General features: G+C 37.9%; 1 protein-coding gene and 1 pseudogene across 3 annotated transcripts; both read left to right on the forward strand.

Annotated features, from left to right (window-relative positions):
• The first annotated feature begins 7,116 nt into the window (after nucleotides 1-7,116).
• TET2 (tet methylcytosine dioxygenase 2) lies at nucleotides 7,117-113,450 on the forward strand. 2 transcript variants are annotated; one of them, XM_081149014.1, is made up of 11 exons: nucleotides 7,117-7,418; nucleotides 40,768-40,913; nucleotides 74,131-77,585; nucleotides 79,280-79,370; nucleotides 80,750-80,843; nucleotides 81,471-81,679; nucleotides 93,979-94,129; nucleotides 96,231-96,320; nucleotides 105,052-105,189; nucleotides 106,558-106,912; nucleotides 108,671-113,450. In XM_081149014.1, the coding sequence occupies exons 3-11, from the start codon at nucleotides 74,177-74,179 to the stop codon at nucleotides 110,185-110,187; spliced, it is 6,054 nt and encodes a 2,017-aa protein (XP_081005140.1). In that variant the 5' UTR covers nucleotides 7,117-7,418; nucleotides 40,768-40,913; nucleotides 74,131-74,176; the 3' UTR covers nucleotides 110,188-113,450. The 2 variants fall into 2 exon arrangements, with proteins under 2 accessions (XP_081005140.1, XP_081005141.1); XM_081149015.1 differs by lacking the exon at nucleotides 7,117-7,418 and adding an exon at nucleotides 7,930-8,243.
• LOC308565732 (large ribosomal subunit protein uL22 pseudogene) lies at nucleotides 38,138-43,482 on the forward strand (annotated as a pseudogene). Its single transcript has 3 exons — nucleotides 38,138-38,679; nucleotides 40,768-40,894; nucleotides 43,332-43,482. The product of its transcript is annotated as a large ribosomal subunit protein uL22 pseudogene (transcript).
• Nucleotides 113,451-144,179: the final 30,729 nt, after the last annotated feature.

Here is a 144,179-nt window from a genome sequence, read left to right on the forward strand (position 1 = left end):
TTTCTGTCTCTGTAGCATTCTCTTCTGTCTGTGCGAGCACAGGCAAGAAATGAAAATGATCAGCCTAAGATACAATGTCACAAGTTGATCAGAGCTTCTTTTCTGCCTCCAGAAAGGAATTAAAGTTGTTTTATTTGTTTCCCTTTAGTCTGTGGAAAGAACATTGAAGAGGGCTTAAGTCTGAGAATCTATCACCTGCTGTGTGACCCTGGGCAAGTTACTTAATCTCTCTGACACATCCCCTCATGTGTTAAACACATGTTCTCTAGTGTTTAAAAATAAAATAAGTTGGGTCATAACTGTCTTGCCTATTTTCAAGATTATCGTATATAGTGAATGAGATAATGTATATTAAACTTATTGTTTTGGGCAGAGTTTCGGTAGCCAAGTCTTGACTACAGTTCGGGACTGTGTTATTTATTTATATCAGACTGAGTTTCTCTTTCCAAATTTTTAAATTTTAACAGCAGCCCTCATCCATCAAAATGATGATTTACCCTTTCCTGGGTTTTAAGTTTAGAGAGAGACTCTTTTAGCTCTTGATCACTAGAAGGCAATGGCTATTGATGGTTTATGATTTAAGGAGATTCAGGAAAGTTTCCTTTACTAAAATGTATCAGTATACCACTAGGACCACACCCACCTGACCCCCCGCCCCCCCCACACACACCATGCTAAACTAAGCACACCTTTCTCCAGTATTTCTTACTTCCTTACCTCTCCCTACCCAGTCTAACTAGGATCAGAGATCACAAAGTTTCAGAGAAATAAAACTTAGTGGATCCCAATAAAATGCTCCTTTAGGATTTGTTTTGATGTTCTGACTTAATATGTGTATGTGTTCGTATGTTTCTTCTCACCTTCTATCCCAACCTTTCCTTCAGGAACCCCTATTTTATGGTCACTGATTAGATATAATGTCTTCTCTTGAGGATAAAAGTCATTGTGAAATGCAGAACAATTGTTTGACAATCAACTCATGTTCAACTTAGAGGCATGCATAATTACTGACAGATCAAGGAGGCTTCCTGCCAAATAGTAATACTATTGTGCTCTAAGATATAAAATAAGAAAACAAATTAAACAGAGGTTGATAGTGCAGAGCTTTGCAGGAAACTACTCCGCCTCTCGTGCTCCCACAGATTCTGAGTTGCCATTAAGTCAGATCTCATGAGATTTTCTCACACATCTCTAGACAGTATGAAAACATACCTTAAGTTATATGAAGAAAACTGGAGGTCAAATAATAGCTACCCTATTTCCTTTTTTATTTTTTCTTTCTTTTCCATACAGAGTATCTATAAGAAAGGGGTTGATTTAACTCACAGGGGTCTAAAATTAGTTTATTCTCTACAGCTCTTGTACCAATATCTATCATGAGTATATGAAATATACTCAGAAACTATTGCATGGCCATCATTTTGGAAAAAGAGAGATATCAGAATCAATTTGTTTAATTGTCTAGGTTAGAGAATGATTTTAAAAAATTTAGGAAAGTATGACAAAACTCAAGCAATAGAATTTTCTTCCGAGAACAAAAATCCCAAAATATTGTTCACAAACTGAACTTGGGCAACTTCCAATACGTTTTTCTCCCCAATGCATTAGGGTATCAGTCCTATCGCTTATATTTTCCCCTAATCTTTCCTTTTCACTACTGATAATCCAGGTTATTCTTTGGCTGCTATTTATCTCCCCCAATTTTTTTTTAACCTGTCCTAAAAGAATTTAAAAGGAATTAATCCACTTGAAATGCAGAAAGGGAGTCACAGGCAGCTTTGCTAGATCTCTGTAAAGGTGTGAGGGGCTCCACCAGACCATGAAGAGATACATTTGCCCCATGAATAACGACATCGTGTGCTTATCAACATTAAGTATAAAAATAATTTTCATTGTATTTTTACACAGGAAGCTATACCAGTGATTTTTAAGCAGATTTATACATTTAATTGTTCCTGAACATTTTGAAAAATATTGTAACTCCAGCCCCATCTCAGAATCTCCAAGAGGCTGTGGGAGCAGAGGAGTGCAACCTAGTTATGCATATTTTCAAAAGCTCTACATGTGAATCTGACTCGCTTTCCCAATGGAAAGATTTCCTGCTATCCCATTCTGAGGACTATATCCCCAAAGAGCCATGTGCTATTAACGCTTTCAGTAGATGGCGCTAATTCCACCTGCCAGTTTCCTTGTTTGGCAGGAATGAACCCTAAAGTCATTCAAGGAAGTCAGAAGCAGATCAAGGGTGCTACAATTCCCTTTCGCCACACCCATATTGAAAACAGATGGCAGAACTTATCTTTATAAACAATATGTTAGTAGGGTAAAGGGATGGGGGCGGGGTGAATGTAGGAGAGGTATCACATTTGCTTATTACACAAATGTAATCAGTTCCAAAGACTTCATGCATGCCAACTTTTTACCATAAAATTGGAAACAAAAAATAAAGGGTAGAAAGCAAGTGATAAGAAAAAACAAGTAGAGACTTAGACAGAAAAGGGTTTTTTGTTTGTTTGTTTTATATGAAGAAGAGATGGAAAACATGTTATTGCTTAAAAGAAATTAAATTACATTTTAAAAAAAAGAATACTTGTGTGAAAAACTTATCATGGCCTACACATAGATAACTATATCTGCTTAAGTAAGGAGATAGCATAGTGTAGCCTGCAAGGACATGGGCTTTAGAATTAGACAAACCTTGATTCAGACCTTGGTTCAAGCTCTTTAATCTCAACCGAGTTACCCAAACTCTTAATTCTGAACAAGATATTACTTACCTTATTTGGTTATAATAAACATTAAATTCAAAGAAAAAAAGTGTAAAACTATTATCCCCAATACTTGATGCATGGCTAGTATTTTATAAACAGTATTAGACTTGCTTAGGAGTATACTAAGCACTGAATGAAAAAGGCCTGATCTTGAATTTACAAAACTTTGATTTGAGAGGTCCTCCTCTATCTACAGGTTGTATGACCTTGAGAAAGTCACTTAACCTCACTTTTCATATTTATAACATGGGAATTAAATTAAATGGCATCTGGAATATGCATAGGATTTTGAATATTAAACATAATACTGTACACTTTACCATAAAAACATAATAGTGTACAAGAATGTTTTAAAAACAATAAAATCCTAAATAAATGTAAAATGGTGCTGAAGTGACCGCTAATAGTTAAAATTTATTCTTTATTGAAGCTCATTATTAAAGTTGAAATTTTACTCTCTCAAAAGAAAGTGGAATATTAAGTGAGCTACCAAATTTGGATGAGAAGAAGAGTAGTTACCGTATTGAGTCAGAATTTGTGTGAAGAAAAGAGACTGATATTAGCAACATGTTTCCAAATGACCCTGATATTATTTTTATAATGACTTTGTCACTATTTTAACAGGATTAGACATTTAAGTTTTATCTGACATTTCATTTTGCCCTATTAAATCAGTACACATATTAAATAGCTCCTGATTTAAATAAGTTAGAATTATATCATTTTTATCTGTCTTTAAAATTTCCAAATTATAGAATGTGAAATTAACAATATGAAAAAGGTCTGAGAAACATAAATAATAATTATTAATAATAATTTGCATCAATAAGTTAAAATGTTTGTCAAAATGTTTCTATAAAAGATTTTTAAAATCAGCACTCTTCCTATGTTAAATATGTACCTTTGTATGGTATGCAGTAATGTCACCAGACAAAAGGAAACAAGAAGGCCCCTTCACAGCAAGGACTGCTATGCTGTTTGAAGGTCAATTGTCTTTTAAGCATGCGGAGAATCTTTATCATGTCATACTTCAGAAATATGTTTCCAGAGATGGGAAACAACAGGCCATGATTTAACGCTTTTGTTAAACCACTATAATTCTTTCAAAGCAGTATGTATCCCAACTATTTCTTTTTGTTAAAGAGAAAATCAACTGCTAAAGAAAACTTCCTAGTCTGCAGGTGGGGGAGGAAATTAAGAATCACCTATTATTTTGTTGTTGTTAGTACAAGAAATTTGCATTGTAAAGCAAGCTGCGGTAGCCAGCTCTTTAACGGACAAGCAGGAAGCTGCCTCCACCCTAAGAGGCTTAGAGACTGGGCAACTGAGTTAGACAGCAGGTGCCCAGGCCAATCAACTCAATTTTCTAACACAGAAGAGTGTGCCCTAGAACTTGTTCTATTAGTCTTTTTTCTCAGTTAAAGAAGTAATGATTTCTCTGTGTGGAAGCACTGGTGCTATTTCTAGTCTGAGAGAAGAATGAAAGAATTTCATAACAATTGACTGTTGTTAAAACAGCACATTAACTTTTTAAAATAGGTTATCTACACTTATAGGAGGAATCTCAAGAAAGCACACAGTTAAGAAATCTGGCTCTGAATTACCCATACACATGTGCACTGATGTCCAGTAAATAACTGATTATGTACACTATATCTTTTCTTTCCCAGAAATAGCAACTAAGAAACAGGTTTTGTTTTTGTTTAACCAACAACACAAAAATGTCACTAAAATATTTTACACTTAGAGACCTTCAGGATTTTACTTCCTTTTTGCTGCTAAAAGGTCACAATAGCCAAAAGGAGTAAGGCATTTTCTTTTAAATTAAAAAATGCCATGTGGTTAAGGGTGGGGTAAGGGTGCAGAGAAAGAAGTTGGCAAGAAAAGGTTTAGGGCCTGGTGCAAAACCAACTGCAAGCCAAGTATGATTCCAGATAGACAAGAACCACCTGTTACAATACAGAGAGAGAGATTTAAAAGATGAAATGGGAAGGGGGGTGACTTTAAGGATCATTTTTCCAATTATCATATAAGTAACTAAGGGGATATGCAAATGCTTATATGAGAAACATGTGAATACAATATTTACCACATTATGCAATGTAAGAAGACATTATATATTTCTAGTCAATCAGGAAAAGCTCCTAGAAGTAGATGGCTTATGATTGGTAATAGGAATAACTACCTGGGCACTTGCCGAATATTTATTTAATCCTTACAACAGCCTTGTTGTTTTAGAGGGTGTGTAGCAGATGAGAAAACTGATACACACAAAGTTAAGTACCATGCTCAAGGTCACACATTAAGGATAGAGTCAAGATTGGGCTCCCAAACACTGCATCCATATATATGTGTGTATGTATGCATGTATATATGTATGTATATTTAGAGAGAGAGGAGGGGAGATAGAAACATCGATGTGAGAGAGAAACACGGATCAGCTGCCTCCTGCAGCACCGCAACCAGTGACCTCCTGGTGTATAAATGGATGCTCAACCCCTGGGCGGCCACATGACTGGGCCCCAAACCCATGCTTTTAATAATTCCGCTGTACTGTGCACTACATAAATGTATCTCATAGTCTTTGGAGAACTTTACTTTTTGGACTTGAAAAACAATTCCAAGAAACCTTCCAAACAGCTTACAGTCCATTAGCAATTGCCAAGACTTCAATGACACATCACAGTTAGAAAAGACGGAAATTCACTTGCACAGAATGAAATGCTTAGGAGAAATGAACGATCTCCCTGAGCTTATGCAAAATCAGAAATCTGAGTTAACTTTGTCTGAAAAGGGAATAAACAATGTTTCACTAGAACACACTTTAAACATTCTTCTTAGTAACAACTTGACACATAGTAAGAGTTCCCTTTTTAATTTTTTTTTTCAAACAGGAAATATTCCGATTTCATAAAATTAGCGAAAGACATTACCTTGTAAAGAAATTACAGACACAAAAAAGTGGGCTACACGAAATAACTTGTGTTGACTTAAGAGGGTCACGATGCAGTGATCCTATAAAAGATGTGCCCCAAATATGCACTGAAAACGCGAACGTCGGTAGCGCAAGAACTTCAATATAGAGGGCAAATCGCAAAAACTACTATTCGATATAATAATTCATATGGGATTTGTTCTTTATCTCATTTTTAAATTTAAAAAATTATGATTAGAAAAAGGAACATTAAAAAGAGAAGTAAAACTACTTGGTAACGGAAAAGAAAAACTTTCAATGGACGGGCGCAGTTATCCAGCCCTGAGCGTCAGGGCGAATGGAGCGTCGGTCATTTGGAAATTTGTGCTTTACGGGTCGATCGCCCCGCTATTTAACTGTAGCGATGGAAACTTTTTTTTTTTTTTTTACAATAGAGGCGCTTACGGGAGAAAACTTAAGCATTTGACCGTACAGGCTTATTTCTTACGACCGAATCTAGGGTCCCTGAGAAATCCCTCCTGGATCTGTGCGAATCCCGCTCCTTCCCAGCCCACGTGGCAAAGTAAACAGAAGGTGGGCCGGGGCGGGGAGCCGCGGGACTCGGGCGGTTTCCTAATTTGTCGAGTCTCTAAAACTACAGGCCCCTAGAGCACTAAGGGCAGGCCCTCGGCCGCATGGGGGGAGGGCTGCTGCTCGGCGAGATTAAAGTGACAGGGCCGAGGGGATGCCAAAGCCCGGGAGTGGCGGCGGGGGGCCGAGCACCGACCAGGGGATGGGGGTGCGGGCCTTCGCGGGACGGGGCGGGCGCGCGCGGAGCATGTGCTGGGATGCCCGCGAGGCGGCGGACGCCGGGGGTAGTGCGAGGGTGCGGGGCCGAGGTGGGCGAGTGCGGGAGGGGGCGAGGGTTGCGCAGATACCTCCGAGGGGGCGGAGGGGGGGTGGAGTGAGGTAGCGACAAAAAGTTTAAAAGGTTAACCTAGGGTCCCGCATCCTGGTGCCAGGCACCCACGCCACCACCTCCCCCTTGCGCGCCTGTCCCGCGCCTTCAGCCGGGGTGGAGCAGCGTCCGAGGATCCCTGGGTGCCCCCGGGTCTGGCCGCTGCGCCCGGGGCGGGGGGGTGGGGGGGGAGGAGGGTGGCGGGGCGGGACTGGACCTTCCCCCGCGCCCGCCCTCACCCCGCGCTCGGCCCGGCGCGCCGCTCCCCCCGCCGCTCGCCGCACAGCGCGAGGGCAGCCCGGCCGGAGCGCGCGCCCCAGTGTCCGGCCCCGGGTGCGGCGGCCTTGGTGCGGGACGCGCCGGCTAGGGGCCGAGTCCCTGGGAGCCGGGACAGAGAGCCCCAGGGCGCGGCGGAGGCCGGGCGGAGGAGGCGGAATCCGGACGCAGGAGGAGGCGGAGGCGGCGGCGGCGGCGCGGCGGCGTTGGAGAGGCGGCGGAGGAGGAGAGCTCGGGCCGCCGCCTCCCCGCCCGCGCCGCGCGCCCAGGCCCGGCTGGCATGCGAGTCACGTCCGCCCCCTCGGCGCGGCCGCCCCGAGACGCCAGCCCCGCCGAGTGATGAGAACAGACGTCAAACTGCCTTATGAATATTGATGCGGAGGCTAGGCTGCTTTCGTAGAGGAGCAGAAGGAAGCAAGATGGCTGCCCTTTAGGATTTGTTAGAAAGGAGACCCGACTGCACCGCCGCGTCGCTGCCAGGCTGCGGGACGAGAACGAGGTCAGAGCGCTTGCCTTTTGCCGCGAAACTCTCCCCTTCCTCTCCCCGCCGCTCCCCCTCGGGCTCCCGGGGCCGGGGGCGCACGCCCCGCCGTGTCACCCGCACGCGCCGAGAGGGAAGAGGGAAGCCGCACAAATTACTGGAGCCTCTTCAACATGGCTGACAAATATAGTTTTAATTCCCCCCACCCCCCTTTAAACCTGCGCCCTGCGCTCTCCTCTCCGCGCCGCCGCTCGCCCGCCCCGAACCCGGAAAAGTTACCTTTGTGGCTCCCAGCAGCCGGCCTCCCGGCCTTTTATCCCCGGGAAAGTGATTTTTCTCGGCTTTCCTTCCTAAACGAGTTCAGCTTTGGGGGGCCGCTGCGTTCCCCTCTCGTCCCCCCGCCCCCCCTCCTTCGTGTGAGTCTGTCGAGCCTCTGGTCTGCCCGAACCCACCCCGGAAAGAGCCCTGACGGGGGCTCTCGACCCTTTGATCGCCTGTCGCTCCGGCTCCGGCTCCGCATTCGCCTCTCCTCCGCCCGCGTCCCCGTTTTGGGGGGCACCGGGGCGAATGTCACAGGGCGTGAGAGCGGAGTACGCTAAGTGGGGTTGTGTGTGTTTCCCCCCGTTAAGTCCGCGCGTTTTGCTCCGTGGCGCCGAGGGAGAGCGGAGGGAGCGCGGAGTTTCTCCGGGCCCCCGAACAAGCCCGGAGCCCACTTTCTCGAGACGCAGCCGCTCCGCGATGGGCTGCGCCCCGCAGCCCCGGGCGTGCGTGCGCGAGACTCGGTGGGCAAATCTGTGCCCCGGCTTTGTGCTCCTGCAGAAGCCGCTGCGCCGGGCGCCCCCGGTAAGTGACAGGCAGACACAAAGGCGGGCGCAGGCCGGGGAGGGGGCGGCGGGGGGGGGCGTGCGGAGTTGGAAGACGGCAAGGTCAGGGGCGCCCGGAGACGTGAAACCCAATCCCAGCCCAGCCGCGGAGACGCGGAGGGCAGATTGTTAACAGTCCCGGCCAAATTTCTCTCTCTCTCTCCTGGCTGCTCTCTTTCCTTGGGTTTTTAATCTCTCTGCCTTTCTCTATGTGTCTTTTCTCTCCCTGCCCCCCCCCCCCCCCCCCCGGAATCTGGATGAATCTTTTCACTGGGACTGTTTGTCTAGTGTTATTAAGCTAACAGAGTTTCTATGGAGAGTTTTCTACCTATGGCAAAAATAAAGTGTGGGGCCTGGGTAGCTGGGTAGACTCCCGCCGGGAAGGCTATGTTATTTGCTGGCTGTTGCCTTCATGCCATACTTTTAATTGCACTGAGTGATTTCCACCCTCTTCATGTCGTGTTTAGGAACTGAAAGAAGGGTTGTTTTCCAGCTGTTTGCTTAAAATTTAGAGAGATGCGTTTTTTTTTTATATTTGTTTGTCCAGGGAGTTGGATACATCCATGAATGTAAAATCTCAAACCACACGTTGTAATTTCCCCTCTCCGATCAGGGTTAATAATGCCAGGTCCAAATTCAAAAACATCATCATCATCCACAAGTGATCTATATATAATAAGAGTAAGATTGTATCTTTGGGGAAGTCGAGATGTATTAAGGAAAAGATATGGATTTTGTTGGGTGTAAGGTTATGAGTTCTTGTTGCCTAATGAAATCATTATATTTGCATTTTAATGGAAAGTTGAAATACTGGAGGGGAGTTATATTCTTTTACATGTTTGCACGTGTGTTTGATAATAGGTTTGAAAAAGAATATAAAGTTCAACCCAGTAAGTATTGATCTTTTTAATGTTATTAAGCAGAGAGGTGTTAGGTGAAGGATTGGAAAGTCAAGCTTAACTTTATAAGGCATGTACATGGTTGAAAGATGGACAGAAGAAAAAGCACAGTATTAGACATCACTCCATAAGTAAGATTTCTGAAACCACTTGTCCTCAGTAGTTCACTTGGTAACTCTTTCTATTTTGATCTCTGGAAAAGCAGTTAAGTGTACTTTCATCATTGATACTAGAGGTTATTTCACATGAATTGGAGAAGTATTACTCATCTCTGCGGAATAGAAATAGCTCATTTGGTTAGTTATTTCTCATAAAACATTAAAGAAAAAAACAGGAATTTAGCATAAATGCTTACTCTTTGTTGAGAAAACTATAGTTAATTATTTCAGCGGTTCACAATTTAAAATAAACAATTTCTTTTGCTAACAGTCTAGTATCTAACTACTTTGGGGAGACTTTTCAAATGTTGTGGTATATACTGTCTTCAAGCTATTCAAATAATAATACATATAGTATTTTCCATTCACATTGATAAGTCAGACTACCTGTATTGGTTAGTAATTTTGATTGTGACCATGAAATCTTGTTCTTTCCTATTGTCAAATTTAGACTCTTTTGTTATTTTATGCATCCTATTTGCATGCTGAAAATTGATGCTAATTAATGTTTTATGAGAGCTTCAGTGGTTATAAGGAGATGTGCCCATTATTCACCAAGCTGAACAAAAGTACCATCTTTTCATTTATTAGAAAAGACAAATGACAAGAATCAGTATGAAATAAGTTCTTCATTTACCATATTTGTGAGAGTTAGTACCACTTGGATGATCCAAAAATTTCATTCATAGAACTGTCTTGGGTAATTGAATTTTAGGGGAGTGATAGCAGACAACCACAAGATAGGTAGTTTTTCTTAAACTACAGTATTGTTTCACTTAATTTTTTTTTAATCGAACTAATGGTTAATGAGAAATTAACTCAGAATCAGTGCTGTCCCTTGCTTTGTTTGAATTCACACATTTACCAAACACCTCTTTTCTTAAGGCTTTAGTTAGATCTGGCATTGTGCTGGTCCATGCCAGGAGCCAGAGGGATTGCTCTGATTTTGATGCAGTGGCCCATAGGCCTAGACATAGGCAGGTCAACATCACTTCCAGAACAAGTGAAATGCACCTGCTGAGAACTTGTGGCAGACTTCCAAAGTCCTGTTTGGGCCCTGGACTTGTATTAGGTAATAAAAACTGGAGTTAATGTTTTGGTTTCACTTGCTGAAGTTAGAATTTCTCTATCAATCTCTCCAAGGCTCCACCCATACACAATGTTGTAAGCCAAATGTCACCATTGAAATGTATTTCCTTACTTGCTGACCTCATTAAAAAGCCCTTCTTATGATTCATTCACAGACACACCTAGGCAGAAACTCTAGTTTGCTTCCTGCCCCAAATCCAAATTGGTAAATTCTTATGAGTTCTTATGAAATTACCTTGAAATAAAATGTCTTCAAAAGCTATGGATGTTTGACATTCTAGAATGTCTAATACTTAGAAATATTAATTCTGCCTTTTTTATGCTCTAATTGCTTCTACCACAAGTTCAGCTGTTGCTGGGAGTTTTCTTTGTTTTATAAACAACCATATAGACTGTTGTACTATAATCATTTCCTATCATGAGGACAGGGTAAAACTCTGGACCAGCGGACAGGGTTGGTTCATCAAAAAACTTTTTCCTCAACTATTACGCCACCATTGCACAGTAGTTCTTAAGAGTAGTAATGGCACCAAAGCCAGTAGCAGGAAAATACTTCACAAGCCAACTTTACAATGGGAGTCTTAACTGTGGGAGACTCGGGTTGCCAAGTAGAGCTGGTGGTTATCTTGGAAGCTGTGTTGAAGAACACTACTGCAAATGATTTTGCCAACTATACATTTATTTCCTTGGTCTAGGTCTCCAATTTCTGTTTTGACTCACTGCAAAAGCTCAGTGAATACTGTGACATTATTTTAGGAGGTTATCAAGAACATCTGTTGGTTTGGTATATAGTAAGTAGGAGAGAAGAGTTTCATAAGGGGAGAGGGTAAAGTGAGCCCTTGAATCATTGTGACTGCAAGCCAAAAGTAATTATATCTATCTACTTATTTCCAGCATTATTCTGATCCCACATTTTATGTTGCTGAAAATCACTGACTTAAGATAGATCTATAATCTTTTCTCAATAAAATGAATTTTGGTTGCCCATTCCAAAATAGAAAATTTTTTCAGCTTTGGTGGATGCTTTCTCAACTTTTCATGAAATGCAGTTAAATGTGCCAGGCTTCAAGAAGTAGAAATAGATAGTAGGTGGATTTTCAATATTTTATTTAAAAATAAATTCAGTGATAATGTCAATCTATCTGCAGTCTTAAGAATTTAGAACTCAGTATTTTATACTTATTAAGGGTTGTTACTCAAACTGACTTGAAATCAAACTCCATATTTGATCTGACAAGTTAAGAGATGAATAAATTGGGATGAAGTGTTTTTGAAAGACAGGTTAGGACATAAAACAAAGTGGTTGCTTCACTGAAAATACTATAAGCATTTCTTTTAAATCAGATTTGTATCTATTGAGATAGAGTATTAAATCTGATTTCTGTCTTTTCATTCCCTAATAGAACCTAATGGTATCCTACTCAGTCAAGATTTAATGAATGGGAGGGGGTTGGGGAGTGGTATAAAGGTGGTCAAAGGGTACAGACTTCCATTTGTAAGATGAATAAATTACGGGATATAATGTATAACATGGTCGCTAGAGTTAAAAAGACAGTATTGTATATTTAAAACTTGCTAAGAGCCCGGCCGGGCATGGTTCAGCGGTTGAGCATCGACCTAGGATCCAGGTGATTGGAGTTCAGTTCCTGGTCAGGGCACATGCCTGGGTTGCGGGCTCGATTCCCAGTCAAGGGCCTGCAGGAGGCAGCAAATCAGTGACTCATCATTGATGTTTCTATCTCTCTCTCCCTCTCCTTTCCTCTCTCTGAAATCAAAGATATATTTAAAAAATAAAATAAAAGTTGCTAAGAGAGATTTTTAAAAAAATATGCCTTGATTTCAGAGAGAGGAAGGGAGAAGGAGAGAGAGGGAGATAGAAACATCAGTGGAGTCATTGATCGGCTGCCTCCTGCACGCCCCCTACTGGGGATCAGCCTGAAACCTGGGCATGTGCCCTGACAGAGAATAGATCTTAAAAGTTCTCACCTCATGCATATACACAAAAATTATAACTATGTGAGGTGATGGATATATTTACTAACTTTATTGTGGTAATCATTTCCCATAGTACACCTTAAACTTACACAGTGTTATATGTCAATTGCATCTCAATAAAAACTGGAAAAATATTTAATGAATTGACCTAGAACTAGCAAAAAAAATAATATTTCATTAGAAAATGAGTAATGTATCCTCAGTCCTCATGTGAAAGGTCTTGGTGATGATGATGATGGTGGTAATGGTGATGCTTTTTCCCTAACTGTAACTTCTAAAGTCTATGGTGATCGTCTCATAAAAGTTGTCCATTGACAAGATACAGTTTAATGACTTTTAGTAAATTAATACTGGGATTACATATTCTTTAAAATTTTATTGAGATATTTGCAGAGATATATGTAATTGTATGAAATAATACTAATTGGGCATGCACATTCTGCCTAATTTATCCCAGTGGTAACATTTTGCAAAACTGTAGTATAATATCACAAAAAGGATCCTGGCATTGATATTATCTCCCAATCTTATTTAGATTTCCCTCATTTTAACTTTTACGTGTGTATGCGTATATTAATTCTATACCATTCTATCACATGACATGGTCAGGTGTTTTTAACTATTTCCCTGAAAAGAGAAAAGTTTAACACAGATCTATTCCATCAATTACGTGATTGTACTACCACACCTCATCAAAATGTGCCTCAGAATACGTTTGTTTACTTAAATGTTTTTTGCATAAAATGCCTTTGTGTTCTAAATATTTTAAATTGTGTTAATGACTTATGATATTGTAAGTTACATCCTTTAAGTCTCATCAGGACTCTAGTGGTAGGTGTTATTATTATTATCCACATCTCAGGTGAGAAAACTGAAGCACAGTGAGGTTAAATAACTTGCCCAGGTTCATACAGGCAGTACGTGGCTTAGCTAAGATTTGAATTTAGGCAGCCTGTCTCTAGAGCTCAGTCTTGTAGCCACTGTGCTCTACTATCTCATTCCTATTAATAATAAAAGTGTAGCTGTAATGTAGACTACATCGGGGAGTTCATAAAAGGAGACTTAAAATGCATACAGTTGTCTGTACAAAAGCTTCTATTCAAATATTCATAACAGCATTATTTATAATTATCAAAAATTGGAACGACCCAAATGTCCATCAACTCAAATAAACTGTGGTATATTCACACAGTGGAATGTTATTCAGCAATAAGAAGGAATAAATGTTATAACATAGGTGAACCTTGAAAGAAAGAAGTAAGAAAAGGCCACATGTAGTATGAGTCTACTGATATGAACTGTCCAAAATAGGCAAATTTAAAGAGACCAAAGGTAGATGAGTCATTGCTCGGGGCTTGGGATAGGGGAAAGAGGGACTGACTGCTGATCAGTATGGGGCTTCTTTTAGGGGTGATGAAAATGTTCTATAACTAGGGAGTAATGATTGCACAACTCTAAAATGCACTGTAATGCACACTTTAAAGATTTATTTTATGTTAATGATATTGATGAAGTTGTTATAAAAATGCATAGCTTGGACACGATAAGTGGCTTTCAGAAAGTATCTCATGTCTCGTGCCAAAGAAATGTAGGTAGTTTGAATGGACTGTATGAGGCCAAGCATATTATTCTAGAAATATGATGCCAGCCAGTTCTGTGTAGTTGCATCTCTCTCATGGATGAGGATACTTAATTACACAAAAGTTTACCATTGTGTTTTAGTGGTGAACGGGAGCCTTTAGGATTTCTCTGAGATGATTCATTTGACAGGTGATAGGTTAGGTGACTTGGTGAACAGGGCTTAATGTATAATTGCAAGAGCCTTTCTCAGATATATTCAGTTACTTAGCCATTTTCCAATTAATTCAGGAGATGTAACCCAGATGTTAAAAGGAATGTCTATAAAAGTTGCCATTCTTTATACTGCTGCCAAGTGTGTGGTTTCATCTAGAAACAAGGACAAATCCTAGATGATTCTTTTTTTTGCATTAACGTGTCTCGTCTTTGTGAAAACAGAATGGCACTAGAGGATACATAGAGTCGACTTCCAAATTTTGATCTTAACTGTTTATATCTCCACTTATTATCATCTACCCATTTTAAAAATTAAAATGACAAAACACTTCATTGGGTTTAGGCAAAGAATTCCCTTTCTGTGTACTGATACTGTAGTACATTGTGGATGTAAAATAAGGTTGAGAAAGAAATTGCTCTGCAGCAGTCTTTGTGATACCAAGACAAAGTGAGAAAAAGTTAGGGTCAGAATGTGGATGTTCCCCATGTTTTGCTACACATGGCCACAGTCTTTACAAATACCAACAGCATTTGTACAGGCTTTTTTTAACAAATTAATTATTTTTAAAGACTTATTAATGGTAAAATGAGTACAGATTTTTAGGACTACTGCCTATGAAATTAGGACTTTTAATTTTGGACACACAGGGTGAATTACTTGGGGTTGGTTTATTTGAATTTCTAACTTGATGTAATTCTAGATACCAGACATTCTTCTGGTTGAGCAGTGCTTATCTCCCTTATTCTGATGAGAATGTTGGATTGCTGCCAATTGGATCCCATAGCTTGGGGCCACGAGTGATGACTGGGGTGCGGGAGATTCAATGATTTGGGAGCATTCTGCCTTAATAGTGTATATATGTTATTCTGCTCAATAAGGAAATGTCTTGGCTTCATAGTTACTGTGATCATTACTTTTTCAAGGAAGAGCTGTGGGAATGGTCCAGAATTTGACTTTTTAAGAGTATGATTATGGCACTTACTTATAGGTTTGTTGTATATTTGGGACAGGCATAAGTTAGACACCCATGTTAGAACCTTTAAACCATCAAGAAATTGACATACTAATTATAATAGAATGCAATAGATAGACTATAGGTCTGGTCCTCCTTATGGGAGAAATGAGTAGCTTACTTGTATGTACCCATTCTTGTTTCTCTTAACACTTTGTGAATAACCTCAGCTGACAATAGATTTTTATACAAGTATTTCACATATTCAAAAAGGATTCCACTGGGTTTGAGTGTAGTATTCCATCTCTGCTTTTTAAATGCACTTCTAAAGTTATAATTTTTTTCAAACAAATTAGATATATAGAAAATGGAATATTTTGATTTGTTGTTTATATTTCTAGCTTTGCTTTTTATAAATAATTACTGCAGAAGATACAATATATTTAAAAGAAAAACATAGGGCTGTAAATTTTTGCCAAATGGCCTGCTCTCATCAGAGAGCAGAATTATCTATGATCAGGCATAGACACAAGAGATCTCCCATTCAGGGATGCCATAGATAGTATTGATATTTTTTATTTGCTACTTTTATTATTTAGAGAATTTCACAGTTATGTGGATGCTGCAAAATAATGATAATTTTAATTACTGTTATGTCTCTTTAGCTGTTGCTATAACCTGTCTTACTAAGTCACTTAATTCCTTGATAAAGTATTAAATCTAGTTTCTATGTCCAGATTATACTTTAATGGGAACTATTCACGCAACTCTCAAGGTGTTTTTTTAAATTATAGTTTCCTCAAATTGGTATATAGGTTTTGTCTTGCAATATAGAAGAAAACAGACTTAAATAATGATAGTGAACTCCAGAGCAGATAACATGATCTATCTCTGAATTATTTCCCTTGTGTTTTTCTTCCATGTCTGCATTAAGAAATGAGGGCACCCATTAAAATTGCCTTAATTATTAGTTGTGCTGCTTCCAAAGCAAACCACCAAAACCTGAAAATAATGCTATGACATCACACCCAGATTCCACCCCTAATATGCTGTCTTGTTCCTAGTAATTTACTTTTTAATCTCTTTGTTCTTTCAGCACTTTTTCCATTTTTGTTTGAAGTCACTTACTTTGAAGTTATAGGATTTTTATATTTGCCATTGGCTATAAAATTCTCTCAGCTCTTTTATAACCTTCCATGATTTTTTGCATTAAAAGGATTGCTTTTAGACACTCTCTAATTAGTTTGGGTAGTTATTAGCTTTTTGTTTGTTTTACTGTGTACTTCATAACAGAACAAGAAATCATTTTCTGCAAGTAAAGTGTCCGATAGTTCTTAAAATTAGAGCGAGAAGTGGGAGGTTTCTCTTTGGAGCTTGTTGATTCTTTCTCGCCTTCTGATTACACGCGGTCACATCAACATTTGACACGTGGTGCCCTGAGCGTGGCGGCGCTATTTACAAACACCATCCTGGGATTCCAGAGACTCTTACGTAACAGCTGAGAGAGTGCGGGGCTTTGTGTCTCTGTGGGCGGAGGAATCAAACAGTTTAATTCATAGCCCCGGAGCCCTTGTCTGGCTCTGACAGGGTCATGAACCAAAGATCAAGGTGTCTAGGTCAGGCTTCACCCACCCAATAAGCAGTTTTTCTACCAAAGCCTCAAAGGCTGTACCTTAATATAGGATCGGTCTTTTTTTGAACTCCTGCAGCCAGCGATGCCAAACTTTTTTGTGATTTTGGAGAATGTGGGCAGATTGTGCCTTGGTTCTGGTTGTAATTACGGTGCCACTGTGACTGAGTGCACATGCCTGCTGCCCAGTCTCACAAAAGCCTTTTTTAAAAAGTGTGTTTTCATATTTGTAAGCATCTTCAGATGCAAGAAAATTCATAATCTGACTTGCTGAGCTAGACACTCTGACCACAGAACACTCAAGAAAGGGATTATTTGGTCACCCTCCGATTCCCACCCTACACCCACCTTTCCCCTCCCTCCCTCCCCCCCACCTTTCAGCTCCTCATCACCACACCTCCCTCAGCCCTCTTCCATTTTTAATTCCACATCAAGACTTGGGGTTGAAAAAAAAATTTTTTTTAGGTAGCCATACTCAGGGAATTGTTTCCTATCCCAGATGGATTTTAAGAGTTTTTCATTTGTATTTATCAATAGAAAAAAAGTCTTGAGTTAAAAAAAAAAATACCAAGAATTTAAATGTCTAATCCTGTGTATCTGGTTATGTTTCCTTGTGCTTTTCATTGTAAATTGTAAGGTGACTGGTTGGAATATTTAAAATATGAGTAAATTCTGAGTTATTTTTATATTGCATTTTAGATAGATGTCATAATTGATTATCCAAAAATGGAACCCTTCTTGCCTACAAAGAATTGAAATTAAATCATTGAAAAATAAACTTGTGGTTAATTAAAAAGTTGGCTTATTTAAACTCTTCTTTCATAGAATATATACATTTTTTTAATATACCACCTTTCTAAAAAGAGGAAAGACAAGAATCTTTGAAAAGCTATACTATTATAAAGGAAAGGAATTTAACTTACGAAAAAGAAAAGTTCTTTTTCCAAGAGAAAACCAAGCAACAAATTTATTTTGTTTTAAGTAGCATTTGGTATAAGAGAAATTTAGATCTGTAATAACTGAGAGATTATCTGTCCAAATCTATTATTTACACATGAAGCTGAGAAATCAATTTATTATTGATTTAATCAGTATTAAATTTATTTAAATAAATTTAACTGTTTAACATCCGAGTTTGTTCTCGTTTGGAAGAAATTCCCAAAAGAGTGACTCATCTAACCACAGTGAAACCTAAGGATGGACTTTTTTTCATCTCTGATGCTGAGTAAAGGTTCCTTCCGGATTTGGAAAGATATAGCTTATGTAGTGTTTATCGGTTATAAGATGCTGTGCATTTCTAACGCATTGAATTAAGGTATGGTGGAAATAGATTCTAGACTTTAAAACATTCTTTTCATTTGCTTGTTTTATTTGCTTGCTTTTCAGTGTTTTGCTCGGAAGGTGACATATTTATCTTAATCAGCTGAGGCCCAAATAGTCCAAGTCTGTGTGAAATTACTTATGAGTACACCTTCCTACTAAGAGCAGGGCCGTGTCTGAACCCTCTTTGGCTTTCGCGAGAATCATCTTATCCTGTATTGGAACATTAATATTTTCTCCTCTTATACCTTTGTTGGATAGTAAGTCACATGTGGTTATAAGCTGAAAGTAGTCAGAGTTTGATAAAGGCTATTAAGTTACTGCATTTCTACTAAGAAATGGATTTAAATATAACTTTCATTTGAGTATAGTTTCACTTGAAGTGGCCAGCATGCGATAAAAATGGATTTATTCGATAAAAATGGATTTATTCAATGGATGGACTGTCTTTGTAAATATGACTTAGTGGGAATTGTTTCTGTGTTATAAAATACCAAAAGTGTAGACTGAATGTGAAATATACGTACAAGAAGCAGTGTGGAAATTTGAGGCTGTTTGTCCCCTTTCCATGACTGCTGAGTGTATGTGTGTGTGTTTTGGATTTTGATACATGAGTTAATAAGTCCTATTGGTCGAAACGGTTAATTAAACAAACAGCAAAGTCTCTGTTTATGAATATAAAATAAAATAAAAATGTTGATGTCATGCATTTTTTCAAGTATCTTGAAGTTGCACAAAATTCTCAGGGTCTTTTGTATAAAGTGCTTTCGTACAGTTCTTTTAGAAGATAGCCAAGGGATCAAATAGGAGCTCACACGTGAAAAACAGCTGGCTTGGTGATGTTAAGGTTGGCGCCAGGGAGTTCCCTCTTCCCTAGGAGATCCAGGTCATCCTGACGCCTCCCGTGTAGTCAGGCGCACATGGCTTCAGTGTTTATATACACTGTTCCCGAATCCTGAACACCAGTGATGTAGCGATGGAGGGAGGTGGGGAAGGGGTGGTCTGCAGCTCATAAACTGTTTAATGACCTGGGTACTGATACAGAGTAAGGAAGCACTGATTGTAGTAAAACTCGACTGGAGATGTAAGGGGGAGACATGGCACATGCTTAAAAGAGGCTTCCCCCCAACACCCACGTTGTTCATTTTAAACTGTCATTACCACCCGAAAGAAGCTTTCTAATTTGAACTTAAAATGGCATTTAACTGGGACAAATGAGTAAGTGCTTTAGTATCCAAGGGCTGGAGGTGATGAAGCTCTTAGGAGTGTCACTCTCTTTCATAACCAAGATGACTCAGGCTCTTTTAGAAGTTATGGCAACTTCGCCATCTAATAATGTTACCACATATCTGCATGGAAACAGACAATTGAGGTTAGAGCTGCCATTTTCTCTTGTTTTAAAATTGTTTCTCAACCATTATTTGTTTTATTCTTGAAAGTGTATCGTTCCTACTTCATCATATAGAAATGATTTCCAAAATTACTGAATGTTTATATAGAACTGCTTTGCTTAGCATTATAACCTGTTAAAGGGCCTATATCTGCAACATTATGGGGGAACCCTTTTCTATCTGGTAGAATCATGATAAAGGGAGAGAAAAGGTAAGTGGTAATTTTGGAAAATATATAATAATAAAGTGGTGGTATTCATTCAACTACATAACAGCAACATGGAAAAGTGCCTAAAAAAGTAATGGGAAAACATGTAAAAAATAAGGAGACTACAAAGAGTCTTCAGTGAATACATATTCAAGTGCTCTTTCCTATTTGTAACAAATTGTCAAAAACTTTTTTATTCACCTTCCTTTGAACTTTCAACAGGTTGTGTTTTTTTTTACTGTGTTTAATTCTGTGTGCCTGTATGTTTGTGTATGAATATGTTTTTGTACTTTAGATTTGCTATATAAAGTAGAGATGTTTCCAACTACTCATAAGCTATTGCTACTTGGACCTTTACTTCAACATTTCAATAAATCATTCATCACATTTGCAAAAATGTAGTACATTTTCAAACATAAAATCATAGATTGTTATTGGCTGGAAAGGAATTTAGAAACTCTGTAACCTATCTGTTGCATTTACAAATGAGAAAATGGAGGGTTGGGAAGGGAAAGACTGTTGCCTCAAATTGCATATCTGGATGTTTATCACTGTAATAATAGCCAATATTGAATAAGTTGTTGCTTTGTATTAAGCACCATGGTAGGCACTTTCCAGAGATTATCATATTTCATTCTCACATCACCTCTGTATTTGTTGGCATTACTGAGGAATAAACTAGGACATCGGGTTAAATAACTTCCCTATTGATTTTGAATTATAAAATACTTTACTGTGTTTATCTGCCTTGCCCCTTTCCATTTCTGCTTCCCTCACCCATTCTCTTTTTGCTTCATTCTGTTGTGACTGTAATTTCTTCCTCCTTGATTTTCTCACCTGTATGACCTTTCTTTTCCATTCTCTTTTCGGTTATTTTTACCATATTTTTCCCCAAAGGAATCTTCGTTGCCTCCTTATTTCTAGAGGATCAAAATCAGCCTCTAAATATCTGGATGCCATCAAACAGTCTGTCTTTGGAGTTAGGAAGATCTAGTTTTAAATCCTAACTTTCCTTCTTATAAGCTGTGTATGTTTTTACTCAACAAAGTAGCTTTAACCTCTCTGACTCTGCTCCCCCATCTGTAAAACTGGAACAGCTAGTAAATCTTACCTCATGTGTTGCTGAGGCAGTTGTGGCAGTTAACATAAATGAAACATCCATCGTATTAGTTGGCAAAGGTGCAGTGATTGAATATTTGTTCATTCCTCAAGCATATGTTGAGCATCAGTGTATTAGGAAAGAAGAGAGCCACCATCCCTATCTTTGTGGAGTTTATAGACTTTTAGGAAAGAATCACTGCTTTGATTTTTAAAAAATCAAGTGAGATGGAAGTTGTAGGCCTCACACACTGGTCCTGTGAGGAATTTCCTAGGATGCTTCCAGCCCTTTGCTCAAAGATGTGATTCCTCACATGCCCGAGTGACCCTAGGTACTAGAGCTGACATAACTCCTCAACATCGGGGCCTGATAGAGATTACACAGGTCTAACAGCATGGTCTCAGAAGAATGCCCCTGAGGAAGAGATGAAAGATTATATCCACCCCTTGTATTGTTTCAGTCAGGATAGAAACTATGAGACCATAGTTTCATCTGTTCACAATCATCTTTTACTGTCTTCATTACATAAACTAAATGAAAAGATACAAGCTTGTTCATAGACATAAAATGATAGCACACACGATTTAAAAACTACTAAGGATTAGAGTTGTTACATGTTCTTAGTATGTTTCACACCCCATTTTAGGGTCAGGAACAGGTACTTCCATATACCTTGCTTGAAGATGGACGATAGTCTTGGAGCTTCCCCTGGGAATGAAAATTCCTTACAGGGTGGTGTCATGGGATTTGGGACCCATGTGAAAGATGTTTTGGAGTGTCTTCACATTAGTTAACAGGTTAAAATATATCAGCTATTTATGTGTCAGCAACTGTCTTCTTTCATCGACTGAAATTCTGTTAAGAGCCAAGGTCACATCTTGTGTGTTTGTTGAATCCCCCACAATAATTAGTGTGTAACCAAGTGCATGACAGACCCTCAAACACACATACATACTTCCTGATACACTGATTGTTGTGTGTAGGTTGGAAATACTCTTGAATACCATTCTAAGTCTGACCTATCATTTCTGGGAAACAAGGAGCACAGAAGGGTGTATGTGTGATTGATTGGTTATTTTCTACAGTGACTTTTCAGAAATTACAAGTGCATTGTCATTACCATGACAAAGCCAGACAATTTTAAATAACACAATCAGAAGTATGCTTTTATTGTCTCCTATAGTAATACATTTAATTTTCAAAATTACCAGTGTCAGACCATAGCTTTCCCACCATGTAAGTTGTGAAAATTAGTATTCCTCATTTCTACTTTCCTTTCCCTGCCTTCTGATGACTTCTGGATTCTATACCATTATTCTATATTGCTAAGTTTGTAATATTTATATTCTGTTCTGCATCTGTAGCTATTTCTCCTGTGCTTTGGGAAAAAAAAAAAAGAAAAAGCATTTACAATGTTGTCATTGTAATAAATAGAGTGCACTAATAATACCAGGTGGTATGGTTGAACACGTAGAGAAGAAAAAATGACCCCATAGCACTAAAACTGGATTTGTTCCAAGGATGATGATATAAGCTTCAAGGTACAATGGATTCCACTTTCTTAAATTTCTTTAATTCCTCAAAAGATTGCCATATTTTAGTTTCCTTCACTTTTGGTCTTAGATTTTCTTGCAAGCTTTTAATTTTTCTTGAAAATTTTAATCTCCTTTGTTCTTCTTGATAGATGAAACCTATGTTTTCATCATATTGCAATGATTTTTTCCAATTTCTTAATTATGCTATTGGTGACTTTCTTCTTAAAGTCATTATTCTCTATGCTCTCTGATTTTTCTATTCTGAATTAGAGTTTCTTTTCTTTATTCTTCTGCTTGGGTCCACTGTTACTTTAGTCCCATGTCTTTCTGTGTATTTGATTCTTTTGTGTGTTTTTTTAAACTGGCATACATTATCAAATTTTTTTCTTCTTCCAGAAATGTTGGGTATGAGGCAAACTGAGTCCTAGCATGTCCAAAATACCTTAAATTATTTCTCGGAGTTAATTGATAAATTATTGTGTATATGATCCTGGATACAAATTTTCCCTCAGAATTTGGGAGCCATTGGTATATTATATTGCTCTTTTCCATCCACTTTTGCTTAGGAGAGATCTGATACAAATTTGATTTCTTTTTTTTAGATGCCCTTTTTCTTACTGAAATACTTACTAGGATCTTTGTCTTTTAAGCTCTGAAATTCCACTAGAAAGTTAACAGCTTGGGGGGAAATCTAAGTCCAGATGTGGCTAGGCATCCTTTTCAGTGTTAAATGATCCTGTACAATCTGGAAAGAGGTGCTGTTCCCTCCCAGTTTTCTCACTTGCTGTTCCCTCTTCCTGGAACACTTTTCCTTCAGGTATCCACATGTGTTTCTTCCCTTCCTTTGGATCTCTCCTCGATTGTTACATTTTTCAGGAACACATTCCCTAACCATTCTATCTGACAGAACTGTGACTTTTTACAAGGTTTATTTTTTTCTTTCATAAGGTTTATTATCTTTTATAAGGTTTATTATCACTTGGCAGAGTATTCATTTTTTTAAAGTTGTTTTAAAATTTTCATTTATTGTCTGCTCCCCCCAGTAGATGTGAGTTCTCTGAGAACAGGGGCATGAGTTAGGTCACTGACGTAGAGCCTCATTACAGAAAACAGTGGCTGGCACATGGTAGGCACTTGATAAATATTTGTCGAATGTATGAGTGAATGAGAATGGTAAAAAATAAATGGCAGTGATATATTTTTACAGCTTTTCTCTTTAAGTCTACCAGTGTTGTGTTTTCTCTCCTTATTTCTGTCAGAAATTAAAGATAGATAAAATATCCATTGAGCTCCCATTATAAGTGAAATTAAGCTTTCATATCCATGTGGTATAGCTGAGCCAATCTTCCAGGAGCTTCTGGGGCCAAGGAAACATTTATAGCTAAAATATTATTAAAATATTGGCAACTGTACTCTTTTCTGATGTTATTATAATTGGATAATATTTCAGTTACATTGTGTGTGCAATAGACTTTTGTGGCTACTTTAAAATATAAGTGTGATTTGCAAAACTACTTGAAGTTTTAGACAGTGATTTATAAATAGATTTCTTTTGGAGCTATGGCCTCCTGAAAGATGAGCATGGCCTGTGTTCTTCCTTCTTCCTTTCTTTCAGTTGTGTGACTACCAGCTTCCTTTCCTGGTAGGAGGAATAGCACCATTTCCAATATCTCTTAGTATTTTCTATCATGATGAGGTCGCTTCATTCACTGGTTCCTTAGTTCTGAGTCTGAGTATCTTTGGCATTTATTCATAGTGAAACATAGTTCTAGGTAGATAATTCTTCATATATAAGTTTCTACTGGTTTTGAAATACCTTTTTTAATTCATTTTAAAAGTGGCAAAAATAAATCCATAGTGTTCTGAATGTATTTTTTCTACTGTTGTTATTGTTTTTATGATTGGACCTCATCTACTGATTTCCCCTTCTCTCAACAAAAAGGAATTGTTTCCTTTAAATGAAATATTTGGCTTTTGATGTGATGCTGGGCAGGATGCTTACTGCGTATTTCCTCATCTGTTAAATGAAGGACTTAGACAAAATAACATTTCTGAAATTCCTCTGAACTTCAAATCCAGCATAGTTAGGTATATATTATACATGACTACTTGCAGCATATTACAAATGTTAAATAAATATTTGTTTCATTGCATTTTGTAAGTGACCTTTTAATTTCCTTCCAAGGGAAAAAAATAGTATTACATTCAAAAGCCTGTATAAACACTTCAGAACTATGAAGGTTTAATTCAGGGTTTCCTACAGATTATACTTTCTGCAATATTTCTCATAATGTGAGAATATTAGGGGCCTTAAAAGGTGAAACTTATTAACTCTTCTCCCAACTTAAAAAGAGAATCTTTCAGTGAGGAAAAAAAGTATTCATTAGAAGTGTTCTGTTAAATCATACTTTTTTGGGGGGGTGGAGGAGAGAGAGAGAGTAAGAGAGGGAGAGAGAGAAAAACATCGATGTGAGAGAGACATTTATTGGTTGCCCCCGCACATGCCCCTACCAGAGCCAGGGATCAAACCTGCAACCCAGGTACTTGCCCTTGACCAGCAATCTAACCTATGACCCTTCAGTGCACAGGCCGATGCTGTAACCACTGAGTCACACTGGCCAGGGCGACACATTTTTGGTAATGAAATTGATAGGGACAATTAATTTTTTCTACGTTGGCTGTGCTGCTACTATGTTATGCGTTTGTATTGCTTTTCTGACAGCACAGAGAGCAAAGGTACTTTGGTTTTATTTCCATAAACTAAACTTCATTTGCTTTTTCATAAATTAAAAAAAAATCTGCCCTGCTGGTGTGGCTCGGTGGTTGAGTGTCAACCCATGAATCAGGACCCATGACCCAATCCCCGGTCAGGGCACATGCCCCAGTTTTGGTCTCGATTCCCACTACGGGGCGTGCAGGAGGCAGCCGATTGATGATGTTTCTTTCTCATCAATGTTTCTATCTCTGTATCCCTCTCCCTTCCTCTCTCTCTAAAAATCAATAAAAACATAAAAAAATAAAATAAAAATTAAAATTTAATAACAGTTGACATATAATATTACAATAGTTTCAGCTGTATAACATAGTAATGAAAAATTTATATAACATATAGTGATCCCCCAATAAGTTTAATACCCCCGACACCATACATAGTTGTTACAATAATACTGACTATATTCCCTATGCTGTACTTTATATCCTCAGGACTATTTTGTAACTACCAATTTGTATGTCTTAACCCCTTCCCCTTTTTCACCGAGCCCACCAACACCCCCTCCCACGTGGCAACCATCAGTTTGCTCTATGAGTCTGTTTCTGTGTTGTTTGTTCATTTAATAAGTAAAATCATATGGTATTCGTCTTTCTCTATCTGACTTATTTCACTTAGCATAATACCCTCTAGGTCCATCCATGTGGCAAATGGCGATTTCTTTTTCTTATGGATGAGTAACATTTCATTGTATATATGTACCACATCTTCTTTGTCCACTCATGTGTTGATGGAACTTAGGTTGCTTCCATTTCTTGGTTATTGCTGCAGTGAACATAGGGATGCATATGTCTTTTCAAATTAGCGTTTTGGATTTCTTTGGATAAATACCTAGAAGTGAAATACCTGGGTCATATAATAGTTCTCTTTTTTAATGTTTTGAGGAACCTCCAAAGTGTCTTCCACAGTAGCTGCACCAGTTTACAATTCCACCAACAGTGCACAAGGGTTCCCTTTTCTTCACATCCTCTCCAACACATTTCTTAAACCAAATGTTAAGTATCCATCCCTTCAGAGAATAGATGATGTGAAAAAGTGCCCTGTTTCTTAGATCCTCTGAAGAATGTAGATTTTGTTTTTAAGAGGAAGTTCACTCCTGCATGCCAAGACAAAGGGGAAAAATTTTACCTGTTTTTAATCCCTAAAGAAAAATGTGCATAAAATTGCTATTTACTGTGTTCAATTTGTTAAAGTGACAAATTCCTGGATTAATCTTTGAGGGGAAAAAAAATCAGTCTATTGAAAAACTTGAAATAACAATGTCATTTTAGTAAGTAAAGGAAATAAAGTCCAGTTTTGAAAGTGATGTATTTGCTACATGAATGCAGTTGATGGAACTAGGGGAAATTCAGAGAAATTTGCTGATGTATTTTCTTTAATACTCAGTTAATGCAAAAATCCATTTAGTCAGATATGAATTACATAGTAAATTAAAATATCCTTGAACTCAGACTAATGTTCTTCAGAGAACTCCTCTCAACACACTGATGTATATAAACAGGATTATAATTGAACAGAAATTAATACCAGTTAGGAAAAATCTTGAGACTTCTTCAGGACTTCATTTAACAAAATATTGACTGAGGGTAGATGCATACATGGAAATATAAACATATTGCTCACGCCTATAAAAATAGTGTATATAATTTCTTAATGGTAGGTAGCAATGACTTCAAAAGATCATAGATCTTTGTCACAGCTCTTGACATACTAGACTGGCTGGCCACTTGATAATTATTCTTGATATATATCTGCCTACGTCATATAAATTGTTCAATTATTGGTAAACTTGTTATTAAAATTGTGCTGCAGAACTATTAGGGAATAGTATAAAGGTTTATGTTTGTTTGTTTTTACCCGCATGAGAAAGCTAAACAATTTCAAATATGATGACTATGATGTTATTAAAGATTGAGACCAAAATTTGTTATCATTTAATGCTTCAGTTGCTAAAGAGTAAATAAATCTGACCAAGTGGATGGATGGATATCTTTTAAGTTTGTTACAGAGGAAAGTGAACATGATCTCTTAAAATAAAACTGAAAAAGTCTAAAAATTGAAAAAAATGACCATAGATCTTTGTCAACATACACATCGAGAAAATGATTATAAACATGCAGTTAATATGCTAATTTGTAACAGTCTCTTTCAGAGAAAGAAGCAGAGGGAATACTTCCCTACTTAGTCTATGAGACCGTTGCCCTAATACCAAAACTAGACAAAGACTTTGTAAGAAAACGGAACTATAGATTAATATCTCTCATGAACATAGATGCAGAAATCCTCAGCAAAATATTAGCAAATTAAATACCACAATGTATAAAAAGAATTATATACTATGACCAAGTGTGATTTATGCCAGGTATTCAGGGGTAATTCAACATTCAAAAATCATTTAATGTGACTTAATCATATTAACAGGCTAAAGAAGAGAAATACACATCATTTTATCAGTAGACACAGAACAAGCATTTGACAAAATCTAACACTATGATAAAAACTCATGGCAAACTAGGAATAGAGGGCAACTTCCTCAACTTGATAAAGAACCATCTATAAAACAAAACTTACAGCCTCCATCACACTTAATGATAAGAAACTCAAAGTTTTTCCACTAAGATTAGGATCAAGACAAGATGTCCCCTCCCACTACTACTTTTCAACATAGTACTGGAAGTCCTAGCTAATGCAATGAGAACAAATAAGAGAGTGGGAAGGAAGAAATAAAACTGCCTTTGTTCTTTGATGACATGACCTTCTATGTAGAAAATCTGAAATAATCAACAAAAATACTCCAGCAACTAATCATTTATAGCAAGTTACAGGGTATAAGGTTAATATATAAAAGTCCATTTTCTATGTACCAGTAGTGAACAAATGGAATTTGAAATTGAAAACACAATGCCACCTACATTAATATCCCCCCAAATGAGATACTTAAGTATATATCCTTTTAAAAATTGTACAATATCTATATGAGGAAAATATAAAACTGATGAAAGATATCAAAAAAATAGCTAAATAAATGGAATGATAGTCCACATTCGTGGATAGGAGGACTTGATATTATCTCAAGATATCAGTTCTTCACAACTTAATTTATATAAACAACATGATTTCAGTCAAAATCCCAGCTAGTTATTTTGTGATTATCAACAAATGGATTTTAAATTTTAAGTGGAAAAGCAGAAAACCCAATATTCAAGCACAATATTGATGGATTAGAAGGTGGAGGACTGACACAACCTGACTTCACGTGTTACTACAAAGCTACAACCATTAATACAGCATGGCATTAGTGAAAGGATAGGCAAAGAATCAGTGGAACAGAATGGAGAACCCAGCAGTAGACACACATAAATATAGTTGACTGATCTTTGTTTGACAAAGGCAGACTAGAAACAAAGACAATCTTTTCAACAAATGGTGCTTAACCAACTGGTCATCCACATGCAATGAAATGGATCTAGACACAGATCTTACACTCTTCACAAAAATTAACACCAAATGGATCATGGCCTTAGTGTAAAATGCAGAACTATAAAATTCCTAGAAGATAACAAAGGAGAAAACCTAGATGACTTTGAGTATGGCAATAACTCTTTAGATGCAACACCAAAGACCATGATCTTTGAAAGTAATAATTTTTAAGCTGGAGTTCATTAAAATAAAAAGCTGCTGCTCTGCTAAATTCAGTGTCAACAGGGTAAGAATACAAGCTACAAACTGGGAGAAAATATTTGCAAAAAGACATATAGGATAAAAGACTTTATTCAAAATATACAGAACTCTTCAAACTCTTAAAACAAAAAAACGAACAACCTGATTTTTAAAATGTGCAAGAGACCTGAACAGACATCTCACCAAAGAAAATGTACAGATGACAACTAAGAATATGAAAAGATGCTCAACATCAGATGTCATTAGGGAATTGCAAATTAAAACAACAGTGAGATCCCACTACACAACTATTAGAACGGTCAAAACCCAAAAACTGGCAACACCAAGTGCTGGCGAGGATGTGGAGCAACAGAAACTCTTCATTCACTGCTGGTGGGAGTGGAAAATGACACAGCCACTTTGGAAGAAAGTTTGGCAGTTTCTTACAAAATTAAACTTACTCTAACCGTACAATCCAGCAATTATGCTCCTTGGTAGTTACACACAAGAGTTGAAAAGTAATGCCTAGACAAAAACTTGCTCATGGATGTGTCTCGCAGCTTTCTTTACAATTGCCAAAACTTAGTCACAACCAAGACGCCCTTCAGTCAGTGAATGAGTACGCAAACTGGTATTCAGACAATGGAATATTATTCAGCACTAAAACGAAATAAGCTACCAGGCCATGAAAATACATGGAGGAACCTTAAATGCATATTACTAAGTGAAATAAGTCATTTTCTAAAAGCCACATACAGCTTGATTTCAATTGTATGACGTTCTGGAAAAGGTGAAACTATGGAAACAGTAAAACGGTTAGTGGTTTCCAGGGACTCAAGGGTAGGAAGGGGTGAATAGGCAGAGTACAGGATTTTTAGGGCAGTGAAACTATTCTATAATGTTCAACAGTGGCGGATACATGTCATTTCACATCTGTCAAAACTCACAGAATGTATACCACCAAGAGTGACCTTAATGGAAACTATGGACTTTGGGTGATAATGATGTGCCAGTGTAGGTTCTTCAGCTGTAAAAAATGACCACTGTGGTCAGGGATGTTGGGGGGGGGGATACATGTGTGTGGACAAAGTGTATGACTACTCTGTACTTTGCTAACGTGTACGGTCACCCTAAATCAGTCCTCAAAAATAAAGTTTATTAATTAAAAAATGTAAAACAGCCAGAAAAAAATCTTAAACTTACAGAAAGAAAATAAGCGAGGCAATAAAAGCATATCGTTTCCTCCTTGTGGGTAGCTGTAGTGTTTCAGTTCAAGTCCTCTTTTGACTCTCAGTTTTTCAACCTGAGGTTGAGGAAAAGAACCTGATCTCCTTAATTGGACCACAACTTTATTTGCAATGAACTTTTAGCACCAGTCAGTCATAGAAAGGCAAGTGGAGGAGGGGATAGGAGGGAGTCAGTTAATGGGCACAATTCAGTTAGCTTCAGTGCCCATGGTACTTCAGGCTATGAGCCAGATTCATGTGCCTACAGACACCATGCCTTTTCTCAGCGTGGAAGATGAAGTCTTATTTGGTTTTATGTGAGGATTTCCCCCTTCATCACTGCTCAGAAAGATAAAGGGTATATATTCTCTTCATTTAGGAAATGACTGCTTTTAATAGAAACTTGTTTTTGGTTAGTCATTACACTTTGATGGTTTACGTCACCTCTGATACGCTTTCTGATAAAGCATGACATCATTCGTGGCTCTAGAGATCACCTGACACATAAACCTGGAGGGCACGTGGAGGGAACACTGACATCTCACTATAAGACTATCAGCTGGGGGGAAAAGGGACATCTGTAGTACTTTCAGCAGTAAATATAAAAACATTTCAAAAATTAAAATAAAAACAACTTCATCTACAGTGAAGGTCTCTAAAGCAGTTGCATTCCCAGTAGGACCTGATTAAGTTGATCTCACTATTAGGTTCTTTAGTTTTAGTCATTTTTTTCTCAAAAGGAAAGCATTTTTTCTAGCATGCAAAGTATCTGGCTTTTAATGGCTGCTGAGCTGAAATAGCATGCATCTACTAATAGTTGTTCAGGTATTTGTTTCTATTCTGTTTTTTCTGGTTTGGTGTTAGAGGTTAGAGCAGGTATGCCTCTCTGGTCCACTGACAATCTTTCTTAGAAATGACACTTTCACATTCTCAAGTATGAGGAGTTAGGTGCTCCCATTTTCATTTAGCTTCCTATCCACTCAGAGTCAACAGAGTCAGGATGTTTAACATTGGTTTCCATGGCCTGGGAACCCCAGTTAATTTGGTGTAAAGGGCTTTTCCTAGACAACGTTCTCTAAAGACAGAGTCAGTGGATCCTTTATTTCCAAACTCCTCTTTTCTCAGTGATGACTCAAAAATGGCGATTTTATTCTTTCACTGCCTAAAAATACTGCCCCCTTCCAAAACCTGTGCCATTAATACAAAGAGGAGAAAACAAACTCTCACATCTGCTCTTTTTTATTTGCATACGTTTAAAATACATGAACACGTGTTCTATAATTATTGAGCTCTTTTGTTTTAAAGTATATATAGTGTGTTCGATACTAGGGAGCAAAGTTACATTTATTTCAGAGCTTATTTTTTGTATACTGAAATACCATGACACAAAGAAAACTTTCTGAAATGTAAATATTCTTCATTATTTACCACTATCACAAACTATATTTCACATTCTAATTGGTATTGTCCTTTTAGCATTCTTTATAACTCAGACTTTTGTTCCTTGTTTGCCTCTCTAAAAGTAAGTTTTAAAATGAAGTCTCTGGCTCTCTAAATTATTATCACCATTATTATGCTCATTTATATTTCTGCGTAGAAGATTTTAAAGACCTTTAAAAAGTTTCTGTTGTCAACTCCCCTCTATATAATCTTTGGCCAAGTCTTTTGTTATTTCCTTTTTTGGAGTGTGCATGTGTCTCTCTCTGAGTGATTTGTGACTCTCAATAGAGTTACAATTAATATGCTTTTAGAGGCTTTCTTTTTCCTGGGAGTTTCTTGATGATTTTTACTTTATCATGTCTTGACACACCATAGCACAAATAGTGCTTTTCTACTTGCTTGTACTCTTGTGTATTAGAGAAAGTGGTTGTAGACAACCAACTCTTCTTTTGGTTTCTACAACACAGTGGTTGCTAGGTAACTTTAATCCCTTTCAACAAGAGGACAACAACAAATCCTGTCCCCTTTAAATTTGTATATTTCACTTAGAAGATCTAGTCAATAAAAAATAAAAACATTTTCAAAAATTGCAGTTCTATATAGAGCACCTCCTGCATCTCTAACATAGCATCAAATATTGTTTAATTTGGCTGCCATTTCTTCATCTTTATGATATGCTTGTTCATAAGAAATCTTTTAAGTAGGAATAGTTGTACAGCATCTCCAGGAAATTTAATATATGAAAGTCCAGTTTAACATGAAAATGATAGTTTTATGAAAAGTATTATGCCAAAATTTTGTTGTTAAAATATCTATTAGGATTTCTCATTCATTTACATGACTCTCTAGTCTTAAGTGTGATTGAATTTACATCTTTTTATACTAAATGTCTTCTTTATTTAGGGAGGAATATACTTCAATTCTGTCATCCTGGTCATTACTTAAAGGTTTAATCTTATATTTTTATTTTTCAATAATTTTAAAATTGTCATAAAATATTTTATATAATTTTCATAGTTAATTTTAGGGAAAAAACACCTTTCATCTTTAATTTTTCATTCCTTCCATCAGATTTCCCCATGATGTTGCTTCCTAGCTATTGCCAAAGTTAATAGTTACATTTTCTCCAATAACAAGTGGTAGATTTGCAAAGACTTTTAACATTTGCTTAATGCCTTTTTTATCCCGTCTAAGAATCATATAAACAGCCAGAACCGCCATGCGGCAGGTGTACATGAGCGTGGCTATGCTGATGGTTACGGAAACATGTCCAAGGGAGCTGGAGAATTCTGCTGTCCTAAGCCATGGGGCTCTCTCCTCATGATTCCCTAAACCTCCCCACAGCCCATCAGCTATAATAATCTAGGCCTGTAGATGGCCCCTAGGAGCCTCCTGCAGCACTGGGACTTGTGTTTTTGACATGCCAGCTCTTCATATTTTGGAAGGAGAATCATCATTTGTCTTAAGTGATGTTTAGTAAACTGCTGGGTTTTTTTAATCTTCACCCAAGGATGTGGAGAAGGGGGTGGGGCATAGATATCTGTTGCCTCCCATACGTGCCCGGAACCAGGGAGTGAACCCACAACCCAGGTACGTGCCCTTGTGCCCTTGACCGGGAATCCAACGTGCACCAGCCGGGGCCAAAATGCATAATTTATTTTAACAATCCAGGTAATCATAACACTGGAGTTTTTCTATGTGTTCTGAAGTCATTTGAGTATAATATTCCATTTTAAGGAACAAGATAAGATTAGAATCTTTGGGAAATTTGTTTTTCTCTCTCCTTTGCCTTATTGGAAGTAAGGTTTGATGAATTTTCCTTGTTTAAAGTTTTAGAATGTAGACAGTATTATAACTGAAGTAACATTGCTTTTTAAAAATGGTCATACATTAAATGTTGGAAATTTTATATATAGTATAAAATTTTACTTTATATACCGTTTGTCGTCTTATCAAGCATTAGAATTTTTCTCATTGATCCTTTGATGTTTATATTGATATTATTAATGTAATGGTTTTAAACCTTCACTCATATAGCTCATGATTTACAGCATCCTTTCATAATTGAATCATTTATATCATATTTAATAGATTTAAAAATGTATTCTTTTACTTCCCATGTCTTAAGGAAATGGGAAGGTGGGGTTAATATACACCTAATAATTTTCTTAAAGAGTAGAGGAAATGAACTCATTTTTTAAATATCTAGGTTAATGTTATAGGTTTGAAGCAGTTTTTTAAAAAGCAGTTAGGGTCTACCAGGTTATCGATCCTCAGTCTATGACTGTTATAAATGGATGTAATTAGCAATTCAATCTAAATGAGCCATGGTAGCAACCTCATTACTCTGAAAATTCCATTACATCACTTATAAAATTACTGTATCTAAAGGAATAGAATATACATTGTAAAAATTGCTTTGGAATCAGTAATTAGCGTTGTGACTCTCAGTTACAGTTACATATTACAATTTAAAGTTTATTCATTATAAAGTTTTAATATTTAAGTGTATTTAAATTGGGGTAACTCTACCAATATAATTTTGTTCATGTTTTTAATAACTCGAACTCATTTGTGCAGTACCTCTTTTTTTACATTTTTTTTTTTCCATCTGCATCAAATTAGATATCTAAGTCATGGAATCATAAAGCCCCAAATCTGGTTAGGAACAGAGACAATACAATTCAACATTTTACAGACATCTGTAGTCGTCTGTTTCCTTAAGTGATTGGCTCAAAGTCACGAAGTTATGGAGTATCAGTGTCAGAACTAGAACCTGAGATGGACACATACTTTAATGATCTTGTCTTCCTTAGTTTGCTTATGGAAGTTATGGGGAAGAAGCTTCTTCTGAAATTCAGCTCAAAACTTAGCTCCCAGTAACATTATTGTCCTGCAGTCAATCAGCCGTATAAACACCCTCACCAATACCTAATCTTCCTTGTGTGGAGAAATGAGGAATCGCAGACGAACCATTAAAATCGGCACATGCCCTTTTCTTCTCATATACCCCTTTCTTCTCTTTCATTACATGTAATTTCTAGAGAGGATCCCCCAAATCCTTGGGCATTGGGAAAGGCAATTCTGTTGTAGAGAATTATGTTTCCTGTTTTAGTGGATGAAAAATAATCCATATCCCGTACTGGCTTTTCAGAGTTAAGATACTGGGCACATCTCCATTGGTTTATAATAGCCCGGTCTCTGACCAAAGAGGTCAAGTACCAGCAGGTGTAAGAGTGTCGTAGAAATGTTTGTGTTCCAGATGCAAGAATTTGTATAGGCTTTTTCTGCTTGGTTTTACTTAGTGTTTTCTCCTAATGTGCATTTTCCACTTTGGATTTTGTGGGGGGGTTTTTGGTGCGTGTTTTTTTTAATATCTATTTCCTCATGCCCCCTCCCTGCCTTTCGTTTGTTTCTGGAAGATATAGAAGTTGAAAAGATAATCTACAAACAATGCCGAGTGAATTCATACCTGTACAGAATTCATTTCTGTGTTTGGTTCTTAAATTATTTCTTTGTGCAGTGGAAATACTATACCAAACAGTTTGTGACTGCTGGCTCGTATTTCAGCTTTGATTGGAAATTTTAGTTCTATAAAAGCTGTTGATTAGAAACAATCTTATTTGGTGTTTTTATCTTACTGGAACTTGTTCTGTAAGTGCTTACTGATTTTTTTCCTTGGAGTCACCAAGGAAAAATATGCTAGAAGTGCAGGGAGGAAATATGCAAGAGGACTTCCTTTAGTTTTCTTTTTAGAGCTTTGACTACTGGGGTGATTTTTTTTTTAAAGCACTAATAGAACAGCCATTGCTGCCAAGTAGTTGACATTCTGAAATAGCACTTCCCTTTGGGCACCGTACAGTTGCGGCCATTTACTTGCAGAAAGAGGGTGTGGGTGTGTGTAAGAGAGAGCGAGGAGAGAGGGAGAAAGGGGAAAAACTCTGTTTTTGTGGGGATATTCTGAGGTCAGTAACCTGCTGTTCAGTGAACTCCAGTCTGACACCGTTTGCACCTGGAGGGCGATCACACTGAACTGGGAGGCCGCCAAGGCAGCATGACAGCAGAGGGGAACACCTATTGCTCAGGAGCTTTGAAGAGGCAGAGGAGCCCTGGCCGGTGTGCTCAGTGGTTAGAGCGTCGGCCCTCGCACCGAAGGTCGCGGGTTTCATTCCCAGTCAAGGGCAAGTACCTGGGTTGCAGGTTCCATCCTCGGCCCTGGTCGGGACACTTGCAGGAGGTAACCAGTCAATCTTTCTCTCTTTCCTTCCCGCTTCCTCTCCCTCTCCCCAACCCCCAACCCCCAACCCCTCCCTTCCTCCCACTCTCTCTAAAAATCAATGGCAAAAATATCCACGGGGGGGGGGGGGGGGGAAGGGAGGGGAGGGCTAGATCATCCTGTAACAAAAGTATTTAATGACTTTTGATCATTGATGGATCCAGCTGTTGAAAGGATAATGTATTTAAGGCCTCAAAGAAAGATTTCTATACCCAGTGCATAGCTCATATTGATACATACATGTTTACAGGTGGAGTGACTAGTTTGCAGAGAAAAGTTGCGTTTACTTTTTGAGAGCAAGTATCTGCTTCTAGGGTTTGAAATATACGGTAACTTCTCTTTAACCAAATTGAGACATTTTCTTCATTGAATCTTAGCAGGTGCAGGCTGTGAGGCCTGGTAGATATGAGAGCACAGGCTCCGGAGGCCTGCCACCTGCAAAATGTGTGCGAAGGGGCATGACAAATAGAATTTTGAGGATTAAATGACTGTCAATAAATCTTAGCTACTTTTGTTATTTTTCTTCTACATTCTGAAAAAATATTGTAGAAAGTACATATTACCCTTTAAAACAGCAAATAGTTGATGCAGGTAAAATATACCAGAATAGGTTTCAGTTTAGGGGAACAAAGAAAAATCTGCCTTGGAACCGCATACCCTTAGTAAGACTGCAACTTTGACGGTGAGGTTTATTTCATTTAATTAAAAATGTAGACATGTGTGGGAGTAAGAACATTTAAATGAACTCATAGGCTTTCATTCTTAGATCTCTCTTAATCTCTCTCTCTTGTCTGAACCTGTCTTCAGCAACAGTTATCCTCCTGTTTATTCTTCTTTGCATTCTAAGAGACTTTTCTTATAGTCTCAGAGGATCAGGTCAGAGGGGAAACTCAGTGTATAAGCTGACTGCCAGTATTCTGCATCTTCTTTAAGAATATTTACCACAGCCTCCTAAATAGTGTCACTAAACTTCTCTTTCAAAACAGGTGCCCAAGCACACGAGTTATCACTGTATTGATTCCTGAATGTTATCATATTGGAGACATTCCAAAACGGAACAAAGCCAGGACTGTTGACCACTGAGGAACTGTGTTCTAACAAGAGACCTGTGGTCTCTTACAGGTGTACATTCTATTTGTTGAGATGGCCTCTTTTTATAAGGGGGATCTTTGAGGCATAGAAAACTGGAACTTCACTTTCCTCCTTGATAGTTTGCCAGCTGGGTTCCCAGCCAACCAGATAACTGCTTGTAGTGACACTCATTCCTCTAGGACTCCCAATCCTGTGCCAGCCTCAGAGGTCAGTCCCACTAAACCCGCTCACACCAAGGGCACCGCTGTCCTGAATGCCCCAATGTTTTAGGTAAAAACTTAATACCAAGTCAAGGGACTTGCAGGTAAAGTTCCAATAAAACTCTGAGTGTAAAGAATATGTTATTTTTACTGTTTAAGTTTTGTTTTACTATTTTAAACAGAAAACTGGAAAGCAAGTGTATAGGTCTGTTGCTCTGCCTTCCTCAGTGTTTAGTCCATACATTGCTAAACCCAGCCTTAGGAATTGATGCATGTACAGACAGTGACCCTTTTCTAGTGTTACCAATGTTTCTGTGATCCTTTCTAAGAGCAAGACATAGTTCATTGTCTCCAACCCTGACCTCCTGAACTTCACCTGCCTGATAATTATTTATTTGCATTGTATAGCTTCCTCAAATATGTCAAGAATGTCTTATTTCAGATTCCTTTCTAGAATTATCTATTTCTCTGATTAATACCATCATTCTTTCAAGCTACCAAACTCAAAGCTTTATTACAAGTGAGTCTTTTTTTCTTCCTACATCGAGATTGTTACTAAAATCCACTTCTCAATCAGTAATATTTTCCTGCTTGATCATTTCATTTCATTCCTCTGGAGCCCTCTTGTTCTCTTAACATTTTACACCTGAACTACTGCGATAATCCAGTATCTTGCTTATAATAAGTTATAGCACTGTAACCTTCTGCTATTTCACTCCCACTAGGATGGCTATAATAAAAACGACAGACAATAACAAGTGTTGGTAAGAATGTGGAAAAATTGGAACACTCCTACATTGCTGATAGAAATGTAAAATAGTACAGCCACTTTGCAAAAACAGTGTGACGGTTCCTCAAAAGGTTAAATATAGAATTACCATATGACCCAGCAATTGTACTCCTAGAAATCCCAATCCCAAGAAAATTGAAAACATACATCCACACAAAAACTTATAAATATTATAATATCTCATGTTCAAAGCAGCACTATTCACAATAACCTAAATGTGGAAGTAACCCAAGTGTCCATTGACAAATGAATGGATAAACAAAATGTAATATATACATATAATGGAATACTATTCAGCCTTTAAAAGGAAGAAGCTCTCCGCATAAGCAGCCAGAGGTGACCTCTGAAAATGATTTGGTGTTCACTTGACCCAGGAAGTCCCACAGAGTCATACAAATCAAGAGGTTCAAATCTTTGTGTTCACTTTAAGAACACTCTGAAACTGCCCTGGCCATCATGGGTATGCATATCTGAAAAGCCACCAAGTATCTGAAGGATGTTCCTTTACAGAAGCAATGTGTGCCTTTACCTCAGTACAGTGGTGGAGCCGGTAGGTGTGCCCAGGTGAAACAGTGGGGCTGGACACATGGTCGGTGGCCCAAAAAGAGTACTGAATTTTTGCTGCTCATGCTTAAAAATGCAGAGTCATGCTGAACTTAAGGGTTTAGATGTAGACTCTCTGGTCATTGAGCGCATCCAGGTGAACAGAGTTCCAGAGATGCAGTGTAGAACTTACAGAGCTTGTGGGCGGATTACCCCACACACGAGCTCTCCCTGCCACACTGAGAGGATCCTTACTGAAAAAGAGCAGATGGTTCCTAAACCAGAAGAGGAGGTTGCACAGAAGAAAAAGACACCCCAGAAGAAACAAGAAACAAAAACGTGTGGCCCGTAAGGAAATTCAGCATGAAATAAATGCTAATAAAAGGAAAAAAAGGAAGAAAATTATGACACCTGCTACCACATGAATTTGAAGACATTATGCTAAATAAAATAACCAGTCACAGAAGGACAAATGATTGTATGATTCTGCTTATATGAGGTACATAAAATAGTCAAATTCATAGAGGCAAAAAGTACAATCATCTTTGCCAGGGGCTTGGGGGAGGGAAAAATGGAAAGTCAGTGTTTAATGGCCATGGAGTTTCAGTTTGAGAAGATGAAAAAGTTCTAGAGATGGATGGTAAATATACTTAATGCCATATAACTGTACACTTAAAATATGGTTAAGATGGTAAATTTTATATTACACACATTTTACCACAATAAAAATACTTGTAAATAAATGTTCATAGCAGCATTATTTATAACAGCCAAAAAGTATATATAACTCAAGTATCCATCATGAATAAAGTGTAATATGTCTCTACAGTGGAATGTTACCCATAAAAAGAAATGATAATGGTAATACACGCCAAAATGTAGATTAACCTTGAAAACATTATGCTAAGTAAAAGAAACCAGGAACAAAGAGCCAAAGTTTACATGATTGTATTTATTTGAAGTATCCAAAATAGACAAATCCGTAGAGACAGAAATTCCATTAGCTAGAGGAGGGGTGAACGGGAACTGACTCCTAATGGACACTGGATTTACCTGGGGAGTGATGAAGTTGTTCTGGAATTAGTGGCAGTAATGGCACAATTTTTGAATGTAGTAAAAATATTGAGTTGTATATTTTAAAGGGATGGAGTTTATGGTATGTGAATTATGTCTCTGTTTTTAAAAACCTACATGACGCCATGTTTCTGAAGAAACAGCAGGCCCCAGTCTCAGCTCACTGAGAAAATTAAGTGAGCTCTCTTTGTACAGTAGGGATGCAAACCACCTCACCAGCTGTTTGTGTTAAATGCGGTAACGTATGTAATACATCCAGCACTGTGTCTGGCATGTACTGAGAACCCAGTAAATTTACTAAGACTCCTTGGGACACCAGCCTTCAACAGTGTCCAATACTATTCCAGATACTGTTTTCAGATATTGGGGGAAATGGCCCAACTCCTTTAGCGATTTTACCATTACTCTTTATGTTCCGGCTCAAACCTGCCTCTCCGAATTCTCATCAGGTCCCTTTATAGAAATCCTTTAGTCAGCATGGGCTTTTATCTCCCTCGCTCTGCTGTGCATATTCTGAAAGCAGTGTTCTTTTCCTGTCCCTCCCTGCCTGTCTCTGAATTTCACCCTGCTCTTAGAACTCAAAAGAAGACTTTCTGAAACCGTGCTTTAAACTTTCTCCTTAACTTCATGAATGGAAATCTCTACTTTTTGTAGCACCCTAGATTCTCACTACATCTTTGACCAAGGCACTTAGGTTATATTTTTAAAGAATGTGTCCAGTCTCTCCAACTAAATTAAAGCCCCTGAAATCAGGAGCCACATGTTATTATGCTTTACCTTCTCCTAGCACTTAGCACAGTGCCTGGATATAGTAGTCTGAAAAAACATTTGCTATTTATGGGTTTAGTGTTACATCTCAACAAGTACAAGGGCTTAAACTAATGATTCTCAATCCTGGCCGTACCTTAGAATCCCCTGGGGAGTAAGGCTTTATTTTAGCCCAACAAATGAGAATCTCTGAGCAGAGGCCTCAGCTTCACATGCAGATGATACCATTGTGACCGAGGCTGAGAGCTCCTGGATTAAACAGATAAAGGACCAGAGAAGCCAGTGGGTCCCAATCCTACTTGATTATCACTGTCAAGATGTGAGGAGCACCGATGTAGGTAGAGATGCTTTGGGCAGGACAAGTGCTCTACAAATATGAGACAGTGTTATTATGGTGCATTTGGGAGTTTCATTGCTTTGAGAAAGATCCTCCAACCCTAATTTTTTTTTTTTTTAACAGCCATCGGTGTAGTGGAAATATCCAATTATGGGCATCTTAAACCTTTTAAACTCTATGTAATAGCTTTCATACCAGATGTGCATGCCTTGTTCCTTTTTGCTAACTTAAAAATATTCATTCTGTGTCTTTCCCAGGCTGGCCAACATTCAGCAGCAGACCCTCTCAAGATTGTTTACTTGCCCTTGTTCCTGTTGAGCTACCACACTTGGAAGCAGGAGATGGGCTCAGCAGCAGCCAACAGGCCATGATCCAGGAGGAGCAGTGAGGGATAGAGCTGCTGGTAAGATAGTGGGGACAGTTGGTGCTTGGTTTGTAAGAAGTTTATTCCCACCTTAATGGTCAATGTCTCTTCCAACTTCAACTCTAAGTTACGTTGTACTCTCTCAACTAACTTTATTATCTTGCTTTGGACACATGACTTAGCTTTAAGATCTATGAATTCCCTAAAGTCATGTGCTGACTTTTGTGTATGTACATTTTTGTTTGTTTCTAGAGAAAGGGTTTTCATTAGATTCTTAATATCTGTGAATTTAAAAAAAAGAGACGCGTGCCATTCAAATATCACTATAAGAAGCATAGGGAAATGTGATACCCATAACCACTTGTTTCAGTATTTCTCCTGTCCATTTTTACCTCCCCATGGCCACTTTGTCTCATTCTTGCTGAGAACCAAAAGAGTGATATTGGTGGTGATTTGCTGGGCTGAAAAGTGAGCACCTACTGAGCTGAGGCGGCTGGGTTTCGTGACAGCTTGGCTCCACAGAACTAGTGGAGAGCTAAAGTATAGAATGACAGAGCTCAGGAAAACCTGTGTGATATTTCACATGTTTTTTCCCCCCACATGATTTTTCTAAAAACACAAGTAGAGGTACTGACAGAGAGGGAGACACCAAATACGTTTTACATCATGTTCTTAAAGCTCATCTTAATAAAGATCTATTTATCCTGAATGCCACTCTGCTGCTAATGAGTGTCCCAGCCTAAAGGTTATTTATCTGATTATCACTTACGTGGATGAATAGAAGTTGGGAACTGGTGTATTATTCTTCCAAAATATTTAAGGTGAAGACTGGAATGAATTCCACCATATGTAGCTTTGTCTTTACTATAAACTATGGGGGCCTCATAAGAAAGAACATAGAGGTTAGGTAGAGAAAAGGAAGAACGTGGCTTTTACTTTCCTTCTGTAACTCCTTTAGCAGGTAACTCAGCTTTGGCTTCCCTGAATTTTGTTTATGCATTCAGCATAACAGATCTTCTAAAAAGCCTGTGTGGCTGTACTCTCTGCCCTCACTGCAGACGCGAAGTATGCACTCTGCCACTCGATACTTCTTAGAGGCTGACCTGGTGCTGGGAAACCCTTTCCAGCGTGTCCTCAGTTAAACTCCCATGATTCCTGGATGTTGCCATTTTCGAGACACGGGGCCAGTGCCTCTGCCTAGATTACCTCTCTGCCTGGGAACTTGAAGTCACCCTGTAAGGGAAAGAGAGCTCAGCACTGTAGTAACTCTCAGAATGAAAATTTTCCCCTTGCATGTTAATATTTTTAGAGTAATCATTGTCACTGAAAATAGACTTCCTCTTTCCCCTCTCTGGCTGGAAAATCTTAGGTAATTATGAATAAAGCATTCTTTGCTTTCGCCTCCTCAGTGGATGCTTTGCCGCTCTCACTGTGAGGACTGTGACTGCTCACTCTGTACTTGACCTTAACATGACGACCGAAAGAAATTTTTAAACTGGGATTTTTATCTTTAGTGAAGACATAAGATTTTTCTCTTTGTTGGAGGTGAAGGGTGGGTAAGTAAGAAAGTGCAGAAGTTTAGGAAAAGTGTAAGATAAATTACTAACAAGAAATGAGGTCAGGAAATGAAAGTATTAGATATAGGTAAAAAAATAAAAATAAAAGATTTTACAAGTGAACTACCAGAGGAATTGTTCCCTATGTCCAAAAAATATCTTATTCTGCATTTATTTTCTTATAGTTGGATAAGCTCAGTCTAGGACTTATTTTCAGTAACAAATAAGCCTAGGATTTATATTTTAGTAACATTTATTAGCTGTATGTTCTTTAGAAAATTATTTAACCCCTTTAAACCTTGTTTTACTTAGCAAATATGTCCTAGTTAATACTAATGAGATCATATACAGATAATACGTGCAGAGCCTGGCAGATAGTACATTCTCAATTTTATATTTTATGTTATTAATTACTATTATTAATGCTGCTTTCAGTTTTTTAATAGTGAATTTAGTTAAAGACACTTCTTGAATGTCTATCAAATACCAGGCACTCTTTAGGAACTAGAATGCATTAATGAGCAAAACAGATAAAAGTTTTTCTCCTTGTTTTGCTTAGAATCTAGAGTGGGAGACAGACATAAACAAGGTAAATAAATAAATAAAATGTATAGTATGTTAAACATCAAGAAATTCTAAGCATAAAAATTTAAAGTAGAGCAAGGAAGTTGGGGGCATGTTGAGGAAGTAATTGAAGATGGAGTAGTCAAAAACACCTCACAAGAAGATGATTTTTTGAGTAAAAGTGAAAAAGGAATACAAACATAACCGTCAAGTTACGCGGGGAAAGAGCGTTCCAGGTAGAGGAGGAAGAAAAGCCGCAAAGCCCTAAGACAGTGGGAGGGTTTCCAGTGAGTCAGGGAATCAGGGCATCTTATGCAGCTTAATCATGTTCCACCAGTAAACGTTCCCCCGCGCACCCCCGCGATTCAGAGAAGAACTTCGGGAGTTTAAGGAATGGCACCGTTTGTCTAGACGAAAACAGTGGACACTTTGCCAAAACAGTGGCAGGTCGTGGCCTAGATCTTACAGGATACAAAGAACGCGGATAATTGGTAAAAAGGTAGAAACTTTTAGTTACAAGATGACTACAGTCTGAGGATCTACTGTATAACATGGTGACAGTAATAACACTGTGTCATATAATTAAACTTTGCTAAGCGAGTAGAACTTAAATGTTCTCACACACAAAAAAGTTTAAATATGTGAGGTGATGAATGTGTTTATTAACTTCATAGGGGAATTCTTTCACAGCGTCCATGTATATCAAATTATCATATTGTACATTATGTGTATTCATCTTACAGTTTTGTCATTTATACCTTAGTGATGCTGAAAAAGAACCTCCAAGGAAAAAGTCCTAATTAAAGTTATTTTTATACATAGCGTCACACTCTCTACCGTAAAACAAACAACACACACACACACACACACACATACATACACACACTCTCGAATGATAGGCCAGAAGAGGCTGGTGGAGGGGAAACTGCACGGGGCGAAGTGAAATAAGGATGTTGGCTTTGAGGTCGGGGGTCTGCCAGGCATAGGGCAAGGGGGAGGGGCAGAGGCAGGCAGTGTTGGGTCGAGTTGGCGAGGAGTGAGAGAGAAGATGGAAGAGCAGGTGAGGCCAAATTTTGTAAAACCCTTAAGCCCAGGCTTACTGATGATTAAATGCTATCCTACAAATACCGAGCAACAGTTGGAGCACTAAGTAACAAAATGATTCAGATCTTTAACAATATTGTTACTTTGACAAGTTTAGAAGAGTAGGGAGGTGGAGGAAGTGGGAAGCGTGATTTAGGAGTGAGGTTGAGAACGTGGATTATGATAATAGAAGTAAGACTGAAAAAGGAAGATAGATTTGATATCATTGAAGGAAAAAAATCATGAGGATTTCATTGCCGCTTCCACGTAGCGGATACAGGAGATGAGTCAAAAAGTTTCTCTTCAAGTTTTAAAATGACCAATTAAGTTGTTGGAGCTAAAAGAAATAGGGAAGTTGGGTACCCAGAGATGGAACATGGCTTTCCTAAGGTCATGCCATCAGCTATTGGCAAAACGTGGACTTGGCTCAGGCCTCGGTATTGAGAGCTCCCCTCCCACCACTCTCCTTGCTGGCTGTAAAAAGTGTTAGCAATTTGTGTTTTTCCCGCTTGCTTATGGAAACTAGAGTTAGAAGGCTTGGTTGTGCCCATTAAGACTGTGTTTAGCTGTTCTCCTAATTAATGTGGACATTTTTACCTTCTTTCATGAAACATATCTAACTTGTTTAGAAAGGGTCGAAGAAACATAGTAGGACTAGAAGAAGGTCATTGCCTGTATATGCTTAGATTCTCGAACCTAGTCATTGTTGATGTTTCCCGATTTAAAATAAGTCATCTTTCTATCTCTTCAGTAGTTTGAGACGGAATAGCATTTCTATCACTGTACTTTTTTTTCTGTTTATCTTTCAGAAGAAAAATGGTTTCTGTTATCGCAAATTTAAATCACGACCTAGTCCTTAAAATTAAGACATCAAATGTTGCTTTCTTTTTTTAATTGTATTTTTTTAATTGTATTTTTTTAATGAGGTGACATTGGTTAATAAAATAATCTGTATATTGTATTGTGCGTTCCCCACCCCAAGTCAAGTCACCTGCCATCACCATCTGTCCCCCTTGTGCCCTCCTGCACCTCCTCCCCCCACCCCCTTCCCCTCTGGTAATCACCAGACTGTTGTCTGTGTCCACGAGGGGTTTTTGTGTGGTGTTTTTTGGGTATTTTTTTTTGCTTAATCTCTTCATCTTTTCACCCAGCCCCACAACCCCGCTCCCTCCGACAGCTGCCAGTCTGGTCTTTATGAGTCTGTTTCTATTTTGATTATTAGTTTATTTTGTTCATTAGATTCCACATACGAGTGAAATCATAGGGTACTTGTCCTTCTCTGACTGGCTAATTTCATTTAGCATAATGCTCTCCAGGTCCCTCCATGCTGTCACAGAGGGCAAGATGTCCTTTTTTATAGCTGAGTACTATTTCATTATGTAAATGTACCACAGCTCAACGTCACTAATTATCAGAGAAAGGCAAGTTAAAACTACAGTGAGATATCACCTCACACCTGTCAGAATGGCGATCATCAGTAAATCAACAAACAACATGTGTTCTCAAGGATCTGGAGAAAAGGGAACCCTCGTGCATTGTCGGTGGGAATGCAGTTGGTGTGGCCACTGTGGGAAACAATATGGAGTTTCCTCAAAAAATTAAAAATGGAACTGCCTCATGACCCAGTGATTCCACTTCTGGGAATTTATCTGAAGAAACCTGAAACACTAATTCGAAAGAATATATGCACCCCTATGTTTATAGCAGCATTATTTTAAATAGCTAAGATCTGGAAGCAGCCCAAATGTCCATCAGTAGGTGAGTGGACAAAGTTTGCTTCCTTTGTATTTATTTTTTAAATTTTATTTATTTTTTTTAATCCTCACCTGAGGATATTTTTTCCATTGCTTTGTCAGAGAGAGTGGAAGAGGGAGAGAGAGAGAGAAACACTGATGTGAGAGAGACATCGATTGGTTGCTTCCTTTGTGTGCCCCAACCTGGGCATGGAGCCCACAATCAAGGTACGTGCCCTTGACCTGAATCGAACCCGGGACCCTTCAGTCTGAGGGCTGACGCTCTAACCACTGAGCCAGACTGGCTAGGGCAAATGTTGCTTTCTTAAAGATCAATCTTATGAACTAAAATCAATGGTCAGGTTCTAACAAGCCTTATCAATTTATCTTTTGAGTCATAGGACTTTAAACAAAAGTCATCTAATATACAGTGCTCTTAAATCTGCACTCTTCAAACTATTCTGTTACCCATCTGTTTGTTAATAAATGTCTTCCTGTTTTTAATAAAATATCTAGCAAGTGAGGAGAAATTTATTTAAAAGAGAGAGACATTTATTTTTCTATTAACAATTCTTTATACATTTCTGTACTCTCTCCATTACATATGCCACATTATGATACAAATACAAGCCATGACTCGACTGTGTAAAAACATAACCTTTGTTATATGTGGTGCTGTCTTGTGTATATTTTAAGTCTCAGACAGGTCTCATAGTCTCTTTGTCCTCAGAGACTGAATTATGGAAGACTCTTGACATTGTCATGGGGTTCTCCTGAGAACTTTGGCAATTCCTAAATTCATTATATAAATAGCACTGTAGCATTTTGGGTATTAATGCCTATCTACATATGACATGTACTTTGAGGTTAGAACAAGTAAGTGAGGCTAAAATAGAATGTACCCTTTGAAAGTTATTTTCACCATTCTTGTGTTTCAGTTTCCCCATCAAAAGGTGAAGTATCAGTTGCCTCCACTGATCTCATAGGATATTTAAAACAGAAATGAGAGTCTTGGTGAATACACTTTGTATTCTGAAAGGAAGTTTCTTTTTTTTAATTATAATTGTGTAAGTTTATTTTTAGTGTACTATAGTATCTTTGTCATTTTATTTTATTTTTTATTGAATTTACTGGGGTGACACTGGTTAACAAAATTATACAGGTTTCAGGTACAGAATTCTACAACACATCATCTGTACACTGTATTGTGCGTTCACCACCCCAAGTCAAGTCTCCATCCATCACCATTTATCCCTCCTATACCCTCCTCTGCCTCCCCACTTCCCACCTCCCCCCAACAATCATCACTGTTGTTCATGTCCATGAGCTCTTTTTTTGCTCAATCCCTTCACACACACACACACACACACCTAACCTCCCCCAACAGCTGTCAGCCTGCTCTCTCTCAGTCTGTCTCTGTTTTGCTTGTTAGTTCATTAGATTCCACATATGAGTGAAATCATATGGTATCTGACTGGCTTATTTCACTTAGCATAGTGTTCTCCAAGTTTCAGTGGAAACAAAGGAAGTAGAAATGTTTACCCATCTTTACAGATGTTACTCTTACCTAACCTTTTCCTAAAAGTGTAAAATTAGTGTGTTATCTTGGCTTTTTTTATATTGAGAAGACTAGGAGAACAAGTAGTGGGTTTCTGGGAGAATGTGTGATCATATAGTTAATGTTGTGTATGTGTGTGACATTTTTGTAATTCTCACAGGTACAGTCCTTGAATCTTGGTTGGGGTCTTGGAGAGATTTAAAAAAACACAAAACAAAACAACACAAAAACCATGGCCATCTTCTCAAGATCTTGAATCTCCCTCCACACTCACACATGTGTACACACACACACACACACACACACACACACACACACACACACACACACACACACCATCCTTCCTTAAGTCCTCCCAGCCAGCTTGTTTCCTACTTTGTTGAGAATGTTGCGATTGTTGGGCAAGAACACCTACCTTTCTTTCCCACCCATACCCTCGCCAGATCCTGTTTATCCACACCGTGCCCCTTTATACCTCTTTTTGGAATTTCCTTTTTCCATGAATTAATCATGTTCTTATTGTTCTACTTCTGTTCTTCCTTTTTCCCCCGTGATGGTCAGTTTAATGTGCCCCAGTGTGCTCATTCTTAATGCAGATATAACCACGCACATGCCTCCTGAAATACCCTTTGATGGATACCCATTGTCACACTTTGTTAAAGCAGTAGAGGCGGCTTCTCCCCACCCCACAAAGCTTTTACAATTAAAATGGAGTTTATCTGGTCAATGCAGAGGCGGTGGATGCAATTTGGGGGTGCTTAAAGCCACCTACCTAACCCTCTTCAGCCAGTGTGGCCCTGAATAGCTCTGTGAACCTTTGCTATCTAAAGAACTCACGTGAAAAACCACTGGCCCACAGGAAGTAGACCAAACTCTGTGCTTGATATTGCTCTCTGCCTCCTAAGTACTCTTCAACCTCCTTGTCATCACATTGTACCTCAGGTTCTGGACGTAATTATTCCCAACCAGAGGTCTTGAGCAAAACTTATTTCACTCATCTAAGCCTCTGTATTTGCTATTCCTCTCCTGGTTAGCTGCCATTTTTCCTTAAAGACTCAGCTTGGGTTTCTTATCAGCAAAGCCTCATATTTGTTCCTCAGCATCACACTTATTGCTGTCATCTGTGCCCATCTTCTCTACAAGCTCTGAAGCCCGTAGGACAAGGCTGTGCCATACCTTCTTATACCTGACACTGTGCACAGTGTATGGATACATAGTATGCACTTAATCATACTCTTCAAAAGAATGAATTCACATTGTGATCTTTTTGATATCTTTTATTTTTCTTTGTCACCTCTGGCTCCTTCTTAAAATTCATACAGCACCTGCCCATTGCGGGGGACACTTGGAACTTCAAGTGTCTAGGCATGGTAATCTCCTATACAAGTTACATTATTTCAGAGCTTGAACCTCAGAGATGCTCAGTTGTAACAAACACTTGTATACTTAACATTTGATACTAAGTTTTTTTTCCTAAAGTATCCTACCCAAATTAAATTTTTTACAGATGAGATTTATGCTTTTGTTGGCTATTAGGGATGCATTCAGTGTTCTAATTCCAGTAGTATTGATGTACATAAATGTTTCAATACAGGAAGAGAAATTTGAAATCTGTTGTGGATATTTGATGTCTATTGGGTGACAGTTTTGATGAAAAACACACTCAAGACCTTGTTTATTTGAGTTGTGAATGCAGGAAATACTTTGAAATTTCCAGAAAGTTTTAATTGATGATAGATTTTAAAAAATAAACCATTTATTGAAAAAAAAAAAAAACCTTTTAAAAAAATTTTCATTAATCAACCTTTTGCATAACAAAACTGCAACTTGCAGAATTTTTCTGTTTTCTTTTCACTCTCAAGTAAAAGGAGGAAAGTGGTCAGTTCACTTTCGAATGTAGGTCTTGTGGTAGGCAGTACGCTTGGCTTTGCTGTCCAGGAGCTTTGCAGTATTATGAGGACATAGCTGAAAATGTATGCAAGCTTGCAGAGGTTAATCAATATGCTGGATCTCTAGAGAACCTTTTGGGAAAACGTAAAGTGAGTATTAAAACCCATAACTTTTATAGAGGAGGTAAATAAACTTTCCATAGAAAATACAGAATTGACTACTTGGGCATTTTTAATGTATTGCAATTAGGACAATTTGTTATATATTTATTAAAAGTACATAACTGGATAGTCTCAAAAAGATTTTTCCCTTTATTGTTTCATACTTTTTTAAAGGTAAGAAATCATAGTTTCCTTTGAATAATTTTGTTCTCGTTGTTCCTTTTTTTTAAGTTCTACATTCTCAAAGTGAGTCAATTCTTAGAAATTTTAGCAATTGAAATTACTATAATGGCAAGATTTGAGTAAGTTTTAATTTTAATAAGTAACATACAACCTCTGAAGGCGTCCCCAACTCCTTGAAAATTTAGCTCCTTCTCTGTATTTCCAAAGCATGTTATAATAATTATTAGAAAGCTAATCCCATTGTTTCCTTATGATGTTTTAAGTATCTCTCTTCCTTAGGGGCAAAAATGTCGAAACCTTAGTGCGTACGAAGCGTTTAATAGGTATTCAAATGAATAATGGGCTACTATTGCCTAAAAATGCAGACGTCATATATCAGGCATATGCAGTCGATAGGAAAAAAGTGCTCTCAGTTATTCAGAATAATTTACTAATGGGGGGATCTTTAGTTATTCCTTTTTCTATACTTTGTAAAATTTAAATAACATAAGAGTTACCCGTTTATTGGAAAAATGTAAGAATATATCTGTGGGAACATCTGAACTCTAGGTCTGATTGCAGGATAATTTGAAAAGTTTAAAGATTGTATTCCGAAAGTATAAATTTACTTATGCTTTATACTTTTTTTGAGTTGATTTTAGCAGTATATATATCTGTAACCCCATTCAGTTTATCTCAGTTTTCTAATTTATTGGTTCAAAGTATATAACATTTCATTATTTTTAATATTCTCTATATCTGTAGATATAGCACCTCTGTCTACAGTAATTTATGTGTGTGTGTTTTTATTGCTCTAGTGATTTTTTGGTCCATCTGTTCCTTTTCAAATAATCTATTCCTGGATTTACTAGCCTACTGCATATATTTTTATTAATTAATTATGTTATTATTCATTACATTTCCCTTCTTTGCTTAAACTTGTTTTGTTTCTTTTTCCTAAATTATTCGGCTAGAGTGCTTCTGTCATTTATTTTTATGCTATTTTGTGTTGTCAATGAAAGGATTTTAAGCCTCTCAGTATAAATTTCACTACAGCCCATGCATTCGAGATGTGCTGTATTCATTACCATTTGTCAGAAATTCTTTTTTTTTAAGTTTTAATTTCTTCTTTGTGCAAAAAGTTATTTAGAAAAAGAAAGAAGCAAACCTCTCCTCAACTAATTCTTTACCTGTAATTTCATTATTTGCAGTGTTACTTCTGTGGGGGGGAGGGTCCAGTTGCTTCTTTTAATTCTGTTTTATATTTCACTGTGAACTTACGTTACGTGGCTTTATTTTCCTTTACTTTTTAATTCTTCTTTTTAAAATCCTCACCCAAGGATATGTTTTTTATTGATTTTTAGAGAGAAAGGAACAGAGAGAGAGCGCGAAACATCGATCGATTGCCTCCCACATGCACCCTGACTGGGGCCCGAACCCGCAACCGTTTAGTGTACGGGATGACACTCCTCCAAGCAGCTCAGCTACCCCGCCAGGGCCTGAATTTCCTCCTTAATTGCAGCCTGTTTTCTAATCTAATCAATCACCTGTTGTTTCAAAGAACACCTATGAAAACTTTCTTTGCCAGGATAAAGCACACAAGGCCCAAGATTAATTTCTCGAACAGTAAGCAAATCGTTTCTGGAAGCATGCTTCTCTCCTCCTGTTGGGTAATATGTTTATTTCCCTCTTTTAGTTGAATTTCCCCCTCCCCCGCCATCGGTCCCGTTCTGTATGTGTCCCCCTCTTTATTTATACGTCCTTGAAGGGAGCCTGACGTACCTGGTACCATAAACTGTAATAAAATCTTCTTAGATTGTTCAAAACATTCTTTTACTGGTACATTTGGAACATTATCAGTGTAAACTTTTTCTGTTTGTTGAAAATATTGCTTAAGACATCAGATCCCAGCATCATCTTTCCACCCCTCCCACTTCCCTCTCTCTTTTTGTGCTTCGGCCCACCTCCTTGGCCCCCTCCTGCAGGGAGCCCTACCAGTTGAGGAAATGGAGCCCATTCTGAAAGAGCAGCCAGGTTAGAGAAGAGTCCCTCCCCGCCCCCCCAGGTGTTCTGTTTGGAGACTTCATGCATGTTTTATTTCCTCAACAGTCCTTCCTTTGGCTGCTTATGGTTAAATAATACCTGTTTCTCCAAAGGCTCCCTCACCTTTAGCTTTTGCTGTTCTGCATTAGGAGGGCACCTTTGGTTGGGAGGACAGTTTTCCTTTGTCGGGGCAAGCCGGCCAAAAGAGCATGTAGCTCAGAGAGGTACCACAGCACTGTGGCGTTTCTGTTGGGTTTCTAGCTTCCTCTCAGCTATGGGCCAGGGGTGGAGGGCTTCAATTATAGAGCCCCACTCTCTCCTGCTTGCACTGTCTACCCCAAACCATGCCGAAAATAAGGGATATTGGGGAGTCACATTGGGGTTCCTTATTCTATGCAGCATTCCCCAGCTGACTTAGGAATAGGAGCTGGGATTAGACTTTCAGTGATGTCCCTCAATATGGATCATCTACATGTTATATCCAGAAATTCCTCAGACTTTCTGACTCTTGCTGGCACTATTCCCTGGCATTTTGGTGCTGATGCAGGATATTTTCCAATTTTTGTTTTTTGTTCATTATTTCAATCATTTACTGCTCTTATGTTACCACTTCTCTACAAGTCCTCCAGTCTACTTTTGTTCATGAACATAGTGAAAATTTGCTCCTTAAATGGATTTAATGTAGGATGCCATTTTCAAGGAAATTCAAAATAGAAAGTTAGCTTTCAAGAAGAGAGAATAAATTGTCAGCCAGTCTTGCAAAAACAAAAGCCAAATCTTATAAAACATGTTTTGGAGTAAACTTTTTTTTACATTTCCAATTCAAGTTAACTCTTCAAATGAAATTGAAGAGCTAAAGTCTTTAGCTGATGAGGATTCTAAGCATTAATTTATGCAACTCTCTAAGCCCACTGGAAATTTTACGTAAATTTTGGTAGGAAGAGGGGACTGAATGATTTCATAAGATTCTCAACAGGATCTCAAAGCTAAGGAACTAATGCTATAAATATATAAGAAAATTAAAGCAAAAGTCCGCCATCTTATGAGTTTCTAGTTAGGGTAGTAAACTTAATTCCACAGGAGTTTGCTTTAACACAAACAAGAAAACGTTAAGCTTGGAAATTCTCCTTAAAAGGCGAGCAAAGCCTGAAGCTGGAGTGCAGAAAACTGGATTTAAGATGATTTGAAGTGTATCCAGAATCACCAACAGATTTTAACAAGATCTTGCATTGCATAGTTCCTCTGGTATGCTGCAGGAGGAGCAGGAGCGAGTTTTAAAAGACAAGTGGTGAGCACGTTCGGTTGGCCTTGACCATGGCTTCAGTTTTAGCATCTGTCTTAAGGGAGCAGGAGAAAGAACTTAAATGACTGGTCCTGATCACAACTCTGTGGTTCCTTGTTTTCAGAGGGGGAGAGCCCAGCTGTTTCCTTCCTAACACCAACTTTCCAGCTGTGGAAATCACTTTTAAACACCTTTGTCATACAGTTAGGCACAAGCAGAATAAAGGAAACTCACTTTTCAGAGGTATCAGAATGTTTTTCATACGTTCTTTTATTTTGTTGGAAATGGGTAGGACAGTTTTCTACAAAAATTGAAGAAATCGACTGTTCAATTTGTGAACAGTCCAACAGCCCAGCGCTGAGCAGGACTCCCCAAAATGTTTTTCCTAATTACATTTTGACTTCTCTGTGGAATCAGTTTTCCAAATTAGTCAACCCTGGTTTTCTCATTTATTTTTATCATCTAATTATTTTTCTTGCCATTAACTGAAGTTATAAGGGACACAGAGAGACAATTTATTTTTATGTGCAACAAGTTTAAAAACCTAACCAGGGCATATTTATTGTACCACTTAGTCCTTTCACATTTCCTAAACCTTTTCCAATCATAGAGAAGTTGCTGAGTGTGCCTGACTTTGTTTACTAGCCCGTAGGATAAAGAAGAGCGAAATAGGAGTGCATAAAGACACGGCGGTGAGAGAAGATAGTGTTTCCAATTAATCTCAAAGTTTGGGATTAATTTAGTATTAATTCTTTTCTTTGATGTCTTCCTGTTTTTTTGACACGGTGACCTGCCATCACAAAGAGGAAACAGCAGGAAACTTGGTACCAATTAAAACCAGTCTCCTTCCTCCAAAGAATTATACTGTCAGCAAATGTAATCTCAAATTCAAGTAGTGATAAGTGTTTTAGAAATAAACAGGAATAAAGAGACAGAGCTATTAAATTTCAACATCTGCTGGAAAATGATTAAAATGAGTGCCAGTTTAATTAAGTTTGGAATTTAATAAATACCACTAGCACAGCAGAAATACAAGTAGATGCCTCGTGCATGGTATAAATGTTTGATTGGGGGTGGCAGGTAGCAAAACGGAATCCACTGGAATGAATGTCTACATAAATGTCTTACACATTCTCCTCTGGTGTTCATATTCCAGTCATGAGTTATTCCACCAGGGTGATTAAGTTTATAACAATGTAATTCCAGGTTTGCATCTGATTGACAATATTTGAAGTTTGAATTTGTTCTAGGATAAGTCTAATAACAGATTTCTGGATCAAAATGAGTCTTCAACTGAATGATTGTGGACACAGAACCCACTGACTTTGGATCTTTATATTAAATAGTCAACTGAATTGACTTCCAGGGTTGGAGGTCTCAGTACCCTGTACCCATTGATTGAGGTCCGTGGCTGACATGATGCACTTCCAACAACTTTCTTTTAACATATGTCGGGTTTGTTTGTCACAGTGGGAACAACAGAAATCTAACAGGTTTCTTTCATATTTTCTTGTGTTTTTTAATGCAATTCAGTATGTGATTTTATTCTTCCAGAGTGAAGGTAGTTTATAGTAGATGCCTTTAAGAATTTCAGAAATCTTAAACGTGTAGGCAGCATTAAAATAATTTTATACAAAAACAGAAAACTCAGAGTTTATTTCTGATCATCGGGGAACACCAATGCTAAAAATTTCCCCGTGGTTGGCATAAAATACTTAGTTACAGGTAGTTTACTGACATTTCAGGCTGGTTGGTTTGTTTACAGTGGAGCCTATCAATAATAATATACCTATTCTATTTTCAATCAACAACAAATTTTTGAGTACTTGCTGCATATCTGTGCTAGGCATTAATTTGGAGAGGAAAGGTAGATAAAACATAGAATTTGCCTGTAGGTAGTTCAGAAATAACTGAGTCAGAGGGCAAACCTTGTGAGTGATAACAAGGGAAATCCCTGAGGGAATTTAGGGCTCCAAATTCCTATGTAAGGTTTTGGTACTTTTATTCAGTGTGCTTTAAAAAGAAACGGAGTCATTTATATTATAGGTAAAGTAGTTTTTTGCGGATTTATTTTTGTGTATTGGGACCTGGGTTGAAAATAAACATGTATGGGAAGAGACTTTAAAATTGGTTTTCCTCAATTGCTAATTCAATGACCAAAAATGCCATTTTTTTTTTTTTGTGGTTATTTTTTCTACATATTACCAATACCTGATAGTACGTACTTTTGTTCTTTATAAAATTTTTGTGTGTTTCAGTTTCTAGTTCACTTAATCACTAAAAGAAATGTCTGTGTTAAAAGGCATCCTTGTTAAATGTGGATCTTAAGATTCCTGTAAACCAGTCGTGGAGAGAATATGTATACAAAGTCACTCATTCATTCAGCAAATACTTCCTCCCACGTACTGAGTTAGATATTATGGTTGTGACTGTGAAACCAATAGACACAGCTCTTACTTTGCAAGAAGTTTAAGCCTGGTGGAGGATTCGGATTAGGAAATAAGCAGATACAGCACAATGCAAGTGCTATGGTGAGGAAAAATAGAAGGTATCCTTGGGACATCCAGGAGAGCATCTGACACCCTCTTGAAGGACTTCCTTGAAGATTTTCCAGAGGAAGTCTATTGAGGTCTTAGTATACACAATACTGAGTAAGAGTTAATTGGTTCAGAGTGGGAAGGGTAAAGAGGAGAGAAATGGGTAAGATTTGCAAAGGCACAGGGGCAAGAGAGAATGTGGTGTGTTAAAGGAACTATGAATTATAAATATATCAGTAAGAGACTGGAGCAAATGGGCATGAGATAAAAGGTGAGAGAGAAGGCTTTAGGGTCATATTATGGGATGTGGAAGGCTAAGGGGATCTATTGAAGGGCAGGAAGCAAGTAGAGAAGTAATGGTGTTCAATGCTGGCCTTTAGTATAGAGAAGATTTAGAAGGTGACCAAGGCTGGGGCAAGTCCATTTAACGGACTGTTGTAGTAATCCAGGAACACGATGGCCACGCAAGAGCTATGGCACCAAGAGCAAGCGTGTAGATAATTTATAGATTCCAGAGACCGTGAGAAGGGAAAACCATTAATGAATGGTATTTGATGGGATGTTTATAAGAGAAGAAAGAGTTAAACGTCCAAGGTTTCTTATTAAGTGGCTGGGTAGATGATATTGCCACTCACTGTGATCGGGAATAAATGAGAGGACAAGTTTGGAATGAAAGATAATGAATTCAGTTTTAGATATACAGATGACTGGGAGACAATTACAAATTCAAATTGGGAACTCAGCTGAGGACTGGAAATAGAAATCTGTTCTGAGTTAATTTTTTTGAATGGTATAAGGTAGGTGTCTACTTTGATTGTTTTGCATGTGAATAGCCAATTTTCCCAGTACTGTTTATTGAGGAAAATGTCTTTTTTCCATTGAGTATTCTTGGCTCCCTTGTCAAATATTAGTCGACCGTATATCCATCACTTTATTTCTGGGCTCTTGGTTCTGTTTCATTGGTCTATGTGTCTGCTTTTCTGCCAGTACTATACCATTTTGATTACTATAGTTTTATAATATTGCTCGTAATCAGGAAGTGTGATACCTCCCACTTTGTTTTTTTCCTCAGGATTTCTTTTGCTATTCAGAGTCTTTTGTGTTTCCATATAAATTTTAGGATTTTTTTTTTCTTCTGTAAAAAATACCATTGGAATGTTGATAGAAATTACATTGAATCTACTGATAGCTTTGGGTAGTGTGGGTATTTTAACATTAATTCTTCCAACCCATGAACATGGGATACCTTTCCATCTATTCATTTCTTCTTTGATTTCTTTCATCAGTGTTTTGCAGTGTTCAGTGTAGAGATCGATTCACCTTCTTTGTTAAATTTATCCCTAAGTATTTTATTGTTCTTGATGCTATGGTAAATGGAATAATTTTAATTCTTTTTCAGCTAATTTATTAAACTACTGATTTTTGTATGTTAATTTTGCATCCTGAAACTTTTTTGTTGTTGTTGATTAGATCTAACACTTTTTTTATGGAGTCTTTAGGATTTTCAAATTATGTCATCTGCAAATAAGGACAATTTTACTTCTTCCTTTTTGATTCTGGTGCCTTTTCTTTTTCTTGACTGATTTCTCTGGATAGGACTTCCAGTACTGTGTTGAGTAGGAGTAGTGAGAGTATGAACCCTTCTTTTCCTCATCTTAGAGGAAAAGCGTCAACCTTTCACCACTGATACACTAGCTATGAACTTGCCATTTGTGGTCTATATTATGTACATTCCCTCCTACTTGAGAGTTGTTGGTTTTTTATCATGAATGGATGTTGAATTTTGTCAAATGCTTTTTCTGCATCTATTGAGATGATCACGTGATTTTTATCTTTCATTCTATTATTTTGTCTATTTCATTTATTGATTTGGGTATGTTGAACCATTCTTGCATCACAGGGATGAATCCCACTTGATTATGCTCTATGATCCTTTTAATGTGCTGCTGAATTCAGTTTGCTAGTATTTTGTTGAGAGTGTTGGCATCTATATTCATTAGTGATATTGACCTATAGTTTTATTTTCTTGTAGTATCCCCTTATCTGGCTTTGATATCAGGGTAATACTGGCTTCATAAAATGAGTTTGGGAATGTTCCCTCTTCAATTTTCTGGAAGTTTCTTCTGTGGTGTTCAGTTTGTTCATGTAGAGTTGTTCATAGTAGTCTCTTATGATCCTTTATATTTCTGTTGTATCTATAATGCAATATTTCTGTTGTATCTATAATATCCTATTATATTTCTATTGTCTCTTCTTTCATTTGTAATTTTATTTGAGTCCTTTCCCTTCTTTTCTTTGTCAGTCTAGCTAAAAGTTTGTTAATTTTGTTTATCTTTTCAAAAAACCAACTCTTAGTTCTGTTTATCTTTTCTATTGTTTTCCAGTTCTCAGTTTTGTTTATTTCTGCTCTGATCTTTATTATTTCCTTCCTTCTGCTTTGAGTTTAGTTTGCACATCTGTATTTTAAACTAGAGTAAAAGTGCTCATTTGTGCACACTAGATCAAAGGATTCCCAAAATTTTAGAAACTGAAATTGTGAAGGCTGTATTTCCTAGTGCTATTATTTCCAGCTTAAGTACATTAAAAATGAATTAATGTTGTTAATCTTAATTTTCTATTATTAAACAAAGAAAATGTATTTATTCTCTACCCCTTCCTCCCCTCCCAACCAAAAGACTCTATGGACATTTTATTTTACGTATGTATCTGTTCAGTACACCTAGCACAGTACTCAACTCACAGGCTCAATAAACAATGGGCTGAACTACAGATTTGAAAATATGTGCCAAAAAGTGTACCATAAATGTTCACCATGTATTAGTAGTAAAGATATAATGCTTATCTTACAAAAAATGCCATGAGACCTTTTTATAAAATCTAATTGTCTTCAACTAAATAGCATTAAAACAGAAAAGAATGGGATATTTCCATGTTTATCTATAGTGAGATCTTATGATCAACTGCCAGAGCATAATATATATGTTGAAGAAAATTAATGAAAGGGCTTTTAAAACTTTGTGACATTTGACTTATATTTATTACCAAAAAGCCTGATTTCTTATCCAGCACATTATCATTTTAATTATTTAAAAGTTAAATTAGCTGCGGGTGGGGGGGTACTTTAAATCTTTAGAAGATTGGTAGCTTTGTGGCAGTCTTCCAAAGTTGGAAATGCCGGAGTGGGTCCTGGGGAAAGATTTAGAGTTTTTGAAGTATTTCAAATAGAGAAGCAGAACGACATACATTTTCCCAGCATTGCTTCAGTAATGCAATTTTAAACATCATCTCAAAGCATTAGCTGCAGTTAAGATGAGATCAGCCAGGTGGGGGGGGGGGGGATCCAGTGATTTCACCATTTCTTTAGGCTGCATGTTGCCACAAAGAGAACATTTAAACATGGGAAAGAGTTTGTCTTGAATTGTAGGCAACTGAAAGGGAGTCAGAATGCCAACTCAGTTCTGAGATTCTAACCCATAAACCTTCTTCCAGCAGCAGTGTTGAATTTTTATGAATTTATAAATGGGTGGCCTGAGTAATATTTTAACTATAAGTCAATACCTTTGAGTAGAAAAGGCTGACAATTCAGAGCTCTGTTTTCTTCAGATGTGATTAAAGCAATTTTCCCATTGGGACACTAGCCACCGTTTTCTTCTACCCTCTGTTTTCTTCTCACACAGAATTAATTTATCTTCAGAATATTTTATGATCTTTACTGCTGACCGTGGGCTTAGAAGGTATAGTGTAAAACGTTTCCACACTGAATACTAGAGTGAGTTAGTGGACTGGGGATGTGGTTAGAGCCTCGGAGGGAGATAGGACAGGTGAGTAAACGTTAATATTTTTAAAGCCAAAGACTAAAACAAATGAATGTTCAAGTGTGTTTATTTCACTGTAGTTCTTTGAAACGAGAGGGGGAGGAGAGTTCAAAGGAAGTACTGTTTTGAATTTTAACAAAGCCCTTTCAAGGAAATGTTGGTATTTCTGGTTACTAGAGTTCTGTAACCTTTAATTAAGAGTTAACCTGAGAGGTTCTTTTCCTTTGTCCTAATTCAGTGCATGTTTTAACTGATGGACTTACCTTACAGTACCATATTTATAAGATGGAAATTAAAATCAGAGTACTGTATACCCACTGACACATGGAAAAGGGAAGGAAACAAGGGAAAGCTACTTTTTAGGAGGTTGGTGACATTTTGAGTGTATATACCATATTCAAATACAATTGAAGCGTGAAAGTAATGATTTGACACAGAAAATTTATATGATAAATTTAAGCAGAAAATTTATGACATTTTCTATTAGATTTTTTTTTCTAGAAAATTATATTATTGTTCTATGAAAAAATGCTATAAACTTGGATTATTCACTAATCTATTAATTGGAAGCTATTTCAAACAAAAAGCTAATTTATCTTTTAACAGATATAGTTCAAGTCATGGTAACAGATGTATAGCTCTGTGTGTTGGGCAGACCACTGGCCAGAGTAATTTTAAATGCACCATTTGGTGTGACGTGTAAATCTGAGACATCTAAGTAATTTAGTGGTTATGTGGAAATTATTTTGCAGGTAATTAGGTTTTATTTTGAATTCAAATGGTATTTTTTAATGCAGACATATATGGAAATATATATTTAGTTTTTCCCAGTAGATTTAGTGAATTTACAATCCTTTTTAAAAATATATCCTTTCCCTCTTCTTGTCTTTCCTGGCATGCCCTGTGAAGATAACGTCAGTGCAGTGCTACATTAAGGAAACAGTCCCCCAGATTGCACCGAGAGCATACTTCTCTTAACTTCAAGACATAACTTAAATAGTCTATTAAAAAATTAATGATTTTCTGTATATTTTGGGAAAGTAAAGAGTTACACAGGATAGTTTAATATAAATAAAATTTCTGCTGGGAATCTGAATTTTCCTATTTGTCTTATTTTTAAAATTATGCTTCAGGGTTGTTTTATATTACATTCTACATTAGTGCTAAAGACTGTTCTGTCTAATACATGGCATATTTGGAAGAATTTAGAAGAAAACAGGGATTTTGTGATCATGTTATCCAAAGCCTAATTGTTCACTCTAAAACTGATGAAATCTGTGATGTATGAGCACAATAGCATTCCAGAGATTTAGAAAATAATTATAAAAAGCTGTGTTTTACTCCTGTTTTACTTAATAGTATCCTTAATTGAAATCTTATGTTACTATAGTCTCTCAACTCTAATCTGATTTTATTTCTATTATTTAGTATATAGAAACTTGCCTTATGCCAAACCTCATGCTTCTATTACATTTTTATGTGATCTGACATTGGACAATTAGGAGTCGATTTCTTGATGTGGCCAGTGGGAATGTAGATAGAGATCACAAAGGCTAGTTTATAAGACTTAATTTTAAAGTTAAGTACTCAGAGGGAAGGGGATGGGGGGACGCTGTGGGGCAGGTAGAAGAGGGTTTAAGGGGGAATAAAAGGTGATGGAAGGAGACCTGACTTTGGGTGGTGAACACAATACAATATACAGATGATATATTACAGAATTATACACCTGAAACATGTAATTTGTTAACCGTCACCCCAATAAATTCAATAAAAATAAATAAATAAATAAATAAATAAATAAATAAATAAATATAGTTACTTTTAAAATACAGTAAGCCCTTACTTAATGTTGTCGATACGTTTTGCAACTTTAAATGAGAAGACATATAAGGAAACTAATTTAACCAGAGGCTAATTGATGTAAACAAGAGTTAAGTTCCTACAGCATCTCATCAAGGTTATAATGAAACGACATTGAGCGAAACCGCATTATTCGAGGCCTTGCTGTATGTATATCTGATGAAAAGCACTTTGGGCATTAAATGACTGTTTTTAAAGTTATCAAGAAAAAAGTTACTATTAATTGCAGAGTTATGAGTTACCATTTCAGAACTTTTATTTGTTTGAAATTTTGTAACTGTTTTTGAATATTTTCACCAGAACAAAAGAGATTTTGAGCTAAAGGCAAGAGCCTTAGCTAAGAAAGAGTTTGAATAATTAGAACAGTTATGTAATAAGAAATAAGACAAAGGAAACAGTCCACTGTTTACAAATTTAACTTGAAGGTAAAGCACTATACATGTCCTTGGCTCTTGAAGAAGGGCACAGAGCTCTTTACAGCCAAGTTATGAGTGGTGAAATGAATTTATATTCTCTGAGACCGCAAGTTCTCGTTAATGCCTCAAGATCAGTGTGCATATTAAAACTGCATAAAATTATCATAGACCTCTGACTGAAGGTATTCTAGTGTGTGCTATTCCATGGGATGTTGGTTTTGCAGGACATTCTGTAAACTGCATCTGTACCCAACCTGTGTGTGCAAAATGCCACGTATCACAGTGAATTTTTAGAGGTCTCATCAGATTAAATGCTTTGAGGCCTTTCATTAAAAGAAAGTTCTAAATTTGTTTTTAACCCAGTTTTTCTTATTGACTCTCCCTCAGTCTGCCCTTTTTAAAAATACATATTAATATCTGAGAGAATGAGTATTTAATAGATCACTTATGATGTGACTGTGTTTCAATAGTGTGGGCGTGTACTTGTGTTCATGCACCTATGCGTACACATTCATCTCTAGTTTATTAGCAATGCACTTACGAAGAGACTTAATAGAGATGTCAAAAAGATACCACTTTGGGGCAGACACCACTGCCCAGGATCTGCTCCTTAATTTGAAAAATCAGAAATCCAATTTTATCTTTCCCTCAGAAAGTCATTTATTCTAATCAAACTCATAAGAGGTTGATGTTTATACATATTTATACATTTACCAATTCATAATCAGAAACTCACATTTTCAGTGATCAAAATATGATTTATGTCCATTGTCCAAAGGACTTGCATTAAGGGTACCCAATGCTGCTTTTTTTTTTTTTTTTTTTTTTTTTTAAATCACAAGGATATTTTTTCCAATGCTTTTCAGAGAGAGTAGAAGGGAAAGAGAGAGAGACATCAATGTGAGAGAGACACATTGATTGGTTGCCTCCCACACTGGCCCTGACCCGGGCCAGGGATCAAGCCTGCAACCAAGGTACATGCCCTTGGCTGGAATCAAACCCAGGACCCTTCAGTCCACAGTCCAAAGCTCTAATCATTGAACAAATCAGTTAGGGCCCCAATGCTTCTTGGAGCAGAGAGTCTTAAATAATATTTTATTATCTGGACCTCAATGAAGGAAGATTCTTAGTCATCCATTTCACACAGAAGAATTTGCTTGCCTAATGACTGTACTCATATCGGCCAATCCAGAGCATCCCTTCCCCAGACAGTATTGATAAGGAGTGTCAAATCTGCATCTCTGCCCTGAGCTGACCAACACCCATCTGTGCACACACTGGCTCAGAAGTTGGACAGGCCTGCGTGTCACATCTACCTCTGCCTGGGATCAGCTATGCCAGTTAGCTTCTGTGTACTTACATGTAAAAGAGGTGAAAATTATACCTCCCAGATCAAAAGTAGTCTTTGTGATGGCATTTCAGTGATACCCAGGAGATATTTATCACTTCCAATGTTAGAGAATTGTACCATTGTAGAACTCATAAGGACCTGAGCTGTATTCTTAATTTCCCTCTATGACATTAGAGATCTTTTTTTTTAAATAGTGATTTGTGGAGGTTGTGACTTGGTCAGAAATTTATATCCAGAACTAGAAACCAGCTTTCTTGTTCGAATAGCTGTTCTCATATGTACATATCTTGCCAATTAAATAATTAAAATCTGTGAAGATAGAGATCGTATTTGATATTACTTCTGGGAACCAAAATTTGTGTTCCCAGAAGAACCTTTTCTGTGCAAAAAAAAAAGTATAGTTTTTCTGTTTCTCTTTTGATACCATTTTAAATGTGCACTATAATTTTGGGTGATCTAAAGTGTTTATCAGGTGTTTTAACAGAACACAGAAGATAAAAATGAGCGTGATCTTCATAATATATGGGAGAACGTGTTTCTGATGAATATGTGGTCATATGAAGTCTCTTTAAAACATCTATGTAGCTGTTTCTTATTTTCCTAATGTTTTACCCACTACAGAAATTCTTTTAATTTTTTTTCTTCTGGATGGGCTAAAATTATTTCATTTATATCATGAAATAATGTTGGCAGTTTTCTTCAGGCCTGGCGCATACTGAAGTATCTTAAATTGATAGCTCATTGATGGGTAGTGGGTTTAACAGCATCTCCATCATTAAGTAGAATACTTATTTTACCCTTGAGAATAATTTTGTAACACCCTACAAAGATAACTGAAACACAATAATCACTAATTGTTCCAAAATAGGAAGAAGATGACTAGGTTGTCATGGTAACTGTAGCAGGTTAGGACTAGATCAGTACGAAGATGGAGCTGTTCAAGGTTGTACAAAACATTTCATAAGCACAGATGACATGCCTTTTGAGACCATGGTAGGGAACAAAACATTTTTGATAAGGGAAAGATTCCACGAATACAGTACAGTGGATAATTGCTAAAATGCCTGTGTTGCAAGGATTCCTAGAATAGAGTTTTCCAGTAAAATGTTACGTGTATGTTTTTCGTTTGTCTCATGTTAATACTTTGATGCCCTTGGAGATAAAACAATTGCATAATGGAATACTACTTGGCTATAAAAACAACAACAAGGAAATCTTACCTTTTGGATGGCATAGATGTACCTGGAGAATATTATGCTAAGTGAAATAAGTCAGTTGGAGAAAGACAAGTACCATATGATTTCACTTATATGTGGAATCTAATGAACAAAACAAACTAACAGAATAGAAACAGACTCACAGATACGGAGAACAGACTGACAGCTGTCAGAGGGGAGGAGGTAAGGGGTCTGGGTGGAAAAGGTGAAGGACTTAGGCAGAAAAACCAAACAGAACAAAACTCAATAGACTTAGACAACAGTATGGTGATTGCCAGAGGGAAAGTGGGTCTTGGGGGAGGTAGAAGAGGGTAAAGGGGGGATAAATGGTGATGGAAGGAGACTTGACTTGGGGTAGTAAACACAGTACAGTATGAAGATGATGTATTATAGAATTTTACCCCTGAAACCTATATAATTTTATTAATCAGTGTCACCCCAATACATTCAATTAAAAATTTAAAAAAATTTAGTTGACACTAATATAGTTGTCTTCTGCATCTTGATAGTTGTGTTTCTTCTTCCAGGTTTGATTTTTAGGGCTGAAGACATGGCACAGTTTATTCAATAATATAAAATTAATATGTTACTTATTAAGATCATCTTGGTGAAATGGATGTTTGTTATATAATTTGGCTCCAAGACTTCATTCAGATTGCTCTATCTCAACGAGACTTTCTCTGATTATAGTATTTAATACTGCAACCAGCAACCCCTCCCTGGTACTCTTGATCCCCCATTACTTGCCTGTTATTTCTTCATTTTTCCCTTAGCACTCAATGTCTTCTTACTATACCATACAATTTATTCCTTATTACGTCTATCATTTCTCTTCCCCACTAAAATATCAGGTCCAAGAGGGCAGGGATGTTTGTCTCTTTTGTTCAGTGGTATAATGCTGTTGGCTAGAATAGTAACTAGCAATAGGATATGTTCAATATTTGTTGAATAAAAGATTAAAAACATTGACAGGTTATTTTTATGACTACCAGTCATTATATAAAAAAAAAAATTGAGTGATTATGAACCCTTTCATAAATTCCATGGAGTTCTTATATATTATTAGAAATCATTTTATTGGATTTATTGGGAAAAAAAATACCTCAACATATAAAAATGAAAACATTTTTCTCCTAAAATTGCCTGTCAAATATACTATGGTAGTCTCCCTCCACCCCACTCTCCCTTTGGTGTCTTGACTGGATCCATAATTTTTACAGCATCATCTGGTTATTAGAACAATTTCATTCCAGTCTTTGAAACTTAGTCCTATGTATCTTAAAACTTCCAAGTCAATCCTGATTCAGTATTCCTCTAGCACAGGCTTAACCTCTGGCTCCAACACTTGGCTTTGAGAGTAAGAGTCTCTCGCTCTGAATATCTCCCCCTGCCTCACCCCTTTCTTTTGAGCACCAGACACTAGGAGGTTGGGCAGGTCTAAGGAAGAAGGAAAACAGCTTAGGGCTCCATATTCACCTAAACAAGGCTGCAGGACATTGGGTGTTTCTGTTTGGTAGCTGACATTGACTAGCTGTGGGATGTCCTCTGTGGGGCAGGCAAACGTGGGTTCTTCAGAGGGGGCTGCAGGGGTTCCTACTGCATAGCTCCCGGACATGGGAAATCTGTTTCCTCTTCATCTCTTCTGTCACCACACACACTTCAGCTTTGCCTACAGGGAGTCCACCTTTCTGCTGGGGTCTGCTTGCCCACTGGACAGATTCTCAGGTAGGGTTTCTGCAAGATCCAATCCAAACTACTACAGTTTCTGTAGTACTTTTTGTTTTTTTATGGAAAATGTCAAACTTTTGAGAGATTATATCCTGTACTCTAGAGGTTGTCCTGGTTAAGACCAACCAGCTCACAATTGCACAATTAGTCATTGTAATGATGGAGTGGACTGAAACTGAAAAATTACTTAGACAATTTTTATAATTTATGAGAAACAAATAACGCTTGTGTCAAATGACATTTCTAATTACGCTTGATGGTCTTTTTCCTTGGCACATATTAGTTTGATGAGAGTTAGAGAGAGACCAAGAATAAGCCCAAATTTGAAAAATAATCCCAGGATTAACAGATATGTGGATAACAGAACTGACAAAAGATCGTGCCCATCTTATCAGTTGGGAAACTGGTTGGTTGACTAGAGTTGCAAACTATAAGTAGGTTTATTTCTAAACCATCGGTTGTCTCCCCATCTTAAACTCAGACTTCTGTCTATCATCTCTTCTCTAACCTTCAGTGCATTCCTCCCAACTCTCCTCCCTCAAATAATCTATATATTATTAAATTTTGTCTATACTGTTATTTTAAGATAAGAAACAAATTTTAAAACTTCACACATTGGAATTAAGTAATATCTACTGAGGATTATGAGAAACCTGACAAGGCAACTATGCAACACACTGTAGTGCTTGCAATGCACCTGTTTGTCATGTGTGTGCAGCTCCTTGTTTAATGAATGCACTTCCAGAAATGCAAAAACTCTGAGGCGTTGATGTGCTTGTGTATCCATTGGTTCTTTTTCAAGAGATGTGAAATACATCCTCACAGATTTCTTAAAAATTAAGATTGAAATTTCTTATCAGATGAGAAATATGTCAGTTTTGCCATAAAAAGATTAATTCACCTCATATTCCCCATACTCAATGCATATATGAAACATATTCCAGACTTAACATGTAGCTGTGATGCATTAATTTTGCTGTTGAAGATATATGTTTTGAATTGATGATTATTTTTTTTAAATGTTTGCCTTAATATTAAATTTAAAAAGTTTTTATCATAAGCAATGCCCTATAAAAAACACTTTGCTTACTACCAGAGCGGGATGTAACAACCATACTAATATTAAGTATTAATTAAGAAAGAAAGTCAAACTACGTAAAGGGAATTTGATAGATGCAGAAGATAGGGATTGAAACCAACATTTTAGAGCAGCACTATCTATAGGGACATTTAATAGACAATGCTGAGGCCCATCATCCTGCATGTAGCTTGAAATAAATGTATAATGGACAGATGATGTCCCATTTTGGTAGGAAGAACCTAAAATAGTTTTGGAGAATAGTGCCATCTATTCAGGAGTCGTCAAATATATCATCTTTATTTAACATTTTCCATGTCAAGAACAAATTAATTCCTAACACCCTAATTACTAATGGGGCAACACCTGTCAGTGGAGGTGATAGAGACATACACAGTAATTTCCTAAGGTTGATGATGGAACACATGGTCTTTAGGAGATGTAATCCCTACAAGTAATTAGTCTTAAGAATTTCCCTCTCCCAGTAATTTGCATATATCACGAAACAAAACTCATTTGATGATGGCAGAGTATTTTATGTGCATTTAATATTAGAACATGAAGTCAAAGGTTTTTATAGAAAAAAATGTACTGCCTTATAATATGGCAACTAAACAGATCTATCAATTGACTCTTTTATCTCCTTGAAAAAAGCTGATGTGAGATTTAAATGATGGTTTTTTCTCTTAGAGCAGTAAAAGACACACTAACAAAATCAATAAACCGAAAAATAAAAGCAAAAACAAAAGCCCTCTTGACAAATTTTGAGCATCCGCTATAGCTTTATGTGGGGAGAGGTACAGCCTTCATTCTCGAGTGATTCAAAGAGAGTCAAATGGATCCGAGCTAAATTACAACCCTAAATGCATATTGGTGAAATGAGATGCTGATCCATTTGCACACTAATGTGCTATTTTTAAGTCATGCATCATAGCATCTTCAAAGAGGCCTGTCATAATTATGATGGATTAGACTGCAGAGTCAGTCCTAGATGCAGTAATTGTTTCACAGATGCTGCCGATGTGACTTGAATTCATAATAAATTACTGTCAGAGAGGTGGCAGAAGGAGCAAAATCAAATACCAAAGGAAAACTGCTATGGCTAAAACCAGCTTTGGTCTTAGGAAACCTAAAGGTTAGCTACTAGTCCAAAGGCCAGTATTTTCCACTTAGATAAACATGCTTCATAAAGGTGTTCCTCTGACATGGAAGATGAAGGTTGATGTACCTGGCATTTTTAGCCTCGGTCTCTTCCTCGGTCTCTGTCTCATAGCTTATGACAAAACTATTCTGGAGCACTAGCTGAAATCATTGAGTGACTGCAATATATTATTGCATAAATCCTATTTATATTACATGACCTAGTTATAATTTGACCTTTGGAATTTCCAAAATTATTGGTGGTTATTTATAGCTAATAGAATTACTCTTTCTGGTTCTTTAGAAGGCCATACTTTATGGGGAATATTAGACTTAGAATAAAAGGATAAACATAAATGATATGACTAGTGACTAGTAGGATATAAATTTTGACATTTTAAATTGTGATTTAATTAACATCTATCATGGTGATAATTTCTAAAACTGCTTCCTTAGGCTTAAGTCACTTTGCTGCCTTTTTGGTAAACCTATGAAGAAAAAGAAACCTCATGCTGTACTATGTAATCAAAACCCGTGTGTGTGTGTGCGCGCGCACGCGCGCACGCACGCAATTTAAATTATAAGCAACTTATTACATTTTGATTAGCAAAGATGACTGTTAGTTCAATAATTAGCCCTGGTCTGTGTGGCTCAGTTGGTTGGGTGTCATTCCGTGCACAGAAGGATTGCCGGTTCTATTCCTGGCAGGGGGTGTGCAGGAGGCAGCCAATTGATGTTTCACTCTCACATTGATGCTTCTATCTCTTTCTTTCTCTCCCTTCCTCTCTCTCTAAAAGTCAGTAAAAGTACTTTTTAAAAGTTCAATAGTTATGTCATTTGTTGAGTATTATTATGTTTTGAATGTACCCCATTGAGTTTTTTACATAGCTTCCTCTGTACTTGATGACAGCTGATCTGTAATCGACTTAGGACACTAGTTGTTCTGCCTCAGTGATGTTGGTGGATATGTTCGATGTGCATTCACTACCATTCTTTTAAAACTAACTTTGACTTAGTGGGACATGTAGGGAATGAAGTTAAATTTTGTAAGAGAGATTTGGGTTGATGGTATGCAGAGGCCGACGTCTGGAAGTGCTTTCCCTTCTCCTGTGGCACTTGAACAGTCACACTGCCTTCCTATCACCACAGCCCAGGGTGGTGCAGGACCTCTCCATCTTTGTGTTAGCTCTACTCCATAGCACTTGCACTGAGTGGGGATTCAACTAATGCTTGACTAATGAACTGTGTATGACTGTGAACTTCACAAATAAACCAATGGGCATTGAGCTCCAATTCTTAGTTCTTGGTCTCTGAGAAGCAAAAGCAATGTTACACAAAATATCTCCCTAGCAAAAATTTACATTCATTCAAAAAACAGTTTAACTTCGGAAAAAGTTTTCTGCCAGCCCCTCCTTCAAAATTTGTAAAAACCTATCAACTCTGTTTTCACTGATTAGCAGATATCGATCTACAATAATTATCTTGGAAGATTTTTTTTGTCTTATACATAAATTATTGACATTATATAAGCTTGAAAAAACTTTCTATAAATAACACTATAAAAAATACAGCATGAAAGCTTTTTCAGTATTTCTACAATGAGCAAAATGAACAGGTCTCATTTCTCTTTTTTATTAAAAATAATGCCTGCTGACGTCAGCACGAAAGCACCAGGTGGTTGAGAGAGTACTGTGCAAATGGGTTAGGGCGTCACATGATATTCCAGGGTATGAATACAGAGTGTGCTGTAGGACATACTGAAGTCAAAGAAAGTAATTCTCTCTCTAAAAGGGCACTTGGTTGGTTTAAATTTTCTGAATCAGATTCATAGGTTAATAACAAATAATACTCAAATAACAAATTGGATCATAATAAAATGGAATCATATAATTTTCCTGCCCTCCCTGAAAAAGTTAAACATTTAGCTTTCCACATGTCTTGGTTGTGCTCAGTAAAGGAATTGGTGTCACAGAATAGTAGAATAGTTCTGATAATTAGTTTAGTGTTTAAAAATGGCTATTGCATTTAAAACTCCATATTAAAATAAATTTCATTTTAAGTCACCTTCATTTCTTCTTAGGAGCTATTATTATGCTCATAAAAGATTTGCAAACTCCATCTGTTGTAATTCTACCCTTGACACATTATATGGAATGGATCATAATAGAGAATAAAAATGCTTAAAATACTTTATATCTAGAAAATTAAGTAGGATATATATTATATGCAGAGCTTTCAGGTTTTATATATAACATAACAAATGTGCATGTGTAAAAACCTTTTGATTGTTATATGTGTGAATTGATTTTACAGTTGCCAAAAGAAAACATTTTTTATTTAGTATTGGAAAGCTAACTGATCTAGTCTAGGTTTATTTCTGTGCTCCTTAATTTTTGAAAAGTAGTAGTAGTACCCCCGATTTTGGAGATTCACCTTACATCAAAGCCTACAAATCATTTTTTATGATTCTAGAACCTAAAATTTTTTGTTAAGGGTTATTGATGATTAAGAGTATTAGTCTAGCTTACAGCTGTCCCATAAACTACAGCAGAGGCCACTTGTGGAATTTGAAATTTTTTAGTACTCACATTAAAGCAACTAAAAAGAAACAAATTAATGTAATGATATATTTTGCGTAATATATCCAGAAGAGTATAATCTATTTCAACATGTAATCAATCATTTTTAAAATTGAGTTATTTTATTTTTTTGACCACATTAAGGTCTTTAAAACCCAGTGTATATTTAACTTCCAGCGCATCTCAGTTTGGACAACCACACATCACTGACTCCATAGCCATATCTGACTGTGGCTATGCATACTCAGCCCACCTCTTAATATTTGGTAGCAGGGAGGTCTCACAGAAATAAAGACATCAGTTGGCTCTGTTTGTTTTTTTCTTTCATCCCGTAGGAATTATAACATTTTATTTGTTTTATTATTTAATATTCATGCTTAAAAGTTAAAGAAACAACAAATAGTTTAATGCAGCCTCCCTTCCAGTGCTATTCTCTAGCTTCCCAGTCCTTTTCCTGGAGGCAAAATATTATTACTAGTTTGTTGTATATTCTCCCAGAGCTGGCTTTATATTTATTTTTGTCAGTGTACAGGGACGGAATTCTTACACATGCTGTTCTGCAGCTTGCTTTATTTCATTTAATTACTTGGAAATACTTGTGTCTAAAAATATAAGTTGTTTCCTTTTGCTATTGAAAAAGATTGTGCATACATCATTTAACATATATATGAGCACACTTGTTAAATAAGTTCTTAAAATTAAAGGGTCAAAAAAAAGTTTCTATGAAATTCTGTAGATATCACTAAATTGTCCTCCATGGTATTAGTATTAATTTTGACTCCCAAGAACCGTGCAAGAGAGTGTCTGTTTTCCTACATGCTGGCCAACATAGTGTATTATTAAACTTTTTGATCTTTTCTAGTTTCAGAGAAAACAGTATCTTGTTGCAGTTTTAATTTGCATGTATTTTTATGAGTGATACTGAATATCTTTTTAAATATTTAAGAGCCACTTGCATTTCATTTTCTGTCAACTGTCCATATCTTTTGCTCACTTTTCTATTGGATGGTTGGGCTTTTCCTTGTCAATTTCTATGAGTTTTTTATTTTTAGGAAAGTTTTATGTGACCTTTAACTTTGCTTATGGGTTTATTTTTGCATGCATAAATTTTACTGAACCTTCTAGTTGTTTTATGCCTTTGAGATTTTGTGTCACAAAGAACTTAGTCATTAGATAATTTTTAAAAAAGTTTTCTTAGACTGCTTTTAATCGGAGGGGGTGGTGTTTTTCATATTCAAATTTTAAATCCATCTAGAATTCATTTTCATATAGGATGTAAGGGGATAGATTCAACATCATTTTTTTCAAAAGACTAGCCAATTGTTTTAATATATTTATTTGAAATGTCATCATTTCTTCAAACCATATTTCTTTTCGTATCTATTTCTGGACATTCTATTCAGTTCCATTTCCACTGGTCTTGTCTTCACTCTATTACCTATCAATGTGCAAGTACAAGCTGTTTTAACTACATTAGCTTTGGTTGTTTTTAAATCTCTTTGAAATTGGCTACTGTTCTTTTCAGACCCCCTTATGATTGTTTTTCAGGTTATTCCTGGCCACCCAATTTGTTTATTTTTTCCCTTTAGAGTCAGCTTCTTCAATTCCTCAAAACATTCTGCTAGCATTTGTATTGAGAGTACATTACATGAATACATTAATTTGAAAACTATAAAAAAAATATACTTTTCTATTTGTTTTCAATGTTTACTCAAATAGGTCTTCCATGTTTCTTTTTAAGTGTATTTCTGGTGTTTTATAATTTTTTTCTATTACTATATTTTATTCCACTAAAATTTCTGACTACTGGTTGTCGCTTTTATATATCAAAGCCATTGATTTTTTTTCTTCAGCTATTGTACTGAATTCTCACCCACTCTAACAGTTTTCCAGTTGATTCTCTTGGTTGACCAGTGTACAATCTTATTATCTGCAAATAATGATAACTTTAGTGTTGTTTTCCCATGTTAATATCTTATTTCTTCCTCTGTTTCATTTGTCTTGGTTAGTAAGCAATGGGCATTTTAATAGAGCTTTTTAATAGCTCAAAGGCAAAGTAGTCTTGATTTTTTTTCCTACTTACTTTCTTAAAATAAATGTAATGAGGAAAACTGTGGGAAAATAAGGCATGACTATATCATAAATAGGGCAGCATTCACTTTATCTAATGGATTATTTATGTTTTTTAGTGCCTGTTTCACCCTGCTTTTTCTATCATTTGGACTTTGAAATCTCCATCAGTATTGGTCTCAAAAATGTTTGAAAAAAGAAATGATCATAAGATCAGCAGATTTATATCCATCTGGGTCATCTGGGTGAAACTGACTGGATGCTTATTTTATACTAAGCACAAACATGAACAGAGTAGACTATTCTTAAGGAGTTCACAGTCCAGTGAGAGAGTAAAATACAATTGTGGTATGTTTAGTGGTGGACCTTATGAAAGATATAGAAACAGCATAGAAATGGGAATGACTAATCCTGTTGGAAAATCAGAGGAATCCTAGGGGATGTGATACCTGAGACAGTTTTAGAGGGATGCATAAGTCACTGAGCAAATAAGGGGTCTAAGAAGGCATTCAGGGCAAACAAGACAACAATGGCATAGTATTTATAAGCTGCTGCTATAATTGGAGTATAAACAGTGAGAGGAAGTAGGAGGAGAAAAAAATAGAAACCTGTAAGTGAAAAAACATATTAGGCAGGAATTCTCCATAGAAGTGGGCAGCCAGGCCCAGGAGAAGGAAACAGATTCACCTGGAAAGGGCATTTTATAAACTACACTTTTCATCCCTGTCTGATCCCCTGGGATCTTAACACTAAAGGGAGTGTGCCTTATCTTTCAGGTGTGCTGGGTAAGAGTTTGAGAAGTACTAAGGCAGGCAACATAAAGCTAGTAAAGTGTGGTAAGGAGGCTGTGACAATAGATTTGCATTTTAGAAGCTTGCCTTTGATAACAATTTGAAGGAGCCTTGGGGACTGGGTGAGGACAGGCTGAACTAGGGGAGAAACCCTTTAAAAAGCTACTGCAATCAGTAATGAACCAAGATAATGTAAATCTGGCTACCAAGTGGCAGTGAAGAAAATTCAAGGAATATATAGGAAATGGAATTGGTAGCTTAGCAAGTGATTTGCTCTGTAAGGCACTACAGAAGACTGAAAGGAGGTCTTCTTTTTCCATTGTTCTTAGCATTTTGACACAAAGAATTATTTGGGATGGAAGTTGATAATATTTACTGATTCAGTCTGAACTTCCCACATGAGCTAGTGATTTTGATCACCTTTGTTCTCAGTGACCATAAATATTTGACAGTTGCTGGGAAGACGAGAATAGTCATTTCTTGAGTAGCTACTGGTTGTCACTCTGTAACATAAAAATAAGTATCACAATTTGCTATGTCTCGGAATTCCAATACTATTAATGACGTGATTATTCCCTAAGATGTATTATTAATGTTCGATATGTATTAATGCACTTTAATTTTTGTTTCCATGCTCTTTAGAATTCACTCAGAGGGCAGCCTTGTGGATGGCCCCGAAGTAAGCCTGATGGAACAGGATAGAACCAACCATGTTGAGGGCAACAGACTAAGTTCATTCCTGACACCGTCTCCTTCTCCCATCTGCCAGACAGAACCTCTGGCTATAAAGCTCCAGAATGGAAGCCCATTGATAGAGAGACCTTATCCAGAAGTAAATGGAGACACCAACTGGCAGTCTTTCAAAAGTTATTATGGAATACCCCATATGAAGGGAAGCCAGAATAGCCGTGTGAGTCCGGACTTGATACGAGAAGGCAGAGGGTATTCCAAGTGTTTGCAGAATGGCGGAATAAAGCGCACCGTCAGTGAACCTTCTCTCTCTGGGCTCCATCAGAATAAGAAATTGAAACAAAACCAAAAGACCAATGGAGAAGGAGAGAACTTCGGGGAAAGCCAAGAAAGAAATCCAGGCAAAGGCAGCAGTCAACCAAATGTCTCCAATTTGAATGATAAGAGAGAATCTGTGAGCTCTGCGACCCCAGAAAATGCAGTTCAAGATTTCACCGGTTTTTCAACACACAACTCCAGTGGGTCTGAAAATCCAGAGCATCAGATTCTGAATGAGCAGGAGGGGAAGAATGCTAACTACCATGACAAGAACACCATATTACTTCTTAAAAACAAGTCAGTGCTAATGCCTAATGGTGCTACAGTTTCTGCCTCTTCCATGGAAAACACACATGGTGAACTCCTGGAAAAAACACTGTCTCAATATTATCCAGATTGTGTTTCCATTGCGGTGCAGAAAACCACATCTCACATACATGCCATTAACAGTCCGGCTACTAATGAGTTGTCCTGTGAGATCACTCATCCATTGCATACCTCAGGGCAGACCAATTTCCCACAGACCTCGAACTCTGAGCTGCCTCCAGAGCCAGCTGTAGTGGTGACTGAGGCCTGTGACGCTGATAATGTCAGTAAACCGGCTGCAATGCTAGGTACCTGTTCCTTTCAGAAACCAGAACAACAAAAATCAGTTTTTGAGATATGCCCATCTCCTGCAGAGAACAGTAACATACAAGGAACCACAAAGCTGGTATCTGGTGAAGAATTCAGTTCAGGTTCCAGCAGCAATTTGCAGGCTCCTGATGGCAGCTCTGAACGGTATTTCGAGCAAAACGAAATGAATGGTGCTTACTTCAAGCAAACCTCAGTGTTCACTAAGGATTCCTTTCCTGCCACTATCACACCACCACCATCACAATTGCTTCTTTCGCCCCCTCCTCCTCCTCCTCTGGAGGTTCCTCAGCTTCCCTCAGAAGGAAAAAGCACTCTGAATGATGGCGTTTTGGAAGAACACCATCACTACCCCAACCAAAGTAATACAGCTCTTCTAAGGGAAGTGAAAATAGAGGGTCAGCCCGAAGCACCACCATCCCAGAGTCCTAGTCCATCTACACATGTATCCAACCCATCTCTGACGCTTCCAGAAAGCCTTCAGAATAACTGTGTTAACGAGAATGACATACGGACTCCAGGGACAATGACTGTTCTGTTGTGTTCTGAGAAAACAAGACAAATACCAGAACATCTCAAGCATAACCCACCAGTTCTTGGGAGCAGTGGAGTTCCACAGGGCCACTGCCAGCAGCTGATGGGACACAGAGAACAAGAGATTCTGAAGGGCCGAGACAAGCAACAAACACTAGATCTTATGCTCCCAACACAGCCCCATCTGAAACCAGGATGGATTGAATTGAAGACCCCTCACTTTCATCAAATAGAATCCCATCTAAAATATAATAAAGCATCACTGCGGTCAGTTCTTCAGTATCAGCCCAACTCCTCCAATCAAATGACCTCCAAACAATACACTGGAAATACCGATATGCCCGGGGGGCTCCCAGGGCAAGCTTACATCCAGAAAATGATGCAGCCAGAGCAGAGGCCACAAAAGTACCAAGTTGAGATGAATCAAGGGCATTCTCAAGGTACGGTGGACCAGCATCTCCAGTTCCAAAAGCCCTCACTCCAGGCACACTTTTCCAAGACAGACCCTTCTCCCAAAGCTCACATGCAATCACTGTGCACCCCTAGATTTCATTGTCAACAAAGACCAGACTCCCAAACTGAGAAGCTCATGCCCTCATCATTAAAGCAGCACTTGAATCAACAGGCTTCAGAGACTGAACCATTCTCAAATTCACATCATTTGCAACATAAGGCTCATAATCAGGCAGCACAAACACAGACACCCCAGAATTCACATCTCCCTCAAAACCAGCAGCAACCATCAAAATTACACATGAAAAATAAAGAACAAATGCCCCATACTTTTTCTCATCCCCAAGGCAACAGTGATCAGCAAAGAGAAGGGTCATTCGTTAGCCAGATTAAAGTAGAAGAATGCTTTCATGGTGAAAATCAGTATTCAAAATCAAGTGAGTTTCAGACTCATAATACCCAAATGGGGTTGGAGCACGTGCAGAATACGAATAGTAGAAATTCCCCCTATGGTCAGATCTTGAAATCAAATGCAAGCAAAGTACAGATTTCTTGTTCAAACAACATTCACCTAGTTTCAAAGAATACAGAACAGACTATAAATCCTCACCTTTTTGCAGGAAACAAGACCCAAAACTTGCATCACATGCAATATTTTCCAAACAATGTGACCCCAAAGCAAGATGCTCTTCACAGGTGCTTTCAAGAACAAGAACAGAAGCCTCAGCAAGCTTCAGTTCTCCAGGGATATAAAAGTAAAAACCAAGATATGTCTGGCCAACAAGCTGCACAACTCACTCAGCAAAGGTACCTGATGCACAACCAAGCAAACGCGTTCCCTGTGCCTGACCAAGGAGGAAGTCACATGCAGACCCCTCCCCAGAAGGACATTCAAAAGCATGCTGCTCTAAGGTGGCACCTCTTACAGAAGCAAGAACAGCAGCAAAACCAACAACCCCAAACTGAGTCTTGCCATAATCAGGCACACAGGCCAATTAAGGTTGAACCTGGAACCAAGCCCCATGCCTGTATGCACCCCAAGCCAGCACAGCCAGAAAACAAAATGTGGAAAAAGATAACTAAGCAAGAGGTTCCACCTCTGAGCTGTGATAATGTGCAGCAGAGGAGCATTCTTGAGACCATGGAGCAACACCTGAAGCAGTTTCAGGTCAAATCCTTATTTGACCATAAGGCTCTTACTCTCAAATCACAAAAGCAAGTCAAAGTTGAAATGTCAGGGCCAGTCACGGTTTTAACTAGACACACCTCTGCTGCAGAACTCGATAGCCACACCCCAGCGTTAGAGCAGCAGGCAGCTCCTTCAGAAAAGACACCAACCAAGAGAACAGCTGGTTCTGTTCTCAATAATTTTTTAGAGTCACCTTCCAAATTACTAGATACGCCTATAAAAAATTTATTGGATACACCTGTCAAGACTCAATATGATTTCCCATCATGCAGATGTGTAGGTAAGTGCCAAAAATGTCCTGAGACACATGGTGTTTATCCAGAATTAGCAAATTCATCTTTAGATATGGGATTTTCTTTCTTTCTTTCTTTCTTTTTAAGAGTCTGGCCACAATTTGTAAAGGCTCATAAAAAATCTGAAGCTTACATTCCTTGTCTTTGAATTACAAATGCTTGTGCTATGCAAGAGAGAACTTCACTTACATTCAGTTTTTTCAAAATATTTAAACAATTGTGCATGCTCAGTTTTTCCTGTATTCAAACCCTTTAAAATATAAAGGTATCTCTTTTAGATTAATCAATCTATTTGTCTTTATCATTTTCTGGAGACAACCAGGCAGTAAAAACATTTATTAAAATGAGAAAAATAACTGTCTTATGCAGACTAATGTAGAAGCTCTTAATATTTTTAAATTCAGGGTTGAAGGTATTAGTAATAGTTTTATAAGGCTAATTTCTAGATCAGGAGAAATTATCTTGTCTTGGTGAGTTGGGGGAAATTGTAATGCTGAAGTTCAGAATATTCATGAAGTTGCCCTTTCTCCATTTATACACTTGAAATACTGTGTGATTTATATTCATTTTTATTCTGTTTTTAACATTTTATCTTTTTGATAGAAAATCTGTCATTTCCTTTTTTATTTTTTAAACAAACACCTTTTTGTTAAAATTCAAGATAGGTGGCAGGCCTGTTGGACTAGGAAAACATTTTGCTGATGGATACAGAATTTATACGTGTGTGTGTGTGTGTGTGTGTGTGTGTGTGTGTGTGTGGAGATCTTAATCACAGCTACTCAGCTTGGATACAGTAGAAGACATTTGAAAAAACAAATGTTAAACTAATGTGGCTAGTGGTCCACACACCCCATGTTATTTCCCTTACAATGGGACAACCCATATTTTATAGGTGAATGGAGGGAGGATGCCTACTGGCTCTTTGTGTGTGGTCAGTATGAGGTTGCCTCACTGGGCTCAAGTGCCACACATGTCATAGATAACATTAGGTAAGTTACAGTCACCTTCACTCCCTTCTCCTATCACCCTAACCCTTTTCTCCCCCACATTTCATCTTTGATAGTTTGCAGGAGCCTCTTCCTTGTACCTGAACCTCTCTCTGGTATTTTTTCACTTCAAAAATTGTTCTCAAGTACATACAAATATGGGTCCAGATTCAATGTTTTTATTTTCAAAACAGAGTAATTAAATGTTGTGGGGAGACAAGAGGAGAAAAGGTATCTTGACAATAAACTAAGCCATCTCCTAGGGGTGAGATAAGACAGGAAATTATATTTTTAATCTTTTAACATCCAAGTAGCAGGCAGAATTCTAGTTAGCTGTAAAAAAAAAATTTATTTTTTAGTTAAAAAAATGGGATTGTAGTTGGTATTACATATAATATACTGTAATTCCTACACCGTTTTCTTTGTTTAGTTCCATGTGTTTGATATAAAATAATTTCTTATCCCATATCTGAAATATAATTTAATATACTTTTATCCAACAGCCAACATGTACTTAATTATTTCACACATTTTCTAATAGCTGACTCCATCAGTTTACTCATTTGAAAGAAAAAAAATGTGTAAAGTCACATTTAGGGCCTTTAATGTGCAGTTGGGGGATAAGCTTTGTGGATGTAGCCTTTATATTTAGTATAATTGAGGTCTAAAATAATAATCTTCTATTATCTCAACAGAGCAAATTATTGAAAAAGATGAAGGTCCTTTTTATACCCATCTAGGAGCAGGTCCTAATGTGGCAGCTATTAGAGAAATCATGGAAGAAAGGTAATTAACGCAAAGGCACAGGGCAGAGTAACGTTTATCCTTTTGTCTATGTCACACTTTTTCCAGCTTACACTTACAAAGCAGTAAACAATTGTAAATTGAGTAATTATTAGTAGGCTTAGCTGTTCCAGGGTTGCCAACACTACACACTGTGCTATTCACGAAAGAGTCACAATATTTGACAGGACTAAGATTCTGCAAGCTGGCACAGGCTGCCCACTTTGACATGGATGCCAGAAAACCCAGGCATGAACAGGAACCAGCCAGCCTGCCTGCCAGGCACAAGGGTGCTGGCACAAGCTGCAAAGAGAGGCCCCACTCTGGCTCTCCCACTGGGTGATAAAGTGTCAACGAGGAAGAGGGGGAAGTGTGGTAAAAGAAAGGAACCGTTGAGTTAAATTCACCTAGAATTGTAAAGGCATAGCCATCTCTAAGAAAGTGGTCCCTCTGTATGAACAAAGGGCAAGTGTAATATACTGAATAGAAATAGAGACATTCTATTTATAGCTGCATTTTCTTTTTTACTGTCAGTCACAGGTGTGCAAGTATTTACCTGAATCTACACAGTTACTCCTGCATGTAGAAGACTCTTAAGAGCGAGATAATGCAGAGAGACATTCATATAGGTATCCACAGCTCTCGAGCTGTTACTATGCTAGGATGCCTTTTCTTTAAGAGGTAGGCAGTGTTATCATTAAAATACATTAGGAGGCATTCTGGGCAGCAAGCACATATTTTACATCATTCTTGCCCCGTTTCTAAATTATCCATTTGAAATTAGCATGTAGAAATTCATTAAATAATCATTTGGTACCTTTTTTTAAATCAACAAGTAGTAAGTAGTACCTTGGTCATAAGTGAAAATATAATCTATTTCTACAACTATATTTTCAGTATTGCTGGATGCTAGTTATTTGCCTGCTTCCTTTTTACAAATGTGAGAGATTCTTTGAGGAACAGGTATAACTAAAAGCTGTTGTCATTCCCTAAGTTTTAAAATAGCTAATTTTAGTAAAGATCAAAAATCAAATAATATATATCTTAGAAGACTGAATTTAGCAAACCTAAAAAAGTCTTGTGCTTTGTGAAATTATGTCTAAAACTAACCTTTCCCATTATTTTCACCCAACACATAATTTCAAAATAGTTCATTACAATTATCAGTATATTTGGATACTGAAGAAAAACAAGGCTTAAAGTCTATTATCCAGTTTGCTTAACATAGACCTGTTTTGTTTTGTTTTTAAAAATAAATTAAACCATTCATTTCTCAGGATGTGGTCATAGAATAAAATTATGTTTAAATGTTCAATATTTTGGGTGCCTCTTAGATTCATTTGCTAATTTTGTGTGTGTGTGTTTCTGTGGATTTCTTTAAGGTTTGGACAGAAGGGTAAAGCTATTAGGATTGAAAGAGTCGTCTATACTGGTAAAGAAGGCAAAAGTTCTCAGGGATGTCCTATTGCCAAATGGGTAAGTGTGACTTGACAGGGCTTTTGGTCTTCAGTCCTGGGCATTTTCATTCATTGATCTAACCCTGAGAATTGGGTTACCCAGATCAAAGAGTCATTTATGCCAATTAAAAGGAGTATGGCTTATATTTATTTTATCATGTGTTATCTCTTAAGAAAATGGCAGGTTAGTTTTATAATCATGTACTAACCATATTTAATTGAAAGAATTGAATGGTGAGGAGGAGGTCCATTCGGGTACCTGCTACAAGTATAATTCTTTTAAACACTTTCAGTTAATCTTTATATTGTCACTTATGAAAACCTTGACCTTTATGAAAAAGACCTGCATGTCTTCCCTCTAGTTCTGTCTTTAATTCGGGGGCATTGCTCCCACTCAAGTGGGTATACAGTAGTCAGCTAAACGTTGAGCAGTTTTCATCTGTCCCAGTTCTGACCACAGGGTAACCCCCCACTGGTACATGGGCAGCGAAAGGCAAGTTGCAGGTGGCGGTAAATGTTGCCCTAACTGTCACCCAGACATGAGAAAATATACAGACATCAATCAATGCTGACATCTGCCGCAAGTGACCCTTGTTTTGTTTTGGTTGGGGTGGGGGGTGTTGGGGTGGAACGGTGACCCGCACAGGTGGTGCGCAGAAGCAGCAGTGAGGAGAAGCTACTGTGTTTGGTGCGGGAGCGAGCTGGCCACACCTGTGAGGCTGCGGTGATTGTGATTCTCATCCTGGTGTGGGAAGGCATCCCGCTGGCTCTGGCTGACCGACTCTACTCGGAGCTCACCGAGACGCTGAGGAAGTATGGCACGCTCACCAACCGGCGGTGTGCCCTGAATGAAGAGTAAGTGAAGCCAGGGCCTCTCTCTCCCCACTCATGGACAGTTTCATCCTTGGTTGGAGGGAAGAGAGTTGAACCTGCATTTTTATATTTATAAAATGGGGATCAAAATGCCTGCTTCACAGTCATGCGGTAGGAGGTTGCGTTTGCTAACAAGGGCAGCGTGAAGTAATTTCATTAATACTTTGTACCTTCAGTCTAGCCGTTAGTTAGGACCAGCTTGCTGAGTGTCTGGACCCACAGGAACTCAGTCCTACCATAAACTTGAAAATGCTTGTGTGTCCACTTGCTACAAATGACAACTCTTGTGTATACATCAGTAAGTATTGATGCCACTTCTAAGTGGCAGTGTTAGAAAGTAAGTTTGGTGAGAAACTAGGATTCCCAGATCAAGACCCTTCATTGTATATGTAGCAGACAAATACATGGCCTGTAGTAGAAGTTTGATTTTGACTTCCGTTTAATCTAGTTCATTATTTCCACAATAGTTATCAAAATTCCTTCCATTTTTACTAAGACTAAATAATTGAGAATTTAGTGGTTATGGATATGCATTTTATTCCAGGAATATAAATATTTGGAATACAACAGAGTTTTACATTTAAATAGATTTAGTGCATCCGAGTGTTAGTATGTTTTTGTTATGTTTTTTGTTGGTTTTCAGCCCCCTCCACTTAGGAGAAAGCTTCATTTGGTATTATTCCTCTGCTATGCTATTCCTGCATAACATTCAAAGATTATAGGATAATTCACCAGGCTACGCTGAAATCCTACAGTACTTATTTTACTCGCAACTGATTCTAAAATCATTTTAATTTTGTATTTCATCCTCTAGTCTCCTTTCCTCTATATCCACCAAACTGCAAAATAGTTTACTGAAATACTACGTTGCCCATTGCAACAACCAAATTTGTTCTTTGGCTATTACTCTAACCCGTACAGTTTTACTAACTTTATCTTAAAATAGGTTCTCTCTCTGGGTCATGAGGGAATGCAAATCAACTATAAATAATCTGTTTAAGAAAGTTACTTTTTCTACATGAAATTCTTACTTGGCTTTCTATGGTAGTTATAATCCAAAAATGTCTTGGCATGTACCTCACGGCCGTAAATCCACTTTTATACATGATATGGCGGAAGGTAGAAGTTGCTGATTCATAATACATGACTCAAACTTACGATGGACTGCTTTAGGTGTAACATACTATTCAGTCTACCCCAACTTCCCTATTTCTCGTTTAAAAATGTACTTAGTGCCTTTACTCAAAAAGAAAAAGAAAGCTAAAGCACCTTGAGCTGACCGTTGCTGATAGCATTTTTCTCAGGAGTTCAGCAACAGTGCCTTGTATTATTAAAGCAGACTTCCTCTTAGACTTGATGGCTTGTACTTCTAAACCACTGAAGAACTTCTTGTGAAAATGACAGTTGTTTTTTTAAAATTTCTTGAAGTTTTGTGCAAGCTATATTTCACGTTCTTTGTAATTGATTTAATTTTCATTAATATTATATATCTCCGGTATTTTTCCTCTTAAGGCTTTTTAAAAATAATTTCTATAAATGTCATTGCCTGAAATGGAATCTGACCTATAGAAAGAAATCCTATATGAAGAACTCTCCTAAACTGTGTTATTTTGCATTTGGATACCAGAACAGTAATTGGGCCAGGGTCTAAGAAAAATTATCATTGGTCTTCATAGGAGGCAAGTACAACACTATTATAAGATGTACCTCAGATATTAAGAAATTTTAAAGGCCAATCTGTAAATTTTTGCATATCTTTGTCTAGCATTTCAAGGTAAAGATCAGTAACTATTTAGATAAAATTTTAACTTTGTGCTATTCTCCAAACAGCGATTCTTCAAAAAATGTACTTGGGAAACACGATTAAAATAGACAATTAACCAGTGGCAACAGAGACTTCACTCAGATATACTTTTGAAGTTTCTTCTACCCCATAAAATACATTTTATATCTGGCAGAAGTTAAAATTATGATTTTTCGCCAAGCACATAGAATAATATCAAATTGGAGCTGCTGACCCAGTTTAATGTTCAAAGCTGTGTAGCCTCATCACTGAGTTCTTACAAATCCCAGTGCCCACATGCCCCATAACCACCCACTGCAAGTCCAGGAAAAACTCTGAAAGCAGCTTTCAGTGGGACAGACACAGATTTTTACATTTCCTCTGAGCCACCCCAGCTGTTTCTCCTTTAAAGATTTCCCTTTGAGATTTCCATTTTATGACTAAGCCTAACCAATATTTTTTTGGCAAGTAAGTGTTGTGAGAGTGTACCTGTCATTATAAGAAAGTCAAAGCCAGAAATGCCTGCTGCCATGCTGGGTGATGTTAAACTTTTTTAAAAACTTTACATTACAGACTGACAGCTGTCAGAGAGGAGTGGCTAAGGGGGTTGGGTGAAAAAAGTGAAGGGATTAAAGGAAAAACACACACACACACAAACTCATAGACACAGGCAACAATATGGTGATTGCTAGAAGGAAAGGGGGGTTGGGGAAGGGAGGAGAGGGTAAAGGGGAGATAAATGGTGATAGAAGGAGACTTGATTTGGGGTAGTGAACACACAATACGATATACAGATGATGTTTTATAGAATTGTACACCTGAAACCTATATAATTTTATTAACCAATATCACCCCAATAAATTCAATAAAGAAGTTTCAATTACAGAAATTTTCAAATGTACATTAAATGGAGGTGTGTAGTATAACAAATCCCTATGGGCCCATCACACAGCTTCAGTATTTCAAAATTTTATCAATATTGTTTTGTATATTTCCCCCACACATCCTCCCACCCCCACCCCTGCTAGTGTTTTAAAGCAAAACACAGATACCATGTTATCTCATCTGTGTACACCTGCAGTGTGTATGTCTAACAGATAAGGACTTTCTTTTTGCAAAACCTAGTCACAGTGTCATTATCGTTCACCTTAAAACTGACAATAATTTTTAATATCATTTAATGTTCAGACCATGTTCAAATTCCGGAGTTGGATCCTGTTTCCAAAAATATTTTTAAAGTAAAAAGATACTGAGAAAAGAAAGTCCACACCTTGCATTTGATTGATGCTTTTGAGTAATGGTCCCAGTTCATGTCTAATATCTAGCATAATTGTTAACAGAACTACTTTCCTTCTCCAAAGTGTCCCATTTTGGAAGATAAGTTATATGATTCACACGCCTCTTTTTATTTATAATAGCATCTTTTTTATAAATTTTTTTGTTAAAGAAATTATATGATTTGCTCTGTAAAATTACCCATAGTCTGGATTTGTCTGATTGCACACTTGTTTTGTTTAACTTGTTCCTCTAGCCCCTGTGCCTTCTGCACACTGGTAGTTTAAGATTTAAATAAGTCACATATGTATACATAAATGTATATATTGGCAGAAATGCTTAATAAGTGGTTATGAAATAGTCTTAGTTCATCTCTATCAGGAGGGACAAGCATCTGCTTTGATTCATTTACAGTGATGTTAGGAGTGTTCAGTTAGATCAGTAGTTGACAGCTTCATTCGTCCATCATGAAGTTCCCAAGAAAACTTTTGCCTAATGATTTAACACACCCATGGATCATCATTGCTGTTTCCAATATTTTGTTAGGTTTTGAAAATTGATAATTTTCTTATTTTTTGACATATAAATTTAATTGTTATATACATTTTTAAATTTAATTTTGCTAGTTTTTCTATACTTGAATAAATTTGAATATCTGAACTAATATTTAATTTTTTTCACAGAAGTCCTTATGGTAACTCAAAGGTTGAGAATGTTTTAAAGAATTTGTTATATAGATGAATTATTTTTATTATAATTGCTCTACAGATTTATCATTTAACCATGAGCCAAATACTGTGTCATATTAAAATAAAGCTGGTATAATTATAACAATATTTGAAAGGCCCCTATTGAAATAAAAATGCCTTTTAGTAGCTACTTCATGTAGGATATCACCTTGAAGTTATTCCAACTTGTTACATGGGGATATTTTTGAGATGTAATTCACATTCCATAAAATCCCTTTTAAAGTACAATTCAATGGTTTAGTATACTCACAAAGTTGTACATTTTCATTGCTGCTAAAAGGAAACCCCATATTCATTAGGGAGTCACTTCCTATTCTTCTCTCCCCTAAATGTCAATCACTAAGCAACTTTCTGTCTATTCTGGGTATTTTATATTTTTGGAAATCATATAATATTTGGCCTTCCTGTCTAGTATTTTTTACTTTGCATAATGTTTTAAAGGTTCACCCACATCATAACATTAACCAGTACTTTGTTTCCTTTTATGACTGAATAACAACCTGTGTGTGTGTATCATATTTTCTTTATCCATTCTTCAGTTAATGGACATTTTGGTTTCCACTTTTGCGTATTATGAATAATGCTGCTATGAAAACCTGTGTATAAGTTTTTGTATGGACACATTATGGGTATATAGTTAGGAGTGACATTGTCGGTCATATGGCAATTATAATATTTAACTTTTTGAGGAACTTTCAAATGGTTTTCCAAAGCAGCTACACTATTTTTTATTCCTATCAGCAACATACGGAGGTTCCAATGTCTCCACATCCTCACCAAAACTAGTTATTGTCTGTCTTTTTTATTATAGCCCTCTGAGTGGGTGTGAAGTATATCTCATGCATTGAATTTGCATTCCCTAATGACTAATGGTGTCAGGCATTATTTCATGTACTTTTGGCCATTCATGTATCTTCTTTGGAGAAATGCCTACTTAAATCTTCACTCGTTTTTAAATTGTTTTTTGAGTTGTAAAAGTTGTCTTAACTTCCTTAATAATGTCCTTGAAGCAAAAAGTTTTTAATTTTAATTAAATCAAATTCATTTATTTTTAAATTAAGTGCTTGTATTTTTAGTGTCATATCTGAGAAACCATTGCCTAATCCAAGGTTTTGAAGATTTACATCAGTGTTTTCTTCCAAGTATTATAGTTTTAGTTCTTACATTTAGGCCTTTTATCACTGTTGAATTAATTTTATGATATGCGATAAGAGTCCAACTTAATTCTTTTGCATAAGGCTATTCAGATTAAGTTGTCTCAGTACAATTTTCTTTTTTTGGTAGATGCTTTTTATCAGGTGGAGTAAGTTTCTTTCTGTTCCTAGCTTGTTGAGTATTTTTATCATTAATCGGTGCTGGACTTTTCTCAAATGCTTTTTATGCATCTAATAAGATGATCGTGTGGTTTTTGTCCTATATTTTGTTAATGTGTTCCAGTATATTTTGTACATTGGACCAACATTGCATTTCTGGGATAATGTATAATGTATAATTTTTTATATGTTGCTGGATTCCATTTGCTAGTATTTTATTGATGATTTTTATATCTCTATTGATAAGGGATGTGTATTCTGCTGTTTGATGGCATGCTCTCTAGATGTCTGTTACTTTTAGTTCATTTGTAGTATTTTTCACTTCTTTATTTTTCTCTTTGATGTTCTGTACAGTTGTTCTATCCATTATTGAAAGCGGAGTATTGAATTAACTATTTTATTCTTTAATTCTGTCATTTTTTCATATATTTTGGTGCTCTGTTCTTAGGTTCGTATGCATTTTATATCTTCTTAATGAATTGGCCCCTTTATTATTATAAAATGCACTTCTTTGTTATACTTAATATTAACTACTTATTAAGACAATACTGTCTTAAATTCTATTTTGATATTAGTGTAGCCACTTCAGTTAGCCTTTGATTCCTATTGGCATCATATCTCTTTTTTCATCCTTCTGTTTTCAGCCTATTTGCACCTTTGAAACTCAAGCATGTCTCTTGTGGGCAACATGTAATTGGTTTGTGTTTTTAATCCATTTGTTCAGTCTCTGCCTCTTGATCCTATTATTCCACATACATTAAGTATAGTTACTGATGAAGTTGGATTTATGTCTGCCAATTTACTATTGATTTCTATATGTCTGTTTTTTGTTTCTCTTTTCTTTGATTACTGCCTTATTTTGTGTTCAATAGATATTTTCTAGTGTACCATTTTAACTCCCTTATCACTTCTTCTAATATGTTATTTGAAGTTATATTTTTGTTGGTTGCGCCCTGGAGATTTTGATTAACATCTTAACTTACAACAAACTAACTTGGAAAAATACCAGTTTAATTACAATAGTGTATAGGAACCTTGTGTCTGTATAGCTCCATTCCCTCCTTTTCCTTTGTACTATTATTGTTATACAAGTTACATTTTACACACTGTGTGCTTTATGCAGTTACCTTTAAATCAGATAGGAGAAAAATTAGTTAAAAACAAAAAATACATACATAGTGTTTTCTCTATTTACCTGTGTATTTACTTTTACTGGTGTTCTTTATGTTTTCATGTGCATTCAAGTTACTGTCTAATGTCCTTTCCTTCAACCTAAAGAACTCCAATTTAGTATTTCTGTTAGGGCAGACCTAATAGCAACAAATGCTCTGAGGTTATTTATCAGGGAATACCTTGATTTATTATTTATTATTGAAGGAAAGTTTTGCTAGATATAGAATTTTATAGTTGACAGTCTTTTTCTTACAGCACTTTATGATGTCATCCCAGTGCCTTCTGGCCTCCATTGTTTCTGATGAGGTATCAGCTGTTGAAACATCAGCTTATTGAAACTCTTGTACATGATGAGTTACTTTTCTTTCTTGCTGCTTTCAAGATTCTCTCTCTTTGGCTTTTAACAGCTTGATTATGATGCCTTTAGGTGTGGAGCACTATTGAGTTTGCTACTTGGCATTGGTTGAGCTTCTTTAATATGTAGATAAATGTAGTTCATAAAATTTAAGGATTTTTTTTTTTTTGCCATTATTTATTCAAATAGTATCTCTGCTCCATACTGTCTTATTCTCCCCAAGTCTACTTCAGGGTCTCCCGTTATGCATATGTTGGTATACTTGATAGTATCCCATAGGTCTCTGAGGCTCTGTTTATTTTCATTCTTTTTTTTTTTTCTTAGATTGGACCACCTCAGCTGACCTATCTCCAACTTCCCTCCCCACTGCTTTAACTCCCTCCTGCTCAAATCTACTGTTGAACCACTCTAATGGATTTTTTAATTTATTATTGCAATTTTTCAGTTCCAGGATTGCCACTTGTTTCCTTACTGTAGTTTCTTTCTTTTATCTCATCTATTTAAAAAGACGTTGTTTTCCTATGTTTAGTTCTTTAAGCATTGTTTCCTTCAGTTCTTTAAACATACTTGAATAGTAACTCAAAGTCTGTCTAGTAGTCTTACATCTGGACATCTTTAGTGACAGCTTCTGTTGAATGCTTTTATTCCTCTGTATTGACCAACCTTTCTTGTTTCTTTGTATATTTCATAATTGTTTGTTAGAAAAAGGACATTTTATATAATATAATGCAGTAATTTGGAAGTTAGATTCTCTGCCACCTCAGAATTTGTTAGTTATTGGTGGTGGTCTTGTTTATTTGTTTGTTAGTTTAGTGATTTCTCTGAACCATTTCTGTAAGACCTGCATTCTCTCTTATAAGCAGCCATGTAAGTCTGTGCTTGGTTAGCTTAATAGTCAACTAATGGTTAGGCAGGTATTTCCTAAGGTGCCTAGAACCAGTAAATCTCCTAGTCATTGCAAAAGGGCTCTATGTGTGTGTATTGAGGGCATGCCTTTAACATTTAGCCAGGCAATTTAGAGCTCTAAGCCTGCACATAACTTTCTCAATTGCCAGGGACATATAGGAACTTTTTAAAGCCTCCTATGAACATCTCATTTTCAAGCTTTTAGCTTTTACTTTTCAGCTCTTACTTAGCCTCCCCCCCCCCCCAACTGTTATCCATCACCTCAAGCAGCCACGATATTCAACAATTGCCTCTGAATATTTTCAGCAAACACCTCTGAGAAGAAAAGGCTGTACACACTAGGTGAATTCAAAGTCAGATCAGATGAAGACAGCCCTACTAGTGGGATCTCCTAGCAAAGTTCCAAATAGGTAAAATGATGACACCTCTCTGGGAATGGGGCTTTGGATGATATCCAACCTAATTCTGCTGCTTCCAGTAGTTGCCAGGATGAATTTCACCATAAATGAGGCCTATTGATTTCCAAGGCTGTTGTGTAGTTCAGGGTACAATGGGAATAGGGCAAGTTAAAACACCACAAAACTTACTCTTCTTACCAAAATTTCATTGCTTTTCTTGAATAAATGCTCCTGGAGATCTGCAAGCCTTTTCTTAATTTCCGGATTTCTCAAAAGTTGATTCTGACAATATTTACCTATATTCTCATTGCTTTTATAGTGGACAGAATTTTCAGAAAGTCTTCTTCCTTCTTTGTTGACATCTGTAAAGTTATAATTTCTAATTGTTACACTTCTTCTGCATTTATTAGCTGGAGTTATTTTAAGAACTGTTTGGTTACCATTAAATATAATTTGTAAACAAATGACAGAATAAATTCATGGTAAACTGTGAAATTTCTGAATAGTGATTTAGTGCCTTAGTATTAATCCAAAAATGATCAGTTAGTTTGTTCTTTCTTTTTAGTATCATTAACTCATAGATTTTAACCTATGTTCAATAACAGGATCTCTTCATGTCATAATATAGAGAAGTTCAAAATAATATTATTACTAATAATAAACTACTGATATTCAATGAAGTCAGAAGAGTAATGCATAAACAAAATGAGAATTTCAGTAAAGAGATAGAAAATATTAAAAAGCCCCAAGCAGAAATCACAAAGCTGAAGAATACATAATTCAACTGAAAATTTTACTAAAGGGGTTCAGCAGTAGATTACAACAGTAAAATCAAATACAGGGCAAAGAGCAGGAGACTTCATCCAACAAGAGGAGGGGAAAAAAAGAATAGAAATGAAGACAGCTTAAGGATTTATAGATACCATGAGGACCAATATATATATTACAGGGGTCCTAGAATCCAAATTAGAAAGAAAAATAAAATCATCATTACTGGCAGATGACATATATATATAGAAAAATATCATATATAGAAAACTCTTAGTACTACACCAAAAACTCTTATGGTAAACAAATCTTGTGTCAGGATACAACATCAATATACAAAAATCTGTTGTGTTCCTATACACTAACAATGAACTAATAGAGAAATTAAGAAACAATCTCATTCTTAATAGCATAAAAAGAAATAAGATACCTAGGAATAAATTTAGCCAAGAAGATAAAAGGTCTGTACACTGAAAACTATAAGATGTTGGTGAAAAGATATTGAAAAAGACATAAATAAATGGAAAGATACTCTATTAATAGATTGGGGAAAAATAATATTGTTAAAAATGTCTGTACTATTTCAAGAAATCACATTTGGTGAAATCCCCATCAAAATTTCATTGGCATTTTTTACAGTAATAGACAAAATAATCCTAAAATTGGTATAGAAACAAAAAGGACCCCCAGTATTCCAATCAATTTGAGAATGAACAAAGCTGAAGTCATCGTACTTCTTTAATTCAAACTATGTTACAAAGTTACACCAATCAAAACAGTATGGTACTAACATCAAAACAGACACATTGATCAATGCAGCAGAATACAGAGCCCATAAATAAACCCATGTAAATATAGTCTATTAATTTTGACAAAGGAGCCAAGATTATACAATGGGAGAAGGGTAGTCTCTTCAATAAACTGCAATGGGAAAACTGGTTATCACATGTGAAAAAATGAAACCAAACTCCTCTCTTAGATCCTACACAAAAGTCAACTCAAAATGGATTATAATCTTGAACATATGACCTGAAACTATAAAACTTCTAGGAAAAAAACAGGAGATATAATAATTAAATCAATGTGAGATAGATTAATGAGAAAATAACCAAGTTTAATTACATGTGTATATATGGGAATACCACATATATGAGAGAGTAAGAGACCTCCCATACAGGAGAGGTTCAGAGAAAGGAAAAATGAGGTATATATACATAATATTCTGAGTTAAGGAACCTTGGGGCTTCAGAAGGGAGGAAGTTCATTTGCAGGATGAATGCTAGGAAAAATAGATGTTCAGTAATTATAATTTTGTCCTGCCCTGTAGACAAGTCATAAAAATTATTTCTGGTGATAACTCTTATTTTAGGCAAGTCTCCTAATTTAAATTTTTTGAAGGAGAGGTAAAAGTCTCTTGTGAGCCCACAAGGTTGCTGTTGCCTTTAAGAATAATTCACATGCTAAAGTGGCACATCTTGGGGAGGCCTGTTTTGAACCCATGGGGTAAGCTTCTTGACATTGGTCTTGACAATGATTTTTGGATTTGACACCAAAAGCTAAGGCAGCAAAAGCAAAATAAACAAGTGGGACCACATCAAACTAAAAAGCTTTTGTACAGCAAAGGAAACCATCAACAAAATTAAAAGGCAACCTATGGAATATCCAAAATATACAAGGGACTCATAGAACTAATAGCAAAAAAAAATTAATTTGGGCAAGGAACCTGAATAAACATCTTTATATAAAAGACATACAGATGGCCAACAGGTACGTGAAAGGTGCTTCTCATCACTAATCATCAGGAAATACCAGTCAAAACCACAATGAGCTATTACTTCACATTTGTTAGAATGTCTATTATCAAAAAACAAGAGAGAACAAGCATTAGGAAGAATGTGGAAGAAAGGGAACCCTGTACTTCGTTGTTGGGAATGTAAACTGGTACAGCCACTATGGAACATGGTATGGAGATTCCTCAAAAATTAAAAATAGAACTACCATATGATCCAGGAATACCACTTCTGGGTATATAGCCAAAGGAAATGAAATTATTATCTCAAAGAGATAACTGCACTCTAATGTTCACTGCAGCAGCAGCATTCACAATAATCAAAGTGTGGGTACAACCTAAGTGTCCATCAACAGATAATAGGTAAAGAAGATGTGGTATGTGCATACACATACATACACAGGAGTACTATTTAGCCTTAAAAAAGGAAACCCTGACATCTGTGACAACATGGATTAACGTGGAGGACATTATGCTAAATAAAGTAAGCCAGACAAATACTGCATGGTATCACTTTTATGTGAAATCAAAAACAAACCAAAAGAAAGTCGAACTCATAGAAGCAGAGTAGAAAAGGGGTTGTGAGAGGCTCGGGAGCAAAGTAAATAGGAAGAGGCTTATAAAAGGATACAATATTTCAATTATGAATAAGGTCTCAGGATCTAATGTATGACATGGCTATAGCTGACAACACTGTATTATATATTTGAAATTTGCTAAGAAAACAGAACTTAAATGTTCTTTCCACACCAAAAAAAAAAAAAAAGATAAGCATGTGAGCTGATGGATGTGTGAATGAACTCGATGGAGGAATCCTTTCACAATTTATACATATACCAAACCATCACATTGTACACTTTAAATATCTTACAATTATAAGTAGGTTGTTTTATCATGTTTTGTTTTTTGGCTTCTTAGCTTGTCTGTTTATTGCTCTTAGGATATATTTGACTTGGGCTGTGAATCACAGTAGTGTGTTTTAGCCAAAAACTAGAAAGCACTCAAATACCCGTCAGTAATAGAATGGTTAATTTGTGGCATATGATGGAAAGCTGAACTCAATGGATAAATACATGAGTAAAGTTCAACACATGCAACATGGATGGATATTCTAAACAGAACGTTGAACAAAAGCAAGACACAAATCAGCTTATACTGTGTACTTCCATATACATATGTGTGTATGTAAGTATATAGTTTAGCCTATTTTTATATGTACAATATATTTAATATTAGTATTTTAATACTAATAGGCAAAACTATATAGTATCATATATGTAGTATAAAAATAGGCAAGACTATATATGTGTGTGTATGTATATACATATATATATAAAAGGCAAAACTATATATAAAATAAAAACAATATTAAAAAAACAGGCAAAATGGATCTTTTCTGAAAGAAGTTACTGTTGAGGGACAATGCTGGAAGGAAAAATTAATAGGAGATTCTGGGGTGCCAATATATTATTTGTTCATTTGGATGCTACGTCTTGGATATTTCATTTGTGAGCATTTGCAAGCTATAAAATTTTCTGTACTTTTCCATGTCTATATTATACTACAATAAAATGTTTCTTTCAATTGTGTTTTAAAGTCAATCAAAATAGTTCTTTTCTGATGTGATTATGCCACAGCTTAATACAGAGTTAGATTAGACATCGTTAAAAACTAATTTGCAGTCATATTTGCATGCAGACACACAGAATATGAGATTGGTAGCCTCGATAATGCTATCCATAGCCATGAACTTGATCCTTTGATTTTCTCAGGAGAACCTGTGCCTGTCAAGGGCTGGACCCAGAGACCTGTGGTGCCTCCTTTTCTTTTGGTTGTTCGTGGAGCATGTACTACAATGGATGTAAGTTTGCCAGAAGCAAGATACCAAGAAAATTTAAGCTGCTTGGGGATGATCCAAAAGAGGTTTGTTTACTTCCTGATGTATAATCTCTATATTTCCTGGAGAATTGATGAGCACAGATGAATATGGCATACTCCATTAAACTCTAACCAAGAATTTAATCTCAGAGATGAATCACCAAAATTTTTGCTAAACTGTAGACACATTACAATAATGTATTAAGTTAGCATAACAATAACCATGTTATACCAAAGTAATAGATAAAACAACGTAAACTCTTCATCCTTTTGATATTTTTATGTTAATTCTAAACACTGTCATTTCAATATTAAAACTAGCCTGGCCGGGCATGGCTCAGTGGTTGGGCATCGACCTAGGATCCAGTAGATCCCGGTTCGATTCCCGGTCAGGGCACATGCCTGGGTTGCAGGCTCCATCCCCAGTCGGGGGCGTGCAGGAGGCAGCGGATCAATGATGACTCTCCTATTGATGTTTCTATCTCTCTCTCCCTCACCCTTCCTTTCTCTGAACTCAATAAAGATATATTTTTTAAAAACACATAAAAACTGCATGTTACCACTTCACTCTTAAAACTTTTATCTTTTGAACCTGAATAATAGAAGTCATGTTCATGACTTCCACTTCCAGAAAAGACCATTTCTAGTCACATTTTCACACCATGAGATCCAGTAATTCAGTTACTATAATGAATGCATTCAAGTACCTAAAACTTATTTAGATTTTAATATAAAAGTATAATTGAAATAAATGAACACTGATTTCTTATTGAAGTCACTGGTTTTTGTCTTTTCTTAAGAATATATATTTCTCAAAATATAACTTCCAGGTTTGTATCAAATTTAACAACTTTTGGGTAGCATGCATTCTAGAGTATGCTGATTGAATAATTTTAAAAAGCTCAGTATATTTAGCATTTAGATATGACCAAATTTTTAGTTATTCTGTACACCTTATAATTATCTTGCAGATTTTTACTGCATTTGAAATATATAGTTATGGATATTATATTGATATGTCCTTCTAAATGAAAAATCTGTTAACTTTATTATTTATGACTATAAGAGTAAGTGGAAGTTTAATAAAGTACAAAAACTCCTGAAATTGTAATATAATTTTTCATAGGATCATATCTTTAATAAACTATATTAAATGTGCTAGAAGTCCCCTTTTCAAAAGAAAAAAATTAATAACTCTAATGAAGAGCAGCAGTTTTGCATGCTGTCAGCCATTTGAATTCTCCTCACTGGAGAGCTTTCTCACCACTCTGTCATAAATGTTTATCGCTCTAGCCAGGTTTCATGTAGACCAAATCCAAGGAATGGCTAGAACCTCCTCCCTCAGTTGGGTGGGAGAGCTCTGCTCAGAAGCTCCGTCTCTTCTAAAGTGTGAATAAGTGCATCTCTGCCTGTTGGTTACATCTCCCAAGACTTTTAGAGAAATATCAATATGAAATGAGAACTTATAAGTATGAATTGAACAACTAAGTAGTATCGCCTATAGTTTTCAAAAGCATACATAACTTTAAAAAATCTATTCTTGGGAGAAACTGAACATTTCTCCTTTCGAGTAAACTTTACAAAGTTCTTCATATATACCACATTGTAGTTCTGAAGGTTTTGTTGGTATTTGAAACATCAAGTAGTTTTTAGTTGTTATATGAAGAGATCCTTTCAAATTTTGAAGTGCTATTTTAATAGACATTTAAAACTACAGAGATTAGAAATAGACAAATTAAACCAAACAAATCCTTTTAATAGCTCATCTTCCTTGGCAGCTAATTGGAGAGGGAGTAGAGAATGGGACTTCTTTAAGACCATATAGTTTCATTCTCCTAACCCTACTACCAGCATAGGCTTCTATTTATAAAATACCAAATATCTGCAGGCAAAGTGGAAAGTTGATTAATCTTATGAAAATACTGAAGAGTCAGGTATTTAATAGTACATACAAAACTAGGTAACATATGGCCTTTACTTGCAGTTAGAAATAGTCATGTTAAGATGCTTTAGATATTTAGTAAGAAGAATAGTGTATAGTGATTTGGATCTAAAATATAGAGGGAGGGATCTAACTGATAGTCTCTCTCATATACAGAGAGAATGAATTTAGAATTTAATATGTAGAATTATTTATTTTATACAGGAAGAGAAACTGGAGTCTCATTTACAAAACCTGTCGACCCTTATGGCACCAACATACAAGAAGCTTGCACCTGACGCATATAATAATCAGGTAAGTTTAAATCATTGAAAGTAATTGGAACCATTTACTTACTATTGATGACCTACCTACTGCCAAAAATATTTTTGAAGCAATGATTTTTTTAAAATTTTTCTAACTTTTTCTCTAATTGTTGAAGTCACTGCAGTGTTCTGTTTCTGGTAAACAAAAATCACACCATTTTGGTCTTTTAATCTGTAAATATTATGAGCTTTTGAGGCTCAAAATATCTTCTGATCTTGTTCTCATATGAATAATTTTGTCTGTGTAAGCAGACTTTGGTGATTAATTAAAATGATGTGGCCCAAACTATAGGTTCAACCACTTCATAAGGCTATGGGTGCACTACTTTGTAAGTGTCCAGATACACCAGACTTTGCTAGGTCCTCTTTATTTTCACCTTGGCTCCATAAACCAAGCAAAAACATTTTCTTCTTATTTCCTAAGTATGTTCTACACTGTACCTATTTGGAAGGCTAGGTTTTCTCTTTTTTATTGACTTTATTGGCGTGACATTGGTTAATAAAATTATATAGGTTTCAGGTATACAGTTCTACAATACATCATGTGTATATTACATTGTGTTTACCATCCCAAGTCAAGTCTCCTTCCATCACCATATCTCTCCCCCTTTACCCTCTTCTAGCTCTTTCCCCCCACCCACCCCCTTTCCTCTGACAATCACCATAACTGTTGTCTGTGTCCAGGAGTCTTCCTTTTTTTCCTTTGCTTAATCCCTTCACTCTTCTCAATCAGCCCCTCTCCCCCTCCTCTCTGACAGCTGTCAGTCTGTTCTCTATATCCATGAGTCTGTCTCCATTTCGTTAAGTTTATTTTGTTCATTGGATTCCACATATAAGTGAAATCATATGGTACTTGTCTTTCTCTGACTGGCTTATTTCACTTAGCATAATACTCTCCAGGGCCAGGTTTTCTAAAATATTTGTTCAGACATACTCATGAAGGAGGCAAAAGATTATAAAAGTATTTCCTGTTTCAATAACAACAAAAGCATTAAATGAAAACCTGTTAATACCAGACACTGTTTCGTCACTGTGAACATAAATATGAGTGATGTAGTTTTCTGTCTTTAAGGATTTTTTTCTGTAAAAGAGATATAGATATATAAAATAGCAATTACAGAATAATAAAATAATAGCTGGGATAGAAATATGCAGACATTTCTGAAGAAACAAAAAGGTTCTCCTTGAGACTACAGTTCAGATGTAAGGTCACAAATCCTTGGAGGTCATCATAAAGATCTTTGAACTTCACCTGAGTATGTTAAGTGTGTGTTGAGGGTGGGGAGGGTGAAGTGATTTCATTTTAAAACGTCACTCAACTACCCAAATAAATGAAATATAACTCAGGCGAGTGGAAGATTAAGTTGTAGAAGAAGTAGGCTATTGCAGTCATTGGGCAAGAGATGGTAAGGTCCGAAATTAAAGAAGCGGCAGTAGTGATGGAGAAAAGGAAATAAGTATGTGAAATATTTGAGGTGGAACTGACAGGATGTAGTGATCAATTGGATTTGCAAGAGAATCCAGCAAAGTTCTGGCTTGAACAGGTAGGTCTGTTAACTAGTATCAGGAATCAGTGAGGAAAAGCAAGTTTGGGGGAGAGAATGGGAAGATGATAAATTGCATTCTGGACACGCTAGATTTTATATATTTCTGGGATAGTTATCTGGAAAATTGGAAGGAAAAACCCAGGCTAGCGATTGTAGATTTGGGAATTATAAACATCACATGATCTCACTTATATGTGGAATCTAAAGAGCATAATAAACTGATGAACAAAACAGATTCAGTGGCATGGAAGCATAGATCAGACTGACGAATGTCAGAGGGAAGGGGGGGAAGATTACCTAAGAATTTATATGCATATACGCATAACCCGTGGACACAGACAATAGTGTGGTGAAGGCCTGGGGAGGGGAGTCGGTGCAGGGTGGGAGGGGTCAATGGGGAAAAAAGGGGACATCTGTAATGTTTTGAACAATAAAAAAAATAAGAAATTAACCAAAAAAATGCAGGAAGTAGTTGAAGTTGAATACATAGGCGCAAATGCCTGTTTTTCAGAGTGGAGATTATAAAGAGGAGAGGGGCTGATGGGAATGATGGGACTCTGGAGCACATCACCACTTATGGGTAAGTGGAGGAAGAGAGGCCAGGGAAGGGCTAGGGGTAGGGCTAGGGGTAGGAGCAGTGGAGTCGGAGAGGGTACAGATTTAAGGGAAAGAGGGAGGCACAGACTGAGGAAAGCTTGAGGCGATGAGAAGGCGTGAAGCAGAGTCCACAGCAGAAAGGGTCGGGAAGAACGAAGGGAGCAGTACATTTGGCAAACATGTACTCACATTGAAGACGAATGGGATTAGATGCTTTAATAGCAGATACAGGGGACCAGTCTTCATGAACGACTTAGCTGCTCTTGTTTCCATAGTGTACTTTAGCACTTTCTGTAAACCTCAACTTTTAATACTTTCCCTAAACCTCAACTCTATTTTAGTGGGAGCAAAGGAAGCAAATTTAATAATGACGGTCTTTTTATAAGTTGTGTTGTGTCACAACTTAGGATTTTAAAAATGTATATGAATGTCTATGAAAATTATTTTAAATGTGATTTATAGTAGTGGTATTAAAACTATTTTATAACCTTACCTATTTTAGTCAGTATCGCAGGAAAGTATAAGTGATACTTTGTTACTGTTGAAAAATAATTCTAGGTGAGAAACACAATAAATCAAGCTATAAAAGAAGAAAATGAATTGAGTCTGTATTGCCGGATTTTAAGTTTGACCACTTTCTGTTGAATGAATTTTTTATAGCCGCTATTAATCAAATTATTTTAGCTGGGGAAATGGACAGAATAACAAAACGTTGATGTTCTTTTTACTCCTTTGATTTTCATTGTAGACTGTCTCATACACACCTGATTTTCTAAGCATTTATGTCCTACCCTATTACATTTTCTTTGGAGTATTTTATGCATTTCTTGAACTTGGAGTACCCAAAATATGAGGGTACTCAAATTTTTGAGTTACAACAAGATGATTTTATATATAACTTCTGAGATGTGTTTCAGTATTTATATAGGAGTAAATGTGTAGATGTACTAATCAGTGGGCATAGTTTTAGTTAAGCAAGATTAATAAGCTCTGGAGATCTGCTGTACAACATTCATACCTATAGTTAATAATAATGTACACTTAAAATTTTGTTAGGATAGATCTCATGTTGTGTTACCACAAAATAAAATTTAAATACTATGTACATTCATACATAAAAATTAGATGTAGTATCTCTATAAATTAATTCAATTAGTGGCTGTGAATGGATAAGGTGTCTTTTATATTGCATGGTAGGCACTATTGGTAATGTTCATGTATGTGAGTTAACATGGCTTAGAGATTAAAAAACAACAACAGCCATGCGATTCTTTCCACACAGCAAATGGGAAGATGTTTTGAAATTACAGATGCTGTTAAAACTTACCACCTGTTCTTTGACCGCTTCCCCCAACTGAATTTGTCTTTATTGCTCATATCTGAATGCACTTCCTTGCTTTACTCCCTGTTTTCATAGTTAAAGTCCTGTTGCTAACATTAAGCTTCTTAGGATCTTCAAAGCATTTCCTCTGTCAATTCCATGGAGTTAGAACACAGTTATTCTCAATGTATATATTCTTTCTTTATATCTGCCCTGTAGACTTACATTTACTCAGTCTTTTTTATGGTTGTCTTGATATTAAACCTGCTTGAATTAGCAGGTTCAAATCTTAAAATGTGTTTTCATCATATGTAGAGATGATACTTTACCCAGTGCTATCCAACAGAAGTTTCTATGACAATGGAAATAATCCTGTCTTCGCTGTATAGTACAATAGCTGCTAAGCACATGTGTTTATTGAACACTTGATATATGGCTAGTGCAATTGAGTTAATGAATTTTTATTTTTATTTTTATTAATTTAAATTTAAATAGCCATGTGTAGTTAGTGGCTACCCTTTTGAATAGTTCAGCTTTATATCATCAGAAAGCCATGCACTTAGAATTGTCTTCCAGACATGAAGATGAATTTTCAGTAATTCATTCACAAACCCCAGCATGGTATTTCTTATCAGATGACAGAAGTCTGTCTAATGACCAACTAGATTTCCTACACATTTTTATTCAAGGAGCAGAATGATTCTGACTACACCACGGCATGGACTAAACAGTCACAAACCACACAGCTATGAAATAAAGGTGTACACACCTTCACTTTCCTTTGGCCAGAGTCACAAGTTTCAATACACAAATCTACTATGTGAACCCAGTAGTACATAACATTCAAGCCATCAAAAATGTCATGTGATTCAGCTTCTAGCCATGATGAATTCACAGGAACCGATTTACTTTTACATAGTAAAAAGACAATGAAATATATATGTAGGGGAAGACAAAACACAAGATAATAATGCCAGAGAAAAGGGAAATGAAAAAGGTGAACGTATCACATGGACACAGACAACAGCTTGGTGACAGCCAGAGGGAAAGGGGGATGAGGGGGGATGGCAGGGGGAGATGGGGACTGAAAGAAGCTCTGCTTGGGGCAATGAGCTTACAATGCAGTGTGCAAATGATGTTTTGTTAAGTTGTACACTTGAACCCTGTATGGTTTTTGTGAACCAATGTCACCCCAATAAATTTAAAAAAGGTGAACCTATGATTACCGTTACTTATTTCCTGAAGAGCACATTAGGCTCCGGGCAGGGAGGAGCATCCAGGGCTGTCTACGCATTGAGGAGACAAAGCTTAGAATTTGGGGAACGTCATAGAATTCACAACCCAGTGTACCAGGGATGAGGCATCATTGAGAACAGCTCCCGATATCTGTGGAGGGTTCCGCTCGAGACTTCAGCTGGGTACTGAACAGTGTATGCATGTGAGGAGATTACCAAGGCTGTAGAAAGAGCCATCAAAAGGATCAGGCAGAACAACCCCTTGGTTTCAGACAGGACCCAGAAAGTTTTTCTTAATACCATTCAGAAGGAAAAGACCTATTAACACACGAAATGGAAAACAGCATATTCAGAATCTTATGGCCTCCGTAGCAGAATTAGATTAAACTATCCTGGTCCCATCTAAAGATGTTTAAACTTATATGCATATATGCATAACCCATGGACACAGACAATAATGCAGTGAAGGCCTGGTGGCAGGAGCAGGATGAGAGGGGGTCAGTGGGGAAAAGGGGGGACATTTGTAATACTTTGAACAATAAAGATAAATTCAAAATAAATAAAATTTAAAGTAAAATAAATATTCTGTTTTGTGCTATATATGCATACCTATGGTAAAATTTAATCTATAAATTAGGCACAGAAAGAGAGTAACAACAATAACTAATAATAAAACAGAACAATTATAACAATATATTGTAATAAAAGTTATGTGAATATGGTCTCTTTCAAAATGTCTTGCTGTACTGTACTCACCTTTTCATTTAAAGGGAGCAGTTTATGGCTTCTCTTTGGCATATCCAAGTTACTGGCATCACCACTCATGTGTTTTGAGGACATTAAGTAAAATAAGGGTGACTTGAACACAAGCACCTCGATACCACACAGTTAATCTGATAGCAATATGACTGCTAAGTGACTAATGGATGGGTCAGGTGGCACATACAGCTGGAGATGCTGGACAGAGGGATGACTCACGGCTCAGGTGGGACTGAGCAGGATGGTGTGAGATTTCACAGTACTCAGAGTGGTGTGCAATTTAAAACACATCAATTGTTTATTTCTGGAATTTTCTATTTCATATTTTCAGACCATGGTTGACCATAGGTAACAAACTGTGGAAAGCCACAATTGCAAATAAAGGGGAGGCTACTGTATACTGTTATAAGGTTCTTCTATGTAGAGTGGTATAATATTACTTGAATGTAGACTGTGGTGAGTTCAAGTACACTGTAAACCTTAAAGCAAGCAGCCGCTTAAATTAAAGCCAATTAAGTTAAGTTAAAATCTGTACCAGAAAGATACCTACAAAATCTCTAAATATCTGGAAATGGAGCAATATATTTCTATATAGGCCAAAGAAGAAATTACAAGGGAAATTAGAAAGTCTTTCAAACTAAATGAAAGTTAAGATATGACATTAAAATTTGTGGGATGCAGCTATAAAGTCTTGCTTAATGAGACATTTATAGCATTGAACACTAACGTTAGAAAAAACAAAGTTTCAAATCAGTGATCTATGCTTCTGCCCTAAAAACTTAGATTAGGAGAGCAATTTTTATCCTAAAAGGCAAAAGAAAGAAAAAACTAAAGAAAAGAACAGAAATCAATGAAATAAAATACAGAGAATAAGAGAATAAGTCAGGAAACCAAAAGCTGGTACTTGGAGTCGATTCAACCAGGAAGAAAAGACAAGGGACAGATTGCCAATATCAAGAATTAGAAATGAGGATCACCGCAGATCCTAGAGCCGTTAAAAGAATAAGAAAGACATGTTATTAAAACCTTATGCCAATAAGTTCAACAACTTAGATGAAACGGGTAAAGTCCTTGAAAAACACAAATTGCCAAAGCTTACTAATGAAAAACTAAATCTTATGAGTAGTCTGCTACCTGTTAAGAAATTGAATTTTTAGTTAAAAACTTTTCTGAAAACTCCAGCTCCAGATGATTTGCCTTCCAAATTTGATCCATTAAAGAATAAATAATAATTCAGTGGAAATGTTTGTAGAAAATAGAAAAGAAATAAAAACTTCTCAACTCTTTCTATGAGGCTAGAAATATTCTGATACTGGAACCAAAGGCTTTAAAGAAAAAGAAAACCATAGCCAAGTGTTCTTCATAACTATTGATATGAAAATTAATTAAATTTTAGCAAATTAGATTTGGCAATGTGTAGAAGGAATAATACATCATGACCAAATGAAGTTTATTTTATTGGTTCATTTAACATTCAAAAAAATCAATCAATATAATTCACCATATTAACCAACGTAATAGGAAAAATATAATTATCTCAATAGATAAAGGAACATTTGACAAAATTCAACATCCATAGAAAGAACTTTCTCAGCCTAATAAAGGGCATAGATCAGACACCTACAGCTAACATCATAGTTAATGGTGAAAGATTGAAAACTTTACCCCTAAGATTAGGAGCAAGACAAGGACTTCATTCTCACCACTTCTATTTCACAGCTAACTGAAAATTTTAGACAATGCACTAGGCAAGGAAAAGAAATTAAAAGAATGCAGATTGGATAGGAAGGAAGAAATAGAACTGTTCTTATTTGCAGACAGCATGCTTGTCTACATAGAAAGTCCCAAAGAATTTACAAAAACCCACACAAAACTCCTAGAACTAATAAATGGATTAGCAAAGTTGCAAAACACAAAGATCAAATGTATTCCTAATAGCAATAAACAAGAATTGAAATGAAAACCAATAGCAATTAAAATGTGAAATTTTTAGGCACACAGTTCACAAAAATGTATAAGATCTGTACACTAGCCCGTCTGGCATGGCTCAGCGGTTGAGCTTTGACCCATGATCCAGGTTCGATTCCTGGTCAGGGCACATGCCCAGGTTGCAGGCTTGATCTCCAGCAGGGGGCGTGCAGGAGGCAGCGGATCAGTGACTCTCATCATTGATGTTTCTGTCTCTCTGTCTCCCTTCCTCACTCTGAAATCAATAAATATATATATATGTGTATATACATATATATGTATATACACATATATATATAAAAATCGGTACTATAAAACATGGCTGAGAGAAATTATAGAACACCTAAATAATCGGAGAGCTATATCATATTCAGGGATCACAAAGGCAATATTGTTAAGATGTCAGTTGTCCCCAAATTAATCAATGCAAAGGAACTCAATATATGACCTATTGAAATCTCACCAGGTGTTCATAGATACTGACAAGGTTATTCTAAAATACATAGAAATGCAAAGGACCTGGAATGGTCAAACAATTATTTTTAAAGAACAGAATTTGAAGATTTATACTGTGATTTCAAGATTACTAATAAATGTAGATTTTTAGTACATCAAGATAGTTGGTATTGGTATACACAGACACACACACCATAATATACCAAAAGATGAGAGAGTCTAGAAATAGATCCAACACATATGGTCAGCTTTCAAGAAAAACAATTCAATTTGGTACAGTTCAATCTGGTCCAGCGGTGTTCGAACAGTTGGATAGCATATGGGAAAAAATTAGCCTTGACTCTTAACCCCATATCATATATAAAAATTAACTCAAAATGAATCCATTTATATAGAATTCTAGCAAATGCAAACTTATTAGTGGTGACAGAAAATAGATCAGTAGTTGCCTGGGAACAAAAGGGAGGCATGAATTATAAAGGGGTATAAGGAAACTTTTGAGAGTGGTGGTATGTACATTATTTTGATTGTGGCAATGGTTGCATGTATACATATGTCAAAACTTATCAAATAGTACACTTAAATATATTCTATTTAATGTATGTCAGCTATACCTCAATAACACTGTCAAATAACAGCTTTACCGTGTCAAGGTATTTGCTTTATTGTGTGTCATTCTATCATGTTTTTGGTTATAAAGTATGCCGCATTTCTACAAGTTCTAAATGTTAAAGCGTCTATTTGGTGCACAAGTCCGTACCTGTTTGTCAGATGTATGCCTAAGAATTTCAAATGCCTTGGTACCTCCCCACTCAAACACACGCTTTTGTTTTTCAGATTGAATACGAACACAGAGCGCCAGAGTGCCGCCTGGGTCTGAAGGAAGGCCGCCCGTTCTCAGGGGTCACTGCCTGCTTGGACTTCTGTGCTCACGCCCATAGAGACTTGCACAACATGCAGAACGGCAGCACCTTGGTAAGCAGGGCTGAGGACAGGCGAGCAGCGTGTCCTGCGGAGGAGGAGAGGGCTGGCAGTGAGCGGCATTTGCTTAGAGTAACATGTTCTCCGCAGGTGTCACACTGCACAGCAGTGTTTTCATGAATGAGCTGCTGTTACATAATTGTTTGGCATAACGAGCGGTCTCATAACAGGTTGGCACACTAGGGGAAACTGTGTTGACAAGCACATGAAAATCATGGAAATTCCTGGTGCTAATCTAAACCAGTGACTCTGCATTTGGCAGCTACTACTGGCTGCCAAAAAAATCTTTAAAAATTAAGTGTCAGGTATCTGGTAGGTTATAATCAGTTAAGCAACAAGCCAAGGTACCAGTTCACCTTGCAGAGAAGTACAAATAAAAAACACGTCATCGTTGTCGTAGTAACTACTGTAGAAGATTCCGAGTGAAATAGAGCCCATGAGAACTACGTATTCCTGTGGGTGAAACGCATTGGGCCTTATAATTGGAGGCTATGGGGAGAACATGAATACAGTCTTAGGGCAGGGCAGCGCTCCACACCAACAAAGTCTGGGGTGTGGGCTTGCCTGTAGAGAGGTGATCCAGAGTGGAGGTGAGGCAGGAAAAAGTTCAAGTGAAGAAACTACCCATTAATCAACCTAATGAGTCATCAACATGGATATAGTTAAGGAGGATGACCAGTGAGACTTAAAATGAAAAACAGAAGGCAGGCACTAAAGTCATATTCTAGGGTAGAAAAGAATTCAGGGAGGTGGTAAGCAGTAGTGGAAGTAACTCGAGGAAACTGGTGCAAAGTTTTTGTTGAGAAGCAGAGAAAGTATTGGTTTAATGGTCTAGGGCAGTGGTTGGAAAACTTTTCTATTAAAGGCAAGATAGTAAATATTTTAGGTTTTCTAGGCCACATAGGGTTTTTATAGGGCACATTCTTTGTTTGAGGCTTTTTAATTTAAAAAGTCCTGTAAAAATGCCAAAAACATTCCTAGTTCACGGTTCATATAGAAACAGGCAGGGAGGCAGATTGGCCACAGACCCTAGTTTGCTGACGCCTGACCCGAGAGAACAAATACAAGGCTCATCATCCGCAGGATCTAACATCGTCACTAATCGTGTGTTGAGCCACCTGCTCATTATTAGGAGGCTGTGCTGGACTCTGGGAAGAAATAAAGATAGCTTGAGCTGTAGTCAGCCCTGAAGATTACCTCGCTGCTCCGCAGCAGGTGATGGGGAGGGAACAGGGGATTAGGAAGGTATTTTGAGTGAAGGGGAGTTTGCCTCTGACAGATCACAGGTTCTGAAATGGACAAAAAGCACCAGGTCGAAACTCAGCTGACACTGAGGCTGTAACCGTCCTATTTTCCTACCAGGTGTGCACCCTCACGAGAGAAGACAATCGAGAAATTGGAGGAAAACCTGAGGATGAGCAGCTCCATGTCTTGCCACTCTACAAAGTCTCTGATGTGGACGAGTTTGGGAGTGCAGAAGCCCAGGAGGAGAAAAAACGAAGCGGTGCCATTCAGGTGCTGAGTTCTTTTCGGCGGAAAGTCCGAATGTTAGCGGAGCCGGTGAAGACGTGCCGACAAAGGAAACTAGAAGCCAAGAAAGCTGCGGCTGAAAAGCTGTTTTCTCTGGAGAACAGTGCAAATAAGAATGAAAAGGACAAGTCAGCCCTGTCTCGGACAAAGCAGACGGAAAGTGCGGCCCAGGCTAAACAGTTGGCAGGTAAAGTCAGTGTGAAGCCTTGTAGATGTGTGTGTTATATGATATTTAAAAATGAGCGCTGTTAATTTTGGAAGGTTACATTTGATCATGGTTTTAGTTCTGAACCAGAATCTTCTCTAAAGTAGGGCCAAGGCTTTGCTCTTGGAGATGGTACTGAACTATTGCAACCATCAGCCCCAGCTTGATGGGAAACTGGATTTTATTCTATAATAAATGGCAAAGTCTCCTGATAGGTAAGTGATGTGGTGAAATGGACAGAAGTGAATTCTTCCAAAATGAATGTCAGTACACTGGTGATAAAACATTGTGATGAGGAGAAGACAGATTTAAGGATGACTCAAAAGCTGTATGCCTAGATAACTAAAACAGTGCAATTTATTGAAATAAGTGTGGGAACAGGGTTAATGGGGGTAGGGGCGGAACAGTAAGATACCTTTCTTTAGCCATACTGAGTCTGAGGTTTAGGAGGTGGGCCCACGTGTAGTTCTTACAAAGCTTTTACCCATCATAGTAGATCACATCTATAGAGCATGAGTTATCAATACTAATTGGTATTTTCTTTCCAAAGCCCCTGGCTTTATGTCTGCAGTTAATAGTGTAGAGAATCATACAACAATGTAATGCCCATATCCAGTGATGGTATCGGCCCAGCCATTAGCAAGAGGACAATGCATATCTTTTAAGTTTAGTGAACCTGTTTGCTTAGAACCAACCATCTTTGCATCACAAAGTCAGATATTCCTGCTGATTCATTTTGAAGCTCAAAAAAACTAAGTAATTTAAAATAACATGCAAAAGATGCTTAATAAACACTTGTTGATGGGTTGACCCTCACTAAGAGAAGTCAATCCTGTTCAGTCCATGATACCTCCTTTAAGTTAGCTGTAAAGTATAAGCGCATAGAACTTGGCCTCTGGCCTCTTCTAACCAGTTTCTATAATAATCATTTCAATTGTCAGGGCTGCCACTGCAGCTCCATTTGTTCTGATCTCAGGTAGCTGTCTTAAGTGAGGTCATGAAATGTAATAAGTATGACTTTTTAAGTGTCACTTGCAAAGCTGAAAGTTTGTCATACGAGATGCTTTGGGTGTTTAAATGAATGTTGTTCTTTTTCTCATAGCATCGCTGAATCTTTCATAACAAATTCATGCTACTTTATTTTAACTATTTAACCAATATTATTACATGCCAGGCAATGGAGAAATAAAGTAAAATAAGGCATGGTCCCTTCCCACATGAAATTCCTTTTCAGGAGGGTAAGAGGGGACTAAAATGGATAATTACAATCCATTGTGACTATTGCTTCATGTGACTCATGTTTGCAGTGAGTACCGCAAAAGCCCTGGAAGGCTTCCTCCAGGAAGGGATGACTGTGCCAAGGAAGAGCAGGGAGGCGGGGTGGGGGCGGAGGGCACCTCATCAGAGAGTTTGGCATGGTCAGAAGCGCAGAGGCTCCAGAGAGTATGATTCAGCTCTTAATGGAATGTCTTTTGAATGTTTATTACCGTTACCTTCACTTACCAGACTATACTGTGGTGAGGTGTGCCATTTTATTTCTGATGCTTTAGGCACAGAAAAATGATGCGAGGCAGTGATCAGAACCCTGACTTTGCTTTTCTCTTTGACGGGTGTTGCATAATCCGGGTGGTGGTTCTTACATGCACTTAAGCATCCTTGCCAGCTTTCATAAAATAATACCCAAGCGTGCTTATCCCTGTTCTTTTCTTATCTTGTCCACAAAACTTTTGTGACTTTCAGGACCAGTCATGCAGCTGTCCCAGCAGCCCCAGCCCCAGCCCCAGCCCCAGTCCCAGTCACTACCCCAACAACTACAGAAGCAACCTCCACAGCCACATCCGCCCCAGCCACAGCCACAGCCACAGCCGCAGCCACCCCAGCAGCAGCCGCCCCAGCAGCCGCCCCCACATCACCCCTTGAATCATCACCATCAGTCGGAGGCTGTCAACTCCTACTCTTCTTCTGGACCCACCGATCTATATATGAGACGACCCCCTCCAGTTGGTCCTTACCCAAGCTCTTCTCACCCGTCAGATATCTACGGAGGAGGTGCCAACTGCATGAACTTCTACTCCACCTCATCCCAGACTGCGGGCTCATATCTAAATTCTTCTAACCCCATGAACCCCTACCCTGGGCTTTTAAATCAGAATCACCAATACCCATCATACCAGTGCAATGGGAATGTGACCATGGACAGCTGCTCCTCGTACCTGGGCTCCTACTCTCCCCAGTCTCAGCCTATGGATCTCTATGGGCACCCAAGCCAAGGCCCTCTCTCTAAGCTAAACCTACCGCCCATCCATACACTTTACCAGCCCAGGTTAGGAAACAGCCAGAGCTTTACTTCCAAGTACTTAGCTTACGGAAACCAGAATATTCAGGGAGACGCCTTCAGCAGTTGTACTATTCGGCCAAATGTACACCACGTAGGGACATTTCCTCCTTACCCCACCCACGAGATGGATAGTCACTTCATGGGAGCCACCCCTAGGTTACCCCCCAATCTGAGCAATCCGAACATAGACTATAAAAATGGGGGCCATCACCCGTCGTCTCCGATGCTCCCCGCCTACAGCGCAGCCTCTGGCATGTTCAGCAGCTCCCTCCACGCCCTGCACCTGCAAAGCAAAGAGAACGCCGCGCTCTCCCACGCGGCCAACGGGCTGCCCAAGGCGCTGGCAGGCCACGACGGGGCACCCGCTGCCCAGGACGCCTTCCCCCGGTGGCCGGACGCGCAGGGCCAGGAAAAGCAGCCCCCTGCCCCCGAGGAAAACGGTGAGGTCTGGTCCGACAGTGAGCAGAGCTTTCTGGATCCTGACATCGGCGGCGTGGCCGTGGCCCCGACTCATGGGTCCATTCTCATCGAGTGCGCAAAGCGTGAGCTTCATGCCACAACCCCTCTAAAGAACCCCAACAGGAATCACCCCACCAGGATATCGCTTGTCTTTTACCAGCACAAGAGCATGAATGAGCCAAAGCATGGCTTGGCGCTCTGGGAGGCGAAAATGGCCGAAAAAGCCCGCGAGAAAGAAGAGGAGTGTGAGAAGTACGGCCCTGACTACGTGCCTCAGAAAACCCACGGCAAGAAAGTGAAACGGGAGCCCACGGAGCCGCACGAGTCCTCCGAGCCCACTTACCTGCGCTTCTTCAAGTCCCTTGCCGAAAGGACCATGTCCGTGACCACAGACTCCACAGTAACTACATCTCCATATGCCTTCACTCGGGTCACAGGGCCTTACAACAGATACGTATGATGTCGCCCCTTGTGTTGGTTACCTCATCTGAAAAGACCACAACCAACCTGTCCATAGTGTAGCTCTCATGACATGGGCAGTGGGGAAAGGACACAGTATTCATGACAAATGTGGTAGGAAGAACCTCAGCTCACCAGCAAAAGAAAGAGGTCACCTTACCATAGCACTTAATTTCCACTGACTCCTAAGTGGTCACAGATGGCATCCAGGTGAAAGACCAAAGCATTCTATGCAAAACGAAGGTGGGGAAGAGAGTGTTCCATGATTTACATTTTTAAACACTGGTTCTATTATTGGATGAGATGATACGTAAATGTGACTCCCCCCCCCTTACAACTCTCCACATCTGTGACCACTTTGAATAATACCAAGTTTGCATAGTCACGGACACAAATCAGACGAGTACTGTAGTGTTACAGTGGCAGGATTCTTAAATACCATCTGGTGCTGAACATACGATGTACTGAAATACTGGAATTATGGCTTTTTAACCTGCAGTTTTTACTGTAATCTTAATATTAACTTTTATTTATCAAAATAGCTACAGGAAGTGTAAATGAATAGACAGAAAAACACTGAATTTGTTTGGATGTTCTAAGAAATGGTGCTAAGAAAAATGGTGTCTTTAACAGTTGAAAATTTAATGCCTTTACGTCATCAAGATGCTATCAGTGAACTCCAGTGCCCTTGAGTAAGAGGGGTACCTTTTCATTCAAGTTTTTATTATAATGACCTGTTCTTACACAAGCTGTTTTTAAAATGTGGACATTTTAAAGGCCTCTGGATTTTGCTCATCCAGTCAAGTCCTTGTAGGACAATAAACGTATATATGTACATATATATGCACACACATATGTATATGTGCACACACATGTATATGTATAAATATTTTAAATGGTGTCTTAGAAGCACTTTGCCTACCTAAGCTTTGACAACTTGAACAATGCTAAGGTACTGAGACGTTTAAAAAAAAAGTTTACTTTCATTTTAGAATGCAAAGTTGATTTTTTTAAGGAAAGGAAAGCTTTGAAAATATTTTTGCTTTTAGCCATGCGTCTGCTGATGAGCAATGTGTCCATTTTTCATACAGCCAGTTAAATCCAAAAGGGGACTTACTGGATGCAAGGGAATACGTCAGTCCATAAAACATGTTTTCTGGTGCTCATCTCACATGCTATACTGTAAAGGTTTTATACAACATTGTATGACAAGTTCATTGCTCAAATATGTAGTTTTCAGAGTTTTCTATCAACTGCAGTAATGATTAACTGCGCGCCACAGGCTCAACCAAGCTGTTCACCTACGCAAAGCGATTCTATGGATCTGTATGCTCTTCAGCCAACCGAATGTCAGTCTGCCTTTGTGTTGATAATTGTACATTGTGATGTTGTCATTTCTTAGCTTAAGTGTCCTCTTTACCAAGAATACCGAGCAGACTGATGCCTGCATAAGATGAATAAACAGGGTTAGTTCCATGTGAATCTGTTAATTAAAAGGAAAAAAGAAAAACAGGCAGCTGGTTTGCTGTGGTGGTTTTAAATCATTAATTTGTATAAAGAAAAAGTGAAAGAGATGTATAGTAAGTAAATTAATTGTAAACAAAACTTTTTTAACGCAATGCTTTAGTATTTTAGTACTGTAAAAAAAATTAAATATATACATATATATATATATATGGATTTGAAGCAGAATTCACATCATGATGGTGCTACTCAGCCTGCTACAAATATATCATAATGTGAGCTAAGAATTCATTGAAAGTTTGAGTGATGTTCCTACTTGTCATATACCTCAACACTAGTTTGGCAATAGGATATTGAACTGAGAGTGAAAGCTTATAGCATCGTGTACCATCAGTTTTCCAAGTCTTTCTTTTTTTTATAATTAAAAAGTATACTTTTTTTTTTCAATACTTGATTTCTTAGCAAGTATAACTTGAACGTCAACCTTTTTGTTCTAAAAATCAGGGATATTTCAGCTCATGTTCTCCTTATGCCAACATGTCACCTGTGTTTATGTAAAATTGTAGGTTAATAAATATATTCCTTTTCAGGGATTTAACCCTTTTATTTTGAATCCCTCCTATTTTGCTTGTATATGTCCTGATGTAACTAAAACTTAATTTTGTAAATCTTGTTGACTCTTTTTATTGTAAAGAAAAGCATTTTAAAAGTTTGGGGAATATTTTGACTGTTTCAAGCAGGAAAAAAATTACATGAAAATAGAATGCACTGAGTTGATAAAGGGAAAATTGTAAGGCAGGAGTTTGGCAAGTGGCTGCTGGCTAGAGTCTTTCAACTCTCTAAATAAAGATGTTTTGATCCTGTAATCAGTATAGGTACAGATCCATAAGGACTTCCCCAAATAGGCAAAACACTTAGGGGTATGGTGTGCAATCAACTGTACAATTACATTTTAGTGTAAGTACTTTTTTGCTTAACATTTCAAATAAATTCTTAAGCAAAGGAGCCTTTGTGGTTTATTGGTCAAATATTTCTTTATAACATGGCTTTTGTCTTTTAAAAAACTTTCATTTTCTGCTATGACCAATTTACAACCATTTCAAAAACGCATACGTCAAACCACATGATTTTAATATTTCGCATATAGTATGTATTTAACCCCAAATATTTGATTACCACGTGCACATCTGTTGGTTTTGAGTCAGCCATCCCTACATGAATATTTGATTTCTATATTATCCACTGTCACTTGTCAAACTGCTGGCCAGCGAGAGCAGGAAGTATAGTTTGGGGGTTCAGGAGAGGTTAGGTAGGGAGGAGAAGAGAAAATTGAGTGGCATATTGTAAATATCAGATCTATAATTGTAAATATAGAACCTGCCTCAGAATGAATGGCAAGCAGATCTCCAGTTTGCTTCTATAGGAATGTCAGGTTGACTATATAGCCATACTTGAAAATGCTTCTGAGTGGTGTCAACTTTACTTGAATGAATTTTTCATCTTGATTGACGCACAGTGGTGTAAATTCACTTCTCAAGCTAGTGGTCAACTTGTGTAGGAAACTTTTGCAGTTTGACACTAAGATAACGAACTCCGTGTGCATTTTTTTATGCTTTTTTAAAAACTTATTTTCATTTCATTTTCATGAGATGTTTGGTTTGTCTATAAAATCTGAGGATGGTTATAAATACTGTAAGTATTGTAATGTTATGAATGCAAGTTATTTGAAAGCGTTTATTATTATATCATTCCTGACAATGCTATGTGAGTGTTTTTAATAAAATTTATATTTATTTAATGCACTCTAAGTTTTGTCTTGTTGAAGTTTCTGTTTACTGCCTAAATTACTGCCATCTCAGTGAGGCAAAAGGGAATGCAAATAATTTGTTTTTTAAAGATAATTTTTAGATGGTTATTCTTAATTTTTGGATGGTTATTCTTAATGTTAAACTATATCTAAAGTAATATCCACATAATTAAAGCCAAAATATTTCTCCAATTAAATTGCCTAGATATTCAACTTTTCCAGTTTACTTTTTAGCCTGTTCACCTTACATGTGTAGCCAGTGTCAGTCAGGACCAGAGTAATAGCACCTGCTGACCTCAGACTGGCCGTTCCTCCCTGCCGGTGTGTGGCCTGTGAGGGCCACCAGCGACAGCAGGTACTGCGGGGCCGAGGTCACACTGCTCTAGCCTAAGGCCAGTCCTGATTGTAGATTCACATCTTCCTCTTTATGTCCACTATCTCAAGGAAGATTCCTCTTCCTGCCCCTCTGAAAGGCAGGTTACAGGAGAGGGGAGAGGTGGTCTGGGAGACACCAGATGGACACGCATGTCCTCATCAATCCCGCCCGGCCTCGGAGCTGGAGGCTAGTTTGTCCTCAGCTCTGCCACCGCTCTGTCAGAGACTCACCCCCCACACACCACAGTGCACCCCTGCCGAAACACTTCCTAGACACACAAGATACTCAAGACAGTGACTAGTTATAGTTACGTGTCTTTCAGCCCTTCCCATCCCGCAACGAACACCCCGCAGCAGCCCTGCCTCTACCCTTTCCCAAACTGGCAGAGAAATCATTTTCATCATGCATTAAGTAAGGGAATTCCCTTTCCCTTATTTCTCTCTCTGTTCAGCCTGGGCCAAATCCGATTTAAATAGTCATTCCTGAGCCCGGGCAGTAACTGCCATTTAGTAACCTTTGAGCTTGGCTGGGTGATTCCTCCAGCAGCTGCTCAAAGCCAGCACAGTAAAAGCTGGAGCGTATCCCTTAAAAGCAGTGATCCATGTTTATTATGTCAGCCCTTTAGGGATATATATCATCAACCCGCATTTGACCATCCAGCCTCTGGCTGAACCTTGAGAACCTCCGCCTCTTGCTCGCCAGTCTGCCATGCCCAGGGCGAAGGGGACTCAGGATTCCGAGAGCTCGGAAGCTTTTCCTGCCAGGCCCCATCCGGATGCCCCGGCAAGGCCGGTGCTGCTGCGCTGGAAGTGAAGGTGCGGGCCAGCCTGCGCTATGAGCCTGCAGGCGGGCCTGACGGAGGGGGCAGCTGGAGATGACAGGCGAGCCCGCATTCATAAAGCTCTATTGGCCCCTTGCCTCCTCTGGAAATAATTGCCAAGAATGAAACTTTTCATGCAGGCAGGCAGGCACACAGCTGCCCTGTCACGCACACTGCCACGGCTCCCTTCTTCAGTCTCCCATATGATAAACCGGTTGATTTATCACAAAAATTCTCCTGCTTGGGTAATTCTGGCTTAGCTTTGACTTCTGTCTGACTCGACTGCTTTGTACTTGATCAGCTGTGTGAGAACCAGACTCGGAGAAAAGACCTTGGTTTTGCTGGTTTAAAGACCATCTAGGGGTGAGTATCCAGCAGAAAAGGAAGGCTAGGAAAGCATCTTTTTCCCCCCAAACTCAATGTGATGGGAGAGTGTTTATTGCATAAACTTCATTAACTTCAGTGACTGGCTCACCAGCAAGGGGTTGGGGCTCTTTCTCCCTGCCCCCCCTCCCCTGAGAAACACACCCTCCAGCTGTTAGCGTGGTGAGAAAACATTCATAAAAGATGCTGAGATGAGAATTAACTGCAATTATAGATTATTTTCGTTTTACCAGCACTCTTCAGTTTCAAAGAACAAAGATACTTTTGTTCCCATATACTCACGCGGCCACCTGCCTACATTCCCCTCTCTTACCAGGCGATGTCCCACAAATCTCTCTGCTTGTCTGGCCAGCACCTACTCTTGAAAGGAGCCCCTCTTTTCCTTGCACATGCACTTGACCAATATGCTTTCTTTGGGGGCTTCCTTTTGTGCCGTTTCAAAAGGAATTTCTCTACTCAGTCTGACATGTTACTCTCTAATCAATTCTTAATTCAAACCGAAATGAGAGTTCTCCTCAAGTGTTGAGTAAAATAGTAGCTACATAAAAAGTACTCCAGTTCTTCCCTGCCCCCCATAAGAATGAATTCCGATCATTTAAATTCATGGAGTTAAAGATTTACAGGTATATTCACTGACCACTTGCTCCTATTCCTTGCACAGAATAGTCATGGGAATAGAAATGCGGGTGTTGTTGCTTGAAATGTGCGAGGCCCGCGGTGACTTCAATCCTTCTGTCGCGGGCAGCTCTTGATTCAGCTACGATGACACCCAAGTAACAGTGCGGCAGAAAGTAGGTGGCTTTGGATTCGGCCCTGCAGTTTACTAGCGATGTGCCATTAAACCTCATTTGTAAAACTCAGTAAGACAGCGCGTTGCTCTCAGGGATGTGCTAAAGATTAATGAGAATGGAAAGCTTGAAGCACAAACTAGAGTGAGCTGTTACTCTGACAAAGGTTTCTCTCCCCTTGCGTCATGCTGGGAGGCCCTTCCGCTGACCTACCTTAGGGCTTGTCTGGCTGACTCCTGCGCCCCTTCCCTCTCCCTGTGGGCAGGACCCCGACTCCCTCAGCTGGCAGAACAGGTTCACATAGCAGCAACGCTCGTGATCGTGAAGCATCACGAGGACCTCGAAGCTACAGAGAAGACAGGGACAAAAAAGGGAAATAATCCCCTGTCCTCTGATCTCATGAAGCCTCAGACTGATTTTCAGGTGAGTTAATAATCCCCTAGTGATTGTGTGAAAATTCCAGGAGTTGGAATGATGTCATGGTTTGTAACAGACCAAATACACAAAGACTAATGAAAAGCTAAAACAATTCAAGGGGTAAAAGCAGAAGAAACAAAATCAACCAAAGAGGAAAAAATAAATGATTGAGGAAATAATATTTTTATTTCCATTACTTACAGTGTCACCTATTAATAGATATATTTCATGAAATAGTGTTTATAATACCATGTTTCAAATTTGTGTATTAAGATAAAATATCTTAAGGCAGAGTATGTTACAATGGAAGGCAGACACTAGTTATGCTTTAAATGTTATGTAACATTTTTGTATTCCACAGGAGATGACATACAATGAAGAACTATACCTCTGGGTTCAAGACCTCATTCTGCCAGTTACCAGCTGTGTAATCTTAGGCTAGGTGTTAACCCTTTATTTTCCTTAATCTCTGCATCTAGAGGATACAAATAATAATATCTATATCAGAAGGTGGTTGTGAGGAATAAATGAGTTCATGTAAAGCACATAGAAAGAATTTCTAGAAAGCTATTATAATTATGTTAATTCAGCTGAGGCTGTTCTTTCTTACCATGGTGGGGTTTTTTGTTTGTTTTGTTTTTAAATATGTCTTTATTGATTTCAGAAAGAAGGAGGGGGAGAGAGAGAGAAACATCAATGATGAGAGAGTCATTGATCGGCTGCCTCCTGCACTCCCTCTACTGGGGATCGAGCCCACAACCCGGGCATGTGCCCTGATGGAATCAAACCGCGATCCCCTGGATCCTAGGTCAATGCTCAAATGCTGAGCCACGCTGGGCAGGAGACCATAGTAGTTTTGTATGCATTTTCAAGTCAGTACAAAAGAGACAGTACTTATTAACTGTACAAAATCACGGATAAGCAGATTTAAGTGAGACCTTAGCGATGACATTTCATAACACCCTGGTTTTAAATAAACATTCTTTCAGTCATTCATTCACAAATATGTTTAACCACCTGCTCTGAAAAATGGTGTCAGGTACACTTCTAGGAGTTAGGCATTCAGCAATGAACAAAACTAATAAGTCCCTATCTTTTTGAAGCTTATATTCTAGTTGGGAGAGATAGACACAGAAGAAAATAAAAATGGAGATAAGTGCTTTGGCAGAAAGTAAGGGTAAGGGGGAAAGGAGGTGCTGGCTGTTGGGAGGGATGGAGGAATTTTAAAATATAGGTTGATCAAGGAAGTCTAACTGATAAGCTAACATTTGAAAGCAGTGAAGATACCAGCCATGTGGATATTTGAGAAAGAATGCATTAAGTAGAGAGAAGTGCAAGTGAGAGGGACTGAAGTGTGCTCATAGCACAGGAAGGCCAAGGGTGGAGCAGAGTAAGTGATGAAGAGAGTGGTGGGGCATAAGGTCAGATGGTCAAGGGCTCTGTTATAGAGCATTTTAAGTCCTTTGGCCTTTAAGTAAGATGATGATATTAAAGGGTTTTCAGGAGAAGGAGAAACAAGCTGATTTGTGTTTTAAAGAATGACTCTAGGTTAAAACTGGGTTTAAAAGACAAAGATGGATCCAAGTTCATGAATCTAATAGGTCACTTCAAAATTTTAATTCAAAACGTTCTTTTCCAAGACATAATAAAGCTATCTAAAACCAAAGACAAAGAGAGAATTTGAAGAAGAAAAAAAAGCAAGAGAAAAATAATTCTTTCATACAAAGGAATCCCGATAAGGCTTTTAGTGGATTTCTCAGCAGTGGATTTTACAGGTCAGGAGAGGATGGGATAATATATACAAACTGCTAAAAGAGAGGAACTATCAACCAAGAATACTTCACCCAGCAAAAGTTGTTTTCAGAACTGAAAGTAAAATAAAGACTTTCCCTAATAAACAAAAACTGAAGAAATTTACCACCATAGACCAGCCTTACAAGAAATGCTGAAATGAGTTCAAGTTGAAACAAAAGGACACCAACTGGTAACATGAAAACATATAAAAATCTATAACACATCGATAGAGGTAAGCATATAGTCAGATTCAGAATACACTAATATTGTAATATAATGATGTACTAACTACTTAACTCTGTGACAAAGGCTACAGCACAAAAGCATAAAAATAGCTATAGCTTCAACAATTTAATGAACACACAATTAAAAAGTTGGCAAATGGTCACCTCAAAAACATACAAGTAAAAGTATAGAGTTTTTGTATGCAATTATAGTTAAATTCTTCTCAGCCTAGATTGCAATATATATACATATGACATATATGATATGTATACATACATATATTTTATATAAAATCTCATGGCAACTATGAAGTTTAAATTCACAATAGAAACACAAAGATAAAGAGAAGAAAATCAGAGCATTTCACTATATAAATCAATCAACTTACAGGGAAAGCAACAAGAAAGGGAGAAAAGAAAAATAAAACTTTAAAATAGCCAGAGCCTGGCCGGGCATGGCTCAGCAGTTGAGCATCGACCTAGGATCCAGGCGATTGGGGTTCGATTCCCAGTTAGGGCACATGCCTGGGTTGCGGGCTCGATCCCCAGTCAGGGGCATGCAGGAGGCAGCCGATCAATGACTCTCTCATCACTGATGTTTCTGTCTCTCTCTCTCCCTCTCCCTTCCTCTCTCTGAAATCAATAAAGATATATTTTTAAAAAAATTAAAATAGCCAGAAAACAATAAATAAGATGACATTAATAAATTTTTACTTATCAATAATTACTCAAAATATTAGTGAATTAAATTCCCAATGAGTGGCTGAATGGATTAAAAAAAAAAAGACCAAACTATATGCTGTCTTGAAGAGACTCATTTAACCTTTAAAGACATACATAGGCTCAAAAAAGGCATGGAAAAAAAATATTCTATGCAAGTGAAAACCAAAAGAGAGCAGGGGTAGCTTACAAGAGAAACAGACAGACATTATATAATAAAAGGTCAATTCATTGAGAAAATTAGACAATCATAAATATATATGCACCGAACATCAGAGTATCTAAATATATTAAGCAAATACTAACATATCTGAAGAGAGTAATAGATAACAATACAATGATATTAGGGGGGACTTCAATACTCCATTTTCAACAATGGCAAACTCATCCAGACAGGGATTCAACAAAGAAACATTAGACTTAAACCAAACGTTAGATCAAATAAACTTAACAGACATATACAGAACATTGATTTGACAACAGCCGATTACACATTCTTCTCAAGTGCACACTGAACCTTCTTTAGGATAGATCACATGACAGGTCAAAAACAAGTCTTAGCAAATTTAAGAAGACTGAAATCATAACAAGTATCTTTTCTAGACACAATGATATGAAACTAGAAATCAGTAACAAGAAGAAGGCTGGAAAATTCACAAATATGTGCAAATTAAACAAAATGCTCCTGAACATCCAATAAATGGAAGAAAAAAATCAAAAGGGAAATCAAGAAATATCTTGCCCAGCTGGCATGGCTCAGTGGTTGAGCATAGACCTATGATCCAGGAAATCAAGATTCGATTCCCAGTCAGGACACATGCCTGGGTTTCGGGCTCGATCCTCAGTGGGCAGGAGGCAGCCAATCAATGATTCTCTCATTATTGATGTTTCTATCCCTCTCTCTCTCTCTCTCTCTCTCTCTCTCTCTCTCTCTCTCTCTCTCTTCCCCTCTCTGAAATCAAGAAAGATACATTTAAAACAAAACAAAAAATAAAAACAAACATTCATTTTAAAAAGAAGTATCTTGAAACAATAAAAATGGAGGTACTGACATATCATAACCTATGGGATACTTCAAGAGCAGCTCTAAGCAGGCCATTTCTAGGTAAATGCATATATTAAGAAAATAGAAGGATCTCAAAGAAACAATCTAACTTTAAACCTTAAGAAACTAGAAAGAAGAACAAACTGTGCAAAGTTAGCAGATGTAAACACAAAGATAAGAGCAAAAATAAATGAAGTAGAGACCAGAAAAACAATGGAATTAAGCTGGTTTTTTAATAGATAAAGTTGACAAACCATTATCCAGACTGCTCAGAAAAAGAGAACCAGAGACTCAAAATCAAAAATGAAAGAGGAGACATTACAACTGACACCACAAAACAGAGTATCATGAGATACTACTAAAAACAAGTATATACACATACACACACACACACACACACACACGCTTTCTGAGTATTCTAGAAGAAATGGATGAATTCCTAGAAACATAACCTACCAAGACTGACTCATAAAGAAACAGAAAAGCCAAACAGACCAATAACAAAGGAGATCAAATCAGTAACAAAAACCTCCCCACAGACAAAAGTCCAGGACAAGACAGCATCACTGGTAATTCTACCAAACATTTAAAGAATTAACAACAAATCTTCTCAAACTCTCAAAAAAATTGAAGAACAAACACTCTCAAATTTATTCTATAAGGCCACCACTGCCCTGATACTAAACAAGATAAGAAAACTACAAGGAAAGAAAATTACTGGCCAATATCCTAGCTAAACAAAGCTTCAAAAATCCTCAACAAATATTAGCAAACTGAAATACAATAAAAGGATCATCTACTATGATCAAGTGGGATTTGTTCCAGGGATGCAAGGATGGTTCAACACTTGCTAATCAAATGTGTTATACTACATTAACAAGATGAAAGATAAACATCATAATCCCAAGAGATGCAGAAAAAGCATTTGACAAAATTCACATCCATTTATAATAAAAACTCTCAAAGTAGTATAGAGGAAATATACTGCAACATATTAAAGGCCATATATGAAATGCCCATAACTAACATCATACTCAAAAGTGAAAAGTGAAAAGCTCTTCTTCTAGATCAAGAACAAGACAAGGATGCCCATATTCACCACTTTTATTCAACATAGTATTGCAAGTCCTAACCAGAGTAATTAGGAAATGAAAATAAATAAAGGGCATCCAAATTGGAAAGGAAGAAGTAAAACTCACTATTGGCAGATGTACAAAACCCTAAAAACTATGTGAAAAAAAGGTTGGAACTAATAATCTTAGTAAAGTTGAAAGATAGAAAACAATCAATATAGAAAAATAACTTGCATTTCTATACACTAATAATAAAATTTGGGAAAGAGTAATTATGAAAATCACAATTGCATCAAGAAGAATAAAATAGCTAGGAATAAATTTAACCAAGGATTTGAAAGACCTGTACACAAAAACTATAAAACATTGATGAAAGAAATTGAAGGCGACACAGATAAATGAAAAGATACAGGCTCATGGATTGAAAAAATGTTAAAATGTCTACACTTCCAAAAGCATTCCACAGATTCAATGAAATCTCTATCAAAATTCCAATGGCATTTTCTCTCAGAAATAGAAAAAAATTCTAAAATTTGTATAAAATCACAAAAGATCCCACATAGCCAAAACAATCTTGAGAAAAAAGAACAAAGATGAAGGTATTGGTTTCCAAATATACAACAAAGCTATAGTAATCAAAACAGTATGCTATTGGCATAAAAACAAACACGGATCAATGGGAGACTCTGGACAATGGGATAATTCACATCCCACGGAGGACTGAAAAGGGGACAGCATCAGATTTCACCTCCCTACTCAAAATGACATGCAATTTAAAACTTATGAATTTTTTTTTATTTCTGGAATTTTCCACTTGGTATTTTCAGACCATGGTTGATTGTAAATTACTGAAACCATGGAAAATGAAACTGGGGAAAGGACGGTATACAATGTATATCATTCAGCCATGGCAAAGAAGGAAATGCTGCCATTTGCAACAACTTGGATGATACCTGAGATTCTTATACTAAATGAAATAAGTCAGACAGAGAAAAACAAATACTGTGACTGAACTTATATGTAGAATCTAAAAAAGTCAAACTCAGAAACAGAGTAGAGTGGTGATTACCAGGTGTTGGGGGATTGGGAAAATAAGGAGATACTGGTCAAAGGGTATAAATTTCCAGTTACAAGATTTATAAGTTTGGGGATCTAATGGTTTTGTTTTGTTTTGTTTGTTTGTTTTATTTAAGAAATCATTATTGACCACTACTTGATATCAGAAACTCTCCTAATAGTGAATGTAAGCATCTATGATTATTGAGGAAGATAAATAAGCTTGGTCTTTAAAAAAAAAAAAGTACAGCATGGTGATTTTGGTTAATAATACTGTATCATACACTTGAATGTTGCTAAGAGAATAGATCTTAGAGTTCTTACCACACACAAAAATACCATAGCAGGTGTTATCTAATGCTATAGTAGCAATCATTTTGCAATATATAAACGTATCAAATCAACACATTGTACACCTTAAACTTATACAGTGTTATGTGTCAATTATAGCTTAATAAAAGTGAGCTTAAAATTAAATTAAAAAAATTTTAAAGGCAAAGACACAAACAAAGAGGACAGATGGGAGGCCACTATTATAAGACAAGTAAGAGACCAGGACGACAGAGGTGATGAGAAGTCACTGAACCAAGGATATGAGTGTGAAAGAAAGAAAGTCAGAATGACTTCAAAGTTTTTTCCTTGAGCAACTAGAAGATTGGAATTTCTGTTCACTCAGGAGGGGAAAATGAAATTCAAATATGAAGACTAAAAAGAGAAGATTGGGGCCTAGGGTGGAAAGAGTCGGGAGTTTAGTTTCAGAGATGTTGACTTTGAGGTACTTGCTCAACATCCAAGGTGAGGTACTGAAAGTCAATTGGAAGCAAAATGTAGAGTTTAGGGAAGAAGTATGGCTGGATACACAAATGCAGGAGTTAATACCGTAAGATGGCATTAAAGCTATTAGATAACATCACCTAAGGAGTATACATAGAAGAGGAAAGTGCCCGTGGATTGAGCTCTGGGCCATTCCAATATTGAGAGATTGGGAAGTAAAAAAGAAACCTGCAAAGAAGATAGAGAAAGAGCAGTTAATGATGTAGATGGGGGTGGGAATGGGGTGGAGAGGTTTTATAGAAACCAAGTAAAGAAAGAGCTTTGAGACCAAAGGTATGACCAACTATGTTAAATGCTGCTGAGTGGTCAAGAATGATCAAGCCTGAGAATGGACCCCTGGATTCAGAAACAAGGAGGGTCAGGGCCGACATTCACAGGAGTTGTTTTGATGGAATGATGGGCCAAAGCCAGGCTGGAGAGAGTTCGAGAAGTGGAAAAGAGGAATTTCAGACAGTGAGCACAGGTGGCTCTTTCAAGGAGTTTTTCTATAATGAAAGAAGAGAAACTAGGTGGTATCTGGAAAGTAGGTGGAGACAAGGAAAGGCTTTTCAAGGTGGGATGCCATAGTATCTCTGTTTGCAAATGGGAATGATCCAGCAGAGATGGAAAATTGATAATGCAGGAGAAAAAGTGAGAAGGAAATTTCTAGAATGATGGACTTGAGTAGGCAAGAGGTTTCTATAAATTAAAAAATTAATGGCCCTGGCCAGGTGGCTCAATTGGTTGGAGCGTAGTTCCTTAGACAAAAAGATTTAGGGTTCAGTTCCAGTCAGGGTATATATGGGAGGCAACCAATCGATGTTTCTCTCCCACTCTCTCATCTCTTTCTCTCTTGCCCCCCTCCTCTTCCTCTCTCTCTAAAGTCAATAAAAACATATCCTTGAGTGAGAATTTTTTCTAATTTAAAAATTGATGAAGAAACTGAAGTCTAAGGTGGTAACATAACTCAACTAAAGTCACAAGGCAGTGAGGAGTGGCCCAGGCCTTCCTCCATTTCCTGCGAGACTTCTCCCACCCAAAAACAAAAGCCAGAAGGGAAGGCTGGGTAAAACCCCACTGGCCTGATAAATTCCATTTCTACATTAAATAAATGTCATTTTATTACAATAAAAATGAATCTCATTTCTAACTAAAGTGGGGTTTTGCTTAAGCAGAGGTGCTGGTAGCTTTTTCATATACAAAGCTCATTTGTAATTATAAAAATTTTGTATAGAGACAGTTCATGTCTCAAACGCTAAAAAGATAATTTGTAAATCGTAAGTCGGCAAATAGCTCTGTTACCCAGACATGGATATGCTGTTTTTAACCAGGAAGCATCATGATTGTGTACAACACAAAGGCACAGCAGAATATAACACCAAGTGCATTTTTAATCAAGTCCTCCTATGAAGCGAAGTTCAACCGGGAATTAAGCATAAATTGTGATATGGTTGGTCGTTTCTTGGCCACTCCAATGGCAGTAACTCAGTGTATCTAATAATTAGTATTAAATGTTACTGATCAGGTAATCAAAACTCTTCAAGCTTTGTTTACACACATTTGCTGCAAAGTTGCTGAGGACATTAAATAAAATTATTTACATAAAACTGTGTAGCAAAATGCTCAGTGCACAGAGGAAGCTTTCAAATGTAGCATGACCCACTGCCCTCCTTCAGGTCCATCAGGGAATGGGGCTGAGAGGAGGGAAGCCAACATTCTAGCCCTATCTCGTGTCGCTATCAACAGGCTAAGTGATTATGTGCAATGTACCCTAGGGTTACCCAAAAGCCACACAAGCGTCTGGTCTGCCTTCAAGACCTTAGCACGAAGTCAGGATGACAGGCTTTCAGAACGACCCCCACCCCTGAGCAGTTCCAGCATTTAGTCTCCTAAGCAGGGTTTACAGGGGCCTTCTAGATGGGCCCCTACTATTGGTTGTGCTCATGTCTCTTCCCATTCCTGTGCCTCTCTCTTCAGTTCACTTCACACTCTATAGTCCTATTGAACACATTTTCGTTCGCCCACAGGGGCAGGTCCTCATGGGAACACCCCCCAGCTCCTCCAATCGAGGTGTCACCTTCCCCACCCCCCTGGAACACCCGTTTCCCCTCTGCCCTACTCATTGGGCTAAGAAGCTGGTTTGGCTCGTTCAGGGCAGGGCCCCGGGTCTCTGTGCGCCCTGGTTTTACTCCCCACCCCCACACCCGCCTAACTGAGTGCCTGAGTGTAAGAGTTCAAATGAGACTGAACAATTGTTCTTCATGAACAGTTATTCCAAGAAAGTATACTGATACAAGTTGCATAGGCTTGGAGCACTCTGAAGGCTGCTGCTGTTCAGAGGTGCGGGAGTTCAAAGGAGGGAGGCATCCCCAGAAGCAGCTTGGGAAGGTGACACTGAAGCCACCTGGAAACATCTCAGGGCTTTTGAACAGAGAGGAAGGAGAGAAACTCAAGAGTAAATCCTTGGACTTGAGAAGTAAAGATAAAAAAAGACAAAATCCAAAATGAAAGAAAATTGCCAGAATCTACAAAATAATCCAGAGATGTAGTCTACTCAGTTCATCAAAATATATTTTTTGGGTGCAAATGATGTTCAGGGCAATTTGGAAGATAAAACACATGAAAGTACTGCCCTCCTTAAGAGGCTGATGATGGGAGGAGGGATGTGCCCTAGTATAAAGAATGAAATGAAAGTGTGAGTAAGTAGGTGCCAAATACTTGATCAAACAGGCCTCTGGGCTGCTCAGAGCACAAGAGGGCTCTGGGAGGGCTGTTCCCGGGAAAGGCCTTGCAGGAGAGGTGAGATCGGAGCTGGGCTTTGAAGGACAGGCCTTGGTTAGGTGGGTGAACAGAGAAATACTGCCCTGGGGGCCCTCCATTATAGGAGGCTCCCTCCACAAAGTACAGGAGGAGATCCTTCTCTTTGGACAGCTTTCTTTTATAATTACCAAAGTTGAAAAAGCTTGGAGGCAATGGTGTAAAACAGACAAAATTTTGGCTTTAATAACCCACGTTTGACTCCTAGCTCTGCGATTTAGCACAATTTCTTCATCTCTATTAAATGGCCATAGTGGCACCTCTCCCACAACGAGGTCGGTGAGGATCCGTGGGCTAAGCATGCAAGGTGCCAACAAGATATCTGTCTGGTGCAAAATAAGCTTCTTTCAGACAGTTCAGAGAGGCTGCAGAGGGTAGGAAGTTGTACTTACCACCTTAAAGTCATTCTCTGAGACAAGAGGCAATGGAACGGAAAAAGGAGAGCCGGGAGAAAGGTGCCTTTAAAGAGAGTTTGGCCAGCAGAAGAAATAAGCAAAGGCCAAGATCATAAAAGCACAGAGAGGATATATCTTTAAAAGCAACAGTGAGATAAAGGAAAGTATTACACTGACAAAGGAGGCTGATGACACCAAGAGAGCTTGCCCCAAAGGGTGGAGGCTTGAAATAAGAGAATGAAGGAAATGGACCGAGAAACAGAGGTATGGGGAAGTGAAAAATCTACACTAATAGTTAAATGCTGGCTGAATCTGTAAACTCAGCAAATAAAGCCTTTTTTTTTTTTTTTTAACAAAGTGTTGATAGTTGGTGGAGAATGGAAAAATAGGGTGTGTCCTGCCTCACAATGAACAGGTCATTGGTGAGACAACACAGCATGAGGACAGCCTTTGCTGGTGCCAAATGGATGTCTGTCCTTGCTCACTGACGTCTGCAAGAGGCAGGTAAGCCTGCAGTATTTAATGCTACATGAATGGAGAAAGCCAAATGTCGGCCCAAGGAAAACCCAACAAGAGAAAATCTTGTACCATTCAAAAGGGTGTGTTCAAAACATCTGAAAAGCAAGTGCAGTAAATCCCAGGCCAGGAGTTTGCCTCTGGAGAAATGTTCTGCACGTGCTCCATGCGTGGTAGAGGAATCCGGTTCTCAACTGCGGCTGATTCAGCCAAGGGCCCCACCTCCCACGCAGAAACTGAGGACAGTTGGGATGGGGCTGACCTCTCTAGCTGGTCTGTGGCCCATGACTGTTGGGGCCTAAAGAAAAGAACCTAGCAGGAGACAGTCCTTGCTGATTTGATCCTGAGGCCCACATCTATGATACACTGGCCGGGGTGATCCGAGGGCAAAGGACCCAAAGGGTCAGCGAAGAGGCTCTGGGAAGCTGTCCTGTCAGGCAGTGCAGATGCTAATACACAGCTGTTTCCAAATTAGTTCCAGTCTCACTTTCCCCAGTAGTTTTACCTAAATGCATATTCATTTAAGACAGTTTCTTAAATAGGACCTATATGGGAATGACAAATGAGTGTAATGGTTAACAAAACCATGGGCATGGTTTACTTCAGGAGCTGGTTTCAACTGAGTTTCAGCACTTACTAGCCTGTTATTTACTAGCAAGCTAGGTAACTTCTCTCTATTGGAGTTTCTCTATCAAGAGAGTAGGGAGAACGAGAGCTACACCTCAGGAGACTGTTGAGAGGGGAAAGTAGGATCATTCATGAATGTCACATCTCAACATAGATTTTTGTCACCATGTGCTTAAAAAAATGGTTGTTACGAAGGCTATTATTCTATAATCTGGGGTTTCCCCTGGCATTAATTAATTTCGAACTAAATGTTTTTAAAGTTTCAAAAAGTCAAAATTCAACTATAACTTCACTCAACAACATGGATGAATCTCACAAAATGTTGAACAAAAACAAAAACAAAGAAAGCCAAACACAAAAGAGAAAGTACATATTACATTATTTACTATATAGAAGGTTCCAAAACAGGCTAAACAAACCCATGTAGTTAGGAAGTCAGGGTAGTTTTTAACACTTCAGAGAGAGGATGGGGGCTGGTGGTGCTATTGCCTGGCAGAGGGCATTGTGTTTCTGTGTCCGGGAGCTGGCTACCTGGATGTGTTCATGTAGGAAATTGCTGACCTACATACTTAGGACGGGTGCCCTTTTCTGTATGTATGTTCTACTTCATTATAAAGTTCACTAAACAAAGTGTAAAAAGATAAGAATGTCCTCAATATTCTGTCATATACTGTAGGAAACTAGCTCCTCCCATTATTTATTCTTTCCACAAATATTTATTGAATGCCTGTTATGTGCCACGCACCATTCTACATTCTACATTCTACATGCATGGGATACAGCAGCAAACAAGACAGAAATCCTTTCAGCTACAGATGAGTTTTCCATATTCAGGAGAGCAGGAGGGACAAAAAGTAGGAAGAAGAATCTTGGCTAAAACCCATAATTTTCAGTTTCCTCATGAGGCAAATGGGCATGATAAATGTCTTGCCTATTTTTCAAAGAATATTTATGTATTTTAAACCTTATTAGGTAAAGAGGAAAATGTATCTCTGGGGATCTCATAAATAACACATGTTGATTGCATGAGTAATGCTTCAACAATATCCTCAAACCAAGGGCTGGGAGGGCTTTCTCCCAACTTCAAATACGGCTCTCCATATCCTATTTACTTTGCCTTTTAATGAGAGTTTCTAGTTACATTCATGGCTTCAGAATCCAGTAATCTGGGATAGTGCCCAAGAGGAACTTCAGTGGAGAGGGCACTCGAAAAGTATCAATTTTCATCAATACTTTCCCCAAACTTATTCTAAAAAGAAGTCATAAAATCTAAATTGAGGAGTGATATCAACAAAATGGCAGATGAGTAATCCAAGCTTTCACTTCCCCACAGAAACATTAAACACACTTACACACACACACACACACGTGCATGCACGCATACGCACATACACACACACAAACAAGCTAGCTAAAATAATGTTACAGGGGCAGTGGGAAAAAGTCAAAGGTCTACCAGCAACCAAGAGCACACCCAGTCAAGAAAATGCCACATTCAAAATGGTAGGAAATTCTGTGTTGGTTTCATTTGCCCTTGTCCCACCACCTCCTGGCAGTGTCTTGGTCTGGAAAAGGTAGCATCCCAGATTCCAGTTCCCTCCCATAAACCAGTGGGTTAGGGCAGACTTTATTTGCTATATTATAATCTGTCTGGGGTCCTGAATGTCTGTCTGTGCTTCACCTAACTTAGAGCTCAGGTGGGGAGAAGGAGCGGGAGTTGCTCATGAAAGCTGCAAGGAGACTGAAACCAGCAGATGCCTAGGGCAAGAGTTTACTGGTGAAGACATACAATGGGCCATCCCTGAGAAGAATCTGGGGTGAGACACTCTGGAGAAGTAAAATATTCAAAAACTGGCTTGTATGTGGGTAGAGGGGACTGAAAAAGCCACACAAGGCCCAGACTAAACTCGTGCTCAGAAAGAAACCCCAAAAGACCTTAAGTTTTCAACCTCAAGGCCCAGAGCACACCCAGGAAATTGGTGAAGAGTGAACCCAGCCCAGAGCCAGTCTACAAAGACTGGAAGAGGTTGCTGTTTCTCCTCCAAGTGCCCAATTTTCAACAGCAACAACAACAACAAAATCACAAAGTAGATAAAGAAACAGGAAAACACAGCCCATTGCAAAGAAGAAAATAAACTGGCAGAAAGCATCCCCAAAAAACGCACAGGCATCAGACAAAGAATTTAAAGAAATTAGACAAAAAAATTTAAAACAACAATCTTCCTCAACAACAAAATATACAACCTCATTAAAATATGGGCAAAGGACTTTGAATAGACATTTTTCCAAAGAAGGTATATAAATGGCCAATAAATACATGACACCTCACTAATCATTGCAACAATGCAAATCTAACCACAATGAGATATCACTTCTTTTTTTAAAAAAAATATATCTTTATTGATTTCAGAAAGAGGAAGGAAGAGGGAGAGCCTGTCAGGACAGCAGCAACAAGGGCTGGAGAGGAGAGAGAGAAACTGGAACACTTGTGCATTGTTGATGGCAATGAAAATGGTGCAATCACTGTGGAAAGCAGAATGGCAGTTCCTCAAAAAAACCCCTCAAACCAGGAATTACTATAGGATCTAGCAATTCCATTTCTGGGTACATACTCAAAATATTGAAAGCAGAGACTCAGACAGATATATGATATCGATGCTCAGAGCAACATTATTCACAATAAGCAAAAGCAGCCCAAATGCCCATTGACAGATGAATGGTATCCTAGATAGAATATTTGTGTTCCCTACCCAATTCATATGTTGCAATTCTAACCTCCAGATGTGACGGTATTAGGAGGTGGGTCCATGGGAGATGATTAGGTTAAAGGTTAGAGCCCTCATGAATGAAGTCAGTGTCCTCATAGGAAGAGAAATGAGATCTTGCTCCCTATCTCTGCACTTCACTAAATGAAGATATAATAAGAAGATGGCCATTTGCTGGCACCTTGATCTTTGACTCCCCAGACTCAAGAAATATAAGAAAAACATTTACTGTTTAGTTTCCCAGCCTGTGGTGATTTATGACAGCAGTGCAAACTCACTAAGAAAAATGGATAAGCAAGCCTGGCCAGGTGTAGCTCAGTGGTTGAGGATCCAGGAGGTCTCAGTTCGATTCCTGGTCAGGGCACATGCCTGGGTTGTGGGCTCGATCCCCAGTCAGGGGCATGCAGGAGGCAGCCGATCAATGACTCTCTCATCATTGATGTTTCTCTCTTTCTCTTCCTCTCTCTGAAATCAATAAAGATATATTTTTTTAAATGGATAAACAAAATGTGGAATATATACATACAGTAGAATATTATTCAGCCACAAAAAGGAATAAAATTCTGACACATGCGACAATACAGATGAACCTTGAGGACACTGCGCTAAGTGAAATAAGCCAGACACAAATGAACAAATATAGTACGATTTCACTTATATGCTTTACCCAGAGTAGTCACATTCATAGAGACAGAAAGTACAATAGTTGTTGTCAGCACTGGGAGTAGGGGTATCAGGGAATTAGTCCTAAAGGGTACAAAATTTCAGTTTGGGAAGTTGAAAATTTTTTGGAGATGGATGGTGAAGATGGTTGCATAACAGTGTGAATTTACTTAATGCCTCTGAACTATACACCTAAAAATTGTTAAAATGGTAAATTTTATGTTATGCAACCACAGACTTTAAGTCAGTGCTTTTGTACCCCTTCTAAACACATTACTTCCCAAACCCTTCCATTGTTTTTCTTTTATTTATACCTTCAGTAAATATTTATTGATTATTGACCATATTCCAGGCACTGTCCTAGACACTGGAAATACAATAATTTAAAAAATAAACCTCTGTGTCATTGGGACACTTACATCATAGCAGGCAGGAACTGTGGAGCTACTAGGTCCTGAAATCAACCTCCACTGTGCTGTGGAGCAGTCAGCTCTGCACAGCCAAGCAGAACTAGCATTTTCATTGTAAAGATTCAAAATGATGGCCCTCAATGCCAATTCAATTGAGCAACTACAACATGCCAGACTTTATGAAAGAACCACTAAAAGGGCTGGAAATAGGATAAATATGACTCTACCCTGGTCCCTAGAAGCTTCTTTTTAAGTATCACTGCAGGTAGAGAGCATCATACTGCAGAAGCACTCAGGTCTTATTGGGTGACTTTGTCAGTCATACCATTTGCATGCCAAAGCACAGAACCTTCCAAAGACTATGCTTTCATCTCCCAGGTAGCCTGTGGTATTACTTATATATTTGCAGCTTAGGAAGTTCCCAAGCTAGAGGCTTAGTAAGGATATTAATAATCATTAACATTTATAAAGAATTTTACTATGGGCCAGGCATTGATCTAAGTGCCTTACATGCATTAACTCTTTCAATCCTCATTGGCCACCATTTAAGGGAAGTCCTGTTATTATCTGCATTTTATCATTGAATAAACAGATACAGAATTCAAATAATTTTCTCAAGATCACAGAGCCAGTAAGTGACCCTAGATCCTGGCAGAAAGTAAGGCAGATGTGAGAAATTCTGTTTTATCTGGGCAATGGGGTCTTCGGCTGACCAATCAGAGCAGTCAGTGGCCCCGTGGTTCAGCCTTGGGCCCAGCTGTCCAATTTTGAATACAGCTCCCAGGTGACCACACGTCTATTAGCCCTATCTAGGCCTGTCAGCCAAGCCCTGCGGATCATGTCTGAGCCCATTAAGGAACCGGCGAAGATGCACTGCTCATTATTTCTTTGTTCCCTAGCAAAGGGGTCTGGGTCAGTGAGAAAGGGTGAGTGAAAAACAACAACAAAAAATGGCCTCAGATTTAACAACACAGATAAGAAGGGTGAGTGTACAGCACGGACACATGAAAAACCCCCTAACTGGGCCACGCACATCTCTCTCTGAAAAGCATCGGTGGAAAACATCACCCCATAGCTGCTGGTACAGTACCTGGGATCCTGCTCTAGTCAGGGCTTCCGGCTCTGAATGACCGAAGCAAAACCGTGTGGGTGGAGGTGGGCGTGTGTCTGGTTCCAAGCACCAGCGCACGCCCGCAGCTGATGTCACAGAGCCTTGCCTACTGCTCGGCGTGTTAAACAGTGGTGACTCACCGGCTCTCAGGGTCACCATTCATACCGAGAAGGCGAGAGGGAAAACCCCCAGGGCTGCACAGAATGACACCCTGCAACCCAAGGACAAAAAGACGCCCAGAAGCCGCTTGCTAAATCTAACCATGAGATTTTTTTTCACAGAAAAGAAGCTGTTCCGTTTCTCTGAGTCACTATGAATGTGAGTCATCTGGAAACAGAAAGAATGACTCAGGAGAGCACTACCTGTCCTGGAAAGGGGGTCAGAGAGCGGAGGGGGCAGGGGATGGGGGGTGAGGCTGAAGGAGGGGGGAAGACAGACATGAGAAGCATTTCCTCTGGGTTGATGTTCTTCTCGAGCATTTAATGATGACACTCTCAGAAGGCGGAGACTTGGCAGTGACAGAGTCCATCTACCTCAGAGTTTCAGAGAGACTCAGCCCAGAAATTAAAGAGCCTGACCTCACAATACAGCATCTACGTCGGAAAATCAGAGACTGGAAAGTTAGCTGGGCTCAGCAAGAACAGCCCTCCCCTGCCTTCTCTTCTCTCTCATTTACATGGACTCAACATACCAGTTATGGCTACAGAATTGATGAGGGAATTGGAGGGAGAAGGGATGACCAAGAGCTCTTTCCCCACTAGAAAGGCAGGAAGTTAAGAACTGCCCAGTGGGCAAAGGATCTATCCTTAATTCCCCCCCCCCCCCACCCCGTCTCTTTTGCTCATACTTTCAGCAAAACCTCATACTTGCTACTCTGTTAGAAAGTTTATCCAAGTCTGACTGGGCTGGGAAAAAGCTGTTGGAGAAACCACCCCTCTTGGTACCCATTAGGCCCCTGAAAAACATGTCACCTGCGGTCTTCATGAGACCCAGGGGAGAGACTAGTCTGCTGGCTGAGGACAGGAACCTAGTCTCAAAAGAAAGCCATCAGCTTTTCAGGCAGACAGAGCTGGGCTCAGATTCTGGTCCTGCAGCGTCTGGACATGAACAAGTTATTTCTCCTTTCCGAGCCTTATTGTCCTCAATTGGAAAAACAGGAATAGTGACGGCTGTCTTGAAGAGTCAACAGAATTAAATAAGATGATGTATGTGAAGTGCAACACATAGTAAAGTAGTTCTTGTTTCATAAGTTTCTTTTCCAAGGCCAAATAAAGTCTCCTTTGCCTTCCTTTCCCTGCCCTGCATTCCACCCTACCATAGACCAATCAGAACCAAATACAAGGCTTAGTCTAGACTGAACACATCCACATTTTGTTTATATTTTCCCCACTAGGGAAAATAAAAAGTGATAAAGGGAAAAAGAGAGAGTGGGCGTGAACACATGACTGTTCCAGTGTGCAGATGCTGTTCTCCCGGGGCGTTCTGCACGCCCTCTCAGATGGTGCAGTAGTTTTCCTCCCAGTAAATGGATGGGACAGATGACTGAGAAAGGGGCATTCCTTTCCCTTTTGGAATAACACGTTCCCATTTTAACCTGACTTTTCCCAAGTGGGCATGTCTATACTTACCTTCAAGGTGAGGGAGATCATGCTCCTGGTTCTCTGAAAAAGGTTGCATGGAGTCAAGGGCCTGGAATGCACAGAGCCAGAAACCCAGTAACCAGCTAGTTTCCTTCTCCTGATGAGTTGACTGCATCTAGCCAGCTTCATGGGTGCACAACCAGTACAGTCACACAGGCCCCAGTGTGCACAGGGCCCCTCTCTTTGGGTTCAATGCTGTTGTTGTCACTTTCTTAAAATTCTTAAAATATTTCTTTGAATGTATGCGTGCATGTGTGTATAAATAAAGTCTGATGAGACCATGGAAAATGTAATGGGAACTTGCAGGCTGCCTCACACCACCTCCAAGGGATGACTCTGGTGCGCTGGTCCTGCCCAGGCTCCTCCCTGTCCCACCCTGTGACCACAGCTGCCTTCCATCCCCTGCAGAGCGTTGGGGTCAGGCAAGGGCCAAGCAGCACCTCTGGGAAGAACATGGCAGAGGCTGGTCCCACCCCAGGCTGCAGCCCCATGGCATGGCATGTGAACTGCTGGCCAGAGTTGGCATCTTAGCAAAGAAGTCCCTCACCCATTCAGCCCTGATCCAGGTACTGAGCCTGTTCAGGTGCAAGGGTGCAAAGATCCTTGGAGGTTCTCCTGTGTGTTGTGGGCTGGGGTGCAGGTCCTTAGGAAAGGGGTGTTCTTGGCTTAGCTTCCCAGACCCAGACCCAGACCCCAGCCACCACACAGTGCAGGAGGTCTGGCTGCTGGTGGGAAGTGGAACCTCCGGCATGGCAGGGCATGACCCTGGGTACCTGTGAGGACCGGCACTTGCCCTGGAATATCCCTGTGCCCAAGGTGGTCCTCTTTTCCTTCATTGTGTTTACACACTCTGGTCAGTGTTAAGCACTGTGGTAGGAGATGAGCCACAAAATTCAAATTGTATAATTTCTGTGATTCTGCATATTGAATTAAATGTTCAGATATTTGCATTTTAAACTAACTTTCCACAATGTAAAGGTAAATGGTAAAATTCATACTAATAATATAAGATTTTAATTTTTCTTAACTAAGACCAACAACATTAAACAGCAAATAGCAAACAACTTGCCAAGACGTGGGAGTTTATATGTACATTGAAATAGGCAAATTTTTTCCTGCTCTTTGAACAAAGGGCCCCAGGTTTTTATGTTACATTGGGCTCTACAAATTATGTAGCCACCGTGATTAGATCATTCAACAAAGAAGTACTGACGTCCCTTTAAGTGTATCATTCGTTCTAAGATCTCCTTAGTCAGAATGAATGATACATTTCTCCATGCTTCAAAACACCTCACTTAATCTTTGGATTTACTTATATACTTAAAATTTTGCTTGTCCTAACTAGATTGCAGATTATCTAAGAACAGAGACTGTACCATATTCATCTTTTATTTATTTTGTCTTAAATCTAGTACAATGCTTCAAGCATGAGAGATGCTCAATTAAAAGTTGCTGAATGGCCGAAAAACAGAGAGACAAGGAAATATTTGAAATGCCCTCAAGGAGCTTTTATCATCTTGCTATAGAGCTAAGAACACAGAAAAAAAGAAAAGTGGTTCCAAACTTTCCATGCCCAGCCCAAGTTTCTCTGAGTTTCAAGCCCATCGCCCCACCTGCTTGCTGGGTAAGCACCACCATTTGGATGCCCCATGTACATCCCAAATTCAACGTGTCCAGCTTAACGTATTTACCCACTTTCACCTCAACACCTGCTCTTTCTCCTCCTAGGGTTTATATCTTAGAAAATGGCTCCACCATCCACCCTGTTACTCAGGTCAGAAATTTGGGCACCAAGCTTAACACTTTTCTCTTCCCATCCCCCATATCAGTCAGTCCTTAAGTCCATTCACTGTACCTGCTCAATATCTCCTAATATTTACTTTATATGTCTCTTTATTTCCTTCACATGCCACTGCCCCAGTTCAGGAAATCATCATCTACTGCTGGGACTACGACGATTGCCATCCAGTCTCCCTAGTTTTATCTTTGCCAGACCCATATTTGATATAATATATTGAAATATTTATTTGGCTGACAAGTTTATTTCAATAAAATAGTTCTATTCAAGAACTTTTTTTTAATAAGTAGAATTCCTCAAAACTGCCATAAGATCGTACTTCATACCTACTAGGATAGCCATTTAAAAAAAAAAGCAATACATTTTAAAAAATGAAATAAGTGTGAGGATTTGGAGGAACTGAAACCCTTGTGCATTTCTGGTAGGAATGTAAAATTGCACAGCCACTGTGAAAAACAGCTTGGCAGTTTTTCAACAAATTAAATGTGGAATTATCATATGGCTCAGCAAGTTTACTCTTAGGGATATAGTTGGAAGAAATGAAAACAGAGACCCAAATATTCATGCACCAATATCCATTGCAACATTACTCAGACTAGCCAAACATCGTCCAGCAACAGATGAGTGGATAACATACAATGGAATAGTCTTCAGCCGTAGAAAGGAAGCTCTGATACATGTGACCAGGCGTATAGACCTCTAAAACATTATGCTAAGTGAAAGTAGCCAGACACAAAAGGATAAATATTGTAGGATTCCACTTATATAAAATAACAGAACAGATAAATTCATATACACAGGAAGTAGATGAGAAATTAACAGGGGCTGACCCCATGGAAGAAGGCAGTTATCGCTTTGGGTACAGAGTTTCCCTTTCAGCTAATGAAATGTTTTGTACACAGATAGTGGCTATAATTATATTAAAATTTTAATGGAATTAATGCCACTGAATGGAAAATAGTTAAAATGGCAAACTTTATGTTATATTTTTACCACATTAATTTCTTTCTAAAAAATAACATATATTCAAGTATATATTAAAGTAAAAAATCCTTCTTTATATGGATTATCTGAAACTAAAAATCACATCAGTGGAATAATGATTCTTCATACATATTTATGTGCGATATTCACTTTCTCAGCTATACTTTAACACCATGAATATTATTCTTCTGAATAATTAATGTTTTCATAAAGTTATCTGAAATCTTTAAAGTTGCATATTATGAACTTCAAGAGCCAACCTTCAATTGGCTCTTCCCTGTAGCCCATAATATTTTCTTACTGAGAAAGTACCATTTATGGTTTCTGATAAGCCTAGACCAAAAATCAAATTTTGCGTATTTAAATTGGAGGTATTTCAGCTCAAGTATTTTCAAGATACTCTATTTTTGCCATTCTTAAGAGTGCCTCTCTTTGTTACATATTTTTACAAAATAAATTTGTCCAAAAACTTGCCTCTGTTTATGATCCTTTTGAATGTTTCACTAAATTTAGATGCTAAAAATTACAAGCTTTCTCCATTTCCTTCCATCCTGGCATATGGAATAGAAATTTATCCAGTTAAAAACAGAAGCTTCATTAAAAGATTCCTCCCACAAATAGAAATATTGCAAAGCAGAATTTAAAACTTCAGAATGAAATATTTATACACCACTTGAATCCTCATTATTTCTTTCCATTCTTCTCTTGTTTGGGGTGGGGGTGGATTTAAATGTCTTCTTTTCCTAGATTTTTTCCCCCCCTATAACTGCAATTTGCTAAGAACTTAATTTTGGGGTGGTCCATTTGTTAAATACATGCACTTAAATTCCCAATTTATTTTAGACAAAATGCAATTAAAAGTTAAAGAAATTATCTACAAAATATTTTAAAACCACTGTAGGTCAATTAGGTTGATTTACAAAGTGTCCTTCAAAGGCGCAGATATTTCTAAAATTTAACTGGTGATGAGCAGCAAAGAGAAAAAATACAACTTCCTGCCATAAAAAAGTAGTTTTGTGTATTCAGTATCATCGGTATTATACAGATTTATATTATTTTGGGAATATATAAAAATTATTTAATTGGTAAAATAATACAACTTGTTTAGCTGCAGTTATAAAGTATTTATGCACCACAACCAATCCAAGTACATTTCAGCTCCATAAGTTTCTTAACTTAATATAATAAATGTTTATACTTCATATATGTTTTTCACCAAAATATGTTTATATTACCACAAAGTAATTTCATGTTCAAAGTCGAGTTTTGTTTTAAACTATATGTGCAATAACAGTCACAATAATGCCAAACAAATGAAATTCCAAAGTTTCCTTTGATTCTATGAATTACATTGTTTAAGAAAAAGACCACTGGAATTAACTGATTTTCTACTTGAAGCATTTGATAATACTGATGCAAAACCAACATAATTTAACTGAGAATATTTCTTTTGCTAATGGAGCCAATGGTTATTACTTCATTTTCATATCTGTCCTAGAAAGCTTGGAATTGGATATGAGCAGAGCAGTTGTTTGATGTAACGAAAAATCATGTCCCTAGAATGACAAAGAATGCACTTTCTGCATCCACACACATTAATTTGTTGTAGTCATAGAGTTTTCTTGTGAGAACTAATTTTGAAACTAATGATTTTGAGAGATTTGTCTTCTGGTTTTCATTTGGTTAGTAATATTTTGTTGATCAATTAGCATCAACTATATCAAGAACCAGTAATTTAATACTTAATTTTTCATTGAACATGTGCTTTTAATTTTTTGAACCCATGGCTGCTGAAAGGGCTTATTGTTCAATAAAAGGCCATCAAATAATAAAATCAAGTAATTTGTTACAGATATGTAACATGTAATAAATGACAAAACCACCGTAGTGGGACTTCTCTCTTTATGCCTTATAGTAAATCACCCACCTTCTACTTCCTGCTCATTATTTCAACTACATTTAACTTTCACTGTCCCTTGTTTCCCACTGACTGGGATGGTTTCCCGCATCTCACAGGCTGGCACAAGGGGCTGGTATATCCGTAGAAGAGCAGTTTTAAGTCTGCCTCCCACCACTACTCAAGATGTAAAGGACTTGGATGTTGTTTTCTGTTAGGCTATTTTATCATGAACACTGCATGTTGTCCTTGAAAGGGAGGTGCCTTTTAGACTCAACCACGCGTTAAGGTGAGAATTCTGTTCATTGACATGAATCTCAAACGCTACAAGAATAATCCATGGAGAAGCTAGAAATATAAAATGGAGTTCCTCATTTATTAAAAAAAAAAAATGAAAAATATAAGACAAATGCTAAAATGTATAGTGCTACAACAGGCAAACCCCACTATTTGGTTATCTAACTTACCAGCTTATTCCACTGAAACCAGAGTGATGTTTCTGAAATGCAAATTTGACCCTGTCCCTCTATGTCCCTCTATGTCTCTTCAATGACTCCGTATAAGACACTGTTGAAACACCTTGGGATGGCCTACCACGCCCTTCACAACACGCAGCCCCTCACCTCTCGCCGTCCCCATCTCGCACAGTGGAGCCCACCGCTGAGAAGGAGAATGGGAGAGGCATAGGGAACACTAACTGTACCTCGGGCCCTTCGCCAGTTCAAGAAAGGACCCGCCACAACTTTCGTACCCTTTCTTCAGGTACCGGCCTAAGTGTCACATGCACAGTCAGACGCTGCCCTTTGAGCTCAGTCTGCGAAGGAGTTCCTCCTGTCTGCGCCCGTTATGCTCTGCGCCTCCCCTCACAGTACACTCTGCACCGTTACAATCACCCGTCTCCTTCAGAGCCCCTGGTGGAACTACAATGACCAAGGAGACAGGCACATGTCTTGTTTATCTTCATACCACTAACATCAGGTACAACACACAGGCACCCTTTAAAATATTATTTAAATACATAAATAACAATAAAATACAGTGTAGATCAGTATCAATTTTAGTATGAAGTGACAGTAACTGCTCAAAGTACAAAGGAGTAAGAGTGCTCTTTAGATACATTAGATAGCACTAAAGATATATTTGTTCTAGGTCCTAAAAAACTCAAAGGAAGAGTGAAAGTCAGGATTAGAGTTAGGGTTAGGGTTGGATTTCAACAGAGTGGGGGCTCAGGAAATATATACCAATGAGAGCAGCTTTCTAGCAGGGCCTTTGTAAGAATTTGGAACATAATTGGAAGACCAATGAGGACCATGTTATAGAAGGTCTTGGAGTCTAGTCTAGGGTATATTTACTGTATTTTGTAGGCAACAGGAAGACACTGAAAAGTCATGAGCCAGAATGTATCACAATACAGCTATCTAGGTTAGTTTTTCTAAAGAATAAACTGGGAGTCCTGAAGCTCAACATTCCCAACTTCCTTCATTTAGACTCAAAGCTGGGCCCGCCTTCCACAGTGACAATCACAAACCTGCAGACTCAAAATAAAACAGACAACTAATTTCTGGGGATAACCCAGAGATCCCTGGGAAGCTGAAGCTTACCATCTTGGCCTGAAAAATCAAATGCACCCAGTATATTGTATTGTGTGCATATTAACCATTGTCACCCCAACACATTTAATTTTATTTATTTATTTATTTTAAATATATTTTTATTGACTTCAGAGAGAGGAAAGGAGGGGGAGGGAGAGAGATAGAAACATCAATGATGAGAGCGTCATTGATCGGCTGCAGCCCCCAACCCGGGCACGTGCCCTGACTGGGAATCGAACCCTGATCGCCTGGATCCTAGGTCGATGCTCAACCGCTGAGCCACGCCCAGCTGAGCAACACATTTAATTTTTAAAATGAAATTAAATAAAAGACAGAAAAGAAAATGCACCCAGTGTTAGTATTTCAGTAATTGGAAAGAGAATTCAAGTTCTTCCAGTAATGGAGACTCTACCTCATTTTGGTGCTGTTATTTAGGCTAGTTTCTCAAGTATGAATTTGAAAACTCTTGTTAGAGTTGAACACAAGATATTCTAACCTATTTGCTCCTTACTCTTAAGGCTAAATTCCTCCTTCAGAAACACCTCCTCCCAGTTGAACGGGAGCCAGTGTAGAAATGTAGGTAGGCCCTCTCTCACACACGCCCACACCCCCACACATCTGCACCCCCACCCCCCCACTCTGGAGCCAAATGATGTGACTGAGAAGGGAATTATTGACTTAACACAAACCTGTCACCAGCCATGTTATTAAACATAGTGCTCTAGTAATGACTGCCCCACTCCCTGCCTTCGTCCCACCTCCCACTGACCTAACTGCCTTTCATTTTGAATTGAAGCACCCACTCAAGAAATCCAGAATGGCCCTTTCTCCATTAACACAAGCGACATTTTATCATTTACTGTCTGGTTGGTTGCCCATATGTATCTTTCTTTCCAGTAATAACACAAAAGCACATGTGGCACGTCTGTCCTTGCTAAGTACCAACGCACATGACAATTTGGGTGGAGTTCACTCTGTCAATTCAAATGGCAAAGGGGATAAAAATGGTCAATTTCACAGTTCAGCGGTAAAATAATAGTAACCTGTTATTTAACTGACATGGCCAATGATTCTGTCTTGAAAATATGCATCTGACGATTTTCTCTCACTTCCAAGTACTTTCAACTTCCCTAGACGCAATCAATAATTTTGCTCATCCAGAGACACAGCTGACAATTTTGTCTTCCACAGTTTAGATTGACAATTTGTTCTTGAAGATACAAAACTGACAGTGATGTACCCAGTCCCCGCCAAAACTCAGCACAGCTAAGATAATGGAGCTGAAATATTTTCCTACTTTTAAGAAAGCAGTCTTTCCCCTTAACTTTATATTTTGCTATATTTCAATAAATAAATAAAAGTCCAGAAAAGTTTACTTTTGACAATAGAAACAAATAATTCCTCATAGCTTGCTTGCACAACCTTGCATTCACCTGGTGTTCCCAATTCCCACTGTAAGAGACTCACATGGATGGTGGTTTATTTTAATGCAAAAGAAGTGTTGATCACATTATAGGAATGATTCCCGTATATTATGACAGATTAGCCAGGGAAGCATAGCCTATTTCTTTTGAGTGGGATAAAAACATTCAAGACTTAGGTACTGAGGATATTTCTTTTGGCATGAAAACTCAAAATCTAGAAGGTTAGTTACACCTGGAAAAAATGTAATAGAAACCCAATCATGTACACTGCAGGCATACCTCATTTATTACACTTCACTTTATTGTGCTTTACAGATGCATTTTTTGAAAAAAACAAATTGAAGGCAAGACTCTCCATCAGCAAAAAGAATATGACTTGCTTCATTTCAAGACTTCATTGCAGCTGTCTGGAAGCAAACCCACAGTATCTGAGGTATACCTCCATCAGATTTTGCCTATCAAATTCCCAAAGTTACAGACCTACCAGTTCTCTGTAGTCCTGAGATTGGAGCTCTGGGCTGCGCATATTGACCCAGCGGCTCCAGCCATCCCACCCGAGCCCGATTCATCGACAGAGGCACCCCTGCTCTCCTCTTGCTAAGCTTCATTTCCAGACTAAGGGAGAAGACTGAGGCCGAGTGGGGGAAGATTAAATCTTTTTTTAACAGAAAGTATAGCATGGTTCCCCTTTATCACACATGCTCCTTCTACCTTGCTCTCTAAAGATGGAGTCTCTACCATGAGACCAGAAAAAATCTGCAGATCAAAATAAGTCAAAACACTATAGTTAAGACACATTAGGAACTGGCCAGAGAGCTCTGATCATTTTTTGTTGTTGTTCGTTTGGCATATGGGTTAAAGTCTCTCTCTAACAGCCTTAAGACCTATGTCCTACATTCATTTTAAGAAACCTATTTGATCCAAAGCACTTTATTAACCATTTCCATTGCAGCTTGCACAAGGGAGCCATGTGCCCGTAAGAATCTGCAGCATTCATCTGAGGGCTTCTGACCAAGGTCCTCCATCTCACTCCTCCGTCTTCTCTGGCTTCCTCCTTAACCCAATATTTTCCTGCTCTCCTTTCTAGGGAGATGTTTGTTTTCAATGAACAAGTCTGATTAATATGAACAAAGGAAATGAAAGATTTCTAGCCCCTGCTTATCTTTCATGGGGCATCTTCAGACAGTGACAGCTGCTCAGCATCTGAGGGATGGAGCTGTATTAAAGGAAGAGGGGAGCACTGATTCAGTCTAGTGGCTGGGGGAAGTCAGAATTACAGAGCTGCATCAGTGCTCTTGCTGCCCCAGAAAGAGAAAGAATCATGAGGCTCCCCACTCAGAGGCCACATGAAGGCAATGAAGGAAAACCAAGCGACTTCCCTGAAGATCCTCTCAGCGGGGCTGTAACTGGGCACCCCTGGTACTCAGCTTTAGCCACAGTGAACAGCCACCCTGCCATTGCCTGTACAGACAATATCCTGGAGGGAAGGTCTGGGTGGCTTTTGAATCGATTTCTCATAATGTAAGCAATAAATGCATCATTATGGCCCAACAAATTCTGCAGACATTGCTAGGTGGTATGAACTATGCTTTGCATTAGGGTTGCAGGTCTCCACAAAGGAACAAATAAAATTGTATGATTTCACCACTTACCAAAATCTATAGACTTAAAAAAAGGAAAAACCCACCCCCTCTCTCCAATCAGCATGTCCTCTCACTACGGCCCAAGTTTGCTTAATCTCTCAAATTGGCTTTTATTTTTAGGGGGGAGGTGTCCCATCATGTCAAATATATATTTCTTTAGAAATCTACTGATTTCTTTTAAATTTAGGCCCCGTGAGAAAATCAGCAACATAAAGAAAACTGTGCTGCATTGTGGCTATTGACATTTTCAGCTTAAGGAGACAAATAAAAGCCCACATTTCCCATGCTTTTAACTTTTTCTCCCCTTCTCTGATGAGATCCCAAATCCTAATTCTAAATTTCTTAAGTGCTCACTAAGAAAACCTGAATCCCAGACCAAAAGACCACTGAGAAATGCTTAATGAGTTGGAAAGTGTGATTTATTAGTTCTTGAAAACTATAAGACTTAAAAATAATTTAGATCACAGAGCCAAGCACATGGACTTCAGCAAACCGTACTCCCTTGATGGAGAAAGGGGCTTTCATCACCCTCCCTTCCTCTCCAGCCACAACTGAGCTGATCAGCAGTAGACACCTTCCCAAAGGGAACCAAGGTGTAAGCTGAGCCCAATGAGCCAGATTTCCTCTCAAGAATTTGAGCTGTGAGATACAAGAACTGAACCAAAAATATGATCATATGTACCTGAATTATAAGAAAGATCACGTAGACGTATGCAGGAGCCACCCTCCTGGGACATGTGTTGATAAAACCACTTAAGTTTGGGAAGAGAGGTTCAAAATCAAATAAAAAGAACATGCAGACTTACATGACAGGAAGCACCTCACTTTTCCAGGTCTAGGTTTTGCCTGCCATTGCTCTAGTTTGTTTTCTGTTCTGCAACGTTCATATTCTACTCTAGCAGTGTGTTTTTATCCCTTAAAAGCAAAAAA

This window comes from Miniopterus schreibersii (assembly GCF_964146895.1).
Source record: "Miniopterus schreibersii genome assembly, chromosome: 1".
NCBI lineage: Eukaryota > Metazoa > Chordata > Mammalia > Chiroptera > Miniopteridae > Miniopterus > Miniopterus schreibersii.

What these genes read in the sequence shown, in the direction of transcription:
- TET2 (XM_081149014.1), top strand. Translation starts at nt 74,177, where the DNA reads ATGGAACAGGATAGAACCAACCATGTTGAGGGCAACAGACTAAGTTCA. An exon ending in TTGGGGATGATCCAAAAGAG is followed by an intron (nt 94,130 to 96,230) that starts GTTTGTTTACTT and finishes TATTTTATACAG; the next exon opens with GAAGAGAAACTGGAGTCTCA. An exon ending in TGCAGAACGGCAGCACCTTG is followed by an intron (nt 105,190 to 106,557) that starts GTAAGCAGGGCT and finishes TTTTCCTACCAG; the next exon opens with GTGTGCACCCTCACGAGAGA.